We start from the raw sequence: 144179 nt of genomic DNA on the forward strand, positions 1-144179 counted from the left end.
GTCTCTTCCAACCTAGACTATTCTGTGATTCTATAAATTTTATCTGAAAGAGGAAGAAATAACCTTTAAAAAGGCAAAAGTACAGGATAGTAGAGCCAAATTTCTGTTATGTTGAAATATTTGTGAGAGTGATCAAATCCACTCCCAGCATTTCAATATAACTTTTATAATAGCCTAGACATAATTTTCTTCAGATTTTTCTGTACTCAGGTGTTCATGGAGTCTGAAAGGAAAAAGAATGTGTTTTCTTATGATTTCAGTAATTATTACCTTTCTGAAGAAATAGCAATATTTCTGTAAAGCATACTAGCTTCCTGCAAACTATTTTACCTAATTAATCCTTGCCTCCATTCTGAGAATGGTTGCATTTACCTTTCTAACTAATTTTTGCAAAAAGGATAGTATGTTACAAAACTAGATTTACAAAGGACCTAATGGTAACTTTGTCAACAAATTGAGCAAGGTATTCCAAGCGTAAGCAGTATGAAAGATGACTCTGATGGTCTTGTGAAAATGAAGTAGCTACTAAGAGTTGGTAGAGAAGAAAGGGGAAAGGGGAGGAGTGAATGGAGACCAGACGTTCATTAATTCTGTATGTGTGTAGATGCCATTACTCTGTGTTCTGAAGGTAAGTTCAAGAACAGTCATCTACAGCCTGAAGCCATGGGAATGGAGGGCCAGAGATTGTGCGACATGAACATTTTGAACAGTCAAGCATGGCTGAAGACTGATTATCCATTGTAATGAGGGGAGAAAGGATGTTGGAGAAGGCTTAACTCAGCTTAAAGTAACAGCTATTTAGCTGTTGTAGTATGTGGTGCAATAGTTCCTAAGAGAGGGAGTTTTTTTTGAAAATGGCTGACCCATCCATAGTTTTTAAGAAGTGTAAGTTCAAATATTTTTAAATAGCTTGTATTTTATATAGTTCTCAGTCTTGTTCCTTGTGGATTTCTAGGCAAATGGTAATGAGATCTAGATTTAGTTTCCAGTTTTGCTTCAGGCTGTGTAAACTTGAGGAATGGTCTTGACCAAGTCACTTGATCTGTCTGTATCCCATCTGTAATGAGTGTTAGTACTTCCATTCTCCAAACTTCTATTTGCTTAGACTGTTTGCAGTGTACAGTCTTCACCTTAAAATCATGTAATGGAGTTTGGATCTTAGTGTTAGCTGAATGAGTACCAGAAACAAACCCAGTCTCAGACTGCAAGTCTTTAAGGTTCTATAATAGCAGTGGGAGTTCTACCATCAGGTAAAAATATGATTTTTTTTTTTTTTTTTTTTTTTTTGTTCCCTCACAACAAGTGTGAGTTTACAATAACAAAAATAACTACCTCATAACTACCTGTGAACTGAATGTGGTCAAGAGGAATAACCAAGTTTTGTTCTCAGATCTTGAAAACTAATTGTATGGACATTTCACACTGCCTATCAGGATAGTGCCAGCAGTTGGTTCTAATAGTTGAAGCAGTGCTACTCATAATGAAGTCTTGCCTGCAGAAAATAAAACATGGAATGAAGTAGCTATCTATAGTGGGTGCTGCCCATAGATAGATGCAGGAGTTTACAGTGGCAAAGCTACAACTGAACATCTGTATTTTTTCCCCTACAGTTAAAATACAATGTAATTGGTATGACTGCAAGATGCTAATAGTCTTTTTGCCATCACATCATTATTCCACATCCATCATTTGGAACATGCCAGAGAGGAAGGTATGATTTTAAAGTTCTATGATGTTTGCATATGCAACTTAATTGCTATTTGGGAGTGGTCTGAAAATATTAACAAGTGCACCAGTAACATTAAAGTGGTTTTATAACAAAGGATTTCTTGGAAATTTTCTTGAAAGCTTCTCAAAAGATTTCTAATTTTAAGAAAGGAGCTTTAATATAAAAACTGAACCTACACAGTTAGTTTTTCTGGTATAGGACAATTTACGAGATAAAATTAATGTATACCAGATTGTGGGAGCAATTTGTTGTAGTAGACAGTTTCAGAACTGGTAGAGTTTAGAAATGTCCATGAAAATTCAAAAGTTCTTACACTTTTAAATTAACTAAATTAAAATTTAAAAATGCACTTAAAATTAATTCTTTTATCTTTAATTAAAGATAATCAAATCAATTAAATCTGATTTGATATTTGTTCAACTGTAAATGTGCAGATATCAATATGCTAGGATATTTTCATTAATTGCTGAGTAGGCAATATTCTTTATGGCTTGTGCATAATTAAAGATTAATCTTGATCACCCTCCCTATGGATTGTTTATATAGCATAATAAAATGTTGCATACTGATACCAGATCTGATTGTGTGCGCTGAAATACTACAGTAATGCTGCTATGTTTACATACTGTTTGACAGCAGTTTACATACTCTTTCTTAGTATCATTTATTAATGTGTATGGAGCATAATATACTTAATGCATTGCTGTTTCTTTTCTTAAGCTATCTTTTTTAGAATTGTCTTAGTATGTGATTTTACTGCCCTGCAATAGGTAGTATGTCTCTTTATAGTCTAAGACTATAATTTACAGATAAATGTATTTAGAACTGTAGGTCTTTGAGAAATACAGTGGTAGGTGGAATGAGGAGGAAAAAAAGGACCAAAAAAAATCCACCACCCTGTTTTCCATGTATTTCATTTGATAATCTTTAAATATAATTTCTTCTTTAAATATAATTTCTCTGAAATGATATGGAGCCTCTGGTATATGTTTCAGAAATGGGGGGGGGGGGGGGGGGAATATTTAATGCACGCACCAAGTCTTAAATAATACTGTTGCATTTGTGCAAGCTGTAGTCTGGCTGTCACATTTACAGATATCTCTTACCAAGGCCTATTATCTGTTCAACTGAAGTATCTTTTGCATCTGATTGAGTTGCTATTCTTACACGCACCTGAAGAAGTCCACTCAGCTATAATTTAACCAGGAAAAAAAATCAAATATAATTATTGGAAAATCACCTTTTGTTCATTTTTGTCTATAATAGCTCTGTTGGGAAAAGATAAGTGACTAATCAAAGTAAAAGGCTGCTTAGGAACGAAGCAATATAAAGCTCATCAACAACAGAATTCAGTGATAGACCCTGAGGCAATTTCCAAGCTATTACAACTGCCTGTGGAGACTGCCAAGCTGCAGTAGCTAGAAAAGTATCTTTCACAGTTTGATGTGAAGTCTTCTGTTTCTCTGTCATCTCTTCCTTACTTTTAGGAGATATTGTGTAGTTAATGAAATGCAGTAAGTGGTATATTTACTGTGAAATTTTAACTAAATATATGTATTCTAACAATACAGTAGTAATGTTACTACAATGTGTTTATTTCCCTATGCTAATTTTTAATAGATGTTTGAATTTTAAATATAAATAGAAGTATTGGGCTGACATAGAGAAAAAAAAAAGGCTAGTATAAAAAAAAAAAAAAAAAAAAAAACAACTTATTGCATATCAGCATTATATTATCATTGGCAATATTTGCAAATATTACAAAAATGAAAAAATTAAACACCTGAAGCACTACCCTGAGACTGTAAAATGAGGATGTCAAAACTAACATTTACTGTGAAGGAGCAATTCTAATTCCTCTTATGCCATAAACTGATTCATTTTCTCTTATGTGTTTTAAACAAAGCTAAGTGATGTTTACAGATCCTCAAAGCCCATATGTAGAACAATTGCTTGTTTTTTATTTAATAGCATACAAAGCCGGTAATCAGAATATGATACTCACACAAAAATAAACTATAGTCTTGGCTTTGCCCATAATAAAAGACTTCGAATCTCATTTAAGAAAGCTATTGCAAGTAAGTTTAACAAGCTATAGTAGGTAGCTAATGTGGAATGAAATACATGTACAGTAACAGTGGCAGATACATGTACAACTTTGTGTCATACTGGAGCTCTTTCTGAACTATGGCCTTTTCCCTTTCCTCCTCCCTTTTCATTGTTGTACCTTGGTATGCTGACAATATGCTGTCCGCTTATAAGTGCAATGGAATGTGGCCCAAGCGATTTTAATTCTTGAACCATTTGGTACAAACAGTGGCTAGAATAAGAAAGTTACATTTAACAGTATAATTTAACAACAAGATTAACCAGTAAATAGTTCATTTTCCCTGGGTGATGTAGGATAACATCAAACCTTTTGATGCAGCACTTAAAGAAGGAAGGCTCAAAACAAGTAATGCCATTCAAAGTCACAAAGCTAATGAAAAATCTCTGTTTTAGCTGCAAACCAGTGTGACGCACAGTTGAATATGAGAAAATGTTTGGCATTTTCTTTAGTTAAAATTTTAAACCTGAAATGAAAACAGAAGTTACTATTCAATTCTATATAAAAGTGGTTTTAATATAAATGGAAGTTTTATATCAAAAGTTGAAGTGCTGATTTTTTAACACAAGCTTCATGAATGTTTTCCCTCAAAATACTGTGCAAGGGCAGTTGACTGAAGCAGGCATGCCCAGTTACGAATTTATGAAGAACCAGTTTATTTTGCCACATTTTTTAAGGGAAGTACTAAGTTCCAAAGAGAATTTTGCAGGTCTGGAAGATAGCAATAAGAACACCTATGTGGTGAAGGCACTTGTACCAGTGTTTGCCACTTGGGGAATGTATTTCTTAAAAGATGCTACCCACCTTTAGTTTGAGAAGCAATCTTCTGGAGCATACTGGTTCTTCTCTCTTTGCTGAATATAAATGCACATATTAAAGGACCAATATTTAATATGGTCATAAACCCATTGTTTACCAGCTCTGGCAGACCAGTAGGTAAACTTTCGTTCAGTACAGACATGGAAAGATAAATTCTATACAAGCATGAATATTGAAGCTAAACTCCGTGCAAATGTAGAAAAGAATTGTGTATGTAATTTACTTATCTGTGTGTATACAGGTTAAGCAAAGGGTTAAGCAAGGAACTCTGGACATGATAAAAGTGTGAAGAGAACTAAGGAGATCCCTTATCCTGTCTTACTGAAATTATGATATCTAAATATTTCTCTTATATGGAGAGAAGTGCATGTCATATTGTCACCCTATTTGGATAGGACCCACAGTACTCAGAGGGGAAAAGTGTGTACAACTGTAAAGGGATTACAGCTAATGTGATCATGCAGTTGAAGGGTCCTTTCCTTGTGTCTGAGCATCAAACCTCTGCATGGATGCGAACTACATTATTGAGTGTTTCTGTTGGGCAACAAAATTGCCTCTGGTCTGCACAGCATACCTTGACTCTAGATATCTCGCTGTTCAGAATCCTGTTAGATTAAAGTGTTATTAGTTAACCTAATGAATCACTGGGTTACCAGTTTAAACAAATCCCATGTAATACATTCTTTTCTCCTTTATATGCTGAGACCTATTTTCTTACTCTCTGAGACAGATAGCTTCCCCAGAGGTTACATATAGCAGTATCAACTGTGTTAAGAACCCTCTAATGAGTCATTGAACCTTATCTCTTTACCTTTGAGATCTTGCAGAGTTCTGGACAGATTGGAGAGCTGGGCGATCACCAACCGCATGAAGTTTAACAAAAGCAAGTGCCAGTTCCTGCACCTGGGATGGGGCAACCCAGGCTATACATACAGACCGGGTGACGAGATGCTGGAGAGCAGCCCCGCAGAGAGGGATCTGGGGGTTGTGGTTGACAGCAAGTTGAATATGAACCAGCAGTGTGCCCTGGCAGCCAGGAGGGCCAACCGTGTCCTGGGGTGCATCAAGCTCGGCATCGCTAGTCAGTCAAGGGAGGTGATTGTCCCGCTCTACTCTGTGCTGGTCTGGCCTCACCTCGAGTACTGTGTGCAGTTCTGGGCACCACAGTACAAGAAGGACATTAAACTGTTGGAGAGTGTCCAGAGGAGGGCGATGAAGATGGTGAAGGGCCTAGAGGGGAAGATGTATGAGGAGCGGCTGAGGGCACTGGGCCTGTTCAGCCTGGAGAAGAGGAGGCTGAGGACGGACCTCATCGTGGTCTACAAGCCCCTTGCGAGGGGGAGTGGAGAGGCAGGTGACCTGTTCTCCGTATTCACCAGTGACAGGACCTGTAGGAACGGTGTCAAGCTGAGGCAGGGCACGTTTAGGCTGGACATCAGGAAGAGGTTCTTCACCGAGAGGGCAGTTGCACACTGGAAAGATTCCCCAGTGAAGAAGTCACTGCACCAAGTCTGTCTGAATTTAAGAAGCGATTGGACTGTGCGCTTGGTCACATGGTCTAGAATTTTGGGCAGACCTGTGCAGTGCCAGGAGTTGGACTTGATGATCCTTATGGGTCCCTTCCAACTTGGGGTATTCTATGATTCTTCTAGAACCTTTTAAAAAGTATCTGCTACGTTTAAAATTTGGCATAGTAAGATGGATTTAATGGTGTTAGTGAAATTCTTTGAAGGATTGTAGCAGAAACCAGTAGCATTCCTGTGGGCTGTTCATTCTCTACATATAAAAAGCTACAGGATCTTTGCTGCCTGTACAGCATGGTAACTTTGATCAAACGATTCTTTTATCACCCAGTTGAGGTTTCATCAAAGACACTTGGGATACCAGCCTGTAGTACCCACGATCATCTGGATCTGAAGGCAGTGCTGCCTATCTAAATTAGAGCAAAAATGAAACAAAGAATGTTCAATTGCATTTGTCTTACTGATTGCTGTAGTTAGTCATCTTTTCCATCATAAGCATGAATTACCTTGAGACTTTGCACACAAGAAGATAAAAGGCCACGGTGGTGATTTGCTTGTTTTCATTCTTTTTGGTTCTTGAATAGCTCTCAGAAAAATTCTGCAATGCAACAGAAACACAATATACAACTCTTATGTGTAAGTAAAACCCATGGGTGCACATCATAGCTGGTAACTTGGTAAATATACTGACTCATGAAAGTGATTTGAACTGAAACTTCTCAATATGTGTAAATGGTCAGCTCTCAGAAGGTTTGTGCTGTATAATTTTGCCTGAATCTCCAATGAATGCAGAACTCTGTATTTTCTTCCAATATCTGCTTTTCTTTTTCCTAGGATTTAAGTTCTGCTTTCAATTTAGAGCAAATTGAGACCATGGCCTTTTTCTTTTGCTATTAACTAGTAAAATATTTTGTACCTCCAGAAGCCTCCAAGAAAATAGTCCCTATATTTCCTGAGCAGAATGACAGCAATTTTATCTGGGTTAGGTGGAACAGTAGAAAGTTAAGACAGCCTTTTTGCTTGCAGTTTCAACAAATACCTATTTTAGGAATCTTAAAACACCACCTCTTGAAAACACCACTTCTTGTTTAGCAGGGTAGCTAGCACTGTTTGAGTAGGTTCCCTTCAGGTTAGCATAGGCAGTAGTCAGTTACACTCCAGCCACTTCTGTACCTACTTCTACACCTGCCATTGGTCTTCCTCAGGTCTTCCCTGAAGATTTAGTATAGAAAAATGCTACTTAGAATATTCACAATTTCCCATCATGTTTCAATATGCGTAATGTGAAATCTCCTCCATTATTTTGTCCTTTTATTACTGATGGATTATGAATATTGAAATATGACAATACATACCGGGGTGGGGGCAATTAAAATGCTGTAACTGGTGTTGTCACAAGGGGAGAGAAATCTGAGGAACAGCAGCACATCTAATCAAGCATCTGCTCTTCAAACAAACAAAAAACCTACTGGATTCTTTTATATGGTTGCTGAATATAAGAAGGGGTTATCTTTTAATGTCCTTAATTCTTGCATTGCTGAATGCTCTTTCATGTGCTCCAGTGGGGAGTTTCCAGCTACTTCACTTGGCCAGTCATGTTAACCTGGCCTATTTTCTGTGTCTTTGTTGCTAGCTGTAGGGCTCTGGGTGAACAGGCTGGCAGCTGACTTGCATGTCTGTAATCTCATTCTGCACAGATGAAGAGACTTGTCTATATTAGAAAAAAATGGTTTAACCAAAGACTGAATATAGCCCTTTATATAAAAAGCAGAGAATAATTGAGAACTTGCTGTGCTAGATGTGCTTGCTATTTAAGATACTTGGTTCTACAGTTCTCAGCTTCTGATGCGCCTTTACAAACAGATCTGAAGAATTGGGGTTTAAGAATAAAATACAAAAGCATACTCTGTAAATTTCTACTGGTCAAACAAAAGGTAATTCAAATCATTTATCTTGAGAAAATAGTATATCAACCTCAAAACAAAAATAATAGCTATGACAGCAACTGCAATTAGCAGAAAAGGGAAAACAAGAGCTGTTATGACTAGAAAAAAAGACCACCTTAAACTGCTGCAAAAAATACTCAGCGTGAAGCGGAAGGCTCACATCCAATTCATCCATATTATTAGAAAAATGGTTCATTAGCCTGCCAGTGGGAGTTGTATCAAAGAAACTCATTGGACTCTGTAAGATCTGTGGATAAAGGGAAAGAGCAGAATCAGATGGAAGTCTTTTGTCTTTTATTGTAGTTAGAATTTATGTAGTAATGCAGACAATAGATTTGATCTTGGCCAAGATTAAAATTATAGGACCAGCAAACGATTTTATTACAGCTTTTACAACATCAGCATTTGTAAAAGCAACTTTTGAAAGTAAAGTAATGCATTTGAAAGTAAAATAAATGTCTTCAAGTCTTTTTGTGTTGATTTTATAAGTAAAACAAAATAAATGCATGAGTCAGGATATCAAGAACTGGACTATTTTGTAGCAGAATTGTACTACCTCCAATTAGCTGTGACTTGTACACTAACAATAGCAACTCAAATTGCAGATTATAGGTGCTATTACAGATTTAGGTTACATAGAGTGATAGTTTTTATTTACAGACAGCTTTTGCTTCAGAGGGCTTGGACTCTAAGAAAACTGACTAAAACACCCTCCTACCCCCAAGGTAGTACTTTCCATCAAGTTCTTTATTTCATAAAAATGCCTGGATTCATATAAACTGTTTCAGGTATCTAAGGTGTAGATGTCTGCACCTAAGCCTGTTATCTAAGCTCTCTTTACTATCAATGAATTATACACTTCTGTAAGACTGTTCATCTGACATTTTTCAAGCATTTTGTCCCAAGACGGGATGAATCTTGCTTAGGAAGCTTGTTTTTTTTTTTTTTTTTTTTTTTTTTTTTTTTTCCAGCAGCTGTTGAGGAAGTCTTGCCAAATAAGTATTCAATAAGTATTCTCTACTAACCATAAAGAACAAAGTAGTTCCTTTTACTTTTTAAAATAAGTTGTTAGGTATTGTAGAAGGACCCCTTAATGTTGTCTTTGTTAAAATAAAGCCTTTATTGATGCTTAGTATGATCATGGTTGCCATGCACATTCTGTGGACTAATCAATAAAAATATGTTCTAGGGCTATTTGAGATCCTTTCAGCACAGAAAGTTTTGTTGAATTACCCAGTGTGGTTGTTTTCTTTTTAAAAATGATTTTTAAAAAGCCATGATCTAAACTTTAGCTCTTCACAATAGGAGTGGAGAAAGACAGGGCAGCTGGAATAGAAGGAAACTCATCTATACTGCTTCCTATTAAAAATAAAAAAAAAATAAAAAATTGAAGTCTGAGGAAAAAAGGTGTATAAAGCAGCTTTAGGAAGTCTCGTGCATAGTAAATCCTTCTTCTGCTTCAGGTAGAAAAGCCATGGAAGGCTGGATCTCTAGGCTTTATACAGCGCTCTTGTATTACAGAGGTATCACATTTTTTTTGTTACTGTATTGAGTTATAAAACTTCTGTAATAATTTTGATGCATTGAGGTAAGCACTATATCAAATTTTGCCATCTAAAAAATGTGTTTTGACCCAAAGTGTGCGCTCTCACTTTAATATCTCACTTTTCATTTGATAAAACTGCTACATTTACACTTTCACCAATATTAAGTGCTTAAAGACTTGTCTTTCTGGATAAAAAAGATTCCTTCTGGATTCCTTTCCTCCGCTAAACAGAATAATTATTATTTTTTTTTTCATAGGCAATGCATAAATCAGAGTTGCAGAGAATAATTCTTTTGAGTTTTTAAAGACAGGTCTGAACTTCATGTTGTTGTAACAAGTTTCAGATGGCTGTGATATACTCTTGCTGTATCTCTTCCTTCAGGAATAATAAATTTGAAGATATTTGCACTCCTTGTACTCTGTACTCTCAGAAATACTGTCAATTGATTTGCACAAGAGTTTCTTTTAATCCTTTTGTATGTAAGTGTTATAGGTTAACATAAATGGCTTTTAGTTTATGATAACTATCTGAAATCAAAGTTTGATTTTGTTCCATTAAAATCAATACACTGCAATTTCCAATACACTTAATCTCTTATTAAATTAACCTAGAAATGTACCCACCACATTTACTGATTTTTATGATAATGCACTTAAAAGTCCAAGATGCTGCAGACTGATAAGTCTAATATCCTAGTGAGACCCACATGTAGTTGCTTTCTCTTCACTTTGTCTGTATAGTGTTTCTTTACCTTTGCAAAGAGAAATATTTTTGTAGAGAAAATCATTGAGGAAAAAGAAAAAATGGAACAATATGCGTTTCGAGTTTATAAATATTTTATAAAGTTAATAATGTTTTTTGTAAATACATTACTTAATATTGTGTTTTTGATATTTTTAAAAAAAGGTTAAAGCAGGATTATTGAAACAATAACTCTGTTTTGATACTGTATAGTTCATTTCTGAAAAAGGAAAAAAATTCTTGTCTTCATGGACAGGCTGGTTTATAGGAGCTGTAAAACGAAGCGTTGGTTTTTTTTTTTTTTTTTTTTTTTTGTGGGACTAGATGTGGTGATTTTTGTGCCAGTGTCAGCCAATACTAAGCATAATTTAGCACAAGAACCAGACAAAAGAACCTTTGTGTTATTTCATAGGAATATTTTTCAAATGTACTTACTCATTTGTAGAATCCTTGATATTGCTAAATGCTGCTATATGGCAAGTACTCCTTCCAGTTTTGTAAGAGTTATTGAATGACTAAAAAATGGTGGTAAATTGCATGCACTTACTGAGAATGATGAATAGATGTAGGTCTGCATACCAAACTCTATTGATATTCCATTTTTCCCTCTTCATCCTTGACAAAACAAAGTATCAATACAAAGAAAGGCACAACCCCAAATTATGTTCTATGTCAAAGTAGCTATAAACTCAGTTTTTCCCTTTGTGTTTCTGAATTGAACTAGAAGGGCAGAATGCATGAAGTTCAACAAGGCCAAGTGCCGGGTCCTGCACCTGGGGCGCAATAACCCCAAGCAGAGCTACAGGCTGGGAGATGAGTGGTTGGAGAGCTGCCAGGCAGAGAAGGACCTGGGAGTGATGGTGGATAGTCGGCTGAATATGAGCCAGCAGTGTGCTCAGGTGGCCAAGAAGGCCAACGGCATCCTGGCTTGTATCAGAAACAGTGTGACCAGCAGGGCTAGGGAGGTGATCGTCCCCCTGTACTCAGCTCTGGTGAGGCCGCACCTCGAGTACTGTGTTCAGTTTGGGGCCCCTCGCTACAAGAAGGACATCGAGGTGCTTGAGCGGGTGCAGAGAAGGGCGACGAAGCTGGTGAGGGGCCTGGAGAACAAGTCCTACGAGGAGCGGCTGAGGGAGCTGGGCTTGTTCAGCCTGGAGAAGAGGAGGCTCAGGGGCGACCTTATCGTTCTCTATAGGTACCTCAAGGGAGGCTGTAGCGAGGTGTGGGTTGGTCTGTTCTCCCACGTGCCTGGTGACAGGACGAGGGGGAATGGGCTTAAGTTGAGCCAGGGGAGTTTTAGGTTAGATGTTAGGAAGAACTTCTTCACTGAAAGGGTTGTGAGGCATTGGAACAGGCTGCCCAGGGAAGTGGTGGAGTCACCATCCCTGGAAGTCTTCAAAAGACGTTTAGATGTAGAGCTTAGGGATATGGTTTAGTGGGGACTGCTAGCGTTAGGTCAGAGGTTGGACTTGATGATCTTGAGGTCTCTTCCAACCTAGAAATTCTGTGATTCTGTAATTTTTTGTAGTGTGATGGATTCTCCTTTTCTTATGGAATTATAAACTGTCTCACTTGAATTAATTAATTTCCATAATTCAGTTTTAGACTACACTTAACCCAAACTACAGCCTTTCTGTGGTAATACTGTTTCTATTTTTTCTTTAAGAAAAATCTGGCAAGGAAGATCTGTTGAGACAAACCGGTACCATTTGAATTATGCTTAACCTTAAAATTCTGCTTTGGCAGACCTCTTACTGTCATCTCAGAAATACAAATTCAGTGCTTTCATGGCTCCATGCAGATAAAGACTCATAGGATTTTTGCTACTGGAGAAGCACATACAAAGTAGATGAACACAAGAAGTATTTAAATCTTTTATTTTTCTTTATTTTTTTTTTTTTTGGCCTCATTTGAGGTCAGAATTTGCCATTCATTCCCTTGTGCTCTTTTTTAGTATTCTTAGCTAATGCCCAGTTTTATTCCAAGGGGATGGCAGTAGATACCAGTACATTCTCAAGTGACTGTGTTTGACCTTAATGACTGTACCTCCATGAAGTGTACTGTTCTTCGCATTTGTGCACTGGAAATATGCACTTGTGGTTAAGTGCAGCCAAATACATTAAAGTGTCCATCTGAAATAGAAAGGAAAAGATCAGTTAAATCAAAGTATTTCCATCAGTGTTAAATCAGCAAACAAGGTGAATAGAGCATCTAGGGGAATATTCTTTCAGGATCCTTTGATGCTGACTTCTTTTTATCTCTCTAACCTTAATGTTGAATTAGTTGAGTGTTTGTTATGTTAGCATTTACTCTAGGATATAGTCATGTATTTGATTCATACAGAACATTGTTTTCTAGCTTATCTTTTCAGTCAGCATATGTTGATTTTTTTATACCACCTGCTGGCAATTTGCTTTTATAAGGCTAAAAAGAAAAAGATTAGAAAAATAAAATAGAATGGCATTTGCTACGTAAATACAGAAGGAGAATAATTAGGGAGAAGGACAGAGGAATATTTCTCTTCCAGGGCCAGAAGTAAGTAGGTAAGATAAATTCCTTGTGTAATTCTGAATTTAAACATCTATGCTTCAACTACATACTCAGAAAAATAGGATTGTGATTTAATGGAGTGAGGGACTTAAAGCACTGTAAGTGGCTCAGCATTATGAATATGTCTATTTGAGCATAAATCTGGTTCTGCCTGTCCGTTGAGGCTGTAAAAATTTCCGTCCAAGACTTGGTTGGGGGCAAAGGGAAAATCATGTTGAGCTAATGTACAACTTAAAAATAAAATAGCTGTCAGTGAAGACAACTACTGTAAGCCTTTTGCTTTTTTTTTTTTTTTTTTTTTTTTCTTTCTTCAAGGGCCTCTTTTCTGCATTGTTGAGAAATAAGGTCTTCAACATGTGCATCAACTGCTAATAGGGAATCATCCAAAAAATACCTCTGTTGGCATAAACAGCATGTGCAAAGCTGATCCATTGGCTCTGATAGCCAGAAAGGTAGAGTCCTCTTTCATCTATCTAACAGGAAGAGGTAACTGTAAGTTAGAGGATAGACAACTATATATGAAACAGTATTAAGGGAGATAGTTCTGTATTTATAATTACTATTGATCCATAACTTATGTTCTGTGGTCTTAATCAGATGAGGATTTACTTAACTAAAATAGTTTTGGGTTTCCATGGAACAAATATATCAAATCACACACAAATCTTATGAGGCTTGATTCTGTGACTTGATCATCTTTATTTTGGTGTTGCTTTTGTTGGCTTTGTGAGGAATGTTTTAACAATTCGTGTCCATAAAGAACAATTCTGTTTGAATCCTGTCTGCCTCTGGGCCCTGCACTGGCACTTCAATTCTTGAACCACAGCTGCAGTGTGTCCCAGTCTCCCTCTCATTCTAGTCAATTTATCACTTCTTAAATTTATGAACCTGTTTGCTTTTGTTATTCCGGACTTCTATTTCTAACACTGCTATAGATGTGTCTGTGAATGGCTGGGGAAGAATGTTTTAATTACTCGTGAAGCTGTTTGTGTTTGATGTCTGGGAGTTTCAGAACAACTGATAACAACTAGTGACTGTTATGGGATACTATGCGGATCTTTGGTATCTGGTTAGGGGGGCCGAGAGATAAAGAGGAAGGAGAAAGAAGCTGAAGGACGGCTGGGAGACAAGACTTGAAGAGAATGTTCTATAAACTTGGTATGGTGCCAAGTAAGTACAAAGGGGGAGAGGAAGACTACGAGCCTTCAGCATGAAAGACCCCTAGAGACCCCCTGAAGAGACCCCCAGAGGAGACTGCGCATGCTCCAGTAGGAGGGACTGGACCCTGGAAGCTAATTATAATAATCCATTTTTTTTAGAAGTAGTAATGAATATGTATTAGTCTAGGAGCATAAAAATCAGCTGCTTGATGTAACTGGTGTGCGTCCTGGTGGAGCGGAGACTCCCGGTGCACCCAGCGCTGTTTGCTTACCTCTATTCCTTTATATTCTTTCAATAAATCCTATTTTTTTATTTAATCCTAATTTGAATCCTGAGCCATTTATAACAGCTTTCACACATTCATAAAAACACTGTGAGCTACCTGTTTGATGATAATCATAACAAGAAAGTATTCCCTCATAGAGCTAGCCATAACTTGACTGATGTGTACTGAACCTTAAAGAAACTTGCAGCAAGTTTAAACTTTAATTTCATGTCTTTCTAGTTATTTCAGTCAGGTATCAAATCTTTTAAATCCAAGAGTCAGTGAAATAAAAATTGTAGTGGGACATGTCTCTTCAGCACAGTGAATTGTGAAAAAGGGAGTGTGGCTGTCTAAAGCTACAAAAGGACTATCTTAACTTGGGGAAAATGGGTAGCTCAAAATCCTCATTGTGTAGTAGTAACTTGCATTTCAACCTGTTTCAAAGCATTCTACAAAATGGATGTTTCTCAAGAAATCTGTTACATGTTTACTAATACTCTGTTCTTAGTATTTTTGATCTGTTTCAGCTGAAGCATGAGTTTTCTTTCAGATTTCAAAAAATGTTAGTCAACCAGTATTTTTCAGAGATCCCTAGCAATTGCTAAATATAAAAGGGGCAGATAGAAATTGAATAGGAAGGCTCTTCATGACTTCAGCTGCCCCTAAATTTAACTTTTTTTTTTTTTTTTTGGCTACATCACAGTATTTGATCTCAAATCCTTCTGAAGAATTTAAACCTGTCTTTCCCATATCTAAAGTAAGAATTGTAGCTATCAACTGTTTAACTGCAATGTACTTGTGAAGAAATTAATATACAAGCTTCAAACAGAAGTTGGAAGGGGTGAGAAATCATAAAACTTCTGTTATGTCCTGATGACAGCTGCTTCTCTAGCCAAGGCAGAGAAAAAGACCTTACAGAGAACAGCTCAGGTCAGTGGATAACTGATCTATTATAAGCTGACGCACAGATGGTTTCAGTTCTCAAGTTTGAAAGTGGGTCACTTTCATTCCACCGAGATTTTTGAAAGAGAAGGATAAAATCTGAAGGCGGACAAAATGACTCTGTAACAAGGTGCTGTCTTGTTCCCTGATTGCATCACTTCTGTGACTGATCACATTAGCATTTGTTCTGATTATTAGAACTACTACATCATTTGAAATGCATACCTGTCAAGTAGTTGAATTAGCTTAATCAGTTGTAGTATAATTTTTTAACTGTAATTTTTTTCATCTGCATTTTCAATCCCGAAATGCAGATCAAGGAATTGTCACTTAAAGAAAATATACGACTAACTTCAAAACACTTCAGAATGTTTGTTCCTATGCATAATTAGGATCTTATATGATTGGGGTGTGAGGTGACACCAAAAAACTCAGTAGTTAAATTCACCTTTTGGAAAATACTGGCTTAAGCAGTAACTCCTTTATTCTTTTTGGCTTTTTCTTAAATGGTACTGTAATGTCCTATATTATAATATGAATGGTAATACCTCAGTCATGTCTCCTTGAGGAAGAATTTCCATATCTGACTCTAGGCTGCATACATGGATTGTGTAATTGCATCTGAAATACGAGTTCAATGTTATTTGAGAAGAACCTCATACATTCCTATTATTTATTGCATCTGTGCTCTGAAATAGTACGTTGATCTGTACAGATACATTGCCAACATTGTTCTTCATTTAGCTCTAATGTTTTCTGTCTGTAAAAATTGCATCTTTTCCATGCTGTCAGATCTGTGGTATTCTCTTTAGCTCTTGCATAGGTGTTTTTTTGTGTGTCTGTGTGTGAAGATAAATATCGTTGCACTTTCTAGCATACATTTTAGACAAGGAGCACTGGATCTAGACTTTTGAGCTCTCTTGCAAACCAACAAGTTAGGTTGACCTAAGATTTTACTCAGGATTTCTCAGACATGACTGGTAATGTGTTATCAGTGTGCCTATCACTTTGTTGAGCTAAGTTTGTTTCTAATTACCATTAAGAAGTTTTAACTGTGCTCTCTTAAGGCAGTGTAACAAGCCCTAAAATCTGAGTTGAAGGAGGTAAGATTTAAGGAAATATGGTTGTGTAAGTGCACGGTCAAATGCAAAATGCACAATCTTTAAATCTAGTTGTGGTAGAGTCTAGTTGTGACACAGCTTGGTCTTGGAAAAATGTAGAGTTATTAACAATGAAGAGTAAAGTTTTGTTCTTTTTACAGGAGTGTCCTGGAAGTACAATACCTAGATTGTACTGTTAGATAGCAAGATGCAAGAACTCATTTTGAGTTTTTGAGCATGTTCCTATTATAGCTGGCAGTAAATTTAATGATTGTACTCTGTTGCAGTTAGTTTGAACACGGCTGCACAGCAAGAGGAATAAAATAGTGATACGTAATGTTTGTGAACGCAAGAACAGAGAAGTTGAAAAAAATGCTGTATTCTGCAAATCAATCAATATACTAATTCTGCTTTGCAAATCAAACTTAAAAATTAGAAAGCCATTAATACCATCTTGTTACGCTATGGGGAATATGCAGTAAATCCCATTATTTATCATACCATAGTTAACTTGGTACTGTATACCATTTGAAGGTAAGTGTTCACATTCACAAGTGAATATAAATTAATACAGACTTAACTTGTGACCATATTTACTCCTTAAGATTCATACATTCAAAACTTGTTATCTTCATAAAATTTGTGAAAAGTTAGTTCCAAAAAGACCAACTTGCTCCTTACCTATGACTTTTATAGACTTTCAATTAGGGAATTCGAAGTTTAGCAAACTGCATCAAAAGTTCTTTGAAAAGTAAGGGAATAATTTATGAGAAAAGATTAAGTGAGTTAAATATGCATGGCTTATTTAAAGAACAACTCTGTGGTTCATAAAGGTGTGCAGATATTTAACAGATAAAAACAGCACAGTGTGAGTGGAATTATTAAAGGTCTTCTAATCATCTGGTGAATAGGGAAGTGAAGTGTGTGGGTTTTTTTTGTTGTTTGTTTTGTTTTTTGGTCTGAAAGTCAGAGAGACTAGTGATTTGAAAATTTTAATCTTTGGGTCAGCATAGCATGATTTGGGTAACCTTTAGCATGTTCAGGTAAGGATCAGGAATTGAAAATCATGAAAGAGTCACAGCACTTTGAAACAGATTGTTTCATTATTTACCATAATTTCAAAGATATTTTTGTTTTTTAAATTGCTGGAATTAGCATAATTAACTAAGGTGCCTGGAAAAGATGAATTAGATGTGAATGTAGTACCAAAAAAAAAAAACCAACAACAAACCACAAACCAAAGTCACAAAAATTTGCAGGGCACTTCTGTAGGAAACTGCTTAAGTAATAAAATGCATTGTCTTACTCTGTCAGTTCATGTGAAGATGTCTTTAGAAGTAATACACAGAGCACATTTTCACAGAGCAACATCTCATGAAAAGAATTCATTATGCAAAATGACTCCTCTAGGAAATTATTAAAATGAAACATTAATTGAGAATTTGTTTCATGAGGACAGACAGTGTTAATTTTTGAGCTAAATGGAGACCACAGTGGAATAGGATTAAATTGTTGTTTTTTTTCAACCCCTGGAGTGAAGTCACAGAGTGCTAATATTAAGTTGAAATGAGTGTCAGTTTCCAGTGCTAGAAAACAGTTTCACAGGCTTATTAATGCCAAACATAAAGCTCATTTCCTTTCACAAAGCTTTGCAGTATTTTGGACCTGGTGCTATAAAGTTTTGAGCAGTCTGACCCCACCCCATTGTGCCATAAACATGAATTTCAGGTTATAAATATATTTTACGGTGTTCTTCACTGTTCGTGCCAATTGGGAAAAGGACATTTGGATTGGTTTCAGTGTACACAAAAGCAATTTACAGTTTCTGCTTGTTTTTGATTAGGACCACATGCTAGTTTGGCTGAAGGCACATGCAGATTGCTGAATTTTGAGAATAATTCTTCACAGCCTTTTTCATTTTATGGGTAGAGACTAGAGATTGTTCCATAACACTGAAAGAAAGATGCAGCAAACTTTTTAAATTTCGCTTGTATATTTATTTCTCTGTTTTTGTGTATGTGCACAGCTCCTACTTGTCATTTTCTGTCACATTCTGCTCCTCACGTCATTTTTATTTTATCATTTTGGGAATGATGTGTTAAGTAAAATGATGGGACCAGTACAAAATTTTTGGATCTGATGTATATTAGTTCTTCCAGTTTGCACGTATCTCCAGTCATGACTAACTATAGAAGGTCACACAAATAAGAATCTTGCAGTATTGCAAGTTTGTTGATTGGCTACAACTGAAGCCGTGATACCTTTTTGCCTTTGAGTTTGTACTGTTGTAATATGACAGCGGTGGTAAGCTATCCACAGTGATGTTACATGATAGATCCTATTAAGGGTGAAAGCTAAGAGTGTAACAGATAAGAACGCTCCCGCAACATCCACTGGATTAACAGCCAACTCAAGGGAAAACAGACAATGATATTATATATTCATTATGTTTGTTTTTTGGTTGTCAAACTGACCTTAAAAATATTAACTATAGGAAAACTATGTGCTGAAATGTGACACTTAGACACTTACAGACAGAGCCTATCATGCATTTTTAGGAGTGTAACAGACAACCCGAATGCACCACTTACTAATTAATTATCTGGTGAGGGCTAAGAACCAAGACATCTTTTGCACTGAATGCATGCTGTCTGCTCTACTTCTTCAAGTCAACTGTTATTTGCTACACATAACCAGTATCCTCCTCATACTGCTACGGGGCATGCACAGAGCATCAGGTAACACAGCAGTTTGTGTTACCATTCGACAGTGCTGAAATGTTAGATTCTTGAAGTTTAACTCAGCTCAGGTTGTGGCTAAAAATTATCTTGACAATGTATTGACCCAGTTAAAAAAAAAAAAAAAAAAAAAAAAAAGACTTTTATAATGAGATAGTTAATGAAATTTCAATTTTTCTGTTTGTTTCTGCATTTTATTTTTCAGTTATAAATAGATGTAACTTACTTTTGCTTTATGTGTTATGGATAGGAATAATTTTTTTCAACTTGGTTTGCATTTCTGAAGAATTTCTTGCATTTACTTGTCCGTCTACCTCAGTGTTAGTTGTCATTGCAACAGGTGTGTGTGTATATATATATATATATACACATACATATATATATGTACACCTGTGTACCTTATGTATTGAGGAATTGGAAATCTGATGGGAACATGTAGAGAGCTATCAGGCTAGTTTCAAGTTTAAAAACAATATTTTATTGGCCTGATTTTCATTAACAATACACATTGCCAATGTTTCCTAATCATGTTCATTTAGGATATTTCTCCTGTTATTTCTTAGCAACCTTGTAAACTAGCTAACTAGCTGATGTAAAAAGAAGAACAAAAAAAAAAAAAAAAAAAAAGGAGAAAAAAAAGAGGGGAAGAGAAAGGCAACCATGGGCTCTGGTCCTTGGCTGTCTTAGTTGCAGAGTTCAAGGTGATCAGACTTAAGAGCTCTTCAACAAGGAGAGCTGGAACTGAAGGGGACAGTCTTTTCCCTCTCTCTTCTCTGACCTTAGTTTTCTCACCCCATCCTCAAAAGAAAAGGGGGTGATCTCATGGTGGGGGAGAGAGTGCTGGGGATGAGGACTTCTGTTCTTCTGTTGTTTTTGTTTGTTTGTTTGTTTTTCCTTTTTCTTTCTGCCAGGCATCTTTCTTGCGTATTTTGCAGGATTTCTCTGGTTTTATCAGATGCTACTTTTTCTGCTGGATAATTTTTGTTTCATAGGCCACCTTTCCTGTCCACACTATTTGCTTTGTCCTTCATGCAAATTTTACTGCTTGTGGATGTTTTTCTCTACCCCATTTGTGCAACTGTACCACAGATCTGTTTGCCTCTTTGTGGTATGTATATACATAAATATAAATAACTGTTTAAATGTTCTGTGTCTAGGTTTAAAAAATATTTTTAATCTTGCACTGTCTACTGCTTTAGGGGGGTGCATTTGTAGCCTCTGCCTTGTTTACAAAAGGCTCTCCATCTTTTTTTCTCCTTCCTTCAAACATGCCGTTGTGACCGTGCCATAGTGATCATAAATATAAATTAAGTAAAGGAGTACAAAGGGTATGTTTTCTCTTTTGCATTTTGGTTTTCAATACCATGTTTCTTTACTGAATATACTGCATATTACTATCACCATTCCTTCTTGAATACTTGCCATTTATGGTATCCAACTGAGGACAGAGGTGCTTAAACTTAGGAAATTTTAATTTGAGAGAATTTAGTCTAATTGTCATCAACTTTTCCAGTGATAATGCTAACTTTATTCCAATGTCTTAATGATCTGATTTAAACAAACAAACAATTGAAACGTCCACATTTTGTTTATTCTATATTTTGTTAATCTTTATGCTTTGGTATTCATCATTTACCAGACATAAAAAGAAAAGAAAAAAAGAGAGAGAGAAAAGGCAAGTTACTCCCTTTTCTGGTTTTACCAATCAGAATGTTCTCATTCCCTCTCTTTTGTCTTTCTGTTGCTACACCTCTATCATGCCCAAAAACATCACCTGAGAGTCTGGGTTGTATTCCTTTTACTGGAATCAGTGGGATTTTTATTTGTAGTGGGTTTTAGAATTAACCCCCAGTCTCTTTTATTTGAGTTAATGTCTCATTTATTTATCTTGATTTCTTGGTAGATTTTCTGCTAAAGTCTTCAAACCGTAAGTAGAGTCAGCTTGCCCCAAAGCTGTATTTTAACAGCTGAAGTGTGTGTGCATGTGTGCATGCGCGGAGATAATTCATATTTTAAAATGCTTACCTACATGTATATACATATATTTACAAATGCCCCAGGAATCCTACTGTTTCCTACTTGTTTTCTAGTCTTTCTCTGTCACTCTAATTCACTTGCATCAAGTTACACATCTTTTTCCTCCTCAGTTTTATATCACCTGCATATTTGATCAAAGCACAATACATCTCTTTCCAGTCTTCATAAATATTAATTATGTTAATTGAGTGTTAAATTAAATATAAATAAAATTAAAAGATTAAATATTAAGAGATCTGATGTTGGTGGCTAGGAGACCAGATACCCAGAAATTCTCTCCTAGTTAATGTTATATGGTTTGTAATTGTTATGTTAATGGCCCAGCAGCCAATTATGCATTTCAGACCACTGTATTCATGTTCATGTCACATTATATTTACTCCCTAGAATAGATTGTTGAACTATACTGAAACAATTGATAAAAATTAGTATAGATTTCCAGTGATTATAGTACATGACCAGAGAAATATACTGATTAAAGCTGATGCTTGTTCTAAGGCTGTTCTAAGGCTGCTGCCTTTGTAGCTTGGTCTTGGCTATATTTTCATACCTAGTCATCACTGGGGGGGGGGGAGGAAGAAGTATTATATTTCTACACTTTTTTCCTTATTATGATTTCTACTCTTGGAGTTTTCACAATGGAAAAGCTAGTTTGTGCTTGACATTTGGCATTTTATGTAACCAGAAGATATTACGTATTTTTTTTGAAAAGCTGAGCTTACAGCTCTTATTCAAACCTGTATTCAGTGTTGTGGAAAGAACTACATGTTCTTTGTGTTTGCTGCTGAAACATTCCTGCAATTGTATCACATGGTCTCATATGTTCAGGTAAATTGCAAGTGTCTTGACAGTTCTGTTGTCTTACTAAATCTTCTTTAAAGCTAAACTTGTATTAATGTGAATTTAAAATGCAACTCCACAAGGTAAAAAAATAAAATAAATGAATAGTGACGGGTGAAAACTAGGTTCCTTGTCTTTGCAGCATGTTTTCTCTAACATTTTCTGTATTTTTTTTTTTTTTTCTGTGAAAGGTTGATTCTTGGGGAGTTCCACCCTCCTACTCTGTAGTAACTCTCAATCTGTTTTTTTTTTTTTTTTTTTTTTTTTTTTTTTTTTTTTTTTTTGTTTTGTTTTGTTTTGTTTTGTTTTGTTTTTTTCTTTTCTGTGGGGATCTCTTGTTCGTCGTTTCAGTGAAGAACAGCTGTTAATTGGGGAAAAAAGTGAATATTCAATACTCCAAAGAGTTTAACATTTCTCACCTTGGTTTCCTACTGTAGCAAGGTTGCATTAGGAAGACTGGGCTACACAACAAGAAGCGCTGTGTCCAGTAGAAGACAGATGTAGACATACTGGGTTGAGTCTAGTAAATGGATGCAGAAGTTCTTAAGCATTTAGAGCATCTAACATCTGGAAAGGTGTTATTTAATGCTTGTAAGCTTTTTGAACATGAACCTAAAGCTGTTTCTATAAGAGTTTTTTCATACTGACTCATTCCAGTGTTCACTGTATAGTGACAAATCACTGGTAAGTACTTGATAAATATTACTGTTAAAACAGGTGGGACTAAAGGATAATATCCCCTGCACTTGGAGTGAAGCAGTGGGAAGCTGTGTATGGGTGAAAACTCTTTTCAAACCTGTTACTGATTAAAAAAAATATAATAATAATAATAATAATAATAAAAAAAAAAGTCAGGTAAGTTTTGTACATGTTGTGGAAACACAACTGGTAGTAAGGATAAAAGAGGTCTTAATTAGTTTCTGCATTAAAAGAAAGGTAAGCAGAAGACTATTCAGCTTTATTCTACATCCTGTTTAGCAATCATTTCGTAGCCATCTGTGGCCAATTAGTCTTCTTACAGCTACAGACCAAGTAAAGTGCTCCTCTTTCAGTTGTGCTTGCAGATTACTCCAGAAGGTGCAAATGTGTAGCAACTGAATATTCCCTAGATTTAATTAAAGGATAAGGACAAAGATGTTGCTGTCATTAATACTTGTATGTGAGAATTGAACCTAATGTGCAATTGACAGGAAGATATGGTCCTCCCTTTCTAAATACCATGTAATGAAAGAACCAACTTCTCCTGTTCTGAATTTTCATAAGTATGAGAAAATACCTTACATCAAAAGGAATTTATATTAATGTTGATATGGTAAAAACATATAATGTTTTCCAGAGATGACATGAATGGAGAAGATTGTTTCTATCAGGTAAATGAGGGTATAAAAATAAAGAAATGTGAGCAGAACGAAGCAGACTAAAATTTCAATATTTATGCAAGGATGGTGCCCCTGTGTGGAGCCAGGAGCTGGACTCGATGATCCTTGTGGGTCCCTTCTAACTCAAGAAATTCTATGATTGTATATGTAGAAATTAAGCTTGTTTTCCTTCTGTTAATTTGTAGTTCATATTGGTACTTCTCCATTGTTGTGTTTTCCTTGTGATATTGAAGAGTGAATCCCAAAATGGGTGATTGAATTATAGACAGTTGTAATTCTAGTGACATAACTTGTAGTCTCAGATGTTAGCAGAGGGAAGGCTAACTGCATGGAAGAACCTTTACTTAGTACAGTTCTGAAGCATACTGTACCTTCCATGTTTCATAATGAAACTAGATAGTGTATAGTACGTCCAACTTCAGAAATTCATGCATATCACAATGACTTAATTTCATCACTGTAAATAACAGAAAGTGGTAGAGATGGTTCCATGCATACTTTATACTATTTTCTCTTCTACAACCTTATTTACAGCAGGTTTTTTTTTTGTTTGTTTGTTTTGTTGTTTTTTTCCAAGACTCCCAGGAATTTTTCAACACTGATTAGCCTTTTAAATTTTGTAATAGATACTGAAGAAAGAGAAGTGTGTTCACAAAATTTTTACGAAGTGGCAATAGGTAAAAATAAAGGTAGCTGTAGCTACAAGGTTTGTATATTTGGTATCATAGTATCCTACTGGAGGACCAACTAGATTAAAATGTACAAATGTAGATTCGGCTGCGCATACAATCATTTCTATGAAAAACAAATTTAAAAAAAAAAAAAAAAACAAACAAAAAAAAACAAATTTATTTATGTACGTTCAATCAGAATGAAATAGCAGAGTGGTTGCCATGTATATGTGATATGTTTCATCTACCAAGATTTCAGAATTTCCAACAAATGAGGTCAGTGGCTACCTGACCTGAATTTAGACAACTGTATTAGAGAGGAAATTGGTTTTAGTATATAATTTCCTGAAACATCCTCAGGGAGTACACAGTTATGATTACATAGTAGTTTTAAATCAATGCAGCTGGAACAATATTTGTAATATTTGGCAGCTTAAAAATATTTTCTTAAACATTAAATTATGGATAACATTTTGGCTAATGACTCATTAGTATCATGATTGAAGTCAGGAATGAAGAACTGCATGTTTATGTAGCACAGATTCTACCAAATGGCTGTGTGAAGATACAATTACAAAGAATGACCACCTTTGAAAGGATTACTTGGCTAATTCATGGATAGGATAACAGCTTCTATTAAACTTTATTTTTGAAGAATTTTTTCTTTTGGAAAATTGAATAATGTAGATGAAACTCGGCTGAACAAAAAAGCAGAGTGGTCATGCTTTGTGTACGGCATCCTACCCAGGATCAGGTAGTGAAACATTCTTGAGTTAATTGACTACAGAGTACAGTTAATGCGCTATCAAACCATTAAAACATAGAAGTGTGACTAAATCTAGGCCAGGCAGTCTATTCAGAGTTCCTGTCTGAACAGATATGATAGAAAGCTCATTCAGTTAGAAACTGAGGAGAAGCAAATGCAGAGGAAGAAAGAGCAAAAATACAGTAAGAGTTAGAGAAAATGGAAGTAAATGTTCAGTCCTTCCTTGCATTTTGCTTTGAATGTGTCTTAAATACCTGCAAGGACTGCTAAACAACTTGGAAGTTGCAGGTGTTTAGCAGTACCTATGCAAGCAAATGAATCAAGAGAAAAGAAATCTGGGCAATAAATGTGGAAGGGAGTAATGTTATTTGGACAAAAATACACTGCAAGTGAGGTTAAAGAAGCAATGATAACAAAAGTAGAAGTTTTTATATTCAAATAAGATTGAAAATCAAGAAATTACTTTGCTAGTAGTCCATCAGAATGAATTTGATGTCGATGTCAGACTAAAATTGCTTTAATATTGATGTAACCCCTGTGATACTGTAATGAATTGATAAATAGAATGGGATATATGCAAAGATTTTGTTGCTAAATAAGTGTTTAATGTGTGACTTGAATTTTACAGTGTGGTTAGGCCATGAACTAGGAAGCATCATTTAAAAAATAAGGATAGGCTAACAGAAAGTGTGAAGTTGAGGCTGGCTTACTCTGTATTGCTACTGTGAAGAGTTCTAACCAAGTTTTCCATTGATGGCATTGTTGTATGTTACTTCCTATCAAAGAAAATAAAATGTCCACTTGCACATAAATAATCCTAGCTTGGTAGAGCAGTACCTATTAGATAATAATGTTACAATTAGGAGAGCTATAATCTCATTTTTGCTCTAAGGGGCAAAGCTTACAAAAATATACCAAAGAAATATGAACATCAAACCAGGCCCATTCTGCTCTTCCATTCAGTTAAATTACACCAAGGAAACATTTTTGTCTCTCAGTAGCAATTCTCATAAAAAGGTTGATTTGATATTATGCAGATCAAAGGGTAAAAAATAAATATCCAGAAAAAGATAATCCAGGTAGTATGACACTGTGTGCTGCAAAACTAAGCTAAGTCTGAGTTAGAGATTCTCTTTCAATTCCTTATAGCTTTGTACTCTTCTGAGAGTTAATCAGCACAGCTTTACTGATTCCATTTCTTTAATTTACCATGGATATTTCCTGTCCTTCAGAATTTCCTCTGTGTCTTTATTATTTTTGTGAAATGTGTCTGTTGTGAAAATCCTGTCTGGCAAAGCAAGACAGGCAAAAACTCTGCCCCAAGTTATTCTAGCTCAAGTTTCAAATCTGAACAATAAGTTTGAAAGTCCTTTTCGGTTACCTATTTTCCCCCTTTTTATAAGCTCTCTCTGATTTTTTTGAATAGAAAATGCAGATTTTAAGTTCAGTTATTCTTGTGAGGTCTGTTACCGCTTGCAAAATGCATTTTGCAATTGCTGTAAAAGAATGCTATACGCAGCTTCAGAAATTTCCAAAAGGTCTCACACTGCCATAGTCTCAGTAATGTGCTGCCAGCCAGCAACTCTTGGCATGTGCTCAACACGCTGAGCTTTCATAACCAACTGGTAGCTTTTTAATCAAGCTAGATGTGAAAAATCCGATATTCCTTTGTGTGAAGAAAGAACGATTGAGGATATGTAATAAATACATTTAAAAAAACACACACACACACACACAAAAAAAACAGATTTTAGAATTTTCACTTTAAGCTTATAGTGAGTAGAAAAATTAGACGTTAAAAACAAATGAACTTTAAAATGCAGTTGGGTTACATTATGGCATCCTTTGGATAGCTTACATAAGCTTACTTCCTAGATACAGTATTTTAAGGGTTTTTGAGGAGTTTGTGATTCATGCCAAGATGGTAGGAAACAGAATTCATGCGGCACTGGGGGAAAATGAAATACTCTTGAGGGAAATAATCTAATGAACAGTTGATTTTGTAAGTTCATCTTGTGCATGGGGATGGACGGTGCCTCTATATAGTCTCTCACCTGGTAAGGGTGCAAAATGTACATTGTTTCATCAGATGTATTGCAAAATCCTTGCAGTAACTACTTTATACCACATAAGTCTCACTTTTTTTTTTCTTCATATTAACTGATGTATAAAAATACAGCTTGGAATCAATTCAAAGCATCAATTTGCATGTTTAAGCAGTGTGCTTAAGTACTTTGTTGCATTGTGAGCCAGATGATATGTTAGTGAAGAGAAGCTCTTAAATTTTTATTCTGTAGAGAGAAAATTTGAAAAGAAAATTGGCAAACTTTGTCGTTCTCTTTCATTCACAGACACAGCAGTTGAGGCTGACAAGAAATAGTTTTGAAAGAACACCACTGAATCAAACAATCTGTAAGTTTAAACTAAAAACAGTATGAGAAAGGGAGTTTGATGGGAGATTGTGTCATCTTATAACATAGCTGCAGGAGGTTGAGCGAAGGCTTGAGAACTCTATGAAAGTGCCAGTGAGGGGGCAGAAGAGAAGAAAGTATGTGCATCTTATGTAGAAGAAGAGAATTAAGTTCAGAGAGGTGATGAAATGTTAACAGGCTAGGAGTTTATGTTGCGTGGAAACTTAGCAGTAGATATCACTAGTTAGAACAGTGTTTTTAATATTCAACATGTACTACTCCATAGGCACTATGAAGATGTTTCATTTTACAATTCAGTTTTGAAAACAAATTCAAATGGTTGCAGAGATTAACCTCTACAGAATTTACCACAGGTTTGGAATTTCTACCACAACCCACAAGAAAAAATGTCCTCAGTTTATGTGGATTGGCAGCTGCAAAACAGCTTGTACCTCTTTCCTAACTTTTAAAAAGACAGAATCACTTCCATTTGTCCTCAGACCATGAGCCTCTGGAAAAGGCTAATTTTATATAAAGGACGTTTTTATGTAGTCAAAGCATTTAAAATATGGGAACTTTAAGGTCCTAAAACTATGATATGGAGTAGAGAGACTTCACTACCTTTATATTATTTATAGTTGGCATCTAGTGGGCAAAAATAAATTATTAATAAGCAAGTTAAGGATATAGCAGCTCTAAAGCATGTAACATCAAGTATGCACAACCTTAGTTAAGCCAATCAAAATGTAAAATGGCTTAATTCCTGTGCATTGATAAAAGTAATATTTGTTTTAATTGTATTTTGTATCTTTGTATTAAATTACTTCCACTTTAAAGTAATGCTAAATACTATTTCCAAACAATAACAATGAGTGCAAAATACTAGAAACATACTTGAAATGAAAATAGATGTACAGCAATTATATGATATGTTTCTATTGGAAGTTTTTATTACTTGACAAATGCAAATTTTTAAAAATATAAAGTAGATCAAGAAGGACAAAGAAACTACCAGTTTTTAAAGGAAAACTACCTAGAATATGCCACATTATCTAAGAAATCTTCCCAACCCTCATGTCCTAACACATTCTAAAGCTCTTCTAAAACATTTAAGTGTTGAAGCCTTTAAAGGTACTACACAGATATAAATATATGCAGAAGCAGTGGCCAGACAGCAGGGAGATTCTATCAACACTCCTACCAGGAAAAATTAGGGAGAACTCAGCCATTTTCAGTTGCATTTGTGATCTACCAGCAGGTGAATTAGTATGCTCAGTGTTCCAGCTGAGCTGCTTTCTTTTGTACTGTTTATTGCTTGGCTGTCTGGTGTGAAACAACCTATATAAGGACTGTGTGAGGAATCCAGAAGTATTTGGTAGAATGCATCAACATCTACTTGTGCCTAATAAACCTCAAAGAATGATGATTTTAGAGAAAAAAAAAAAGATGAATACCACTGTTTCAATTCTGAATTTTAATTTCAGAATTTCTGTAAAGTATTTTTATTTGATATTTTGAAATAAATATACCACTTTCATAACACAAATCATCACTATATGGTATAAAACAGATTATCTCATGAGTTATTCCACTTACTCTATCAAAATATTTTTTTTCCATTGGCCATAAATCTTGAGGCAAATGTTTTTATACACAGTTGTACTGTAGCAATTTCTGTGCCTAATTAATATAAAGGTTAGGTCATGTTATGTTAATTTAGACAATCATTGTATGCAGTTCTAGCTGCAGCATTAATATGAACACAAATGTCTTGATGTGAAAGTCAGTCTAGTGCTTATGAAAGTGAAAAGGAAGAACTGAGAGGCTAAAATTTGTTTATATTATGTCTTGTCCTTCAGTACAGCAATCAATTCCTAAGTCCTTCAATTGAGAGCAATGTGTATGTAATGAGGTATATATGTGATGCAAGGGAAATGATTAGATGTATTCAAAGTAGAGAATGATGGATTAGGAATCCTGAGCTGTTTTCATGATTGTTCTGCTGATATACTGCAAGCCTGGGGACAGCAACATTACTAATTTCAAGCCTTCATTGTGAAGTACCTTGATCTTATTTTATGGAGATGCCGAATTCTTTCATGTTCATACAAGTGAAAGAAAGAGCAGAGTTGGGGGAGGGTGGAACAACTTAAATGAGTTTTATAGGTATGAAATAAATGCATCTCTGAATTGCTTGATTTTTTTTTTTATTGTTTTTTGAAGAAATATGTCTTGCAGAAGACCCATATTGCAAAATGATTAACATATTCTTGTCAACGAGCTCAGGGAGATCATTGCTAGCTATCCTTTCAGTCTTTGAAAGATATGGAATTAATGGGACTCTTTACGTGCTTAATGTGGAAGAGCTGGTTTTGTACCTTACTGAACTGAGATCTAAAGCCCATCTGTTTTAGTCACTGAAAATTCCATGAGGTCTAACTGTTGTGTCAGTCCAGCATCAGAGAGTGGAAGCAGGAGACTCTGCAGAGCTCAGGTAATAGACACAGATTTATGAGGTGGGAATCACAGTTGTACCATGCCATTTGGGATAGTATGTGCTATCTCGTACCATATATCATATTGATGCAGATCTCTGTCAGTCAGATTTGTACAGCATCCATCACAAAGCGTTAGTGCATAAGCTGTGTGAAGCAGCTACAAATTGCTAGGCTACAAACTTCAGGTTTGATTTTATAAGAAGGGAATATCAAATGTGAACACAAAGAAGGTATTATCCCTTTTATACACAGTTGCAAAGCCACTACTGGAATACTACTTTTAGGCCATCTACCATTTAAGAAGGATGAAATCTTTAAATAAATAAATAAATAAGATATATACTTTAACAGAGAAGTTTAGTAAGATAAGTGATGGCTTGGTCTCGGAGTATTGGTAGGGTTGAGAGAACTGGCAGAGGAGCTGGCCAAGCCACTGTCCATCATTTATCAGCAGTCCTGGTGATCGGGGGAGGTCCCAGTTGACTGGCGGCTAGCAAATGTGACGCCCATCTACAAGAAGGGCCGGAGGGCAGACCCGGGAAACTACAGGCCTGTCAGTTTGACCTCAGTGCCAGGGAAGCTCATGGAGCAGATCTTCCTGAGAGTCATCACGCAGCACTTGCAGGGCAAGCAGGCGATCAGGCCCAGTCAGCATGGGTTTATGAAAGGCAGGTCCTGCTTGACGAACCTGATCTCCTTCTATGACAAAGTGACGCGCTGGGTGGATGAGGGAAAGGCTGTGGATGTGGTCTACCTTGACTTCAGCAAGGCTTTTGACACCGTCTCCCACAGCATTCTCCTCAAGAAACTGGCTGCTCTTGGCTTGGACTGGCGCACGCTTCGTTGGGTTAGAAACTGGCTGGATAGCCGGGCCCAAAGAGTCGTGGTGAATGGAGCCAAGTCCAGTTGGAGGCCAGTCACTAGTGGCGTCCCCCAGGGCTCGGTGCTGGGGCCGGTCCTCTTTAATATCTTCATCGATGATCTGGACGAGGGCATTGAGTGCACCCTCAGTAAGTTTGCAGATGACACCAAGTTAGGTGCGTGTGTCAATCTGCTTGAGGGTAGGAAAGCTCTGCAGGAGGATCTGGATAGGCTGCACCGATGGGCTGAGGTCAACTGCATGAAGTTCAACAAGGCCAAGTGCTGGGTCCTGCACCTGGGGCGCAATAACCCCAAGTAGAGCTACAGGCTGGGAGAGGAATGGTTGGAGAGCTGCCAGGCAGAGAAGGACCTGGGAGTGATGGTGGATAGTCGGCTGAATATGAGCCAGCAGTGTGCTCAGGTGGCCAAGAAGGCCAACGGCATCCTGGCTTGTATCAGGAACAGTGTGACCAGCAGGGCTAGGGAGGTGATCGTCCCCCTGTACTCAGCTCTGGTGAGGCCGCACCTCGAGTACTGTGTTCAGTTTGGGGCCCCTCGCTACAAGAAGGACATCGAGGTGCTTGAGCGGGTGCAGAGAAGGGCGACGAAGCTGGTGAGGGGCCTGGAGAACAAGTCCTACGAGGAGCGGCTGAGGGAGCTGGGCTTGTTCAGCCTGGAGAAGAGGAGGCTCAGGGGCGACCTTATCGCTCTCTATAGGTACCTCAAGGGAGGCTGTAGCGAGGTGGGGGTTGGTCTGTTCTCCCACGTGCCTGGTGACAGGACGAGGGGGAATGGGCTTAAGTTGAGCCAGGGGAGTTTTAGGTTAGATGTTAGGAAGAACTTCTTCACTGAAAGGGTTGTGAGGCATTGGAACAGGCTGCCCGGGGAAGTGGTGGAGTCACCATCCCTGGAAGTCTTCAAAAGACGTTTAGATGTAGAGCTTAGGGATATGGTTTAGTGGGGACTGCTAGCGTTAGGTCAGAGGTTGGACTCGATGATCTTGAGGTCTCTTCCAACCTAGAAATTCTGTGATTCTGTGATTCTGTTTTTCTCATAGTAAGCAACTCTTCAATCTAATAGGTAAAGATACAGCAGCAGGTCTTAAACTGATATTACAAGCAGGATGCAAATTTGAACAACATAATCAACTATTGAAACACTTAGCTGTGAAGGTGGTTGGCTCTCTTTTATAGCAAGTCTTTAAATCCCGGCTGAATTCCTCTCCAGGCAATACAGTGCATCTCAGTTATCGCGGACTCGATGCAGAAGTTGCTGGTGAGATGCAGAGGAGGTCAGATCACGTGGCTGTTGTCCCTTCTGGTCTAAAAGCTTCTGAGTTGGAGGCACAGAATTCTGTTAGTATCTTAATGGTAGCCTGTTTCTCGATGTGCCAAGAGATTCAGCTAGTCAGAAAAAAGTTCAAAACAGCTGTTGCTTAAATGTCATCTGATTGTATTTAAGCAGAAAACAATTTAGAGAAGTACTATCTAGACATCCTAATCAAGATGTGTCTCTATTGTACTGGACACTTAGTTTGTGCAGTAAAATATAGTCCTGGATATTGGGAATTGCTTGTGGAAATTGAAAGGGATTTTAAATCACTCATTGAAATTTTCTGTTACGGTTCCAGAATGAGTTAAACTATTTTTAATGACCAGAGGGACTAGACATTTCTGAAGAAGGGAAGAAAATTACAGCCTGGAGAATAAACATGATGAGATTGTTATTTTATTTTTTAATTTTTTTTAATGAAAAGATTCAGATTGAGCAAATTTATCAATAACTATGATGAGCAAATGTTTAACCTTTAGATTTGGTTTGTGTTTGCATTCCAAACTAATATAATTAGAGAAGCTTAAACATATGTGAGTGTTGAACATATGTTTACAGAGTAATTATGTTTAACATCAGGAAGTTCACAAAACATTTTCTATATTCCTGTGTTAAGTACTCTTTTGCATTAGTATTTTCTAAATGTCATGTTGAATAGTACATTAAATTCTAGGTTCTTTCTAAGTTGTCTGAGGTAGCTGTTTTACAGAGATTTTGTTTTTTTCTCAGCTGTAGTAATTTCTTGCATTTAACCAGTGTTATTATTTCCATATATCATTTTACTGTGACATCTTCTAGTAGGCCAACAGAGTAAGGTATTAATAAACTGCATGACTAAGCAAGTTTCTTACTGTAGCTATACTTGCATGTTTCAAAAGTGCCAGCTTGTATAAACAGCCCTTGCTGCTACAATTTCACCTTTGTACAGGCTTACCTTTGTTCAAAGCATACTGAGCCTGCCAGTGATTAACAAGGCTTGGCTAACATAGTTTATTGCATCATGCACTTTTAATATTGCACCTCTTGTCACCAGTGGAGGGTAGGGGGAAAAAAACGGCAAGTTTCTGCAATCAGCTTGTTCATCTGACCTCTCCATAGGCCTGAGTGCTCACAGTCCTTCCCTCGAGCAGGCTTTTGCAGGAATGAGCAAAGCAGTATTACTAGAGCAAAAGGAGCTAGACACAGCACACCTGTACCCATGCTGAACCTAATTACACTGCACTAAACGTTGCCCTGCATTTGTGGGGTCCTGGGATCAGTGTCAACCCTCAACTGGCCCCATGAACAGGCTGGGAGTGGATTAGGCTGTGTCCTGGGCACCACCACTTGGTGTTTGAATCCTCGTGTGGCAAAAGCTTGAGCTGAAGTGTTGGGCCTTCGCCCCTACCCTGCTGCAGAGAGATGGCGGGGTCAGGGCTGCCTGGGGCGCTGGGGAGCCCCTGCCCCAATACCTGCCTGAAGAAAAGGGGCCTGGGCTGACGGTGTGGGAATGTGCCTTTTACTCAGGGAACTGGCAATCAGTAACTGGAATCCCAAAGCCTTGCTTTTCACTATCTACCCTTACGTTAATGGAGCCTTTTGTTATTACAAACTCTTCCAGAGCACTTTTTGGAATAATTTATTTATTTAACAGGCACACAAAACGAAACCCCGAGCCCATCGCAAGTGCTAGCCTGCCCTCTGCTGGCCGAGGCTGCCGTGGCACAGCGCTGTCCCCGCGCCATCACCCCCAGGCAGGGGAGAAACCAAACACCACAGAACAAAACGCGAGGTAGGGCCGGGGCCCGGCGGCAGGCGGGGCCCCCGACAGGACCGGGCCGCCTGGCGGCGGGTGCCGCGGGGCCGCCCCTCCCGCCCCGTCCCTCCGGGCCCGGCCGGTCCCTCTCGGGTGCCCGTAGCGGGCGGGGCCGGGCCGTGGGCGGGCGGCGCGGCGGGGCGCAGCGGGCGGCCATGGCGGCGGGCAGCGCCATCCAGATCCCCAGCCGCCTGCCGCTGCTGCTCACCCATGAAGGCGTCCTGCTGCCCGGCTCCACCATGCGGACCAGCGTGGACTCGCCGCGCAACATGCAGCTGGTGCGCAGCCGGCTCCTGAAGGGCACCTCGCTGCGCAGCACCATCATCGGCGTCATCCCCAACACCAGCGACCCCACGTCCGACTGCGACGACCTGCCCTCCCTGCACAGGTACCGCCGGCACCTCCGCGAGCCGGGCCCTGGGGACGGGGCTCTGCGGCTCGGCCGCCCTGGGGCAGCCTCTCCCCTCCACGGAGCTTCTCCGGAGGGGTCGCCGTGGCAGGGACTGGGGGGCCGGCGCCTGCCAGAAAGTTGGGAAAGCGAGACCGGGGTGCAGGAGGGTAGCGCGGTGCGATAAAGCTTGGGGTCAATAAGGCTCTACCCGTTACTGGTTTTTGTTGTGCTTTAGTAACTAACGCAGGCAGAGAGCTAGGTTACTGAAAGCTAATTATATTTCTGTGGGATAAAGTACAAATAGAACTGATATGCTTTATTCCTTACAAAACTTTGTTGCATTAGCGGATTCAGTAACATGTTGCAATAACGTATTTTAATTCTGCTTAAGCAGGTAGTTTAATCATAGTTCAGTCAGACAAATGCGAACTAAAACGTTAATTCTGGATGAGACAGACAGTTTCACTGAAGAACAGTAGTTTACAAACACCCCATTTTCTAGTGCAAATAGTTCAAGCAGAAATGTAAGCATTCCTGTCCTGTTCCGAGATCCTTTCAATAATTTATGAAAAAGCTACTTGTTCCTAAAAAGGATGTTTGTATTATATTGCTATTGTTAGTTTGTCAGTTACTGCGTTCCTTTTTGAGTTTTAAGGTTTGGTTTTGTTGATCTGCGTGCAAAAGAGGTCATGTAATTCTGTTACCTGTGTTGAAAATGAACTACGACCTCAGAGGTCCTACAGTTCAGTTTCTTGTTGGTAAGGGACACGTGAAATGTTCTGTGGAAGGTGCCAAGTAATACAAAATGTGTTCTGTTTTTAGGATTGGCACTGCTGCTCTAGCAGTCCAGGTGGTTGGTAGCAACTGGCCCAAGCCCCATTATACATTGCTGGTTACGGGCCTCTGCCGATTCCAGATACTGCAGCTGCTGAAAGAGAAGCCGTATCCAGTTGCTGAAGTTGAACAGTTGGATCGACTTGAGCAGTTTACTAATCAGCATAAATCTGAGGAGGAGCTTGGAGAGTTGTCAGAGCAATTCTATAAGTATGCAGTACAGGTAAATTATTCTAATCCTATTTAGTATATCAGTTCATTTCTGCTTGTACTTAGACTTTTCTCTTTGTTTCTTCTTGTTGCCTTTCTCTCCCCCTCTATCATGTTTTTCAGTGACAGCTAGTTTCAGTTCTACTAGAAAATAAAGTTTTGATATAGCTTAAGGTTTCTGTTTTGGATTCCAGGATCTCAGTACAGTTCATTGCAGGATTGTTCTAACATGCGTATATTACTATTCCAATAGCTTGATGCTGTTTCATATATAGTAATGCAATAAGTATACTCTAGTAAAAGGAACACTTGAATAGATGTTTTTTTCCAGGATTCATGATATGCATAACTGATTTATTTACTTTTAAGTATACATTATAGTATTTGTTAATTTTAAGTATATTATTAAATGGGAAAAAATGTATAGAATCTTTATTATAAACCATTATAAACCCAGGGTATATTGAATTTGTGTTTAAAGGAAGTGGAAAAGAAAAATGATAATAGCCTTAAGGGAACTGCAAATGTTTGTAATCAGGATGTTTGGGGGCTACTAGGAGATGTAGGCATTGAAAAAAGCACTGGGAACTATGATGATACTTTTGAACTTCTTGAACCAGTAGAAAGCCCAAAGTCTCAATTGTCCTATGCTGTGTTAATGCCTCTTCTGCATGCATTTTTTTTTCTATGTTTTTGGTAAAGCATCTAGACATTTTTTTCGTACCAATACTTAAAGATGCACTGCTTTTTAGGTCAGATAGTTGCTTACATAATTTAAAAAGAAACATCAACGACTACAAATACTGTCCATTGTGTGCTCATTACAGTTGGTTGAGATGCTGGATATGTCTGTTCCTGCAGTTGCAAAGCTGAGACGTCTTCTGGACAACCTGCCTAGAGAAGCTTTGCCAGATATACTTACTTCTATCATCCGTACATCCAACCAAGAGAAGCTTCAGGTATTATGTCCTTAAACTATTTAAGGAGAATTAGGTGTTGGCTATTTTCTTATAGTTAATCACTTTTTAGATAATTTTGAAGTTGCTTACACATGATATTGAACAGCAATAATGTCATGCTAGGAAGTATTTGTGTTACAACTGATAGCGAATATATTTAACAAATTTCATGCTGTTGTTTAAAATATTTTTCCTTATGTCTTTATGTCAGAATTCACCTAAAAGTTAAATATTAGTTAGTGCTGGAAACAGATCATTTTATACAACAACCAGAAATAGAACATGGATTTCCCCATCCATGGTAAAAATTATAAATCTATCTTTAAATTGTGTTGAAATCTTGCTTGCTTGTCAGAGTTGACAGATCACTATATATTTAATGCTAACAATTCCAGAATCAGGTTCCTTTTAATCATTTTAAAAAACATTTAAACATGTGGCTTTTTTTAAATATTGAGACACTAGTGAAATTTGCATCTTATGTTACAATAATATTATATAAAAATAATACTTATGTTAGGATACTTACTAGTCTTCCTATAGTTAATTGCTGTTTTTGTGAGTTGTGTTCCTTTTCTTTTGTCACTGCCAGTGCTATGAATTCAACCTTGAATTGAAAGCGTAACATAAATTGTTTCAGAGTACAACAGTTAAAAATAAATGCAGTACTTTGAAGTGAAGTTGTGCACTGTAATACAACCTCCTGCTGGAGGAAGGTACATCAAACAACAAATTTACTGTGTCCAGTTTTTGTCTGAAGTGATAAAGAAGAGAGCAAGCAGTGGAAGCTGTGGAAGTAGCATCAGATTCTATCCATTTCCACACATGAACATAATTAAACATGAGAATGAAATACTGTATAAAGTCAAAAACAACAACAACAAAACAAACAAACAAAACCCAACAGCTTAATGCACAAGGTGATTTTTTCTCGGTTAGCTGAGGAGATCGTGCTGTAGTTTTTTCAAGAGAGAGCTCTTTTCTGAGGCTCTGTAACTGAGAAATAGAATGCTGGTAGATGTTTGCCACAGAAAATGTAACTGAACTAACAAGGCACTTTAAAAATGGGACAAACTTTTGTTCTTTGAGGTACTTTGTAATTTTGGCATACAGACCTTAAGGCTAGATTTTGTATTCTGTAATCTCTTTCATTTTTTATTTCTTTTTTCCCAAACCATCTATTTCATAACAGTGATCAAAAAACAGTAACAGCATCAACAGGGTTTTCCTTCCCCACATTGATAATCCATTGGTGTGAACGTGTTGGTTTCTTATAACTCTGTGCTCTTAGATTTTAGATGCTGTTAGGCTGGAGGAGCGATTCAAGATGACTATACCATTGCTTGTTAGACAAATTGAAGGACTGAAGCTGCTTCAAAAAACAAGAAAACCCAAACAGGATGATGATAAAAGGGTATGGACCTTTATGTCTGGGATACTTAAATATCGTAAATATAAAGCTGCACTTTTAAACAGGCTGATGAACATATATGATTGTGATTTGTGCAAAGTGTTGATCTGTGGCCACAATGTCTCATGGTCATTCTGTATCAGCAGAGAACACCCAGCTGGCAACTTTGGTTGTTCAGGCACCTAACAAAGAAAACATTCTTTCAAAGTTACCCAGGCATCGTTTTTTTTAATCTGGGCATTTTCTGACTTTGAATAAATGCTCTTTTTTTTTTTTTTTCTTTAAAGAATCATCTGATGACCAGTATACACACATGGTATGTGCATACTGTGCAGTGAGATTTGTACAGTTTATTAATAGCATTGAAGGTGAATGACAGCTTTTTGAAATGCAGATATGTGTTTGAAATATAAATGCGTGTTGTGAAATGTAGTTGGCTAAACTGGGGCAACCTAGACTTGCTGCATCTAATTATATATATGCAATTTAGAAATCAGGAAGTAATTGAGAAATGAAAAAGAGTAAGAGAGATGACTTATCTGTTTTGTAAAGATTATCCTTATTCTGCCCAATACTATGGGCTGCAATGCTAAGCCATTCAAAATATCACAGTTACTCTTCTAAATTTTGTCCTGGTCTTCTGTTACCTATTAGATAAGACGACAAATGCACTTAGCGAATGATGTACAGTAAAATAAAAACTAACTTTTTTAAAGTTATACCAGCAACACCTTTTCAAGTATTTTAGTGGATTAAAATCTGACTTTTTCTATTAAGTGGGCTTTCCGAAAATCTTGCATGTTTTTCTTATGGTTTCTATTCAAAGTCCAAGTACCCACCTTCTTAAAAAAAATAAAAAATGGTGCTATTCTGTGGCTTTCTGTTATCTATTTCATAGGTTGTAGCTATTCGTCCTAATAGAAGAATCAATCACATTCCAAGCACTGCAGAAGATGAGGAGGAGGAGGAAGATCATGATGATGTTGTTATGCTGGAAAAAAAGATAAGAACATCCAGTATGTCAGAACAAGCTCTTAAAGTTTGTCTTAAGGAAATAAAGAGGTAGGAGACTTTGAAATGAGGGTTTCATTTCTTTCTCTTAGAAAGAAATATTGCTTTAGCCTTTTACATGATTATGTATTTGTGTTGGTTGTGTTTTAGAAACAATTCTCAGCATTTTGGTGAAGTGCTACTTTTTACTTACAAATTTCATCATTTTGTCTTTTTGTCATCTTGTCGGATTTTCCAAATACAAAGTCTTCTATGTGTGGATTATAAATTAATAAAGCATTAAATTGTAGACTCTAAACCTCTATGTTATAAAGTGAAAAAGTAAAAGAAAAGGGTGGGGACAAATAATACCACTGCTGTTAATAATTAGTGGATTAAAAGATCCAGATACTAGTCTTTTTTTCCTCCTCCTTTGGTGTGGAGATAACTGGTATCGGTGGTAGAGGTGATGGTTAACAACCTCCTTGGTGATAATGTATATGCATTGTGTTGCATGCATTGTGTATGCATTGTATGCATAGGGATATGATACTTTTTTTTTCCCCTTTTCTGGTTATATAATGCTAGTAAACTTGTTTTACATTCTGCAAAGACAATCTCCTAACTGATATAATAGTTATTTACTTTTTTAGTATTGCAGATGTTGGGAAGTTAAGAGGGTTTGCTAAATACCTTTCTTGTAGTACAGGAGAGTGTCTTTGCAGTTAGTTCTTCATTAGCCTTATGAAGTCTGTGCATGTACTTCCAGATTAAAGAAGATGCCGCAGTCAATGCCAGAATATGCTTTGACAAGAAATTACTTGGAACTTATGGTAGAATTGCCATGGAACAAGAGTACGAAAGGTAAATGCTTCTTTTATTGTTTGTCTTTTGCAGGGATGTTTTAGGACAAGTAGCTACAATGCAAAGACTGCATACTTCTCTCTTGCAAAAATTTTTTTCATTGCTTCATAGTAAAAATGTTATTAATGGTACTAAAGCCTCTCAGATTACCTTTTTTAAGATAAGATCTGTATACTGAATATTTTAGCCAAGTTTGGTTAAGAACAAGAAGGTAAAAAAGGAGAGTTGTAGTTTTTTGTTGTAAAAATTTTGAGCACAATAGAAAAAACCAAGTATCCTCTCAGCTTTTTACCACAGTTTTCAAAAGCTTTGAGTAGAGATTGATATTATTCTTATAAGAACAGGATGCAAAAATGGAAAACAATAAAAAGGTAGAAAATCAAGCCTGACTTTTCTTTCTGACCAACGTGAGTAGATTAATTGGGCAACATTACTTTCCAGAAGAGTGTTCTGCTGGGGTAAAGGGTTTTAGTTACTTCTAGCTTTTGAAGAATGAAGCTTTTAAATGACTTTTAAAACAATCTGATCTTAAACAGAAATTTAATATACCACACCATCAGAAACATGTCTTTTGCCTTCTTCGCACACATGGTCACAAATCTTGGCGTTTTTGAACTAGACCCTTGTGTGTTCATGAATTTGCTTGTACATCTTTTTTCAATTTAGTGATTAAAGAAAATATCTGCATACAAATGCAGTATTACGCAAAGAATCCCAAAGTGGGTAAAGTGTTTGTTGACTCTCATGTCCTGTTGGAGAAAGGTGCTCTTTAATCTTGCAGAATTATGCCATGTCACATGGTTTGAAGTTTTTCCTTGAAGCAAAGTTGCAAAGTTTGTTTTTGTGTTCATGTGAGTGATACTTTGGACTTCATAGATACAGTAAATAAAAATATACATGAATAGAAAAATGGAAAATTCAATTTAAAAATCCAGAAAATTATGGTAATTTTTTGTTCAGTGTTTCATTACAAAAAAAATCACATGGTTGATGGGACTAATAACTGTTGTCTATATGCGAAACATGCACAATTATTGGTATGAGGAGGTTTGAATGTGCAGCCTGTAGAAGTTGAAAGGTAGGTGTGTGCAGAGTTGATAGACTTCATTACTTCCTGCCTTCTCTCTTTATGTTATAGAGGAAAGGACAGAGATTTGTGCTAAGCATTAGTTAATATTTGGATTCAATTTATCTCAAATTATGGCAACTGCAAAAGCTTAACTCTTCCAGTCCTAGTATCACAGGGGTATTTTATGTAGTGCATAAATGTTGTATAGCAAGTAAAGCCTGCCATTCAAGCCAATGGGATCTTGCTTTGTTAGTCAGATGGTAGCATAAGTAGATGATGAAGAGGAGATAGGGATGAATTTGTCATTTGATAAGACCTGACAGGATCAGACTTGTTTCTGTAAGAAGCAAATGCTGAGAATTTTGTACATTGCTGAATTGCTGTTTCTGGACAAGTATAAAGTTCATTTGAACCAGATTTCAAATCTCTGACACAGTGGAAGGGTGTTTTGTTTGTGTGGTTTTTAATTCCATTATCAATAGTTTATAGTAATAGTAATTTACAGTTTATAGTTTTATAGTTTAAATAGCAATTTACTTTTCCTTATTAAAGAAAAAAGGATTATAAGAACTTTGTTTTAGTGAAACATTGTGTACAATCGTGTGTGTTGGGAGGATTCCATTAATGAACGTATTTGAGAATGTTTCTGTGGTACTGTAGAATGAATTGTTTCCATTTCAAAGGGGAAATGTGCTGATATCCTTTCTGTTGTCAATGATCGATAGATCGACTAGAAATTCGTGCAGCTCGAATTCTTTTGGATAATGATCATTATGCTATGGAGAAGTTGAAGAAGAGAGTTTTGGAGTACTTAGCTGTCAGACAGCTTAAAAACAACCTCAAGGGACCCATTCTTTGTTTTGTGGGACCCCCAGGAGTTGGTAAAACTAGTGTTGGAAGATCAATTGCAAAGACTTTGGGTCGAGAATTCCACAGAATTGCCTTAGGAGGAGTCTGTGATCAGTCCGATATTCGAGGCCACAGGTAACAATTTACTCCTTTCATATGTATATTTTTTTCTTTTATTACAGAACGTATCGATTATTTTAATTGTTCAGCTGATGTAGAGAGATTTTACTAATTTCAAACACTGGTAGTTATTAATTGATTTTCATTGGTATTCAGTAATACAATTTTAATAACAGGAGAGTATATTCAGTGTTGAGATAGGTATTTATCCTTCTGCTACTGCCCTTTATTGTAACAGTGGAGAACAGAATAATCACAAATGGATCTAGAAATGCAACACAAAAATCATGAACTGTGAACTTCACAAGTTTGTGCCTTAAGAATTGACATATGCTTGGGATAATTAAAAGTGCAGTTATATTTCTAAGCCATTTAATCTTCTGTTATTTTGGCCCTGTGTACTAAAATTCAGTAGAAAGTCTAATGCAAACAACTTTCTTAATATTGGATCTGATTTTTCTCCTTTGAAGGGGAGCGCAAAGATTTAGTTACAAAAAGTAGTGTTTTATCAACAATTCAGTACTTTATAACAATGTTTGATACTAAAGCCAGAATAAAAACTGTAAGTGATGCTTAAAAATTGCTCAGGAATAACAACTGAGTTATTAATAGTATTTCAAACTTGTTGGTGTACTACTTTTCCGTTTTTACAAGGAACTTAAGCTGAAAGACTTCAAAGGAGATTTTTCGGTTAACTTTCCTTAGGACTTTTGTTTTCATCTTACATCTCTTTACACCTTAATCTTCTAAACCATTTGTTTATATCAGTTTGTTTTCCATACCTCACAACTGGAAGCATAACGAATGGGTAATGTAGATAAGTAACTGCTAAACATCAGTGCAGCATTTTTGGTTCTGTTAACCATCTTCTGTGCTTACTGCATGCAGTGTAAGAAGTTTGGAATAATGAATTTGTTGGGGCTCTACAGATCTGTAAAACCATGAGATTTCTCCTTACAGCAGTTGGCAAATAATTGCAAATTAAAATTGGTTCTTTGTTGATGCCGTGTAGCAGATAATTTTGCCCCATGGCTGTGCTGCTGTTTTCAGCTCTCAGAATACACCGTCAGTGTTACTTCGGTTCCAGATTATCCTGTGATTTCTTTTTGTTTTCAAGGCATAAAAAAGACCTTGGTATTCTTATTACTTCACTACTGATTTTAATGAAAACTTAAATGCCTAACAAAAGTTTATTTTGTGGTATCAAACTTGTCAGCATGTAAGCTCGTTGTATGAGTGAGCACATTGGCGTGGTCGAAGTTCAGAGTCCCAGCTGGGAACTGGGGAATCTTGTGATGAAACTCTTGTGCATAAACTTCTAGGAATCCAGGATGTAATGTATTACTAGGAATCTAGCGTTTAATATATTATTGATCAGTCACTTCTTCACCCAGAACATGGGAGAAAAAGTATTGAAACAGTGGTTTTGTACTTGATAACAGCTTAAAATTCAGAGTTGTTTTGTAGACCTTTGGTTGAGCTCCCTTGGGAAAATGAGTAATACGTGTTTATTCCTATATGCATTCTTCTGTCACAAATCTGCAGGGTTTTGTTTTCCACTGTTGGACACACCTAGTGTGGCCTTGAGCATGTAGCTTGAATGATCATCTTAAGTTTTTTCTTAGGGTGGGTTTAATCAACATACCCAGCAGCCACTGGAGGGCTAAATATTGCATAGTAGAAGGTTGTAGATACATTAGTTTTAATATATCATTTTTCGGTGTCTAGCAACAGTGTGTCTGTGATTGTTTTGTAAACCTTTGCAGTATCTGGCCTTCTTGCCAGTTTACTTAGATACAAATGGAAAAAGCAGCAAGACTGCCCTCCTTCTTCACTGGACGTTATTCCTGTAATTCACAAAGTGTCACTGTTTTAGTAAGTAAGGATTCTCATGTTTCAAATTACTTATGGTATGGATCCTAAAAGTAATTTAAGCGTAGTTCAACTACCAGTTGCTGTTTGAACTGGAACCACTAGAGGCTGTTGAATACTAAGCATTTACAGACATTAAGTAACTTTTTCCACAGCTCAGTGCGAATCAAGCATTTCTAAAAGGGAGACCGTGTCTGTGAAGCAGACATTATGAACAAAAGTAAAACTGTCATCAACTCTTACTCAATTGCTGGTAATTCCTTACTGTTTTCTTTATTTAATTTTTGGCTTTCTGTCTTGCACTTACACCTAATACAGAAGGCTACAGTTACATAAGGACTTTAAAAACTGTCAAATTCAGGTGCTTGTGGCTGTCGTCATAGTATTTTTGAAGGCGTTATTAAACTATTAATACATGTGAGAAACTAATCTTAATTAAAAAAAAAAAATGCAAAAAATTAGCTGATGGGAAGTATTTGATAAGACAAGAAAGGAAAAACACTATCCAGAACTGACAAGAGTTCTATGTGGTTACTCTTCAACAAATGAGTGTATAGTTGAACACTAGAACATCATGGCAGCTAGCAGGAGTCCCTTGTAACCAACTGCTTTTGCAAGGTTTGTAAGCAAAAAACAAGTTGAATACTTTTTTTTTTTTTAATTCTACTACAGTTTTTGTTCTGCATTTCTGCTTCTCAGATTTAATCAAGTTAAAACTACAGCCTTTCTGTAAAGTGTTCTCTGTGATGTCCTTTTGCATGAATAGATCCTCCAAGTTAATCCCAGTCAAGTGAATCTGTATCGTGCTTCTGGCAGCAGTCACAGAAAGGAATTACAGAAGCCGTCTGAACCTGGAGGAGACATAGGTTCCTGTTTCCTGAGTGTTACTGATACGTAGGCTGGTTGTCTAGTACTGAATCACAGAATTACAGAATTTTTCTAGGTTGGAAGAGACCTCAAGGTCATCGAGTCCAACCTCCAACCTAACGCTAACAGCCCTCCACTAAACCATATCCCTAAGCTCTACATCTAAACGTCTTTTGAAGACTTCCAGGGATGGTGACTCCACCACTTCCCTGGGCAGCCTGTTCCAGTGCCTCACAACCCTTTCAGTGAAGAAGTTCTTCCTAACATCTAGCCTAAAACTCCCCTGGCTCAACTTAAACCCATTCCCCCTCGTCCTGTCACCAGGCACGTGGGAGAACAGGCCAACCCCCACCTCGCTACAGCCTCCCTTGAGGTACCTATAGAGAGCGATAAGGTCACCCCTGAGCCTCCTCTTCTCCAGGCTGAACAAGCCCAGCTCCCTCAGCCGCTCCTCGTAGGACTTGTTCTCCAGGCCCCTCACCAGCTTCGTCGCCCTTCTCTGCACCCGCTCAAGCACCTCGATGTCCTTCTTGTAGCGAGGGGCCCAAAACTGAACACAGTACTCGAGGTGCGGCCTCACCAGAGCTGAGTACAGGGGGACGATCACCTCCCTAGCCCTGCTGGTCACGCTGTTCCTAATACAAGCCAGGATGCCGTTGGCCTTCTTGGCCACCTGAGCACACTGCTGGCTCATATTCAGCCGACTGTCCACCATCACTCCCAGGTCCTTCTCTGCCTGGCAGCTCTCCAACCATTCCTCTCCCAGCCTGTAGCTCTACTTGGGGTTATTGCACCCCAGGTGCAGGACCCGGCACTTGGCCTTGTTAAACTTCATGCAGTTGACCTCAGCCCATCGGTGCAGCCTATCCAGATCCTCCTGCAGAGCTTTCCTACCCTCAAGCAGATCGACACACGCACCTAACTTGGTGTCATCTGCGAACTTACTGAGGGTGCACTCGATGCCCTCGTCCAGATCATCGATGAAGATATTAAAGAGGACCGGCCCCAGCACCGAGCCCTGGGGGACGCCACTAGTGACTGGCCTCCAACTGGACTTGGCTCCATTCACCACGACTCTTTGGGCCCGGCTATCCAGCCAGTTTCTAACCCAACAAAGCGTGCGCCAGTCCAAGCCAAGAGCAGCCAGTTTCTTGAGGAGAATGCTGTGGGAGACGGTGTCAAAAGCCTTGCTGAAGTCAAGGTAGACCACATCCACAGCCTTTCCCTCATCCACCCAGCGCGTCACTCTGTCATAGAAGGAGATCAGGTTCGTCAGGCATGACCTGCCTTTCATAAACCCATGCTGACTGGGCCTGATCGCCTGCTTCCCCTGCAAGTGCTGCATGATGACTCTCAGGAGGATCTGCTCCATGAGCTTTCCTGGCACTGAGGTCAAACTGACAGGCCTGTAGTTTCCTGGGTCTGCCCTCCGGCCCTTCTTGTAGATGGGCGTCACGTTTGCTAGCCGCCAGTCGATTGGGACCTCCCCCGATAGCCAGGACTGCTGATAAATGATGGACAGTGGCTTGGCCAGCTCCTCTGCCAGTTCCCTCAGTACCCTTGGGTGGATCCCATCTGGCCCCATCGACTTGTGCACATCTAAGTGCCGTAGTAGGTCACCAACCAGTTCTTCATGGATAATGAGGGCCACATCCTGCTCCCCATCCCCTTCCACCAGCTCAGGGTACTGGGTATCCAGAGAACATCCGGTATTGCCGCTAAAGACTGAGGCAAAGAAGGCATTGAGCACCTCCGCCTTTTCCTCATCTCTTGTAACTAAGTTTCCCCCCGCATCCAGTAAAGGATGGAGATTCTCCTTAGTCCTCCTTTTTGTGTTGATGTATTTATAGAAACGTTTTTTGTTATCTTTAACGGCAGTAGCCAGATTGAGCTCCAGATGAGCTTTGGCCTTCCTAATTTTGTCCCTGCACAGCCTCGCTACTTCTTTAAAGTCCTCCTTAGTGGCCTGCCCACTTTTCCAAAGCTTATAAACCCTCTTTTTCCTCCTAAGATCAAGCCACAATTCTCTGTTGAGCCAGGCCGGTCTTCTTCCCCGCCAGCTCGTCTTTGGGCACGTGGGGACAGACCGTTCCTGCGCCATTAAGACTTCCCTCTTGAAGAGCGCCCAGCCTTCCTGGACCCCTCTGCCCTTCAGAACCGCCTCCCAAGGGACTCCACCAACCAGTGTCCTGAGCAGCTCAAAGTCAGCCCTCCGAAAGTCCAATACAGCGGTTTTACTGGTCCCCTTCCTGGCCTCGCCAAGAATAGTGAACTCCACCATTGCGTGGTCACTCTGCCCTAGACAGCTCCCGACGATCACGTCCTCCACCAGTCCTTCTCTGTTTGTGAAGAGAAGGTCTAGCGGGGCACCTCCCCTGGTAGGCTCACTAACCAGCTGCGTCAGGAAGCTATCTTCCACGCTCTCCAGAAACCTCCTAGACTGCTTTCTCAGGGCTGTGTTGTGCTTCCAGGATATGTCAGGGAAGTTGAAGTCCCCCACGAGTACAAGAGCTGATGATTTTGCAACCTCTGTCAGCTGCCTGTAGAATTCCTCATCCGTCTCCTCATCCTGGTTCGGCGGTCTATAGCAGACCCCGACCAGGACACTAGCCTTGTTGTCCCTGCCGATCCTAACCCAAAGGGACTCAACCTTGTCATTCCCAACCTCGAGTTCTACAACCTCGAAAGAGTCTCTAATATAGAGAGCCACACCACCACCCCTTCTATGCTGCCTGTCCCTTCTATAGAGCTTATAGCCAGGCATTGCAGCACTCCAGTCATGAGACTGGTCCCACCACGTCTCCGTGATGGCAACCAAGTCGTAGCCTGCCTGCCGCACGATGGCTTCCAGCTCCTCCTGTTTGTTACCCATGCTGCGTGCATTGGTGTAGATGCACTTCAGCTGGGCCATTGCCTTATCCTCCGGCCTTGCCATTGTTCCCCCTGGCACAGCCCCAACAATCCTAGCCTCAGCCCCATCCCCCTTCCTACCTAGTTTAAAGCCCTCTCAATGAGCCCTGCCAGTTCCTGGCCCAGGATCCTTTTTCCCCTAAAAGATAGGGACCCGTCTGCGGCCATCAGGCCAGGTGCTGAGTAAAGTGCCCCATGATCAAAAAACCCAAGATTTCTGCGTTGGCACCAGCCCCGGAGCCACGTGTTTAACAGGTGGGCTTTCCGTGTCCTCTCTGAACTCCTCCCTGCCACCATAGGGATGGACGAAAACACCACCTGCACTCCCGCTCCATCCACTAACCGACCCAGCCCCCTAAAGTCCCTTTTGATAGCCTTGAGGCTTCTCTCTTCGATGTTGTCACTGCCCGCCTGGACTATCAAAAGGGGGTAATAGTCAGAGGGGCGTACCAGGTTAGGAAGCTGACTACATGTTGGGAGCCCTTCTTTTTCTCCTCAAAGCTCCCATTTAGGCTTTAAGGCGTAAGTTAAAAGATACCATTAACACCGCAGAAAAACGATAGTGTATGTACCCACTAATGTACTAAACATTTACAGAATGTACCAAATGTACTAAAACATTAAGAAAGAAACTGTGGATCCATCTCATTTGCAAGCAGATAGTGCCTGAAATGGCATTTGCTTTGGCAGTGTGTTACTGTCGCAGGTGAAAGGGGTGTGCTGCTAGATTCAGCAAGCAAAGCAAAACGTATTGGATTGCAGCAGGGAGGGTGGTGGTGTCTCCGTGTGCTGTTCTGCGTGAGGCGTAACTAGGGCAATCTGCAAGTGCCCAGTTTCTACCATCAAAGCGTGGATCATGTGCCTGCAGCTGGGGTTTCTGTGAGTTGTTTTTGATTGGGTGCGGAGCAGCTACTACTGCTCTGCGTTCCCCAAATGAAGTCATCAGCTTGGTACAAAAACAGAACTGCTTTATCAGACATCCTCCAGCTGTTGTTACATGTACAACTCAGCTACACCATATGTAAAAGTTTGCTCTTTTATTCTTGGTGGTAACTTGAATTTTAAAAAAATAACTGTTACCCAATAAGTTCACTGAGTGTAAGATCTCAGTCCTGATACTTTGTTCCATGCACGAACTGTACGATCTTCTCTCTTGCATGTGTGTAGTTTTCTATTTTTAAAAAGGAAAGATGTAATTGCACCGTTCATTTATAGAGGTGCTAGTGAGATCACTGTGTATCTCTCTCTCTCCCCTGTGCGAAGTGCTCTTTTTTTTTATTATCAGCACTCTTCACTTTCCAGAAGCTTGGATAGTTCACTTCTGGCTTAGCTATATGCTGAAGATTTGTTCAGGTGCATCTGTGTGTGAAAAGGTGCAGTTCCTGACCAGCCATAGTACAGGCCTTGTTGTACTAGGGGGGAAAAAAAAAAAAAAAAAAAAAAAAAAGAAAAAAAAAAAAAAAAAGTTTGACCCCTGCAGAATAGCTTTGTTACACAATTGCAAAGCATAGATACATTTGTAAAGCACTTGGGTAGGTGCACCCCAGTTCATAAATAGTATCTCCAGTGGCATTAACTTTGTTATCTTTTCTTAATTCTGCAGTTTGAAAACCACTGTAGTTAAAAACAATTTAAAACTGTTTGTCATAGAACAACATGAAGAAATTGGGTCATGCTTTTATCTATAATACTAAGACTGCTTTAAGGGTTCTGATTCATTAACATTCCTAGTGTACCTTGGGAGAGCTGATCAAGTTAGATTTTTCCACCTGTCTTTTTTCTATGATAGGTAGCTCCTGATGCCAGGCTGTGCAGCTCTAGTGTTTCTTAAGGGTAGCTTTTAACTGATTTAAAAATAAAAAGATTACTAAATTATAGACCTTCTGTGGCATGAACTCTTAAGGTGTTTTTCAGCTGTTACTACAGAGGAGAGACAGCCAGGAAACTTGATCTGAACTTCCTGTTTTAATGGAAAGGAGCTGATGCTGTTTCTAGGTTGAATGCATGGAGAGAAACAGTGTGTCAAAAACTGAGCAAAGCCACATTATATCAAAATGCTAATGTTAGAGCATCATTTTTCTTTCTTTTATCCCTTGCTGAAATAATGAAAATAGAGAATAACATCCTTACAATCGGTGGCTGCTGCTCACAAACAGCAGCATTCATTTTTACATGTTACAAGGCAAAGGTTGATGTCCAAACAGATAAAAGGCCATATCTGCTTGTAATTTTAATGTTACGATATTGCAGTGTTTTAATATGTAAATATCTGCTGAGTCTGTCTCTGAGGGCTCTTTCATTCAGTTGTGTTCCACAGTAACTGTTTAGAAATAAAACAGGCTATCTATGTTTGTATTTTTAAGGTAAAATACTAGGTTATTCTTCTTTGTTGTTAAATGTGTGGCATTAGCATTCCTTACTCACTCTGAAGATCGTGAGTCTTTGATAAGTAGCATAATGAAATAGGCATTTGTCCATCTCTGATAAATGAAGGTGTATCACAGATTTAGGCTGTTACACATGAGAAGAGTAGATTGATACCTAGGTATTTGTAATCCTAAAATGCATAGACCCAAGTTTCTATTGTGTAAATTAACTTGAACATGCTTTTATTTGAAATGCAATGTGTTGATTAAACATTTACATTGAAGTTAATTGTTTGATTTACCAAATCTAGAGACAATTTAAATTGCAAATGAGAAGAAGAATGTACAGGAGGGAGAAAGAGAAAGACTAGTCAGTTGTTACGTAGTGAAACGAAGAGCAGAATACTTTAGCCTCCATGTACTTTTATCATCTATTATCCCTAATTCTGTGGAGATGATGGTATTTTGCAGAACTCCTCCATATTTCCTGCAAAAAGTTCCTTTAATTTTGGCCTTTGATTTCTTGAAGATGTTTTGAGTTGTATAGGTAACCATTTCATCCTTTTAGTAACAGTAGACCCATTTCAGTTGTACTGTCGTTTCTATTTTTTATGTGGTAGCTCATGACCCAAGGCTTATTTTGGACAGAGTGCATTTAAACAAAGAATCTTTTAATAATTTGCTGTAACTGTTGGAATCTTTTTCTTATCTCTTGCTTTAGAAGCCCTTTAATTTTGATACTCTTGATATTCTCTGATCTGTTAATCTCATGTGACTTGTTACAAATTGGCTTGAGTACCTATCTGTTTTCCTGTTTTTCCATAACTGCATCTTGATGCATTGTTTCATCCTTCCTAGAGCTTGGTTTTTGTGTAATATTAAGGAACTTGATTGTGCACAACAATTTCACTGAAAGATTTTGTGTATATGAGAATCTTCTACAAGTGTTCTTGTGTCATTAAATACCCAAATCTTCTTTAAACTAAAATGACTGTGAATTGAAGTCTGGCTTCAGGGTTGAGGGGGGAAAAGTGCATTTCAGTCTATGAATAACAATATCTGCTGTTTATCAGGGAAGAAAAACCCTGATTTTTTTTAAGTGTTTCTTTTTGGGGGAGAAAAAAAAAAAAAAAAAAAAAAGAAAAGGGTGAGGGTGTAAATAAACACATGTGCTATTCAGAAAATCTTTTGGTACCTAGTGCCTTTATTCTTTGAACTGTTTTGTTGCAGTCAGATGGTAAAGGCAGAGAAAGAGCTGGTTGTTCTCAGTACTTTCCCTACACTGGAGAAACCCAGTATACCTCCATTCAGTTTATAAGCCAAAGCTGTTTTTTATAACCGGTTGGAACACAGGTGTCTCAAAAATGTATAGAATTTAAAAGGATCAGCTAAAACTTAGTGTGTATAAATACACACGTGCTCAGTGTATTGTCTTTAAGCATGTACTTGAGAATAATGTATCAAGCAAGTAAGAAGGTTTAATGTTTACTTAAATATTTTATCTTATTATTGGTATAGAAAGAATATTAAAAATATTCAGGCTGCATCGTCTGTGAAGCATATGAAATTATTTACTGGTGCAGTAAGCATCCTGTGAAAAAAACAGAATTGCTACAATGATTAGTTTCGTTGAACTGCTACATGATTCACTTCTGTGAACTTCAGTTCTGCTTCAGTCTCATATTTTTTTGATAGCATTTTATGGGATCCTTTCATGCTTTTGGCAAGGTTGGTGTGTGCAGATGGAGAATGAAGTGACATGCTAGTATAATAGCTCCCCCGTGCAGATTCTGGATCAGTAATAAATGTTATATAGTGTACTTCTCAGTGGAGAGGAGTGCACTTGTTCACTGCAGAGTAAAGCTCTACAAAAAAAGCAGTGAGGTGATGACAAACTAGTGCATACTGCACTGGTCTGCTCCAGTCTGTAACAGCTGTCTCATGGAGGTGGTAATAGGCAAACTAAAATTCTATTGTACTTCTGCCTATTTAAAAGATCTTATCAACTTTTATTTTTGGTCAGATCCAGAATTAAATAGAGTAACTGCAGTTTGTACCCTCAGTCATTAAATATTATATGGAACTAACATAACTGCTATGTGTTTTGAGAGTGGTTTGTTGGTGGTTGTTTTTTTTTTTAGTATATTTAAGGTCTTCTCTAGTATGTTTTGAAATTACTCCCATGGTACTTTTGGTTTCATCATTCTAAATGTCATCCTGTTTATTTTGGACTGTGTTAAAACAGATCATGTGGCAAAGCAGGCCTGTTCTGCATATCTGCTCTCTGAGTGTCATGAGATAGGTACTCTAATTCAGCACTTCGTGTATCTCTTTCTTCTGAGTGATCAGCATTTTGTACTGTTAATTATTGTATTTTGATTAGTTACACACAAGCAGAAAAAGCTATGATAAATACAGCAAACAATTGATATGCATGGATGTAAAATATCTGTATTTATTGTGAAAAAAGTTTTACTAGCTTTGCAGAATAAATTCAGATACCTTTTTGTTCCACTGCACTGTTCCAGATCCCATTTCATGTTGATAGGATTATTTTTATGAGTATCAGTTAAAGCAGTACATATCAACATTTCAGCATATTTGGAATTCAGACCTAATTTGTAACGTGCTATGTAAATTCTATTGTGATGACAAAAACCCTGTATCATCTTACTAAAATTGTAGTATTAATGTTCCCAAATCTGTTTCTGCTTGCTCGTACAGTAGAACTTGTACATTCATGCAGAATGCCTGTAAGCCATAAAGTTTCCCTATTCTTCAGTGGCTAAGTAGTTTATCTTTTTAGACCAACTAATGCAACATGGAACTGGAATTTCCATCTTCTAATATAATTGCTTGTATCAGTTTAGATGCATATTCCGTGTTTCTATCTATTAGTTCCAAAAAGTTGTGCAAGAAAGGAAGAATTGTTATAAGGCAGCTTATTATCGCATTTTTGAGTTTTGTTTTCAATGTTTCTACTCCTGTTTCATGTGTCTGACTCCTCTTTCCCCACATACATTTATTTCTCACAGACGCACCTACGTTGGCAGTATGCCTGGCAGAATAATCAATGGACTGAAGACAGTTGGAGTTAACAATCCAGTATTCCTTTTAGATGAGGTTGATAAACTGGGCAAGAGCTTGCAGGGGGATCCTGCAGCAGCCTTACTAGAGGTAAGAGATACCAAATTACAAGTATTTTTACATTTATGACTAAAAAGAAGTAAAATATCGGACTTGGGAAAATAGGAATTACTGGAGGAAAAATAGCATGAAGCATCAGTTCTTTTACTCAAATACCACATACTATGTTTGAAGTTCATGAATTCCTCTCAATTGTGCACAAAGCAAATGGTGTCATACAGTATACTAAGAAGGATGTTTTTAATGTCAGTGGTCTGTACTTAAGCGTGAAGACGTACGTTGTACTATGTGTTGTGTATATTTAAAGACTCTTTAGGCTTTAAATATATTTGGAGGATTTTTAAGGCATTGGTTTTTAATGACCAAATGCTGCTAGCTATCTGAAAGAACCACTGACCAGCCAGAAGGCAGGCGAACTTTTTTCAAGTTTTCCCTTTATTTCTTCGAACAATTTTAATACAAGCTTATTTGGAGCTAGCATGGAATATGAATTAGTTGCATGTTCTTTTAGCAGCATTTCTTTAATTTATGTTGTAATTAACTTGCTGAAGCAAAATTTTTCATTTAAGTCACAGTTTCCGACTTCTTGACTGATTATGATGTGGCACGTGGCTTTGCTTTCCATAAGTCAGCTGTTATGTTTGCCTGGGAGTGTGCTTTTTCTTTAACTTTGGGACTCAGACCAAGACACAAATTAATACAATTTTGAAGTACATGGTATAGTTTTACCACAAAGAGTTGAGACTTCCTTAAAGATACAGGTAAAATCAGGGACTTTGGTGAAGAAGATAACTCTTGTAATATCTATCAACTGTTGAGATATTATTAATTAGGTTAGTTGTTGGGATTTCAGGAGGCTGTGATGAATTGAGGCCTGGGCTTTGCAGGTTTGACATATTGAAGGAGTCTGCAGTACAGAGCAGTAATGAGCTGCCAGAACCTTACTTATCCCTTCTCTTTCCCTGGTGAATGAAATACGATGATATTCCAATATAATTCCTTCTCCCACTGATTTGCATATTTAGCAGTTTTGTTCTAGTAGTGTGCTATAGAGAGGAAGGAGTATATTCAAGGGTATGGGGAAGAGATGAGGAGCTTTGCCCTTCCTCATTATCTTAGCACTGAAGATTGTGCACATCTTTCTGTCCTAGCACTGCTGAAGAGGAAAGGAGGGGATGAGGAAGATAATGGCACAGCAAGTGTTTGCCAAACTTAAACACTTCAGACTGTTCAGTGTTAGTGTACTTAATGATTTTGGTATTGTGTATATTTAGTATTTTGTTAAGCTGCTGTACTGTTATCCTGTCTACCACTTGTGTACGTTCTTTCTGACTACAGAGGCTACCATGCCATCGCTGAAAAGCTTGAGCTGCTTCTGTGATTGTTCGTTACCTGTTTCAGTCAAAATGAGTTGGATTAGTAAAATATTTAACTAAATCTTTTGAGCTAGCCTGGTACATTTTCACTGAAATGATTTAGCAAATATTCCTATAAGCTTCTCAGTTGTCAGACCGAAGTACGGTTAACTTCTGTATCTGGGAGGTTGTGGCTGGGAATAAAAGTAAATGATTCTAGTAGTATTTGCCTACAGTCATTTTTTTGACTCTTTTTTAACGATAGCATTTAATATAGTGTTTAGAATATGAAAATGCTACATTAGAGCAAATTAAATTATTTTTTTTTTAATTATTTGTGTTTGAATTTTTGGTGTTTTTTTGTTGCTTTGGGATGCTTCTGCTTTCCATATTTTAAAGCCTTATTCTCAGTGGTGCTCAGCTCAGCTTCTACTTCCAGCAGAGGCTTGTTAAGTTAGCTTCCAACTGTCTGCTTGGGCTGCAGTCTGTAAGTTATTGATAATTGACCAGAAGTTGCATGTGGAGAAGTAATTGCTCTGTTAACCGTGTCTGGGCTGCTCTCACATGAGATGTGTATATCTCTCTGCTGCTGTCTAAACATCCTGCAGCAGGTGCTTTACCTCTTGTAAAGGAGTACTTATGCCTGAACGGCGAACGTGACAGCTTTTTGTGGTGTACACTGCTGGAAAGTCCATCTGGAATGAGCAAAGTGGGCTATTATGTAAGAGAACAAACAATAGCAAGTGGTCACCTAGATAGCACATTTGTTTTTCAGACTGCTGGTTCTTGTTCGGTAAGTGCCATCATTAAGTATAAATTGCGCATTCTTTTTTTCCTTACTGTGTAGGTGTGTTAAACACTCACTGACTGTCCACAGTGTGGGAAATTGCCATGCCCTATAAGCTTGGAAGCAAAGCTTGATATTTTATAATCACCGGATATGTGTTTAGGTCTAGTGCTGCTGGAGAGTTGTTGCTTAGGCAAAGCAGAATGTCTTCTTATTTCCAGTTACTGTTCATCAACAAGGGAATGCTTTAGTCTAAATTTAGATGACCTCACTTTAAAACAGAAGAAAATAGAAATGGATCCAAGTGCTTGATAGCGAGTATTTGTATGCAGGAAATTAGACCAGGAGCATAGCCAGGCAATTAAATGTTCATGGAACTTATTCTGGATTTTGTGGTAATAAAATGCTGGTACAGAGAAGCCTTTGTAGACATGTGAGCTATCGGCCATAAATTAATCAAGATGTTTTGTTCATTAAATGTTCTTTTTGTACTTAATATTTTTCTATTAGTTGTGTATCTGAAAACTTTTGAACTTGAACTTTAGCACAGATAACTAGCCAAAGAACAGTTCTATTTGCTTTGGAAAATCTGTTTTGATTGTGTAGGCATGGTCCTGTTTTAAGTCTTAAGAAATTGATACCGTAACAAAGAATTATTAGTCCAGAGAAACTCTAACCCCTGTAGAAAATGTCAGACAATTCATATTTTTAGGTATTCCTTAGATAAGTTGTTTTTTATTACAGCTTGCTTTACCTTTTTCAGATAGCATTTTTGCACTCAAGTACAATAACACAACTATTTTATAATAATATGATGTTATAATGAGCAGCCTAGCACTTCGTAGAAATTGTAAGAATTTCTAGTTAGAGACTAGAAGGAGAAAGAGATAAACATGCATGCAGACACCTGCTATAAAACGTGATAGTTTATTCTGACCATAGAACATTATTATTCTGAAGATTTTTAACTTTTCAAAGATTTAACAGAATTTAAGAGTAATGAAAATTAAGAATTGTTTATTTCCTAGCTAGCTAAGAAGTGTTCAAATTCATTATTTTTTTAGAATTATAAACACTGTTCTTGGCTATAATTCAAGTTGCTAAGACAAGGCATGCATTCATTTGGGTATGGGCAGATAAATTATTTTGACAGTAGTGTGCCATTTCTAAGGAGATGCATAGGTCCCATTATTTGTAACATGAGAATTCATGTGAGCATAGCATTGATAATTCATCATGTGGGAAGAAAAAGTGTGGCGATACTTTAAGGGGGGATGGAGCGAGGGCAGTACATAGGTGGTGGTAAACAACACATTTCTGAGTGCCTGAGCAGGAGCACAGTGAATGGGAGCAGTCACTGCATTCACCCAGGTAGATCAGTCCCGACCAACCAGGTTACTATTTGTGATGAACAAATGACTGAATTTGTGCGTAAAGGAAGAACGGTGAGTGTAGCTGACCTTGACTTTAGCAAGGCTTTGGCCAGTTGCACCCACAACATTATTCTGTCCGAATTGCAGCCCGGCGGGGTGGACACCTAGACAGGTATAAAGCTGGTTGGATGATCAGGCTCAGACTGTAGTGATTAGTGGGTCTGGCTCTGTCTGCAGGCCTGTAGTATTCTGAGTACCACAGGCTGTACAGGGACCTGTCCTCTTTATTGCTATTATCAGGAATCTCGAGGAGGTGACGGCATGCACTTGCATCACGTCAGCAGATGTCACCAAATTAAGGGAGACCGGTCACAGTCTTGAGGGCAGGGTTGCTGTCCAAGGAAACCTAGACAGGCTGGAAGCATGGGCCAGCAGGAACCTGACAAATCCAGCGTGGATAAGTGCAGAGTCCCGAGCTTGGGAAAGAACAGTGCTATGCCAGAATACAAGCTGAGGAAAGGCTTTCTGAGCAGATTAGTTGAAAAGGAGCTGGGAATTTTTGTTAATACCAAGGTGAATGTGGGCCAGCAGCGCATTCTTATCAGCCAAGAAGGCCAACAGCATCCTGGGTTATGTTAACTGGACATAGCCCATAAATAAAAGGATGTGATTGTCCCCTTACTTGGCACTTGTTAGTGCCAAGAATGCATCTAGAATATTGCGCCCCACTTTGGGTTCCCCATACAAATAAGATATCAAAAGAGTGTGTGGAAAATTAATTTGAAAGCCTGTTATTAATATGCTAAGTGAAAATTCCAGCAGTCTTGAATTTTTTTAGTGAAAAATGATCATTTGAAAAATAAACAGGAAGAAAACCACTGTGAGTTGAAAATACTCAAAAAATCAAATATATTTGCCATCACCTTTATCTTTACCTCTGCATCAATTGGTTAGAAATGTCAGTTTCTGATACTATGAACTGAATGTGATAGTGAATTTTAAGGCGAGGAAGAAATTGGTTCACCGATTATGTTTATGTGTGACCCAGCCAAAATAGAAGTTGATAGTTTCATTTATGGAGGAAAACAGTGGAGTGAGTTTTATTTTCTTCATTCACTGAAGAAAAACTACAATTTTTAAAATAATTGTAAGTATACTAACAATGAAAGGAACTGTTACCTTCCAACAGTATAAATCAGAAGGAAGGATAGAATCATGGATGCAGAGTTAAATGACTCGCAGTGACCTCAGTCCCATGAGAAGTGGCCTACACAGGACCTCTTCAGCCCTTGGCATCAAAAAGTTATGCTGACTACAGTGGTTGGAGCTGTTGCTGGTATTGCATATTAGAAAACTTGAAGGGTAATCATCAGGAAGTCGTTTCTTTTTAAAAACAAACAAACAAACAAAAAAACTGAAAGAGAAGAGTCAGGAAAACATTTTAAGCAAGTTAATTCTTAAAATCAGCAGCGTTCTGTAGTGGAGGTACATTAGCGGTCACAGAAACATTTGGTAGCAATATGTGATATATCCCTTGTGCTGAGTTAATTAGCTTCCAGCAATTTCTGATATTCAACTTTATAATTTAACTTCATTATGCACATTTTATGTTAAAAATAATTGTACTGTTTGAATTGTTCATGTTGAATACAAGGCAATGGACAGGTAGGATCTATTTCAGTACTGCTGTCAATAGGACAGAATTAAAGGTTCTATTACCAACTTTTTTTTTTTTGGTATGTGGTATGGAATGTAGTTTAAAGTAGTCAGAGTATTGAGGCTTAAATAATAATAGTATTATATTTTATGAATATATAGTCAGATTGACAGATCCTATTAACAAAATATGTATATTTTATTTATGTCTAATGGAGCAAATGCATCAATTTTATTTTCACTCTTGTTAAGGTCTTGGATCCAGAACAAAATCACAGTTTCACCGATCACTACTTAAATGTAGCCTTTGATCTGTCCCAAGTCCTTTTCATAGCCACAGCCAATACTACAGCTACTATCCCACCTGCGCTGCTGGACAGGATGGAAGTCATTCAAGTTCCAGGTAACACTAAAGTGTTTTTATTAAAATGGCTAGTGCAAGTCCTTAAGGTTGGGTGTTTTTCCTGAAATAAAAAGCAGTTCGTTAATCCTCCTAGGGAAACTAGACTTTACAGCCAGAATCATCAAAAGAGACTGTTCACAATGCCTCCATTACAGACTCTGTCATGAGATTGGAAGGTTTTAGTATAGCACTTATTAAAGTTCAGTTTCAATTATATGGAGATAACATTACATTCTCGAACAATATTTTCACTAATTGATGCGTTTGTCTGTTGGTGGGTGCATCTTTTTAAGATTCCAATGAAGAAAGAGATCTTTGAAAGAGTAAAATTATTCTTCACATGAGGTTATGAATAACCACAAAGTTATCATACCAGCCGCCCTTTAAGTTGTAGCTGGTTAAAGACTAATTGCAGCAACTGACTAGGTCTGACATCGGAATAAGTACTGGTATGAAAAGGAAGAGCTCCTCCAGAGACCTACATAGTTACTGGAAAGAGAAGAATCTGTTGAACGTTTTCTGTCAGCCCACACATTTATAGTTCTGTGTGAAAATTGCTTGGAGGTGATTAGGACTTGAGAAAATGAAGCTGGATGTGAGCATCACAGGAGTTAGAGCCCATAGGTATTATACTTTGATAAGTATGCAAAGAAAAATAGCATAGCTCTGTAACATACTTAGGATATGCTTATTCCTCTTTCTCATTGTGTATTTGCTACAGCAAAGTAAGTTCTTTAGGGTGTCTAAAGCCTACTAGTACAAAATTTTTCAATTTTTAGAAATACTGTTTATGAACTAATAGTGTGAGAAAAAAACATAGTGCATTGAACTATTTTCTGAAAATGTTTTCTCATCTGTGTGAAGTAATTCGGTAAAATAAGGACTGCATCTTCAGCGAAACATAGGAAGTGTAAATTTTAGGCCTTGCATAAGCAACCTGAACTGGGAAGCCTACATCTGATATATAGTAGCCAGTCTTTTGTCTGAGCATGGGCTAGACTGGGGGAAATCTCGGTCCTACTTTTTGCTCTGAAGATTATTTGTGTGGTTTTATATTAAATCACGATTTGATAATGCATTGCACCTATCCCTTTCCTTTCCTAATGATTGCCCTAATAATTAAGATAACTCTCCAGTGTGGCTATCACCTTGCAAGGCATCAAAATGACTTTCAGGATCGCTGAAACAGTGACTGATGCTGTCGTGTGTATGCACACACATGCATGCATATGTGCATATTAAATCCAGTTTTCTAGACATATACAGAATATGCTTAATGTTTTACTCTGTCACACTAAGGCCTCTTTAGAACCCTTTATACAGGAACTTGTGCATCTAGTTGGCACGTACCTGAGTGGAGTGTTTCTTAAATAGGGGAATTATTTCTAGACATGAGTGACGAGCAGTTTAAGTACCTAGAATTTAACTACTATAAATGTAAATGAGAATGTTTTTCTGAAGTCTTACTTTAGGGACCTGAGTAAATTTTTGTGATCTGGAGGTAAGTATACTGTTTGTTTATTGTTTATTATTATTATTAAATCCAATCAGGTAAAATTATAACTGGTATGAAATTTGATGATATTATAGTATAAAAGCAAAAAGATCAGTAAACATGTGTTTTTTTCTTCTGAAGGATACACACAAGAAGAAAAAATTGAAATTGCTCATAGACACTTGATTCCTAAACAGCTTGAACAACATGGCCTTACTCCACAGCAGATACAGATTCCACAAGTAACCACTTTAGACATCATTACTAGGTAAATCCGTTGTTCATTGCTTTAAATTTTCAATAACTTATTTTTCTTGTAACTAGTGAGTTAATTTTAGAGCGATAACACAAAACACTTCTTAAGATCTGTTGTCCTTCATACCTTTAGAAGTTCAACAGTTGGTAACTTATGGAATTGCTCTTTCTGAGCTCTGTCAGGTTCTGCTCTCTAAGCCAAATCATTCTTGTTTCCCTAGAGAATTCCATGTCTTTGGCTCTGAGAGTGTAGCTCTGGATCAGTTGTGTTGGCACAATTGATAAGGCAGCATGAATAAATAGAAGCACTTGATGCTGGTATTGCTGCAGTGTTCAGTGTTAATTCATGGTCTTGGAAGCAGACAAACTTTATTTTAAAGAATGAAATTTTATTTCTGTCATCTTCATTGAAAAAAAAGTAATTATCATTTTGTTTCTTGTGATTTGATGGGCCACATTTGTCTAAAAATTGGAACTCGTTTTAAAAATTGAAAATGCATTTTTAAACAGCTTGTACTAATCAGAACTACTGTTTCAGTTGGACAGGAGAGCAAAGATACTAATCAGAACATCTTTTGAACTTGAAAGTGACTTGTTTACAATGGAAGAAGTGTATTGAATGAACTGATACATTTATGACCAGGAACAGCATTTTGGCATTTAGTAAATGTTTTGCCTGACATATCTTCTTAATTCATAGATTAAAAGAAAATATTCTTTTCTAGTCGGCTCATCTAATTTCAGTGAATTTTATTTTTAACTTAAAAATAGTACTCCCTTTTGATTTTTAATGCATTTGAGAAGAGCTCAGTGTTATTGGAGTATTGTTTAGCATTTCACTGAGGTTCAGCTCCAAGCGTTACTCGTCTTTTTCCCACTCAGTAGTTTTCTTTCTTAACTTCTATCAGCAAACAACAGTTACTTTGATATTAGCACATGATATTTTTATGTTTATTACAGCAGCTCAAGGTCTCACTGCTTTCTACATTTCATTTTATTAGGATGTATTTTTTAAAAAGAAAATGTGTTTACATTCAAAAGAAATCTCTCTTACAATTGTCTCTATGCTAGATACACTAGAGAGGCAGGAGTCCGCTCTCTGGATCGAAAGCTGGGAGCTATTTGCAGAGCAGTGGCAGTGAAAGTGGCAGAAGGACAACACAAAGAAACAAAGCCAGATCGTGCTGAAGTGGGGGAAGGAGAAGGTGTGTATTTTTTGCATGTTTTACTAAAAAGGAATCTTCTAACACTGTAGTCACTAGTTAGCTGATTTATCAACATTTTCTTCTTTTTTATGCTTCTTGAAGGGTTTTTAACGTTTTGTGAATAGAGTAACATTCTTGTGTATGTTCCAGTAGTGCTGGATTATAGGTTGGGATGCAAATAGTGTGATTTCAGCCTACCAGAGTGGTAACTGAGAAGTACAATGGATCTGTTCCATATCTTAAGTATGCAGTTCTGATTTGTATATATTTTCGTACCTAGTTGGGCTTTTTTATGCAACTCTTTCACTTTTCTCTTTCTTTAATAAAAGGCTAAGCAGTAGCTTTAGTTACTGTATTTGAAGAGTTTCTTTAATTGTGTTCTGCGTGCTCTACCAGCTCAGAACTCAATCACATTGTTTTGTTGTATTCTGAAATAAATGTCTGCTTTAAGGCCTCTGAAATTAGGAAGGTTCTTTTTATGCACCTTTGACTGCAACGTACCCATCACTTGAGGGGTTAGGGCCATTTGTAAAACTCATTGGTTAGAATAGTATCCTAAGAAATAATGCTTCAGTGATCTTTATTGATAAAGATTTAGTACTTCTCAATTATTTGTTTGGTGGTTGTTATTCACTGTCTTGAAGAATGGGAAGCTTAGATTTTTCCTTTAGCTCTGCACGGTAGAATTTGATTATTTTACTCTTGACAAATAGTAGAATTTGTATTTGATCCAAACATGTAGTAGCACTTGACGCTTGTCATCGTTATTAAGTTTGTTCTTTCCCATGTATACAGAAGTTAGTGACTTCGTATTCCCAGTGATCCAAATATCTGTAAGCTTTGTTGGCAATTGCATCAGCTGAAGGTAGATGACAAGTGTGAAAGGACAGAATCTCAATCCAAAGCTGAACTTCTAGAATACGGATGGATAGTCACTAGAATCATCTAGGTTGGAAAAGATCTTTACGATCATCAAGTCCAAACATCAGCCTGACCTACTGAGTCCCATCAGTAAACCATGCCCCTTAGTGCTGCTTTAGTCTTAATAAAACCTAGCAAATGGGGTGTTGGCTGTTCGGTTTGTTTCTTAAAGGCTGCAGTGAGTCGGACTGATGCTTTCTGACATGAAGTACTGCCAGGCTTTTGAAGAACAACTGTGTGCCAAAGGACACCAGAAAGCAAAAACTGCAGAAAGGCTGCTTACTTTTGCTCCAGAATATTCACAAACATAAAATACTACATAGATATCTGTTGGTTTGATCACAGAATCATCTAGTTTGGAAGAGACCTCAAGATCATTGAGTCCAACCTCTGACCTAACGCTAGCAGTCCCCACTAAACCATATCCCTAAGCTCTACATCTAAACGTCTTTTGAAGACTTCCAGGGATGGTGACTCCACCACTTCCCTGGGCAGCCTGTTCCAATGCCTCACAACCCTTTCAGTAAAGAAGTTCTTCCTAACATCTAACCTAAAACTCCCCTGGCTCAACTTAAGCCCATTCCCCCTCGTCCTGTCACCAGGCACGTGGGAGAACAGACCAACCCCCACCTCGCTACAGCCTCCCTTGAGGTACCTGTAGAGAGCAATAAGGTCGCCCCTGAGCCTCCTTTTCTCCAGGCTGAACAAGCCCAGCTCCCTCAGCCGCTCCTCGTAGGACTTGTTCTCCAGGCCCCTCACCAGCTTCATTGCCCTTCTCTGCACCCGCTCAAGCACCTCCATGTCCTTCTTGTAGCGAGGGGCCCCAAACTGAACACAGTACTCGAGGTGCGGCCTCACCAGAGGCATTATTGTGAAAGATTCCACAACTGAACCTATGTGGGGGAGAAAAATACTAGCTTTTTTCCCACAGCTAGAATAGGTTCTGGTTGGTATTAGAGCACAAATAGAGAGACTCATTATCTTTTCCTTTAAAATCAGGCAGCTTTCAGGTCTGAATGGTGACCCCTGACTTCAGGGAGTAAAACCTGGAGGAGGAAGTATAACTGGTATTTGTACAAAGACAGTGTTGTTAATTAGAAGAGCATATGAAAAAGTCTTACTCATAGTAAAATCTCCTTAATTTTTCTTTAGAAATCTGTTTTTTGATGGTCTTTTAGCTTTTCCTCGCTTTATTCCCCTAAGTTGGTATTCACTTCTGAAAATTAAATCTTTTACATTGTTGAGTTTTCCAGGATCATCATAATGTCCATGGAAACTGCCTGTAATATCAGAAATTTGAACTTGGGTCAGTTCAATCGGTGTTTGCTTAACTGGATTCAGCTCAGTTTTCTCGGAAGGCTAAGGAAGGTAGACTCTCACGGTAGCGATGGTTGTGTGAATGACTGCAGTTTAAATTTTCCCATCTACGTGCATACTTATTAGTGCTTTCCATTTAGAGTATGTATCTTGCCTACCTCTCTTCTTTGTGTTGGATGTTCCTGAAGTCAGATACTGAGTTTGTCAATACTTCATGATACCTAATTAGCTCTTGAACCAGAATGCTGAGCCTTTAGTCTGTAGTGGCTGTGCTTACTGGCAGCAAGAAAATCAAGTTGTCTTGGCTCCTGGGAGTTATGTTTTTAAAGTATTTCTTTGCACTGAAATATAGTTGTATCTAAAATGTGTTTAAAAGGCCTAATATGATTGCTGAATAAGAAACCTAGTATCATTCTGCTCCTAAAACCTTCTGATTAAACAGAAGAAAAGTAGCTTCAGAGCACAACTCCTGATACTGTCAGAAGGATCATTTTACTATTAAAGCACAGCACAAAAAGGAACTGTATTAGACATCTCAATCCAGTGACAGAGGTATTTGCAATGTTAAAATTAGCACTGTACTTGCAACTTAGGAGAGGTATTTATACTTTTAAAATTAGTACTGGATTTGCAACTTACCAAAGCTAAGCAAAAACAGCAAGTTAAGTGATCCAAAAGAGTACGAAATGCTAGGATTTTTGGTTGACATGTGATTTGGAGTAGGCCCAAAAGAAATGATCTGTGAACAGTTGTCTTTGTGCCTCTGGACTTGAAATTCTTCATAAGAAGAAGCTGTATTAATAAGAGGGAGTTCAAGGGAAAAGTGGATCTATAGTTAAACTTTGGTGTTACAAAGACGTGTGTAGAATGATGTAGTCAACAAAATGTGGCTTATTTTGTACTAATGACGTGCTCATACCTAGCTGTATTTTTAGCAGAGTATGTCACTTGCTGGGAGTGTATGAGAGTGAGACATGTTTTAAAAATATTTTTGTTTAGTTTTTATTCGATCTGTTGGAAGCAACCAAGTATTTAAAACAAAACCTGGAAATAATCCCCAAACTCTAATACTTGCAAGTTGACGCAAATAATGTAGCTTAAGTTTCTTTCTTTGGTTGTATTGCATGTTTTTTTCCTGTTGATGCGTGGACATGTGCAGTTGTGCATAGAGATGATGAATTTTTATTTCATATAGTTAATGACTCTGGAGGAATATTTACTCAAGTTGTTGTATCTTAATAGTTTAAATTTTCTAAATTATTTTTTTTAATGTATCTGTATATAAAGACAATTCAGTTTTGCTTTAAACATCTGTCAGTGACTAATGTGGGATTAAGACTGCAGTTAATGCATTTGTACATCACAAGATTGGAATATGAGAGAGTAAGTAAGCTACAAGCTCACCTTGTGGATGCTAACATGCTAAACTATTTTTTATATCTGATTTGTAGCACATCAGACTAGTAGTGTCGTGCCTGTGCTGTTTATTCAGCTGAGTGCCTTCTGGCTTGTGGCTTTGTAATAAAAGGTGAAAGAAATGAGGTACTAGAACCACAAATTTTCCATCATTATATTGATTAAATCAGATCATTAAATTAAAGTGGAGCAACTGTTTCTAAGTCTTTGTAAACATGTGGCTTTTGACACTCTTCAGGAGTGGGGCCTAGAAATGCAGAATATCTGCAGTAGCAGAACTGATGCAAGGAGATATGCAGTCAAGAGATGTTTAGCGCTTTCCAAAAATCTGTGCCTGAAGTACACTGGCAGTTTTGTATTGCCTTTCTCGCTCCTTTGATTCCTGAGCTTTATGACAGAGTTGGCAAGTGGAAGAGTGTTCATTTGCATCAGTCGTTGAATTTGTACAGTGAACTTGAGGAAAAGCAAATGGAGTCATTTTTCAGACCTCTCCAGGGAGGCATCCTTGTGTACAGTAACACTACCTGCTATTTTACTGAAACACTATCTGAGGTTTATGAGACACTCATCTAGTGTTTGACACTAAAGAAAATTCCAGGAGTCACAAAAATAGGTGAGACCTTCCTATTTTGGTGCAACTGCCTCAAGACTACAATGAAGCAGCTGGGATCAGATCATGATACAGCAGTTGAAACTCAGAGTGAAAAATGATGTATCGAATTCAGACTTGAAAAGGAGGTTTAGGAAGTTTATGTTTAGTAACTAAAAGTGATTAATTGAGGATCCTATCTACATTGAAACCAAGGTTTTGAAAATGCTTAAGTATTTCTATAACCCAGTAATGATACACAGCTTGTTCTACTACCTGGGGATGAAACTACACTTGTTTGTGAGTTTATATGCAAGCATTACTAGTGCTTAGCTAACTAAATCATATGAGGAGCTGAGAAATTGTACATGTTGAAGTTTTCTTCATCTCTTCCGGTTACTTTCTTCCATTATATCTCTAGAAGAAAGCAGCAGTCTTAAATTTAGGAATTTGTTTTTGCCACCTTTGTTTTTGTGCCATGGAATTCCTTTTTAGATGAAATCCTGACATATATAGTAAGTAGTTCATTGTCTGTGTGTACTTGCAGGAATCCATTTTCTTACAAATCCAGTATTTAAATGCAAGTTTTTGTTTAATTTTTGGAACTGCAGATGTCTGAGGAACATTGTCTCAGTCTTTGCTGAATAGCTGCTGTACTAAGTAGCTAAGTAGCTGTGAATTTTACTTTCAAGCATTATCTATTGGTTTTTGTTCTTTTTTTCCCTTCTTTGACCTAACCAAAAAAGTCCTCTTTCTGGAAAATGAAATTTTATTGATTCGTTTTAGATAAATGTGTCATTTAACTTTTAATATGATTTATGGTCATTCCTCTGCTATAGGTAGGGAACATGTATATGCCATCATTAATGGAATCTTGATTACTTGTGTCTTTATAGATTCTTCACAGTAATGTAAAGGTGATAAAATAATACATTTTTTTCCATCAAAGAAAAAGCTAGTGTTTGTAATATATTTGAAACATGACTTTATGCTTTTATAGCAATTCAGTTTGTGTTAGAATTTAGGTTAATATTAAAAAAGAAAAAAAAGGATTTTAAAAAAGGATGTCTGGAGTTTGTTATTGTTACAAATTATAAAGTGGGGTCTCCCAATTAAATTATATAAGCTCAAAGAAAGAGATTTTGATTCTTTTAATAGAGCAGGTGGCCTCAAAAATTAACTTACTGATTTGTTTACAAGAAGTCTGTCTGCTTCAGCTGCATACGTAGAACCAGGTGAAATATAAGAGCAAGCAGAAATGGGAAATTGTGTTTGTTAGGTAGTAAAATCCTGCTATAGAACAAAAGTAGTTTCTTTTAAGGTCAGTTTTGTTTTAAAATATGAATTGCCGTATCAAATTACTTGGGTTTTAAAGATCTGTAGTACTGGAATTGCAATCTTGAGTTACAGGAATAGCATGCAGGGTTATGTTTCCTAGACTTGTTAGTATTTGTGTATTTAAATTTATTACATACAGAAATAGTAGTTCAACAAAAATACAGAGACATGCTGGAACAACGGGGGGCCATCTGACTAAGGCAGTGTTTACAATAAAGGAATGGAATTTGTGCATTGAGCAATGAGATGTACAGTGGAAAGATTGATGGCTGTTGGATAATAAATATTAGATTTGAGTGCTGAATGAAAGCTGAGTTGGTACTGTTACAGTAATAACGATGTAGAATATTTTCCCTGATACTGCATGGACGCATTAGTGAGAATTGCACTGTAAATAAATTAACTGTAAAAAGGTTTTCCTTATATGCCAGGATTAATAAAAGGGTAGTTTGTATCTCATGAAATGAGACATTCGCTTTTCATCCATTCTGAGAATTACTTCTGTAGCACAGAACACCTCTTAATGTTACATTAAATAGATTAGATCATTGATCTGTGTTTTCCCATAATTGTTTAAAGTCCTGGATCTTCAGTTAATGTGCATGAATTAATATGCAAAGAAAGACAGTTTCTTCATTGAATGGGGGAAAAAAATCAAAGAAAGGAAGCGACTGTAAATAATTTTCCAAAATACGCTACAGAAGTCTTGGAGCTCAGTATACATTCCTGCATAATAAAGACATGCTTAAAATTTATCTTAGGTTTGTATATTTGGGGTGGGAAGAGGTATCTCTGCTGTATGGATGTGTACAAGGCTTTTCTTAATGGAGGCACTGCTGTAAAGCTCTGCCACAGAACCTTAGAAACATCTGGATTGTTCAAGTATTTTTCATTTCTCTGATAAATGTTTCACTGAAATATTGCTTTGGGCTCTCAAGAAAATGGTAATGAGTCCTTTGCATCTGGATCAAATTCTGTGGGGAAATGACTCCCTGCTTGCCTTCTCCTTCTGTATACAGTCACTGCAGTATATGTACAGTGTAGGCCTACTACAAATGATGTTTAAGTTCTTCAGCTTATTCATGCAAATAAACAGCTGCACAGTCTGATTTGAAACAATTCTGAGGCTTTGATATTTGTATGGTCTGCATTACAGTTCGTTTTTGTACAGAAAACACATTTGTATAGAAAAACAATTTTACCACTAAAGAAACAATCGTATGGATAAGCAATACAATCATACTTTAAATGGAGGAAGGAAAGAGCATGGTTTTGAATCCACACATACTGTTCTAATTGCTTGGTCTCTTCTTAATGACACTTGAGTGTATTGTATTCAAAAGTGTCAGGCTAATTGGGTTTTATAGCCTGTCTCGGAGAGTGCATCACACCTATACATATTTCTGAAGACAAATAATTTAATCTTTGGGGAATGTTTTGGTGCTACTGTTTATTGTTCAAGACATGTTGAAATATCCAACAAAAGAGGAGAGCAGAGTCCTGTTAAAGGTTAATATTGCAAGATAAAGTCAGTAGATGAAGTTAATTGTACAGAAATTGTTTGGAGCTTTTTCACTGAGCAAGGACTGTATATGCTGTGAACCAACTGGGTGTTGGAAAAATGAGGGACATGGATTTTGTGAATTAAGCTTTGCATTGAGTAAAGCCATAATAGCCCTTAGAGACAAGCATTGAAGTATAGTGTGAAAATATCTGCTGTGTAGGTAGCCCTAAAGGTGGGCTGTGTTACACCGGGGCTGTGGTTCGCAGCAGGGTGGGGTGAGCCAGGTGTCCTTCCACAGGAGCTGTCCTTGGCAGGAGCTGCAAGCACTGGCGTCTGCAGCTGCTCTGTTTGGCATAGGGGGTTTGTGAGGTTGGGGTATGGAGCCAGGAGGGCAGAGCCACGCGGTGTGATGGCCTTGTTGAATACTACGGAATGAGATGTTAAGGAACATGTGGACTAGCTCTAAGTAATGGATGCAGCTGCGTGGCAAAGCAATGTGTGGAAGTCTGACCAAGATGCACCTACTTTATTTGACAGGGCTTAATTATTCGTCAGAGGCTAAGCATTTAAAATCCTTTCATAAGGAGACCACAGAGAGCACAGTAGCAAACCCCTCCCATCATAAAAGAGAACAGTAATTGTAGAACTTCAGTAAGATTTCCACATTCAGCTCCGTTTTCTATATTACACTACATTAAACACGATCACTTCTGCACTGTTTACTCCTTACACTGTTTTTATGCACAAATCTGACGAAAAGTGCAAAGTCCTAAATGAACTTAATGCATTTTTGCTATTTGGCCTGGTTTAAAATGCATTTGAGCAGGTGAGTTGCACGTCTGTCAGTGGTCTAGACTTAATAGTATCCTTGCTGAACTCTTAGAACAAGTTTATTCTTAATAAATTTGATGCCATATTACCTTTAATTTGACAAGATTTTTGTGAAAGATGCTTTAAACTCGTTTTCATGAACTTTTCTAAATATTTCTTTGAGTGTTGTTTTCTTGTTATGATTTTTCTAATTCCTGTGTCAAGAAAGACTGCCAGAAATCCTAAAATAGATCTTCTTCTCTTAGATTGCAAAGAACACGTCACAGAAGACACAAAAGCAGAATCCATCAGTGACACGGCTGACCTGGCTCTGCCACCTGAAATGCCAATTTTAATTGATTTCCATGCCTTAAAAGATATCCTGGGGCCACCCATGTATGAAATGGAGGTAACATCCTCATTTTTTTCTGCTTCACTGTTGTTTCTGTGTCATTGTTGAGTTTATGCAATGTTAACTTTTAAAAAATATGTATTCGAAACCGGATTGTGTTTGTGTTCCACCAAGCATTTTTTCACCTAAAGAACATATATGTGTGTGTGTGTGTATACATATGTATACTTTTTTTTTTTTTTTTTTTTTTTTTTTTAATTGAGAGCACATAAATAATGTAATGGCATGACTTTCTGTTGGTAAAGATGCCTGCAGCAGTGCTTAAGAATGTGGTAGTGTTTTTTTTCAGTTCATAACATCTTTGCTTTTGTTTGGAGGATGTTTTTGTGGTCTTGGGAAGGAAGCCAAAATAGAACCCAGGAATCCTGTCTCTGAGGCAGCTTTCTTAAGGACTGTCCCACATACCTCCTTAAAGCCAGTCAGCATTCTTGGGTATTAAAACCACTTCACTTTACACCAGAGTTCTCAAACATTCTTCAAATTAATGTAACACTTAGCCAGTAAAAATAAATGTTATCATCAGTCACCTCCAGCCTCCTGGTGTCTGCTTTGCTCCTCAGTAGGCATATTCCAGATTTTTTCCCCCATCTGTATTTTCCTATATTTTATGAAAATGCCATCAATTCAAGTAGTTACTTTGGGGTTCTTTTTTTCACCCTTTATGTTGCAATTATTCTCTGCTTTACTTTAGATCCAGGGAAACTCGCTAGGTGTAAGTAGGATATATAAAACTCTGACATGAATCCAGTTGCTGATGGAACTCTAAACCCTTTTTGTTTGTTTGTTTGTTTGTTTGTTTGTTTTCCAGGGAAATAACTTTGTATCTAATCTATTTCCAATGACAGTTCATTTGGCCTCTAGGGCTAAAATACTGCAGGATTACTTGTTGCTTTTAAGCTTGAAATGCAGATGCATATAAAGCTGTTATAATGAATTGAACATAATATTCAAGCCAGTATTCTGATTTCTACAAATGGTGTTTATTAGTTTTGTAAAGGTGCTAAAAAGTAAATTAAATGGTGTAAATTTGTGCAAAAGTTCTGGTCACTTCCAACTGTACTCCCCGTAAGAGTAGAATTAATTCAAGTAAGTATGAAAGATTGTAGGCCAAGAAGTGTATGTGACTTTCCTTAGATGTTCTGACTAGTTTTGAACTTGCTCTGGAGTTGATTATTCTTTTAAATTTGGTGGTGCAGCTGTGTTGACAAATAACTTTTGCTATTTTGTTCCCTTTCTACAGGAACGTAGTGCAAGTAAAACTTTTAGAGTGTGCTTCTTAACTCCGAATATATAAATACAGAAGTGCTGGGTTGGTTTGGTTTTTCTTACATGAACAGTTGCCATGAACATGCATATAAGCATTTGATGCTGGCCTATATAACCTGAAATAAGGCTGACTGGAGCTTTCGACTTTTATATCAAAGGCTTTTTAAATGTTTCTATATTTAGTAGGCAAATTAAGTAGTGCATAAGTAGAAGTAGAGATGAATCCACACAGCATCAATTCCCTGAGCAGTTTAAGATTAATTTTCATGTGCTATTTGCTGCATGTAATAATGAGGAAATAATATTCAATACACATCCCTCTATAATTTTTCGCAGTTTAAGTTGCTCAGGTAGCCACATAAGTCCTGTTTTAGTGAATTTTCCCCACTAACCTATAATTCCTTTGATTTTTTTTTTCAAGTGTCCCCAGGATTCTTCCAAATGAAGAGTATAACTCCCATCTCAAAAAACAACACTAGCCAATCTGAAATTCTTGTAATTTTCTGGTTTTGTACTCTGCAGCACACCTCTTTTCTTTCTATACCTAGCCTTTAAAGCTTTGCCTTTGACCTGCACTTTGCCATTTATAATTAGTTGAAATGAAGATACAGTGGAGGCAACCCCTGTGTCAGTACTTGGATGAGACTAAGCAAACAGAACAGAAAATATGATGTGACTTAATTGATTTGTTGTCCTCCAGGGAATACCTTAAAATGAGTGATTCATCTTTTACCTTTTCAGTGCATTGCTTTGTTTTCTGCAAAGGTCTCCCAGCAGAAAGGCATGACAGATTACTCAGCTCATACTTGTAGAATTAATTCATTTATCACAAATAAATAATTTTAAGTGTCACTCTCCAGAACAAATGTTGGAATAAATCACATGTTATGGCTTTGGAAGAATAATCTTGACAACGGTTGAAAGTGTAAAAGACTTGATGAAACATTTCAACACAGCATGCTTTGAGGGGAAGAGCTTTGTGGCATGTCCAGCATGTTTGCAGTATTTTTCTTTTGTCTTGGAATTCAGGTTGTTTATTTATTTATTTATTTAGTCTTCCTTCAACCACTAGTTCTGCTCAGGTAGCAAAGCACTACTGGCTTTGCATGGAGAATTCATCCATTTCAGAAATGAATCAAATTAATTTTCAATTCTGTATTTCAGTAGCAGACAAAATATTTTAAAACAGCCTATTGCTTTACTTTACAAAGGCATATTTGTCTTTGCTCTACGCACTGCCTGACACAGTAAAAACTTCCAATTTCTGTTCTACCTTGTAATAAATACCTAACTTGGTAGTTCAGAACGTACTGAATAGCTGTATGATTTGTCATCAGGGTTTCTTCCACTCCTTGTAGCGCAGGAAAACAAAAGGACTTCCTATATATTCTAAAACTGTCTTTCACATAAAGGAAAAAAATAAAAACTGGAACCTTCTTGGAAAATATCCTGCCTCTTTCCTTCTCTGAACGCAGGAGACTGGCGTTCAGACACTTGCATTGCTCACATCAGTGACTGGACACAGAGCTTAGATAAGTAGATCATAGTCTTGTATGGAGCAGAGATCTTGCTTAATTACTTTTAATTACTAATGAAGGCAGTCAGATTCTCCATTCTTTCACATCTAGCCTGCTAGCACACTCAAGTACTTTAATTGTTCAAAATTATTTATAAATGTTTGCCATGAACATTTGAAATGAGCGCATGAATCACTGTGTTGTGAGACAGGAGTTTGAGCAATGAAACCACTTTTAAAAAAGCCCAAATGTTAGGGAACATTCAGGCTTAGAATTGATTTTTCATGTAAGTAACAAGAATCAGGACAAATATGACTTAATCCATCTGCTGGAAGTATATAAGCATTCAGTCAGGATTGACTAAATACTTGAAGTCCTTTGAAGTGAAAAGGAAGATTGTCATTGAACTGCTGGGGGTGGGGAAGGTTGCAAGAGCGATATATCCAGATGTTTGCCATTGCCTCAAGCTAAGCAGCCACATACAGGTCCTATTGCTGTAATTAATGTTTACATGTAGGCAGAATTACTGCTGCATAAAAAAGTAAATGAGATCAGACACTTGGGCTTAACCCTTGTGTTTTAATCAGTACAGCTGTTTTGAAGGCAACTATCAAACTGTTATTGCAATAGCTTTGTTAGGATTATTTCTGAAATTGTTTCCTGTGGTCCCTTCAGGTATCTGAACGCTTAAGCCAGCCAGGAGTGGCCATAGGCTTGGCTTGGACTCCGCTAGGGGGAGAAATCATGTTTGTAGAAGCCAGCCGCATGGACGGGGAAGGTCAGCTGACTTTGACTGGTCAACTCGGAGATGTCATGAAGGAGTCGGCACATCTTGCAATCAGCTGGCTGCGCAGCAACGCAAAGAGATACCAGCTGACTAATGGTAGGTAGGGAAAAAATGACAAATGTTCCACAGTCATATTGCCTTACAGACGTTGTGTGCATCCCTTGACCTCTTATTGCGGGAGGTGTGCACATTTAGGAAATATTAATATCACATGAAAATTAAATGTCTTAAAACATGTCTTTAATGTCCTAAAACACATCTCTAAGTAATTCAACATGCTGTCTTTAAGTAATTCAATAGATTGCAGCAGTGCTAAATAGCAGTGGAAGTTACTTGTACTTGTGGAAATGTAGCAAGTGTTAACAGAGGAAATGTTTTTCCAGCAATCAGTGCTGTATGGAAGTTGAAATCTGCTCTAGCATTCCTGGTTGGTTCTTCTGCCGATTTCTGCCCAGCTGAGGGTTTAGTGGCCTCGTGAGCAGGCTTGGTGTAGGCAGAACACGAGTTGTCACTGCAGCCTCCCACTCTGGTCAGTCCCTGCCTGCAACAGCCCGGGGTTGGCCTCTGTGCCCACACGCCTCTGGGAGTTGTGGCAGACACTGCTCCTTAGGTGTTTTTCTACAGCCTTTCCAGCAGCAGTTTTGTGATGTGTGAGATACTCAAGGCTATAGTTTTCCTCTAAAATTAAAGTAAAGCTTCTGGTAAAAGTAGGTTTTTATAGTTTGGTTTAATATTTTGGGAATTATTTAGGCTTATATAGTACCTGTTGAAGTGCAGTGAAATAGGAATTTCATCCATATTAGTTTTAACTCTTTTTTATTACCATCTTTGTAGTTTGATCATTGTCTGAATAGTCAAATAAAAGCTAAATAATTTTCTGTCATCTATCATTATTTATAGAAGTTTAAAATAAATTAAAAAAATACACATTGAACATAGGAAATGCTGCCAGCATTAACAGCGTAAACTAGAGAGGTAAACATATACACAATTATATCCTATAGGTGAAGTAAGGTGAAAAGCTGTAAATAAGAGATCTACTTCATTACATTAATACTGCTTTTTTTTTAAGATAGCTGCTTTTGTGTGATATGTTCTCTGAAAATTTACATTTATGGTTTGGGACATAAAACTAAAAAACTATGTAGAAATTCCTTGGTCTCTACATTAATCCCTGTTCTGAATTTCCCAAGCCATGCAAATGAATTATATCCCCTCGCCCCCTCCTGTACTTATGCAATATAGTGTTGGTTTTTCAGCACAGTTTAAAAAATAGTGGCAAGACTTTTAGATCTCTGGTGGCCTTTCAGAATAAAGACCAGGAACAAAATGGGTTTAGATTTTTCACATTCAAACCATTCTTTTTTTCTTTCAGCTTCTGGAAGTTTTGATCTCCTTGACAACACTGACATCCATCTGCACTTCCCAGCTGGAGCTGTCACAAAAGATGGACCATCTGCTGGTGTTACCATAGTAACCTGCCTTGCTTCTCTCTTCAGTGGGCGGCTGGTGTGTTCAGATGTAGCCATGACAGGAGAAATTACACTAAGAGGCCTTGTTCTTCCAGTATGTATCGTTCGAGAAAAGAGCTAAGTTGTATTAATTCTCCATATTGTAGGTGTAAAGTCTGTTTCTAGCCATTTACAAAAGCATGGTCTTGCTGGATCATTCCTTTAGCAGCAATCCAGTCTCTTTTGGTGTAATTGTAAGAGGCTGATGGAAGCCAGCCTAGGCTAGTGCTGTATATGCATGTGTCTGCTTTGCATTTAATGTTAAAAATGGCCTTGATGCTGTTTTCAGGAAGTGCACATTATCTAGTTAGAAGGGAAACGTAGAAATCCTAAAATTCAAGATAGTTCCAAGATAAATATATTGCAATTTCAACATATGCTACCTAAAACTACTAGTACAAAAGTATCTCTGGTTTGACTGAAAAGTTGGGTTTTTTTGAGCTCTCACGGTAATTTCATGTAGGTTACTCCCAAAATTCTCTGTGTATTTTTAGACTCCACGTATATGTTGTTACTTATATGTAGTTCAGCTGAATGATGTTCCCATAAAGCTTGTTAAAAGCATATGAGGGCAAAGGGAACTTTCAGCAAATACATTTTTAGTTTTAAGTATCAAATGGAGACTGGCATAATTGATTAAAACAGATATAGATGATCTATCATCTCATACCAAATAACGGACAAAGGAAGGATGAGGTTGGAAGACAGTATTCTGTTTCATGCAGTAGAGTAAACCAGAGCTAACATAATTAAAGTAACAGACTGGAAGGCCCTCAGAACTAGTGTTCTGGTGGCCATTATACTGACAAGATTGCCTTTTGTTAAAGGCTCTGGTGAAAAATAAACAACTGCCTTAACTCTGATTTGGTAAAAGTTTGCTGAGCTTTCCGAATAAAGTGCTTTTATTGCACCGGTGACCAAACTTTGCCTATTGTTTAAGGTACAGAAGTTACTCGTCTGTGCTAAATCATTTATAAAAAATGACTCTTACCTTCTTTCTGAATGTTGGCTAGGATCTATTATTAGTAATTTTAATTTATGCGAGCATGCCATTAACTGCATCTGCTGCCTGAAAGAAAGCAATGTGGTGAGTATTCAGTAGTAGTGTCCAGACTAGACTGTGATCACTGTGAAGATTTATGGCTCTCTGTTACTTTGATTTGCAGAAGCCTAAATAGTACTTTTTGCTATAATGCAAGCCTTTCTTTTCCTCTAAAGCATCATAAAAGTACAGGTTTCTTCTGTAAAACGGTCTTAAAATAGGATTTGAAAAAAGTTTATGGGGAAGAAGCTACAGCTGTGACTAAAAGAAAAACTAATTTTAAAGCCATCTTTACATGTCATTACAAACTCAAAATAGGTAGCTTATTGAAGTGATACTTACTTTCCTAGAGCAAAGCCATCTTTGCACTTTTGGGGCACTTTTGTATTTTCTTTTGTTTAACTCAAGTAATTTGTTGTGTAGCATTGCATCTGTAAGATTTTTCCCCTTTTCCTCTTCTAGTGCTGCCTTTATTTTGAAAAACTTTTGTTCTTACGTAGGCATAGGATTTCAGCATGCCACCTTTATTTAGAAAATAATTTCTGAAAATGGATGACTTTTCAACTTCTGATACTTGTACCTGCATTCCTAGATAAATTTTTAATCCAGAGAGATTTTTTCCTTCAGTTATGGAAACAGAGTGCTATAGCATAACGTATTTGGAACTAGATGATCTTCAAAAGTTCCTTCCAATCCAAACCATTAATATATTTCCCTTGTTAAGCACATAATGAGGTAAAACTACTGCTAATTTTTTAATTACTTCACTAAATGATTGGGGGAAGGAGAACATTAAAATTTAACTCCTGGTGTGACTTCTAAATTTGTTACAATGATTACTTTATGAGAGTAGCATATATATATGTAAAAAACCCTATGGTATTTTTTTTCCTCATTAGGTTGGGGGAATTAAAGACAAAGTCCTGGCAGCACACCGAGCTGGACTGAAGAGAATTATCATTCCTCAAAGAAATGAAAAAGATCTTGAAGAAATTGCAGTGAACGTACGGCAAGATTTGACTTTTATTATGGCAAGCTGTCTGGATGAAGTTCTTAATGCAGCTTTCGATGGAGGATTTTCAGTTAAGCCCAGAGTTGAGCGTTTGAATAGTAAACTTTAAGTAGCCAGGCTGAGATTAACTTCTATATCAAGTTTTAATAGAGATCAGTAACTATCAAGTATAAATATGAGGTACATGTGATTGTTTAAACGTGGGTGTAAGTGCAATCAAAATAAAAATATTACTTCAGCAGTTAAGAACCCAAAACCGCATTTTATGGGCATATGCTACTACAAAGAACCTTGGGGAAAAAAACTTTTCTTCATAGTGGGTTTCAAGCATAAGCTGAAGTTCTTGAGAAATATTTGCTTACTTTATCTGGTATGTATTTATATAAATGTCAACAGCTGATTATATCTGTAAAGGGGGAAAAATCCCTAGACAGGGAATAGTATGCAATTTGTGTATTCAGAAGACACAAACTGCAGCAAAATGCTGCCTAGCAAGAGGAGCTAATAGAGATGGGATGTCACCCTGATTTGGTGCAGTTTTCTTATTTAGGAAATAGCACTGAAGCAATATACTATGGAGCAGTGACATCACAGGAAAAACATTTTTTGAAATTTAAAAAAATACTTAAAGGATTTAACCAGATGCAATATAGTCTAAATTAAGTAAGTCCTTTCAGTACTCACAAGAGTTACAGCATGTAGCAATGTCAATGTAGATATCATTTTCAAAACTAAATACAGGAATGCATTAACTTTTGTCTAGGAAGGGAGACAATGCACTAAGGTTCACATATGCGAAGTGGTACTTACAGCACTGGAAGTAGGTGGAGTGTACTTGAAGACTTCATGAGAAAGACTGAGCATGGTAACACTTTGGAGGGGTGAAGTACACGTCCTTAATTCTTACCCAATACAGAACTGGGAATATTGATTCTGGGATGCTTGTTTAGACTCTAAAATTAAATCAATTTAAGCAATGTCAAGAAAATTACTGGATAGTTAAATTGCATTAGGTACTGCACACTGTGAATAATGTAAGGTTTGAGAAAGTGTGTCAGTATCCTATCTGAGCTGATAGCTTTGTCTCTTATCTTCCCTTGAATGCTAGAGAAAATAGAAATTTAACCTTACGTAAGCTACAATTCTTGAGTTTCTCACTGTTTTACACTAGGGTCAAGCACAAGAGAAAATCCAGTATCATAGTCCGTTCTTGCTCATTGATCCTGAAACAAACTCAAGTGTGCTTGAAACCAATAAATCAAAATTAGCAGCTTGTTTTGCTTTATTTTCCATAGGTACAAACAAAGCTGATTTACCTATTTACCTGGAACTTAACAGTAATTGTATTAATAAATTTAGTGGGTATTTCTGCATCTGACTTATAAGATCTCAAAACTTTCACAGAAGACTTCATCTAATAAAACGTTTTAAAAAAACACCTTTGTTTTACTCTTTTAAGAATTAATTATACTCTTAAGTAATTCACTAGCTAAGTTCCAAGGTTAAGAGTCAACAAGGAGTCTTTATGTTTTCTGCCTTACAGAATACTTGAACACAAAAAGTACAAAAAAAAAAAAAAGGGCAATCAGTAAAATAGCAGAAAGGAATGGTAACTAATATCCTGCTTGGCCTTCACTCAACACCAGTAGGGGAGAAAAAAAATGTTCTCTTTACCAAACTTAATTAATATTAAATAACAATCCTGCAGTACTTTATGCTAGTAAGAAAACAGATGTGCATGGAATTCCAGTGCAGTCTGTTTATACATATAGAAAAAATGCAGTTTTTGAAAGACAGTAAATATAGGGTGTTTTTTTTGAGAAAAAAAAAAAAAAAAAAAAAAAGGCTTCTACAGCAATTTCACTTCAGAAGAACAGGGAGTTGCTCCCCAAAAAAGTTGAGCAATGACTTTCTGCCACACCACTCCAATGTCTTGTCTACCTGGACTTTATCTAAAAGGTGAAAAATTTAATGTAACTCTAAAGATCTTTACCTGAATTTACTTAGAGATTTTCATGTTCCCACTTGTCACCACAAGAGGTGACTTGGTTATGTTACTTTTTGTTTTTTTTTTTTAATATAACCTAAGCATTACCCATTATAACAGCAGATAATTACATTTAAGTGTATTTTATTTTCATGAAACACTCTAGAGAATAACAATCTGTGCAGCAGCAAACCAGAATATTAATGATCTTTTAAAGTAATTTTGATATACTAGGGATTATTCTGCTTTGCACTGACATTTAAGCAGACCTGATAATAAACATGAGCGTGTCCCTCAGAATATACTAGAAGGTAACTAAGTTTATCAAAGGTAAAAGTCAGCAGTGGTAGTTCCTTTCCTCTATCCACAGTCCACACTCTAAGTTGCTACAGATAAAACTATCCCACTAGTGCAATTCATGCTTTTAATCATAGTGGCTTTGAAACAATTCTGAATAATGCAGTGGTATAGGTTAGCAATACAAAACAGTTCATCTGCTTCAATTTAAAGCAATATTGCAAACAAAAACCAATCAGACATGTCAAAACAGAATCCAAATATTTGGATTTGTCAAACATTTTCCTTTTAAGGCTTTTTGTTGTTTTCAAGACAATGAAAAACAATGGAGGTAGTAATAGGGGATAAATATAAGATCTACTGCATTTCATCTATTAGAGACAGACTTGAATACTTTCCCAATACAGCAAAGAAAAATAGTACTTTCTAAAATAAATAGCTAATGCTAAGACATTGGCAGGCTTTAATACACCATTTATTTTAAATAAGGTAGTAAGCTGTACAGATTTTTAGTACGTTTTCTTTTTTTATATATAACAGAGCAAGGTTTACTTACCAGATCCTCAAACTACTTAGAGGAGACCCACTGAATTATGCTTCCAATACTTTTGAGGATCTGGGCCTATGTATAATTTGTTTAGTCATTCCATCCGATGATGGGCATCAAATGTTTCATACAGGTTTGTGTTGTTTTGTCTATTACACCAAACAGAGTACCAACTTACATCATAGTAGTAAGTCCACCGTATGTTAGTTGTGCTATAGCGTGTCATCTGTAAAACACGATGAAAAAACAGTCTGACTTTATCCATTAGCTTCTAAAGCTCATTACAAATGCCCTTTTTCGTCCCCTTCAGAATCATACTCTCAAGTTCCAGCCTAAACAAAAATCACTGTGTATCAGTGCAGAAAAGTTTCAAGATTCACAGTTCTTCTGGGGACACAACATGAGTACAGGCAGCAGCAATCTCAAGTAACTCACACACTTACACAGCCCTGTGACATTCCAGTTGCAACTATCAGGCTACTCAGGGCAACCCTTACAGGTTCTTAGCTAGATTTCCTTACAGAACTTGAGCCGAGAAGCAGATAACCTTGGCAGGTAAACTCCAGTCCAAGCCAGCCAATGAGGAGTGAATGAGGGTGAGCTGGTGAGTACACATATGCCTATACAATCTATTTGCGTATTTAGCTGAGTTTCTGTCAGTACACCAGAAGACAAAACTTGGGTAAATATAGACAAGCTTAATTAGGTGGGAGTAATTACTGAGTTCAGAAGACTGCAAACAATTAGTTGTCTATTTGGTAAATAAAAAAAATGCTAGATTGAAGGATTCGTTTTGAAACATCTATCCACTGTCACAGTACATCTTTTAACTGAAATCTGTGCAAAATTTTAACAGCCTAAGAAACAAATTATAAGAAGTAATTTTTTTTCTTTCATTACACAAACCTAATTGTGGCTGTAGTAGTGTATGTATCCAACCTGAGGGGTTTTATGCTCCTTACCTGTACAACTACTTACCTTATGCACCAAAATAATATGAACAACACTTGACTTAACAAAGCAATTTCTGATAAGAAAGACAGTGCACAGTAAATAAACTGTATTTTAATGTGTTACAAAAGTAATTCATAGCCAGACTACCTCTCTGAACAGATGCCCATTACTACTAGGTTTGACAAAGATTTCCTTTAAATAGCTTAAGATGAAACAGCTTTTCACCTTATTCTTTTTTTTTGTCTCTCTGTTTTGTAACACAAATACCATTATACATTCATGGTTATTTTTTTCACATATAGGCTGTCTGCATTATGCCCAGTATCCTACAAAAGCTTTTATGGCTGGTGAATCATACCTGTGAGAGATTACTTGTATCTGACTGTGTATCATCACTAAAACAATATACAAAAATCAGTTCAAGAAATTACTTTAGTAACAACCAAGAGACATGAGGACAAGAAATTGAGCAAGAGTAGTAGTCATGTGTCAAACTTTGAGCTAAAGCAAAAAGCAAAAAATTGAATTTTAATTTGCCAGGTATTCTTTTAATGAGAAATATAAAAAGACTGCAAACATCTCGTTCTGACTGCCCTTTTTTTTTTTTTTTTTTTTTTTTTCCCCCGCTTTTTTTTTTTAAACAAATGGTCTGTTTTATAGTTACAAATACTGTGCAAGACAATACCTTCTTTGTACTGGAAAACCAACAAATACAAGGATGCAATTGAGTTTCTAAGCATCTCTAAATTTGAAACGTGATTTTTTTTTTTAGTTTGGAAAAATCTTGGTAATTCATTTATGTTAGATCATAACTCAAAGTACAACAACATCTAGACCTGTTTTTAAAGGAGCTTTCTTTCCTGATATATCTTTGAACATAATTACTCCTTTCAAGTTCAATACATTCACAAAATAGCTCAGTTAAGAACAGCATCACCAATGAATTGACTACTGGAAAGAGACAAAATTTACCAAACATACAGAAATATTAATTTTACCATAGCAATTATGCATATCAAAAGATGACACCTGTAGTTAATTTTAAAAAGATACAAAAAAAGAGAAAAACCTGAATTACAGAAAAGAAAGTCATATTTATTTAATGAAAAACTAGAAGTTAATAAAAATTAGCAAATACACAAAAAATATACACAAACAGCAGCAATACTATGTAGTGACTTACAAAGGAGGGAGGGAGGGAGGAGGGGAGCGGGATGCAGCGGCCAGAGACCAAACCGCTCAACATGGCTTGTCAGTCAAAGGGGGAGGAAAAGAACACGAACAAAAACACGAAACAGTATCCTTTTCAACAGTACAATCAATCTACAAACAAGTTTTTAGAATTATTTTACAACATTTCCTGTAGAATCAATTCTGAATACAAAAGATGCCCATTTTGGGTGTATATATATTTTCAGTGGTTTACTGTTGACTTATTTTAAATATATTAGTGTTACTACATGCAACTGCTTCCTGTAATTTAACAGCCTTTCCTTTTATTTACCTTCATATGTCTATCCTCCATCTACCAAATAATTTGTCTGACAGTCAACGATGGTTACCCTAGTTTCTGCTAAGTTAAATGCAACGGTTTTCAACACTGGCCTGAAGAGGTTTGATTGCCATTTCAACACATTGATATAGTTACATTGATGCCTAAATTGCCATTTTCTGCAAAGAGCTGTGCAATGCTGGTGTCAAAGACTAGACAGTCACTATTCATAATGGCTGTTGCAATTCCCTCATGGATAGATCGAGGAGTTGCTTCCCAAGTCAATCGCCGCCTATGACCGTTTAACTCAAGTCGATAAGCAAAGTTTTCTGCTTGCTTGCGTGTTCCTATCAGCTGTACAATCGCAAAGAACTGCTGGTGACCATCATATTTTTCCTGTTTCTCCAATACTAACATGAAATGAAAGCCAAAACAAGACTGCATCATAACCCAGTCAACAGCACCAGGAAGATTAATGTCTGTAGCAAGGAACACTATATCTTCTCCCTGAAGTGTGGTAATTGACTTATGTTGATGCATCAGATGTGGCATTACAGCATCCAGAGAACCTTGCCATTTACATGAAGCACCAGGACATGGACAGGAATAAGGCCTAAACTCACACAGCTCCTCATGGTCTGCTTTTTCTGTGTGTGGCAAAGTTATCTCACATCCGGAAGAGGCATATTTACACGGGAATAGTACAGAATTGGCAACTTTCTCCATAGCCAGGTTACGAATGGAGCCCAGCGGGCCTCGGCAAGTTGGACAGCACGTAAGTTTGGGGCGACAGTTGCTACAAACAAGATGGCCACTCTGACACTGAAGAATTGGTGGCAGCACATAGTCAAAACAAACAGGACATTCAAAGAGACTAGCCAAGTCATTATTGGAAGCTGTAGTGCCAGTCAGTGCAGGCACCCTCTGTGATGGCGTACACTTTGAAGTACCTGTAGGTAGTGCTGTAGCAGTCTGACGGCTCATTTCTGAAAGAGAAGAGAGAAAAAAAGAATGAGGATAGAGTAGAGATTACAGCTAAATGCATTTTGTTTTCTTCTGCACACACTATTTCTTGATTTGCAAAGAAGTTTCAAAAGAAACTAGATAGAAATGGAAGCAAACCCTAAATATGTGATGGCAATTGTGGGTACTTTACATGTAGATTATCAGCTGTGCTCCACAGGACAGACAGATCTATGCCATGCAAATTTAACAAGGGACGAAATTCTGCTAATTACTCTGAAGTGAAATTTACCTATTGGAAGCTGCAGGGTAAATGAGTAAAGATATGCTTAATGTACATTAAATCCTTAAAGTTTGTTTTGTTTTGTTTTGTTTTGGCGGGGGGGGGAGTGTTTTGTTTTTTACTATTGCACTTTCAAAACATTCCATCCAGATTAGTTGAGTGTAACAAATGGGCACACTACACAACAATTCTCAAGCTGAATTTTAAGTTGCTGTGTATTTAGTAAGACGAGAAACTAGCCATTTTTAATGAACACACAAACTTCAAGATAGGACCTCTGTAATCCTGTTTACTGTATAAGCATTAAAAAAAAAAAAAAAAGTAACAAGGAAAAACACAAATAAGATCACTACACTGCTTTTTCCCAGGATAGGATATTGACTCATTTTCTTATTTTTAAGTCCTACAGCTTAAGCAGAGCTATTGCTTCCACTTGCTGGACTAAGCCATTTGCGAAAATACCAGAAAAGAAACACAAAACGTTTAATTGAATATCCCAAACAAAGAAATTCACAAGATGAAATTTGAGAATTAGTTTTAATATTTAAGTACTCAAGTATGCCCAGTACCTTGGGTACTGGCACTGTTTACAAAGTTTTACATTCAGTGGAACAGAACTAAAGTTCAATTTTTTCAGATGTCCCCAAACCGAAGTTAACAGCTGTCTGACCAAACAGTTCTCTCAAGGGTTCAACAGTGGTAAAAGTCCCGTATTTCTTACTGCATATGGATGCTACGCTTTGTACTGCACCCCCTCAACTCTCCTCCTAGTTGTGCAAAAGGAATCACTAGTAGTCCCAGGAAAAATAATCCCTCAATTTTGAAAAATTAACCTTAGGTTAAGTAAAATGCTATCCAAAATTGGATTTCATTACACAGTGACATTATTCTCAACCAACTGAAGTGTTTCTCTGCAAGTACACCAGCTCTCTACCCGTCATGTATGTATAAAGCTCTCAAAATAAACCTCATCTTTAATCTCCTTTGTATTTGACATGGGAATATTAGGCAATAGGCAAGCTTCCCATATTTAGAATCATTTCAACCACAAACAAACTTACTCATACTTGGACCAGATACCTCAACGCAGCATACTGTGCGTGCTTTTGCAAGACACACGTTATTCAGGGCATCAAGTGAACAAACAAAGAGATCCCAACAGGCAAAATAACTTATCCCTTGACGTTCACAAAGTAACCAACCATAGGCAGGCAATTTTACCCTTCTACAAAACCAGCTCTCTAATCCAGGCTAGTAAAACATGGGTGGCTAAGATTCGGTGTTCAGTTGCTGACTGTGTCTCACACACCCACTAGCAGCAGCATCTCACCCCTCCCAAGTCTCTTTCAACTCCAGCTTGTTGGACACACAATACCCAGTTCTCATCTTTGGAACTAAAGCCATACAATGGTTTGTGCTGCTGGACCTTAACTGACAGTGTGGAGATAGGAAAGGAATGCTTGTTTCTTTCGCCTTATTTTCCTACTGTAAGGCATTCTACTGAGATGGAAAGTCCAAGTTATCTGTGACAAATCAAATCTATGTTCTGGGGAAGCGATACTGCACCAGCTTGCTGCAGCAGAGGAATCCAAATGATAAGCCCCTATGACAACTGATCACTGCTGTTATTTTTCCCCAACACCCGTAGGTGGGAGACTCACAATGGCACCCTGCAGTTCTGTGGTCTAGGAGAACAAATTATACACAGAGAATGATTGTACACAGCAGAACAAACTCTTACCATGACATCTGCTTGGAAAGAGCTTAGAAATTGCATGCATATTCATACATAAAATTCTAAAAACATTTCCTTTCAGAAATTGCAGACGCATTTCAGAAAAGCTTGTGCACGCTTCATCTAACCTGAACCCACACATCCTGATTCAGGGATCCCCAATAACCCTCAGATAACACTGGTGAAAACCAGGGTGTCAGACCAGTTCCCTAGGCAGTCAGACTAGCTGGGTGAGCTTTGGTTTGCCTAATTACACCTCCCAGAGCCCATACAACAGTTAAATTAAGCAACCTACAAGCTTTGCAAAAGACCTTATGCGCAGAGGCACTTCCCACTTCAGCTTTCTAAGCTCCAGAAGCACTGAGGAAGATGAGAATTGTAGAGCCGTGCTTTACCACTTCTGTATGAGACCAGCCTTTACGCACAACTTCCACAACCAAGGGCCATCCAAATGAGTGGGGAATGGAAATGAGCAGGAAATCTGTGAACCAAACCATTGAGATTAACAAGCAAGGAAGAAACTGGATAAATCTATAAACTGTAATTTACCAAGCCTAGACCTGCCCAGAGCCTACATTTCCATCTCCCCTGTTAAGAGAAAAGATGAATAATGCATCATGATGGCAAAGAAGTTGATTGTTTATAGCTGTCTTAAAAGCTACAAGTTTATCACAAGTAGAAGTGTTAACAGTGTAACACAGTTAACCTCTATTCACCCCTGCTGAATTCCCCACCAAATATAATTACAAACCAAGTAAAACTGGAAATAAAGTTTAAAGGTATTTTTAGTTATAAAAGCCTTTCTATAGGTAAAACCAAAACAAACCGAGCTACATGCACTACTACTCTGTTCCTCCACAGTGGAGATAAGTCTCTGGGAAGCACTGATAACCTACAGAGTGCCGGGTGATCCCACAACACAAATTATTCGAATATTGTACAAATTTGTAAAAGTTCAGCCAATGGGAAGAGTGAAAGGGGAAAATTGGTATTTTAAGAATTCCTTGTTCTAGATCACGGAAGAGCAATGACCTTGGCAGAAGCAGCAGGCACCAACCTCTTGTGGAAACTCCCCTGCATCCCAAAATGCACCCCCCTGCTGTGCCATGGGCCAAGCCCCACCCCAAGCCCCAGTTCCCATGGAGCCCAGCAAGGCACAGCCCCGTGGCTGCAGCACCAGGTGCCCAAACAGCCACTGGGGCAACCTCAGGGCAGAGCAATGGGACAGCACCAGAGCACAGAGCACGGCTGCACAGGGCTCTGGGCTGAGACAGCACTGTGGGGGTACCAGCTTCAGCCGAGGCGCGTTGCAATCAGTGGCTCTGGCAGCACACAAACTGAGGCGACAGCCATCTGGGTCAAGGAAGTCATCTTAATAACGCTTTCCTCCTGCTCAAAATTCCCATCCTGCTGAAGAAAGGCTGTGGAACCTTGTATCAGCCCTGTGACGTGCAAGTAGAGGCCACCTACCAAAAACGTCAGTAACTAACTAAATACCAGCAATGTTTAACAGTCACCGCTGTATGTGCAACACGTGACATCCCCACCTGTTACGAGTCAACAAAGTTTCTAGCCAAAGCAGGCATGGTTGAGAAAAGCCACAGAAATGGCCTTTGAGAAATTCACCAGGATCGCGCCCTGGAGTGCTGGACACAGGCCCTGGGCTCTCCCTCCCGCAGCTGTCCCATGAGCAAAGCCCCCAGCACCCCGCAATGCACCATCACCTGGGGCACGGGGCCTGCAGGGAGAGTCCATGCAGCCCCAGCAGGGCGAGAAGAACCACGGTGCGAACGGGAAGAGGTGAGGATCTGACTGGGCAAAAAGCTGGGCTGCAGTGCAGACAAGAGGGAAGCAGTTTCAAGAAAAGTTCATAAAGAGCGTGGATCTCACATGCCATGGCAGTAACGGCAGTGTACGCGAATAGATTGACACCAGCTCAGCTTCTCACCTTTCAAAGGCATTAGCTCCAGACCCATCCTTGAAACTAAATCTCTCCCATCTCACCGAAATAGAGGGCACCTTCGACAACTTCAGGTTAACGCCAGTCACTTCTGAAATATCTTCACTCATTTTGAACAGATTAGACTTGGGCTTAGTATTTTAAATTCCTTTCGAGAGGGTGACTGAATATGAGTTTTGGGAAAAAAAGAAAACACCACAAAACCCACAAAACTTCATATAGTCATCTTAATGGCTGGGACAGAAAAAAAAAATCTAACTGTATAATGCTGAAAGAATGGTTCAAGGACAGAAAAAATGCCTTATCACAAGTTTCTAGATGTGATGCAATAAAATCTTTCTTCAATCACATTCAGAACTAATTGAATCCAGAGACTCGCATTCAAAATTTATAAACTCTTAATGCCTTACGGACATCAACAAGATAATACAAAATCTTTTAACTTCTTCAACTGTACAATCATATTTGAAAATTAGACCTTTTTTTTTTTTTTAATACCCATTACAGAGCACTGGAAATTAGATCACTTCATAACAACGTTCGAACTTGTGGCAAACACTGACAGTTTACTCTCTGAGATGCTACATCAGCCAAAGAATGTCAAAACCCAAAGGCTAAATGAACTGCTGAAAATAATGATTAGACTAGTCTAAATAATAACACGAAAGTAGATACAGAAAAGTTACAGAACATCATGAGAAATTTGTACGATATAATATCTGTAACATCTGTAAATATTACAAGCAACAAATTAAAAAGATTCAAAACCCACCAATATTGCCCTGGTGGCAGAAGGAAGGTTTACTGAACGCAAGAGCAGCATGTGTGCCTATTTAGCAAAAAGGATGGTGCACGTGTGTGTATACACATACACGCCAAGTAATCTCATGCTCAAGTAACTCCAAGTGTTACTGATACAGAAAACCCAAGTGAATATTATCTTAAGAATGAAGGTAATTAAAAAGCACACTTTGTTCCTATTAAAAAGGGGCACCCTTTTAAGTAGGGAACTTCCTTGACATTTTTAAAGTGGCACTAGGTTAATTTCATATTAAAAGTCCTTAGGACACTGCACTTTTGTTCCATGGCTGCCCAATTATGAAAAAGTCTTAATCCGCTAGGGATAAAAACTCTAGGACTACAGCACTATGTACAAGCCAGTTCCCCAACTGCATGTGCTTAGTATTTCTGAAAATAATTTTCCAAGCAATTTATCTTTCCTCTGTCCCCTCTCTTGCACTCATATTAGCCCAATGTACAGCAAAACAAAAGGGAAAGAGGTTTTGGCAGGCTCTATTGAAAATACCATACATTGCCCTCACCACCACCACACCTCAGCAGATACATACGGCACAAAATGTATTATGCACGAGTATCTCAGAGAGTAACTTCAAAGTATTTGTTGTTTGTTGTATTTGTATAGTATTTGTTGTTTGGGGCCCATTTTTTTCCATTTTGAATTCTGCAAAACTTTAGATCACAAAAAGCCTGGCATAGTTAATGTCAAATGTATGGCTCCCTATGGAAGCCTGACACTGTTAGACACAGAAGTACATCGCTGCTCACACAGCCTCTGTGCGTACTGACCTGCTTCAAAATCTTAGAAGCATTTACAGTTCATGACATAAATTATTAATCAACTACATAACCCAATTTAATCTCCATCTACTGTTTTTAATTTATGAATTAAGAATTTTTACGACCCTTACAGACACCGTTTGCTTCGGTGCCCTTAACGATACTCTATTTGTTATTTCAGACACCTCAGGGCTGCTCTCCATAACAACCAAAAGCCAGAACAACCCAATCTAACAGTGTATTTTAAGCCAATACAAAAATTAAAAATAATAAAAAGGGCAGATCTCATGATTATTTCATTTTGGAAATGAAAATTAAGATTCCAAATTCTTTTCCAAGTGAATTTTGGAAAGTATCACCTCTCCAGCTCACCTCCTTGTCACACAAGGTTACTGTAATTTCCACTGCCTTGCAGTGACCCCATCTCCCTGAATTGCAGATACTTATTTCTTGCCTCCAGAAAGCAGCTCTCTACAGACACCTCCTTCCAATCATCAGGAAAGGAAACCCCCATGGATTTACAGTCATGGGACCGGTCATGCTCTTTGTGGCTACATCTGCAGCGAACCACCAGACCCTAACCCTCAGCACATGCCTGATGCTATCGAGTCTGTCCTCTTGCACAGAATGCTATCACCAGTGAGTCACTACTAGTGGGCAATCCAGATCGTCTCCAAATTCAGCACACGTTACGTAGCAGATGAAAACAGCACTATGTAAACAAAATCAGCATATTATTACGCCCATTAAATTATAGCGACCTGTTTCTAATCCAATACAAAAGCTTGAGCCTCGGCCAGTGTTGTTAATATCCATCATTACTATTCTGGCATAGATAGCAGAGGAGTTGAACATCCAGCCAGAAGGTGGCCTATTTCTATCTGCCAAGGATTTTCTTCCCAACAACCTTATAACGTACAATTAGGAAGGAAGAACATCCTATAGAAGATGTACAACAACCACATAAAACTTAGCATTCATTTTTAAATGCAAAGAACTTCATCAACTTCAAGAAGCGAATAACCCATATTCTGCTAGCCTGGGATATCAGGCTAAACTGTTGGGATAATTCCAGTCTTGCAATGAAAGATGAGCTCAGAAACAAAGTACACAGAGAATAAATCACTCCAAATTTCATTCTAGAATGAAAACTAGAAATGTCTGATCAATAGCAAAAAAACTAAGTCTGGCCCACTCACTGTACTACATAATCAGAGAACATCCCAGCTCTCACGGGTCTTATAGTAATGCTTAGAACTAAATAAGAAAACGTGTTTCTTTGTAAATTCAGACCATCAACACAGTATTATAAAGCAATACATGACATTTATCTCTCCCTCCTTTTGAGCTTGGAAGGAGAATGCTAAGGGAACTATAAAGGACGTTTCTGAAAATTCAAGATAGACCAAAAGCAATTTATCAAATGCTGCCACTAGAAAAACAAAACAGTGATACGTTAAACAAACTGGTATAAGCAACAATAGCAAAAATGATTGATCTTTGGCAGCCTACTGGAATAAAATAAAGTTAGGCTAGCGAAACAACTTCTTCCATTACATATAGCTACAAATACGGAAGAAAAAGAACCATTCTTTAAATACAAATCAAAAGCAAATGCTTGCATTAAAAGGCTGTTGACCATTTCCACATGAGAGTTTATCATAGTTTTCCTTTTCCAAAAGGAGCAAATAACTTAGCTTGCTGATACTGCAGAACACCCCCACCTACCACAGAGGCATCAGGATGGTGATACAGAAACGCTGTACAAAGATGCTCATTCTTGCATTGTACCTGAAGTGGGGCTCTGGGACCAAAACCCTCCTCTTTTCTCAGCTCACCAGCTCTGTGTCCTCCACATCAATACCACCAGGCAGAAGCCAGAGCATTCCTTGACAGAGGACACCTGAACGTCCAGCATGCCTGCACCTGGAACCTGTCCCATGCTAGCCTCCTCTAGATACCACACCAGAAGTGCTCTTCTGCAGTCTGCCAGAGCTTGAGCACAGTACTGCTGAGATAAAGCAGAAGTACTGATTTCAAAATAAAGATCATGGCAGAAAACACAGAATCTAACAAAATAAAGACAAACTTCACATGAAAATACATACAACTCTACAGAAACAACAAATATCAGGAAAAACAGTTTTATTTTTTTAGTAACATTTTGTTTCCTTTTACTGTGCACATAGCACTCCATCGGGATCCTCTTCCACAGGTAAACAGTTACCTTTTTAAAAGTTCCAGGCTTAGCACACTGCAATAAAAAGGCGGGCAGGCATACAAGGTGGCCAGCTACAAAGCAAGTTATTAACAGCACCAGGAAAAAAAAGCAAGTTATTTTTCATGCTGTAACATATGCCGCCACCCAGAAGCATCTAAAGCAGGAAGCATTTAATTCTGCTTTATGAGATATCATAGCTGGACTCTGTATACAAGTTAAGACAAAAACAATAACACACGAAACAACAACTCTGTAAGCATTAACAACAAATCCTACCAAGTATGGCAATTTGGGGGCTGTGTTTCTGTCCTCAGTCTGACTTTGCAAAAACTATATTCTTCGCTGTATACTGTAATTGCCATGCAATATTGCATCACCATTCCTGTGTCTGTGGCAGACACGGGGAAGAGGGTGTGGTATGGAAGTGCCTACCTTGATTCAATAAAGCGCAACGAAAAGAAATACCTCTACTCTGAGGTGCTTTCACATGCAAAGTCTTCCAGAGATAACTATTCCAGTTTAGATTCCAGATCTGTTTTATGCTCAGTTACTTTCCTACATAACTAAATAGGGAGCAGACCATCAGAATAACCAGACCTGATGAAAGAAAAAGTCATGGCCCACAAGAGACCGATCCCAACGCAGACAGCTGCTTTGCAGGAGGAGTCAGAACACAATTATGTATATAGGCTATTTTTTGTGAAGATCTCTCTATTTTGTGCATTGCGTAGGTTCATACATATTTCCATCTCAGATAATAATCTATCCCTGTGATCTTTAATCTGTTCTGAATTGCTGTATGCAGGGCTGCGCCCTGGAACACAGTGGAGCCCTCTGAAGAATTGAAACGTGGCCTGTGGAGGGTGAACATGCATGGGAGGGCTTCGGGAACTGAGAGCAGAGATCTTTGTGCCACAAGGTACGTCAAACACGAACTCACGCATAAGGAGAACATCCAAGTTCCGCAGATCCCATAGCAGTGGCACTGGAGGCTGATTCACAGATTTGATTCTTTCGCATAAAAACAGATGTCCATCCATACAGGAGGACTGAATCAAACACCAGATTTCAGTTTTCCCTTTTTCAGTGACTTGTTTTTTCCCTGCTCATTAGTTTTGAATCAACTGTTTCTGTGGTACTGTAGCACAGGGATTCGACCGTCACCATTAACAGCCTTTTTTTTTTTTTTTTTTTTTTTAATTAATTATAGCAATGTTACCTGCATTCTCAAACTTGACTACTGGTGAGTTACCACTGTCGTATTTGGATCCAGAGCACCAGCGCTGCTGTCCCTAGCCCTGCAGAACATGCTTCCCATGAAAACACGAGTTAGAACATGGCTTTATCTCACGAATATGAGCACTCTTCAGCCAGCACTATCAACCTGAGGCACAGCAACCATATGCTATGAACTGCTGACTTCACAGACCACCACGTTACACAAGAAGATTCAGCATTCCTTGAAACCTGAAAAGCAGAATTAGTGGTACTAGAGCAGTCTGCGGCATGGGAAACCTGCGTTTAGTTCCTGCTCTGTCACAAGTTTCTGAGTCACCACAGGCAAGCACTTCCCTGCCTGTTCAAGATTTTAAAACACTGTAAGTAGCTGCAAGTCTCAGACACCAATGCAAAAGGGAATGAACTAACACGGTAAGGATACTAAATTTACTCTGTAGACCCTTTTCAAATTCACTTCAGGTTAGTAGTAACTAAACATTATTACATGCTAAGTGGCACTACGTTAAATTATTTTTAAATTATTTTAACATCTCAAACTTTAAAGTCAACAATAGCCAAACTGTGATCACTCCTTACTTTCCAGAGAAATGGTTCAAGTCCTGCTCACATATGGAGGCTTCTGTTCCTTCCAGTATTTTCTACATCAAGAGACAAATTAGAGATGAGACTTTTGCAACACCCTTCTCGTTAATTTTATTTTACCTAATCTGAAGGCCTTCTTCCATCAACTCCACATTGACATCCTATGGAGAACAAGTAATAGAAACCTCTCTTTAGAGGAATCCTTCTGTTACCAGAAAATTCTCACAACTTTCCCTGTGAAGATCCAACCACCCAGCTTTTGAAGCAAATGTTTCATATTCAGCAGAAAAGGAGCTCTCAGGCGAGAGAATTACATTTATTTTCTTATATTCCCATTAAATTCTCTTCAGATTTATCTAAATCACAAAAAACAAAACAGGCTATTTTATGTATTCTTATTGCCTGGGAAATGCTTCATGGCATACAAAATTAAAATCCAGCCATAATCACTCTGAAGTCAGGCTTGAGTCTGTATCAGAAAATAAAACACAAGATATTACACATGCTTCAGAAATGACAGGCACAAATACATCTTTCTTCCACTTCATGCTCCCTTTCTCAGCACTTTCTAGATGCAAACATTACTACATCCTTCTCTGCAAAATACCATCCCCTCTTCTGTTACGTAGTTAAAGCAAAACTTAAGTCTATGTTGCAGTGCTTGATCTGGAACACCAAATCCTAACAATGACTCATTAAAGCATAACTGTAAACTTCAGTATTTTTTAAAGTTTTTCTTCTACAAGAGTGTTATAAAAAATGTGTCAGGCCAGAAGATCAAGCATTCAGGAATCAGTTAAGAACAAAGTTACATAGGTGACTCTCCTCTGCATATGAAGGAACAACCTTCATGAAACAATCTTTTCCCCCTGCTCAACTCATTTGGCAGAAGAGCACGTGTATACACATGGAAGAAGTACAATTGCACAAAGAACAGCAGTTTTTCTTTAAATTGAACACCTGATTTAAAATAAAACCAGGGCAGCAGCTGTTTTTGACATGCATCAAAATGCTCTTAAAATTACTGCTTCACAGGTGCTGTTTTAGAAGAATGTCCATCTAAAGTTCTGTTATGAAATGCATACTTTTATTTGTAAAACATCGTTTTTAATGGTATTAATGATATATTTGACCTAGCACAAAGCCAAACTAAAATTTTACAGTACACCATCAACATCTGCCAGCCAAATTATCCCCTAGTCACACCTGTGCAACCAGTCTTCAAATTACATCCTTGGCGTACTTGCATAATCGCACAGATATCAGCCGTGGAGAGCTGAGCCACACACAAATCTAACTCCCAACTGCATTGACACTTTCACGCTCCAGAATGGGAGGAAAATTCCTGTGAATTAAACTCACTTCATAACTCTAATGATTTTATATATATACACACGTGTATATGTGTGAATATTTTTCAAAATCAATACATAGAGATCATAGTTATATTAATTCAGTAATCAAAGGATTAGCTAGGAAGAGCATTTTCACTGCTTTTAACTGTAAAAACTCACATCAATTAAAAAAAAAAAAAGATTTAATTAAACAAGAGAAGTTTACCACATGTACCTTAAAATGGGATAATATGTGTCAACACTCAAATGTATATGATAGTATGCTGCAAATATGATCTCCAAAACAACACTAGATAAATTAAGAAGATACCTGATCCTAAGACTAGCAAATTCTGAGGCCTATGTCTGGTCAAAACAACCTACCAGCACCACCAAGAAGGTCCATTTTCATAGAACAGATACCTGGAGTAAGGTCCGGGTGCTAAGCTGATACAATGAGTTATAGACGCTATTTTTTCAAAGAGAAAGTAGCAGTGTTCCACACTTTAAAGGCTATTAAATATCTTAATAGCACTTTTACAAACTGCTCAGTTACATATTTGTTAAGAGCCTTCAGATAGCATTATAAACAATTAAAGAAAATGGTTTATCTACAGTACAAAGAACACTCCACCAGATACAGGCTCCATGGCTCCAGACACGTGCACACAGCGTGTCAGAGTGCAATTCCACCATTTCTGCAAGAAACAAAAGCAAGCTGCCACCCAAAGGGACGGCTGTGCCGCCTGTCTTTCACACACTGGTCTCCTCTCTCTTTAAGGTAACGCATTCAGTAAAATCAGTCTTGCACAGCTATGTGAGTGCTTACACTGGCACAAAGAAGACACCAAAAACAAGCCAGCAATGGAGGGCAAGACTCTCGGCTGTAAGCCTGCACTTAGACCGACCCCACGTGCTCCTAGGAGAGAGGATGACTTCTCTTGCAGCAGCACTGGCTCTTATGTTGCCATGCCGCAAGCTGTTCTGGGAAGCAAACCAGGTAATAGTTACCCATTTCTCACAGGTGACCGATTAGTTTTCAACTAAACCTGGAACTGAAACAGGCCTGTTTCACATTCACGTTGGTGCCAGCTTCACTGCCAGCGATAACACCACTGTTATCACAGTAGCATTATCGCTGGCATCCTGCACGGAGAGACTGTCTTCAGGTGCTGCAGAACCATGCCCTCAGCACACGCCAGCTAGCTCAGCACTACATCTTCTGCTACTTCTTTTCTAGCAGTGATGTGTCAACAGCAACTTATCATGTCGTTTAGAAATAAAGCTATCTGACTTCATATCACTACCGACATCACATCATAGCATAAAGCAACATGTACTGAGATTTACAAACCAACTTATAAACCTAATTATTTCAGTTATCAACCCCTTACAAAAAGTAGAAAACACAGAACCTTTTCTCATAACAGATCTGTGATACAGAGTCAAAGAACAAGATAAGCCTTTAAATACACCTACATTTCTAGGCTAAACATCCAGCGATTTTTACATAAATGAATTTATTTTCAGGCTTTCCATCCTCTAATTTAACACCAAGTTGCTTTAAAATACTCCTCCTCTAGTCAAAACCTTTTCAATCTTTTGACAATCTGCACGTTAGAAAAACTTAACATACAATTTTCCTTCATATATATTTTTCCTTTGACATATTTCATCTGAACATGTGTTTGAGAATAACTCTTAAAAAGCATGACATTGTAAATGCTCCTCCTTGACAGCACTCAAAATACAAACACTGGAAAGCCACTTCAGTCTTTCAAAGACTAAATGAATTTTTGCTCTGTTTAGCTCTATGCGTGAGAAATGTAGGAAGGAATATCAAAATATGAATTGATAGATTTTTATACCACAGACACCAAAGTTCAAAGAATTACTGTTTCACGTTAAAGGAGCTGATAACTACTTCTCTAAGCAACAGAAGCTACTGTAACACACTGCTTTTCATGTCTCAGAAAGGTCACCAATTGTTATAAGAAAAGAAACAAACAACTGTTTCTAGGTAAAGCAAACAAAAACTGAAATGGTTGACAACAACTGTCAGTAGGTGAATTTGCTGCTCTAGATCAATTTCCCTACAGAAATATGTATACAGTATTTCTTTAATGCATTTCCTGATGCAAAAAGACAAATATAATTGTCACCACTCAAATATTTTACTTCCCTACTGAAAGCACAGCCCATCTCAGCTTCTGTGCTCAGCTCTCAGCACTATGCTTCTACAAAGAGAAACAAGTCAAAATCAGAAACGCACCATTTGGTTAACTGTAATTATCTAGCACTTTATCAGATTAAAGTACTGTATTAGTAACCAAATCTTTCATTACTCCTGTAATAGCATAAAGAATCACCATTTTATAGATTAACTCAAACCGGAATATACTTAAAATAGTTGTCCAGGGCTTTACAGAAACACAGCAGGCTCTCTGGCCTAGAACGTGTGTGTTACGTGTGTGTGTGTATCTATAAGAAGTGTGGCATAAAACTAGAGAGTATTAATGGAAGCATTAATGACAGGTTTTGTCTTCTTTACCGAGCATAGCTCACATCTGAACACTGTGTAGCACAGTAGCAAATAACCCCAAGTCAATGACTTGGAAAGATCTGTTACAAACAGTTGGGAACTAAGAGGAAAAACTCGGGTAAACCTGCAATACCAAGTCACAGTGACCAGTATTTGTCTCCCTCTCTCTCTCTCTCTCTCTCCCTCCATTTCTAGTCCACCACGTGATATCACACACAGAGAACACAGACCCAAATTGCATTTCTGTCCTGACACTGTTTAAGATGTTACCAGTATGTGCACTTTGAAACAGTATAAATTGCCTATGTTTTCTTATTAATGCAAAACATTTTATTAAAGGTAAAAATGTCTTTACTTGCAGCGTATTTCCGCTAGTGCTAAAAGGGATATCTCCTACTATTTCTTTATCCCCACAAATATTTTTCACTTTTCTTAATGTCATTTTTCCTTAAAAACAAAAAATAGCCAGTAACATGATGTCCTGCATATACAATGTTCATGCTTAATAGAGCAAACTTCAGAGAAGAAATCCTGAACTGTGGGCCTTAACTGATGGCTGAGATGACTAGCGCTTGCTGGTGCCCTCACAGGGTACTTCACTGCCACTGGAGCACTTAACCAGGGATTCAGGGAACTCTGCAGTCAACAGCTGGAAACACCATTTTTACCTCAGCTGTTCGCAGGCTGGAAACATGCACCACAACTGCATAACCGAGTTCCTTATGTGTGTCCAGAGTTTCAGATACTGTTGATGTACCTTGATCCTTCTGGTTCAGCTTAGCTCCCAAAAATGAGACAACCACTAAAGCAAAACACCCAAGGATAACATATTTGGCACAACTTAGTCCAACTTCTAAAGCTAACAGTTAGAAATGCAGAAACAATGTTACAAGCAGAAAAATAAAACAAAGTTCTTTTAATTTACAATTAAGAACGCCACGTTTCTCGTAAGAGTTGTAAGGATAGTCTTCCAAGATGCTTCATGTGAATACCAGAGCTCGTGAAACTGTCCCACTCAATTTCTTTGAATGTTCAGACCAGGACAAGTTGCTTCTGATACAAACTCACCCATTCTCCCCTCTCTTGTGCATTACAAGCAGGTGTCTTTGATATCCGACTAGTAATACTTTCTCAGTTTGCACTAAGCAGACAACAGCAATAATGCTCGTGCTTCAGTACAGAAAGCACTTCAGCTATCTAAAATATTTACTTTCCTTAGTTCACACCTAGTTAGCTGGAGCCACTGGATTTCTGAGCTAACTCCTCTAGTACAGTCCAATACTACAGTATTAGAACCCTACCAACACAACCGATAAATTAATGGACACTGTACTCTGTGCATGCTTTCAGGATGCAAATACTCATCATCTCATCAGTATTAGCATTCTTAGGTCACAACAGGCTCCTAGAAGTATACTAGCGAAAGCTCTTACCCTTGTGCTTTCCTGCACTTCTCGCTACTGTGAAAAGTGCTGAAGGCAATTACAAATGTGAGTTTCCACTGCAGTTTGTGTAATTATTGTTTCTAGCACTCAGTTTCAACATCAGTGTTGCAGCATAGAACAAGTGATAAAACCTGATCCGATCCAATTTCTTCTTTAGAAGTTGTTTTCTGCAGCAGAGACCTAGCCCAGAGGTCTGAATTTCACCCTAATATCAGCCTCAGTGTTGGAGCACCTGTACTCCAGTACCCCAAATCCTGAAGACCAGCTGGAAGATCTCAGGGCTGAGAAGAGCCCCTTCCCTTTTTCCTCCCCCTCTGGAATGCACCGTGCTCGCCTCAGAGCTTAGGAGGGAGATAAAGAGACAACTGAAACCAGGCTCCTGCATGTGGAACGTCCCGTGTCCTTCATGACCTAGTCCAATTAGCTACGAGCCTCCTAATATCCACTCATCTGCCACCTTAAACAAATTAACTCACTTTATCTATTTATTTAGCGCGTAAGTAAACGGCTCGTTACAGAGGGACGGCAGCGTTCACCGAGACTGCTTGAAACAGAGCCGGGGCACACCGCAGACACGGCGCAGCTTCAGAGCAAAACGTGCGTCGGCAATAGGCGAAAGGGCCGCGAGCGCAACGCTGGAGAAGTCACTGAGCTCCCCTCCCCGCCGCGCCGCGCTGCCCAACACACGCTATTGTTTCCCAGCCGGGGGTAACCCGGGGGGGCGCAGGGGCCGGAGCCGCGGCCCCCCCCCCGCCGTTGAGCTGGGCGGGCGGCACGGCCCCGCCGGGCTGGAGCCGAGGCGGCGCGGCCGGGCCCGGTTCCTCCCGCGGCCGCTTCCCGCAGCGCCTGGGCCGGGCGCGCAGGCCCCGGGCCGGCCCCCGGCCCCCGCTGACCTTGGCCGCGCCGCTCCGCTCGCACAAAGCGCGGCCGGGCCGGGCCGGGCCCACAAAGGGGCAGCCCCGGGCGCGCAGGCCCGGGCCCGGCCTCCGCCCGCCGCACAATGGCCTCGCTCCCTCCCTCCCTCCCCGTCCCCTCAGGCCCGGCCGGGCGGCAGCAGCAGCAGGGCCCCGCCGCCCGCCCGGGCTGCGCTTAGGCCGCGCCGGGGCCTCGGCCCTGAGGCTCCCCCGCGCCGGGGCCTCGCGCGGGCAGCGGCCTGCGGGGCCTCCCCGCGCCTCCCCTCCCCTCCCCTCCCGCCGCCACCGCGGGCCGCTCACCTGCGGGCGCCGGGCTGGGCGGGACCCCGCTGCGGCGGCCTGGCTCCGCGGATGGCGACGGGGCTGCGCGGCTCTCGCCCAGACGCTGGTGCCCGGCCCGAGCCCGCGGCGCGCTCCCAGCCGCCCGACGAGACACCGCCACGGGGGCGCGCCAGCTGCGGCGGAGCTCGGCTGCCTCCCTGCCTGCTGCTGCCAGGCGCGCTCCCGAGGCGGGCGGGCGGAGGCGCGCGCCCGGCGGCGTCCCCGTTCTTCCCCCCCCTTCCCCTTCCCCCGCCCCCGCCGCCCCGCGCACGCGCACCCGGCGGCGCCGCGCGGCCCGTGCTCGCCCCGCTGCCGGCACGGGGCCGGCGGCGCCGGGGGAAACAAAGGCCGCGGCCCCCCCTGAGGCACCCGGGCCCGCGGAGCTCCCCGGGGGAGCCGAAGTCCGCGTAGGCACCAGGCCCTGGGCTCGGCTACGGCAGCTGTTTTGCCAGAGGAGAGCTCGCGGTTATCGTATTTTCAAAACAATATATTTATTTTTTTTTCTGAGTGACCAAGCACTTTCTCGGTTGGCTGAATTGGGCACCCAGCTGGTTCTCCGTACCCTGCTCACAGCTCTTAGTGACCAGGCAGCACGGCTTTTTGTGTAACGTCCCTACATCACCCTGCCCCTTCTGCTCTTACTCAGAGGTTTTTAGGACCAGCTTTAAAGCAGCCTCTCAGCAGTGCATCGCTGTAGTGATGCGGCACAACGTGCATCGAGCCCCCCTTTGAGAACCTTCCCAAACGTGTTGCTACTTATTGCCAAAGAACAACAGCTACAGAAGTAAAACTTATCTACACCTACTTTCTTCCTGCACATCTCGAAGCTGTGCGGTGTGCTGGCTGAGCCTTTCCTCAAGCCTTCACGAGGAGGCACGCACACAGCAACGACTGCTAACCATGGGGTTGGCTTAGTGAATGCTGAAGGAAATACATCATGATGAAGTATTAGTTTTGTTGAGTAAGGACATGTGCCCAAAGGAACACATTATCAATAGTAGAGGCTTTTTTTCCAACTTTGATTTCAGTGCAGAATAAGGCCAGTCATCTGATGTATTTTTAAACATACAGAAGTCTATTCAGTACTGGAAACTTCAACAAAGGTAGTTCCTCATAGACAAAGAGGGGAAAAAAAAGCTTCCCTAGCAGTGGCAATTACTGTTTTTAGACAGGAGAACCAGAATGCTTATCATTTCCAGCAGTCTGGGTGGTTTATTACAAAGTATATCTGTGGTTGAGGCTTTAATCCTGCAAACATGCACTAACATTTTGCTTTAAAAAAAAAAAAAATTAGTCTCACAGTCCTGTATCAGATCGATGCCTTGCTGTTTTATAAGCATTATTAAACATTTGCCTTTCACTGAATAGAAATTACTTCCTTGAGCAGTGAAACTAATTAAGCCCAGTTTCTATGGGACTTTTATCCTACCTCTTTCCTCACCACAATATCCTCCCACTTTGCTCCTGTGTTCTTGCTGCTGAAACGCCTCCAGCTTCCCCACGTCTGCACCCTTCTCAGTGCCCGGCTCGCTCATGCCTGTAACTAACAGCTGCCCCAGAGGGAACCACCCAATGCAGCTGTGCGCATGCACCCACTGGTCCGTCACCCAGCTCACCTCTGTGCATCTCTACAGCAGGCAGAACAAGGAGTTCACATTCCCCTCCTCTCAAGAGGACCCTGTATTTCAGCCTAGATTCACTATATTTTAACACTTCTCAAGAAAGGCAAAAGTTGAGGCTTGTTCCTCTCAAACTGAGGTGAAATTAGCCCACAGGTTCAAAAGTCAGCAGTGAGGGCTTAATAGAATAGACCCTATAGCAAGATTTCATGGGCCCCATTACAGTAGGAAATCAGGGTAAAAAAATGTCCGAAAGACATGTTAAAAGGTCATATAATCCATCTTCCTGCTCCAAGGTAGAATCAACTGTGCCTTCTTTATTCCTGACAAATGTTTGTCTCAGCAGCTTATAAAAAAAAAAAAAAACAAAAAACCTCCTGTAGTAGAAATTTCAAAATGTGCCTTCTAAAGCCTGTTCTATAGTGTTTATCTTCCTTACCATTGTTTCTCCCCACATATAACCTGAGTCTCCCATTTTAACTTCAGCCCATTCATAGAATGCTTCAGTGAACACAAAGAGTTTTTCCTCTTCTCTATTTTTGAAGACTCTAATCTTCAGTAAATTACATCAGTTCCCTTCCATCCATAGGTCACCACTGCAAAGCCTCTGATTATTCTTGTCTTTTTTTCCCTGCAACGGTTCCTTTTATTCTTTTTTTGACTATCGTTCTGGGAACTGGACACAGCACTCCCACTGAGGCCCTTTTAAATGCTGAGTAATAAAGGCTGACTCTATGGAGATGCTGCTAAATTAGCAGTATCAGTCAATGTTATAATTGCAAATTGAGGTTGGTCTTTTTAACATCAAGTTTTAATAATTATTAATCTAATGAGAATTTCTGTATGCATTGTTTAGTAAGAAAATAATTTATTGTCACTATGGAAGTGTACAATACCACTGCTTGATAGAGTTATATACATGTAGACCTGTAGTCTAACGGGATTACCATGTTTCCTTACTGGACAAAAGCACCCATAAGTCTTAAGTTTCATACTAAGATGTAATAATATTGTCTAAATTTTAGAGAAAAAACACTTTCTTTCTTAAAATATTATTTTGTATTTATTAAAATGGATAAACTGATTCACACTTCGTTGCTTTATTATTTTTGAAATTCATGTATATGATTTAATACACGAGATTTTAAGTGGCATTTAAGTTATTAGTTATGTGTTTATGTAAAACTCATTCTTTATTTCGAGACTGAAGATGGTATTACCAGCTCTATTCTCTAGATAAGAGAATGCTACCATGTGTTGCTAATACACTGTTGAGCTTTAGAAATACGATTGCTAATGGTTGCTGAACTGGATACTCCGATTTTGTGGCTGTATCTGGTTTCTTGGGCAGAAGCACTGCTTCTGAGCATTCGTAGTAACACTTGATCCTGGTAGCTAAGTGCCTAAGTCCTAAGCAAAGCACCCAAAAATAAACTATTTTGTAAGCTTGCATGTAATATCACTGAAGCCAGCAAAAATACACATGCTTAAGTGAACTTTCTCCTTACAGCACTTTAGAGTCTCTAAAAGTAATTGAAGAATTGATTTTCGCCCAGTTTTGAATATCTGATTTTTAGTACGTTTTTTTTTTTTTTTTTTTTTTTTTGCATTGAAATTAGAACATTTAGCCATTACGAAAAATGAGTACATAGGTCCAACAAAACACAATCATTTTGAGACTTGAGTAAGAGAAGTACCTGGACGTAACATTGTATACTTCTTACAAATTTTTGACTACACAAATTACAAAAGGAGATCTAAGATAATCATTCCTAAAAGTACTAAATATATCATGATTTTACAAGAAAAATACTGTCCTTCATATGGAAAGTGATACATGCTATTTACAAAAACAAAAATATTTTTATCCTTTTTGTCTAAACAACTAATATCTTCTTCTTACATCTTAGCACATTAGATGCATTAGTTGGGATTTCGGCAGTCCACAATTGCCCAGCATCACAGAAACAAAAAATGACAAATTTTCAAAGTTTGTCTCAAACATCCAGTAGGGCTCTTAAGGACAGTAATACTGATTAAGACGGAAGACCAGTTATTGATCTCTGCTCTCTCCCCTCCCCCCCATTTATATTCTTCATTTCACAGGCTTCAAAACACCTACAGGTCCCAACCATTTGTTTAGGAACTTTCTGATGGCAAACAAACTCACAAATAAGTGGAAGAATAGCACAACTACTTAGAGCAGTTCATTAAAAAAATAAATAAAAATCTTACTTTTTCAGGTAAATGCTGATATCTGTTTTCATCCAATCATACTTTTTTCCTACAGAAATAAAATTCTGAACTGACGAGAACTTCACAAAAAAGCAGTTTGGGGATACTCTGAAGAGCTTCATATATACACTGTTGAACTAAACATCATTTGTAAGGAAGTACAGATTCTCTGAAACATGTATGATAACCTACTCTTAACTGCAAAGCTTCATATATGTATAGTGTTGTTGACTCCTATAATTATGTTGATAAATACTTAATATGACACAAGGCCCGTTTTTCTTCCTGAAAGGTTTTCTTTAATATTGCTGGCATTGAAGTTGCTCCCTCAAATTTGGTTTCTACTAGAAAAAGGGAACAAAGCCTTCAAAAAGCAGAAGCTAAAGTTTCAAAAAGTTTAAAAAAAAATCCCAAATTTGATATTTTAAATAGATTCAAAATGAAGTATTTATTAATGTTATGTTAGACTGGTTGGATTAGACAGTCCTGATGTACCAGTTGACTCCACTGGATATATTCATAGAAAACATGTTATAGTCTATTGTTAATTACTGAGCAGCTATTTACAAACGTCTTCAAACATCTTCAAACATCTAAAACACAGCCTGAAAAAGTACCAGACTGTACTTAATAGTTATTATAATTGACTAATTTAACTGATCTCAGTTATTTTGTAGAGAAAGATTTTCTGCATTTTATTTAACTTCATAAATTTGATTTATTTACCATTTATGTCCTTTTGCAGAATTTATAAAAACCCAAAATTAAAAGAAGAGGAATAAAGCAGTTTTTATAGAAAGATAAAGGGAAGACAGAATAATTTTTAGGTTAGTTATAGACACAGAGTTAGGGATGCATAAAAACAATCTTATTAAATTGGAAAAAAATGCTAAATGCTTTTAAAAAATTATTCTGTGGAAGAAAAGGTGCCTTTACACTCTTTAAATCAGATATGTATATTACAGAAGCATTTTCAGAACTGTAGATTTCATACAACACCAGATCTACTAACTCTTCAGAAGCACTGTATAGTTATAAAAGACTTGCCTTTTACCCCAGCCTCATCCTTTCTGGTAACAGTCAGCGGCTTGACATTTTGTAGATATCCTAGCATACAGAAAACATACAATTAGCTTGCACATGTGTTTTTTTTTTCCTTCCCTTTATGTAACATTTATTTAAAAATACATTTTAAAAACCTATCAACTAATGGTAACTCTAGCAACTCTGATATGTTATGGAGCTCCACAGAAATATTTGTGATCGTCATATCTCTAGACAATTGTTATCTTGCTATTTTAAGTAGGAAACAAGTGGCTGTCTGCCCATATGGGTGAAGTAATTCATCTAAATTCTGCTTTAGAACAACAAGCTCTGATTTTTCAAGACAGTAGTAGTACACTATTAGCAACACGAGAGCCAACACAAGCACTGTCCTCCTGAGAATCAGTACGAATCCAGAGAGAGACTTAGAACCATCAAGTTCTTTTGCAAGAGTCCATAACTAGTCATTAAACAAAATACAATTCCAGTCAGCACTGACCTGTTTTAGATTACAACTGCCTAACTAAATTTAAAAGCCTTTAAAACCAATTAAAATCTCCCAAATCACCCAGTTCTTATATATGTAAATATGCAGTCTTCATTTGACTCCTGAGTAAAGAAAGAAATGTGTAATTATATAGCATTTAAAATTGTTTAACATTGGAAAATTTCTGTGGACATGTAGCACACAGAACTATATATAAATTCATAACTGTGTAACAATTCAATACATCAATTACAAGATGAAAAAGTGATTCTAAAATAACATGAAACTTCCATAATAACTTTCTCTCATTTTGAGATTTAAATGTCTTTAGTAAGGTTAAACAAGATAAGGTGTTTTTGAGGGTTTTCTTTGGCAAGGTTTCTGGAGGTTATGCCTGGGTGGAACAAATCAGTCTTGCATCGTGACCTAAGAAAAACGTAACTGGGCAGTGGTAGGCAATTAGAAACAATATCAAGAAATAAGCCATCTGTTAAATAAATAAATAAATATGTTTACGTCAGAGACAATTACCAGATCTTTTTTTTTTTTTCCTGAAAGGCAAACTGTATAGAGATAATCAAGTGTTAGCTAAAGCCTAAATGTTATGTATAAAGTTCTCAAATACCTTTAATTTAACCCAGAAGCAAACAACAAGCAGTGTACACAAACATCTTTAGCTACTAGCACAAATATGTAATTTTTCAAAGAGGTACTGAGTCCCATACTGAGCTTCAGTATAAGCAGTCCCTATCTGAATTCTTGCAGGCTTTGTTATGTTATATTGCTACTCATGGTTCAGGCAAACAGCCAACATTTAGAGCCTTCCTAAAACATTTCAATCAGGGGAGACCTGTATAGGATTTAGGTGGGTCTTTGGCATAAGCCTATTTATTTAAGAAATTGCTTCCCTGAACATACTGAAGGGAAAAGGAGAGCGGCATCTCTTTCCTTGATTACAAATTCTTTTTGTGCTTTTGTAAAATACTCCTGACAGAGGCTCATGGCTGCTCTTCAAGTTTTCTGATAAGAAAAAGCACATTAATCCCCATTTCTATGCTTGCAACCAGTTTCCTAAGGCACATGATTAACACCTCGCTCCGGCCCTGCCACATTTACCAGTTCCCACTGTTCTGGCTCCCCCACCACACATGAATGTTGCATTGTTCCTGTTTAGCCCTTACTGACTGACTGTGCCCAGGCCCATGACTGAGCACAGTCACGAACATTTGCCAGAATAACAGCACTTTGAGAACACCTCCAAAGAAAATGGTCATGCTTCCACCCCCCACCTTCCTCTCACCATACAAACAGGGACAAAGTGTCCTGTTTTTCATTTTCTGCATGAATCAGTAAGAATGAGAGCACCAGCATGGGGAGGCCTGGACAAAGCAGTGAGGTTTGCATTCAGCTTTAAGGGAAGGGAGATTAGGGAGGTTTGGTTTGTCCTCGTTAGTAACAGTTTTTCAGCAGACCTGGGGTGGGCAACAAGATCATACACTACAGTAAGGGTCACTTGATTCCCATTCCTGTCCATGCTTTGAATGTCTTTGAATGTGTTCAGAAATCATTGCCGCTCACAAGAATGTCTCGTCACCGGAAACACATCAAGTCACGCACAGGCTAAATATAACACCTTACATCAGGTGCTCTGGAAACAGTACAAAGCCAGGGTCTTTATTACGAGGTAGCCTTTGTCATGCAACATTCCTCTTCATTTTGCTGGGGGTTTAGTCTGAGCAGACATCACTGAGCGTAATGAGGATTACAAAATCGGAGGGGATGCCTCACTGAAGAAGCTGTGGGCCACAAAGAAATCTGATTATGTGCTTTATCCCTGACACTTCTGATTTACCAGAGAAGAGGGAAAATTACCAGAGACAACATTCTGTTTTTCACACCTGAGAACAGATAAGGCTTGAGGCATTATAATATTCTTTGATAGTGTGCCTATTTTATACTTCAATTGGGGTTTTTCACGCTACTGTGATACCATTTACCATCAGAGCACCCCTCGTTCCCAGCCCTTCCCTTCTGCCAGTACTGCACAGGAAAGCTTTTGACTCACAGGCTTCCTTTTACTCAGTGAGCTCATTAAAACACCGTTATCCCTGGGCTCAAGTGATTTTATTTATTTATTTTTTAAACAGCCTGGTTTTCAACAAGGTAATTTGAATAATGTAATATGACAAGAACAGGTTAGCCATCCCATTTGGTACGGTGACACTGGACATAAATAATGTCACTGTAATGCTCTCCGCTGGATTTTTATTATTATTGTGGTTCTGTGTGTTTTATTTTTTTTCCATCTTTTTTTTTTCCCCCTCATTTCTGTGAAAATGACATCTCTTTGGTTGAAGTGAAAGACTTCTTTTTTTAATGATTAGGCTTCATCCATTAAAGATTAAGCATATGCACAAAAGCAAACCTAAAATTATGTACACTCTTAGATAGCTATAAATAAATCTATGCTTGTTTTGATTATTTCATGCATTTGCTTAAAATGAAAAGCTCTCGGGAAGATCATACATTTACAGAGCTGCCTGAGAGAAAATTTATAGCTTGTCAGCTGCATAAAGATATCATCTTCCAAAGTATTTTTGGGTGACACGGTAACAACATTCAATAAGATGTTAAACAGAAATCCTTTGCTAGCTCTGCCTGTGTTCACTGTGATACTGTTTAGAAGTTTATTTTTATTGAAATGAAAGTACATAATTTGAAAATAGAGAAATACACTTTTTTTTTTTTTTTAATTATGGTGCAAATCCTGCCCTGTTAGCCCAGCGGGGATGAGGAGAAGCATTATATAGTACATCCATTGCCACATAGATCCCACAAGCCAGGACTGAATTCCAGCAGGCACACCCCAGGGAGGCACTTCAAGACATGATAAAATACCGTAACTTTGTCTGCCTGCACAGCCTTACATACAGTGCTAGGAAAACCTACAGTATCAACATCTTCTTCTAAATAATCTGCAGTTGGAAGTATATCCAGTAGAAGCCTGCAACAGTCTCAATTTTCCTATTTCTTAATGTATTATTGTAACCCAGGCTTCCTTACGTATTTATGAAGGGAGTACCAATGGAAAAAAAAATAAAAAAAATCAGAAGAACATAAGCTCTACAACATGGGAATTTCTTGCTGTAGAACTGTTCTTGCTGCTGACCATAGAAATTTTGGACTAGTGGTAGGGAAAGCTACTGCCATCGCAACAAAATCAATCATCCGTGTATGTATCCTAAAGTACACTACTTGGAGACCAATTTCAAATAAATTAACTCCAATAGTTTCAACAAACGTGTCTGTCCCTTTAGTCATCACATTGTAGACAATTTTCACAACCAATAAATTTCATCTGTGCGCTTTCAATAAACAATCCTTGTACGTGGTACAAAGGCAAGCCCTGGAATGTGACCTATCCTGGTAACCAACCAACGCAGCGTCTTCCCAGCTGCACATCAAAGCAGCTGTAAAACTGCTTTTAGCAAGGAAATAGAGTTCATATGAAAAATCCAACTAATTTTCCCTATCCAAATTCTCCTCATCATTGACTCTAAACTTCATATAGTGCTGCATCTAAAGTAATTTGTATTTATTTAGAAGAGAAATTTCTGTGCATTCCTGAATGGTGGAAAGAACTTGATTCTAACTACTAAATCTGCCACCTCTCCTCATTTCCTATGCCATTTTGACTATTTTGCACCCTTTTGCAATGACTGTTCTCTTGCAGGATTTTAATCTACTGTTCAGGATCAACTGCTAGTATCGCACATTGTATTTTTCAGGGTTGCAGATCTCTCTTATTCTCCTTAGCTAGGAATTTTATCAAGATCTACATTAAGCTATGGCCACTTTGCCCTCTTCCTCCTTTTTTACTCCATTTTATGGTGTTTGCCATAAGCTCCCCCTTTTTCCCAATATTGTCATCACCTTCTTGATTGCTGACTAACAATTAGACATTGAAAAAGCAAAAGGGTATCTGGGGTTGCTACCAAGGAGAAGGTACCCCCTGGGAATGAAAACAACCCAGGGCTGCTGCATCTGCTGGATTCTAATGGAAATGAATTTAATTTAGCTAGAGGATAGACAATGGGCCTTATTAGTGCCAGAGGCCATCTAAAGTGTGCGCATGTTTATAATAAATCCGCACAAACTATTTTAAATTTCATTCATCTTTGGAGCTTTCTAGCTTTGATATAACACGGTGCTTAATGAAGCCATAACAAAACCCTTTCACTATGCATTTTTTTTTTCCCTAATATGGCTTTATGCAATGCAACCTGGCTACCAGCACCAGTGAAAGCTGTGTGGCCAGGGTGGACACCTGTTTATGTCAGTAGTGCTAAATACACTGTCTCAGCAGCCTAAGCTTGCATGCCTCAAACCGGTAACAGTATTTAAAATACTATACCCAAGACCTGCTTACCCTAAACAGGGTGATAAAAAGATTACCTCACACCTAAGAAAGGAAACAAATTTCTACCGAGTTCATCAATACAAATTAAGCATGGAGGTTATCAATTACAACCTCTCGTGCTGATGGAGGGGAAAAAGCAAGCAAAAAGTGACGCTTGCTCCTAAAATTCTTCACCTGAGAGAAGCACTTTCCTAAACCATTCCCAGTTTATTACCTTAGCCTTTCCCATTTTCTCACCTAGAGTTCTGAACTGCAGTTTCAATGACAGTGCATGTTGACCTGGCCTACGGGTGTTAAAACACTACAGAACTAGCTAACTTCAGACAGAAGCCCTAAGAAAGGCTCGTTTCTCTGCTTTCCAGATCAGTTGCCATATGCAATTTTTGTGTAGCAGAAGAAATTAACTCAGACCAAGTGCAATAACTGTGCTATTAGCCATACAGAGGAGTTACAACAGTAACACAAAAATATCATCTGACAGATGTTATTACTACAAGAGAATTAACTCCAACATAAACTATAAGTAATCTATTCCGTATGCAGTATATTGTGTTAGCAACCCACCAACATTCATTTAGCCAGGCCTTATCTGGGAATACCCTTTTTAATGTGCCCCCTTTGTACATGCTTAATACACACAGTACCAATCTTCCACATTCTAGACTACCCCAAATTCAGACAATTAAGAACAGAAGCAGAACAGGACCTGGAACACTCTGTCTCTATTCCTAAGAGCAGAGTCTGTGTGTCCCAGGGAAGGATGGAATAGTTGCTGCACTTCCCCAATTGCAATTTTTCCTTTGTTTCCAAAGCATGCAGGAAAAGACCACCAGCATGTTTGATTTGCTTTGATTTTTTTTTTTTTGATTTTGTATCCCCCCTCTATAAATGACAACTGACCACCTCTCAAATTACAGCATGCTAAAGTGAATTATACAAAACCACATCAACTGGATTTTCAGATATCTTGATCATGATTTCCTACTTTTATTTGCATAGCCTTAATAATATCAAGACCAGCTTCACCCCAGGCTAAACTACACAGCTAATTCTTTTATTAAAAGCACCCATGTTTGTAATTCATAATCATACACCAGGGTTGCAGTATGCCAGTTTTTGAATGAGCATACAATTGGAAGGAGAGCTCCTGCCCCATAGAGCTCATTATATAAGATGTAAGAGAGAAAGGAAAATTCAGCCAAAAGAAAGCAGCAAAACAATAAGAGCTAGCAATATAGGAAGTAGTTACAGTATACTGACATCCTGATATTTATCCTCTATTTTGTAGGTGTGACAAAAAAAAAGTTTACTGTGTTTTGAATGAAAACAACAGTTTTGCAGATGTGCAAAACCTATTTTGAAGCATGAAAAGCAAAACAGAAAAACATGAATATTTTAACTGAGTAATTAAAATAGAAATACACAGATCATACTGTGTTGAGATTATTGAAGGAAGCATTTAACTACAGAGGTAACAGTAAAGGACATGCTGCGAACGGATTTAAGAAGGAAGATTGTTTGTTTGTTTGATGCAATATGTAAAACAGAACCATATGATTTCAGAAAGGGATCATATTCCCAAAGTCACTGTCTAGAGGGGGGAAACACATTTTAGCAAGGCAGACAGCAGCAGAGAGAAGTACCAGAATATGTTCATCTACTATGAAGCATAGATGCGTGATCTTAAAAATACATTATTTTTTTTTCCTTGCTGACATACTGTATCCATTGAGAAGCAGTGAATTATAGTGCTGAGAGTCAACCCTCCCAGTGTGGCTTTGGAAGGCATTTCACATTCACCAGTTACACATTTAAACAGAAGAATCCCCTGGCATCACCACTGGCTTACACACAGCTTCACTTGTACATACTCCATTCTTCATGAGGTGCCCCCACCAGCCATGTAACATTACTTAGTGGAGAGAAATCAGCAAGGCTTCTCTGCTGTTTCTTAGTAAGACAAGGCTTCTCTTTCCTCTGGGTCCTACCATTTCCTTTTTGCTACTTTATGTCCTGAGGCACAAAAGAGCAGCAGCTGCCTTTCATTGTATTCCTCTGCTGGCTGTGGGGAGTAGTTTTCATGCTTGATGCATATAAGACCATCATTAGGAGAGAGACGTTTTAGCCATAAAACCTCCCTGGTTTGGGAAAAGATAAGGTTATTTCTTTGGTTACATCTTTGTGTTATGCCTTCTCCACTTGCTGAAGGTCTATGCTGAATTTCATCTTCTGCAGAAGCAGAGCTTTGTATGTTTATGCTTCTGCATAAACAGTTACACAGAACTTACAAAGGAGCGCTTCCAGCTTATAAAAGGCCTTGGGATTCCCAAAGCATTAGAATTGTGTGAACAGCGGGAACATTTGTACCCCATTTGTGCTACAGGAACACAGCCCTTTACTGTCTCTGCAGCAGACATGAAGGAAGATTTGAGGGCCAAGCATGAACAGATGAGCTGTAGCTGAACAGATCTCCCAGGCTAACTCATACATGGCACTGAGAACTGCAGGTATTTCTGTCCCTCTGATGGTGGTGCAGTGGTGAACAAAAAGCTCTGCATTCTACTTCCAGTTCCATGGGAACTGCTGTCATAATTCTTCTGTAAATATATGCCAAAACATTCTGAGCTGTAGTTCAAGGAAATTCTCCCACAGACTGTAATAGTTGGTACAGAAGACGTGAAAGCATTAGCAGTGTTCATCAGTAGTTAGGGGCATTAATCCTGTCTGATCTTCATCAATTCCAATGTAATTGGTCAGGCATCAGATCATCAGGAAGCTCTCCAGGTACTTGCTAATAGTCCTCAGGAAAAGTTCTATTCTATTTTATTCCTTTACTGAAACATTGACAACAGAACTGCTTTAAACCTTTTGCGCTTTTCAGGGGAATTTCTAACAAACCCTGTATTAGAATCTCCATGGCTTTAGCAACTTGAGCCTAATGAACAGACTAATTGCTCAAGTCTTTGAATCTCTCAGCTGGAAAGAGATTGTTACCTGTAATTTAATTTATTAACTGTGCACATACCTTTAATTCTCTGTAGAAATTAAGTAGAGGATAAGAAGGCAAATAATCTCTCTTAAAGCCATAAATTTAAGTGGCTATGAATTAACTCCCTCAGTTACCACATAATCCATCATATTTTGCTTCTCTTATCCTCATATTACAGTAAAACCTGACTAGAAAAAAGGAAAACGAAGAGAACTTGTGAAAAAATAGTTAGGACCACTGACACATATCTGGATAAGTGCAGCAGGAAATTAAAACCATTGTCACAGGCAGGTTTTCACTTTACCCTACTAACCTTTATAGGGAATTTTGCAGGCACCTTCCTATTTAGAGAAGAATAGAATATAAGAGTCTATGCAGTGAGAAGGGACCTTTCAAGCTAGACTGAGACATTGTACAGGGGGCCACGTATGCTCCTCTGTATTCCAAGACCTCTGCTGCAGCTTTTGCAAGTCTGCATTATTTGAGAAATGAAGAACGGGGCAGCATCTGCACCTCTTGCCTAGAGCATAATTCAAAAAGGAAAACAGTATTCTTTTTAAACACACAACTGAAAAGCTTACAAATGATGAAATAATAAGGTTTTGGACTTCATATAACCTGAACATGCTCTCCTTCCCAGTGACCATAATTTAATTTCACCCACAGTAAGATTTGAAGTAATTTCATTACTAGAGAGGTAAAATACACTGCACATCTGTAAATTAATCATGAGGGATGGAGGGAATATTTTCACGTGGCTCATGAAGGAAGATAGGGTTATGATAGGCATAATTACTTCCCACTATTGAACAATGCTCTCCAGTTCAACATATCCAGAGTTTTCTGGCTACACAGCACTTACAGCCCCTACAATGACACCAGCTCACAATACAAGTGAGTTACTCCTTGGTAACAACTCAGCGATGTTACAAAGGATGTGGCTGTCAGACTATCAGATTCCTCCCTCACAGAAGGGCCATAAGGCAAATCTTCAAATCCAAGCCAGCATTCAAGCACAGATGAAACAAAACACAAACCCTCTTAAAGTCTTCAAGGAAATATGGAGTCAGTACTTACCAAGACACAGTTTTCTTTGAACATTACAATGCTTGCTATTGTCTTATTTTAACTCCCCTATGGATTCATTATAACCTTTGTCCCTCTTGCTCTGTGTCACCATTCTAATCCCCCAGTGACTGTGATGCTGCTCACATTTGGTAATTACTGTACCACTCCACAGTGGAAGCATGTTAAATTGCCAATAGTTGTACTGTGATTTACAGTGCAAGAAAAAGGTCACAAGTGAACTTTATCTGCCCATCTGTCACCAAGAACTCTGAATCACATGTCAGAATTCTGATTTTCCCCCAAAATAGAACTTGTATTTCTTCGATATTTTTCAAGCAGTTTTCCCCAGCCCCCCCCAAAGGGGAAGGGGTATCAAGGGTTCAAAAATGTAAGCCAGGGTAGATTCAAGCACAACATGCCAGAACAGCTAATCTCTCAGCATCATACAAAGCAGACATTCAGTTGTTACGGTACAGATAACCTTCTCCATTATTCCAAAGTAAAAAGTGTTTGTTTAAACTAAATATAACCATAACAAGTGCATATTTCTTCATTTTATAAGTCAAACTGAAGAATATTTAAAGCATTGTAAAAATTATTATTAGTAAGATAAATGGCATTTTCCTCTTAATGTGTATTTTGTGTGCTTTGACATGATCTGGGAAATCAACCAGAAGAAGAGAACTAAATAGATTTATTTACACGGTGATACGCTGCCAACAAGCACTGGATACAAGGGCTAGAAGTCAAGTTCCAATCCTCTGAGTGAAATTCACAATAGAAAACTATGTCACCACTTCACATTTTCTGGAAACATCGTCTGTCTTTTTTGCTACCCATTTGTCAGCACTCCATCAAGCTTCTGCCACACTATAGTAAACTGTTAGCTACCTCAGATTATTATTAATGTAACATCTTGCACTATTTGGTTTGACACTTTTGAAGCCTCATTAGCAAAGGTTACATCGTTAGTGAAGACTTAACTCATTACAAAGAAAAGCTGAGCTTTTATACCATTTTATATTGGTGATATAAATTATATATTGGTGACACCAAATTATATTAGTGATACCAATCAAAGTACTTCTGCACTTCATACAACTGTGCTTGCATTAGGTATTTTGTCAGTATGAAGAGAAAGCTAAATTATCAAACGTTCGCTCTTGTGAGCAGTGAGATCAATAACGCCTGGTCTCCTGTCCAGAATTCGAGCACTTGGGACATCTAACCACTTACTATCACACAGTAAGAACAACAAAAACAAACAAAATAAACACCACTGAATTGAGTACATTAGCATAAAATGCTTCTTAAGGAAACATACTCAAAACACTCTGCTCATATCACCAACTGCAGGCACCTGGACGTGATGCACACGGGATAAAAATAATAGAGACCTACGGAAATGCCTGCCATCTTTAGCATACTATGCTTCTACACTCCGCTGCGGAGACAGCTCAAAGGCTAGCATTTACTTAGATTTATTTTTCAGGGATTCTAGGAAGTCCTAAGAGGACCTCCAGATGCTGTCAGAATGCCTTCAATTTATTCTGAAATGCGTAAGCCAACTGCACTTCAATTGCTGCTAAATGTTTTCCACCATTCTTCCCCTGCTGGCATTACATTCCCTGTGCAGAACCTGAGCTTAGCATGCAGCAGGCATTAAACTTATCTTGACCCATGCGAGGGGCCAGAAGAACTGAATACACTGTCTATTTTAATTTCTTTATAGTCAGCTTGTGGAAAAAGGTCAGTATGCAGAGTATGGGTGTGTCAGAGCCCATTGACACAGATGGCAACATTACGTATGTGCAGAAGGGTGGAAGTTTGCACAGGAAGTCATAACTCCAGGTTATTTTTTGGAGACACATCACACACAGCAGAAATCCCTGCAATTAGCTTGGTTGATCCTAAGGAAAGAAGGGTGAAAAATGGTGGAACTGTATCTACTTTCTTAATCCGCTTTGCTTTCAAGAGCAACATCATGCAGCAATAGAGATACTCTGGGCACTGGCACCACCCTTAGGTGGCCATGGCCCCATAACCTACCTGCCCATAAGCCACCCTGCTTTAAGCTAAATTCTTTCTCAAGTCACATCAAAAACCTTGTCCACCCCACTTACTGTCTAGTCTGAACATGTCCCACAGTATATATTCTGCTTTCAGAACCCTTTTTTTTTTTTTTTTTATTTCAGCTACAGCCTTCCTCCTTTACTGATATCCCTTGGAATATATAACAGGTTTAAAAGAAGAGTCATTTATAAGATGCTAATAAGCAGTCTGTAACTCTGCAGAGTAACATACTGTTATTAGGCTCTGTGACAGAATGCTTTCTAAAGCACGTGTATGCATTTTTGACAAGGTATGTAGAATTAATCTTTTTACCCTAGTACGTGCAGAAATAAAAATGCAAGAAGGCAAGTTTCACAAAAAAAAGTTTTTTTTTTTTTTTTTTGTTTGTTTTTTTGATAGATTTGCCTTTACTTTACATATGGAGAACAGCAGAATACTTTGTGCCTTCCCTGGTATATGCATTTGTTCATATTTCCTCTTGAACTCCCCTACTCAGGAGGGAGTTTCCCAAAGGAAGGCCTTCCAAGGAGTGCTCCATATCAACTTTGACCCTGAAGCATCCAGCTGACATGCCAGTATCTTCCAACGGTGACATATCTATTCCCCTGATACATGAGCACCTTGAACTCAGTGTTATGTACTCCAAATTGCAGGGATGAATTCATCAAGATGCAATGCTGCTGATTTAGTAGGATTGCATAGGGTTGTATTTGGTTTGTTCAACTTGGCAACGTTATCATCTCTATTTCGAAAGCATACTGGAGAAAGGAAAGAAAACCCCAGACTACCCCATGAGCTGCATTTCTATTTTTCTCCACTGCTAGTACTCTGACAGATGTTAGTTTTTTTTTTTAAAAAAATGGGAAAACTGCAGCACGCCAGGATACTATTCCTTTGGAAAGTGGCATTCTGCCGTTTCTTGCATTCTCATTTTCAATACTGTTCGTATATTTATCAGCAGGTCTGCTGAACACCTACTACATTCTGAAATAATTACATTTTTCTTCCATTTCTGTTTCTACCCCCATACTAATGTCTTAAGTTACACAGGTAAAGACAGCATATAATCACAGTACAGACACCAGAATCTAACCATTCCTATACACAGAATTTCCAGAATGAACCCACAGGTAATATCAGTATACTAGTAACATCCTCTCCTGAAGAGCTCAGTCACATCCTTGCTGTCCCACTGAGGCCAGTAAACATGTAAAAAGACAGTATTTGTCCCATAATAAAAATACCCCACCATGCAAAACCAAACCTTCCACATGCCAGTTTTCTCCAAATATATGTTTAAGTTATATATATTTAAAACAGCAACATTTAGTCTCCCAAGTACTTAGTTCATACTTCTAGATTTAAAACCTAATACCAGTGAAGCAGTTTTGAAAACATTATCCCAAGCTAATAAATAAGAAAAAAAAATTTTTTTGAGTTGAGAATTCCCCTCTTGAAACATAGCATGGATACTTAATACAACACCTCTTTTGTTTTCCTGGTGTTTTTAAATACAGGACAATTGTGCATACTTTTTTTCTGGATGATTCTTAGATGTTCATTGAAATGTTATGCTTTCAGTTTCCAATAAAAATATTTTTGTACAATTTGCTAATTCTCCAGAAGGCTTTCAACATGCTCTGCTGGCCAGGTTGGACCATCTGCAAAAGCATTTTGGTATTAGCCTATCATTTGATGTTCCTGTATTGTTTGTCCAGTTTATACTAATGCTGCATTAGCTTAGAGAGGAAGGGAGAAGGACAATGAAGTGTGATCCATAGCTGGCACATCCAGAGTACCCCCTTTTCAGAGGAACTATAAAAATCATTAAGCTTTTTATTATGAAAGAAATATTGCCCTCTTCTTGTGGCAAAAGCAGCATCAAATGCACTAGTTTTGCTCAGTCACAGAGAAACAGAACAATTCAGGTCCAACACCCTGCTCAAAGCAGGTGCCAAAAGACCAGTTGGAACAGGGCTTTTGTCCTGTCCTGTTCACCAAGGACAAAAATTCGATGACTTCTCTGGACGCCCATGCCAGTGTCCGACCACCCTCACAATTAAATCATTTTTAATTCATATCTAGCTAAAATTTCTTGCATTCCACCTATTGCTTTTTTGCCCTATCACTGTGCAACCCCTGAGAACAGTCTGTCTGCCTTTCCTACAGCTTCCCATTGAACAGCTGTAGAAAGCAGGAAGGCTTCACCTTCTCTTCTTTGGGTTCAGCAAATTCAGTTCCCAGACTCTCCCCTTGTATCATGTGCTTCAGCCCCCAGGCTATGTTGGTGGCAGTTTGCTGAAGTAACTTCAGGAGAATCATAGAAAGCTTTGGGTCAGAAGGGAAGATCATTTAGTCCAACTCCACTGCCAAGGGCAGGGCCACCTTGATGCTGCAGACCCATTAAGGGGTTTCTATCACTCATGTACCAGACAGATATATCTCAGTTAAGTGACTGAAAGGTTTCAAATTCTTTCCAAAGCAACAGTAGATTTTTATTTTTTTTCTTTAACCACTTGATCATAATGTATCCTACTTTCACATTTTATGTTCTCAATCTTGCACAAAGATTTTACATGCTACAATATACATGATTTAATTTGTATCAATATAAGAACCCATCAAACTTCTGTTTTCTAAAGTTTTTCTGCTGGAATGAGGAGCTAGAAACTAGGACACTTGCTGCGTAAGCCTTACCTTCACTCACAATAAAAAGAAATATTAACAAGGACATCAGGACTTTGAAATGTGTCAAAGTTTTGCTGTCCTAGTTTTGAAAAGGAAACAGCAATGCAGTGTCTGCTACATTGAGAGTGACTCCTGGGAGCCAGAGGGAAACCAGATGAAAAGCACCTTTTTTTTTTTTTTTTTATTTAATGACAGCACAGGTTACTAAATTTAAACCTCCAAATAGAGACATCTTGTAAAGATTCTAAAATGATACCTTATTCCACTTTAAAATTAAAAAAAGTTTCTGAAAATGCTATTCATATACAGAAAAATAACAGCACAGGGATTACGTCACTTCAAGAATACATAAAGCAACAGTCAATGATTGTGCACTTCAAAAAGAAAGAATGCAAACAGCCACCTTCTCTCCATTAGTAGTGACAAAAGCTAAACAAAACCAAATGCTTCCTGTTCACACTGTACCTCGCAGAGCATGGTTCCAATGGGGCTCATGCAAACAGGGCAGAGGAAAGGCAATGGCCTCGTGCAGGCTGGAGTGCTGAAGCAAGTACTGCTTCTTTCTAAGAAAAGACTGCATAGATCTCCGCAAAATACTGCACCTGTATCTGTCTGGTAGTAGCAGAACGCCTCACATTTTCTCTGGATGGTTTCTGAAGCACTCGGAGGATCTCCATGGCTCCAACAGGGAGCCAGGTCATGTCCAATAAATAAATTAGAAGTCCACTTAAATGTGCACTCAGCCAATAATACAGCTTTCAAATTATTTATTTATTTATTTTAAACTAAGGGATGCCTGGAGGCAAAATGTGGATTCAACAACCTTAACTCCCATATTAAGTTGCTGACTACATTCCTCAGATATTTACCTTTTAGATACATTACCCTACATTGTAGGCACAAAATCTTTGACCTCATTTAAGCTACTGCAAAAACAGAGACAAAGATGACAGTGAAAAATATACCTAAAATTAGAAACTTAGATATTCAGAGAGCATGTGCTAAATGCTGTTTTATTCACTGTCAGAGAGGGAGTGTTGGAATCAGGAAGTTCCCCAGAAACTGAAAATGACAGTGGCTTGAGGAGTGAGAAGGAAGTGGAAGGAAGTGAGAATTAATCTAGCTAGCTCCTCAGTCTGCCTGTAGGCAACAAAATTCTTTATATTTATTTTGCATGATTCTCCAAGGAGTCTAACCCCAAACGGTGAAGATTTTCAGCCCCTGGCAGGTGTCTAAGGCTACTAGGTTATGATGACACAAGTTAAACAGACCTGCTGCAGCCTTCTTGCATAAAAAACACAGCCTGCATGGAAGCATCTGACCTTTGTTGAAAGTCATAGCAGTGTAAACACAAGTGTTGTCTTTCCATAACAAGTACTTGCATAACTAGGGCAATGCTCTGATCAGATGAATTCATGTACCTTCACAAAATAAAGGGAAGCAAGATTGTAGCTGGAAATGACCCAACTCAACAAGAATCTATTTATTCTTCTTTCATTTGAGGAAATATTCAGAAAGATTGTCACTTCCAGTCTCACGTGTAGTGGTTCAGGTACAGCAACCAGCCCTCCTAATATTCTTTCTTAGCAAAGGAGGATTTATTTTTATTTTGAGTGTCTTAGTCTCTCATATTCAAATCTCACTCACTGTAGCAGGCTGGAGTTGGCGTTTCCTCCAGCTCCTATTTGGTCTTTGTTTGCAGTCTCATTTTCTACCCTTAAGTTTTGCTAAATAAGATGTTAGTGGCACATCTAGTAATTTTAGACTTTTCCAATGGATAATAATCAATACAGTTAGTGGAACTCATCTAATATAATTACAGGAAAATTAATGGGGAAAAATGGCTTTTGTCTGAAACACTAAGATACCTCGGGGGGGGCGGGAAAAACAAACAAACAAAAAACAACAAACAGCTATGCATAAAACTTCAAAAGAAATGTGTTTGTTTTTTTTTTTTTTTCCCCTTTGAAATATTGCCATGAGTGCCAATATTATTGTTTTTCTGAAGAGCAATGTAAAATATGACACTCCATAATGACCTGACTAGTAAAAGCAACCAAATGAAAATGTTATATGTACACACATGTTACAGAGTTACTAATAGAGGAAGAAAGCACTGTTTTGAACTGTCCTACCTAACTTGTCTTCCTCTCTCTCTCTCTCTCTCTCTCTCTATATATATATATATATAATTTTTTTTAACTAAATATAAGAGGCACACAGGTATCTGGCTTCTTGACACAGCAGTTAAAATGGATCTCTGGTCTTGCCCAGCTCACCACACCACTTTGGAAACTTAATCCGTTATACCTCCCGAATAACCTAGAAGAGACCTAGAAATAAAAATACTAAAATGAATTCAAAGTAGTCATTGGAGGAAATGGGCCGGGAAGAATTTGTTCCTTTTCAATACAACATTTAGGAAGAGACAAAGTAAATACAGCATAATCTCAATCATTTAGATGCCAAGAAAAAAGATCAACTATGTTTGAAACAAGTGATTTATTATGGTTTATGTAGTCCACGTATGCGCCCACATCCCCCTACAGGGATTTGGATACCAATGTCACGTGGACTTTTACCTACTACAAGCTGGGAAGGAGGCCAAGAACAACCTTTCCACTGGCCTTTGATGGCTATGTTTTCTATCAAGCCAAGGAAAATTGCAGAGGGACACTCAAAAAGTAATGTGTTTTTATGCTTCAAAAATCTGGACTGATTTTTACACAATTTAATTTACAAAATTTTATTTATGAAAACAAAAATCTCAGAAAACCTTCATATCAGGTACAAGAAATATTCACATAGTTGACATCCATAAAACAGATCCCATATCAATGTTCTGTACATCCACATTGCTACACCATGCAAAAAGAAAAAACAGAAAAAAAAAACAAACCTAACACAGAGCCTTCGCACTGATATTTACTGTTTGATTTCTGAGCATTTTTTTCCCCCCCCTTTCTTGCCAATAGTAAATATTTCTACAGTTTCCACCAACACTGGAACTTTAACTTGAAGTGAAACACTGCATCTGAACAAATATATCAATAGCTGGCCTGACTGACCAGCTGGCTCTCAAGAATCCCTCTGGCTTTCTGGCATAGTTAGGGTTTAATCTTTTAGGATCATACCTATAGCTTTTAATATTTAGAACAATTGTAAAACATACACTACTCCAGCTTCAAAATATTTAGAAAATTTATTTAAACATTACATAATGGAGAGAATATAAAGGAGCTCTGTTCCCCTGTGAAGAGGCAGCCAGGATAGAATTTAAATATTCTAGATCACTGCAATAGCATTGGACATTTATGTTTAAGTAACTGATTCGTGTCCCAGTAATAAAGTCCTAAAACCTATGGGAAGTGGGACAGAGCATGCAGGATTCATGCCCAGTCTTCTGTGTCTAAGTCAAAGTAGCTGCTTAACACTAATTGTATCCCTTATGAGGATGCAAGAGTTATTAATTAAAATTTAGATAAGATTTTCCACAGTCAGATGATGATACAAAATTGATCTTTATAGCCTATAACATATTGGCATATCATAATAATACAATTATTTGTTTTTATCAATTTGTAAAGACTCAACACAAAGGACTAGAAAAGTGCAAGGGATCAGGATGGAGAGCCGAGTACAGTACTTGATCACAGAATCAGCTAGGTTGGGAAAGATCTTCAAGATGATTAAATCCAACCATCAACAAACCTACCAAGTCCCATCACTAAATGGCATCTCTCAGTGCCACTTCCACGTCTCTTAAATACCTCCAGGAACAAGAACTCCAACACTTCCCTGGGCAGCCCAGTCCACTGCTCAACCACCCTCTCTGAAGAAATTCTTTCTGATATTCACAGAATCACAGAACTGTAGGGGTTGGAAGGGACCTCGAGAGATCATCAGGTCCAACTCCCCTGCCAAAGCAGGTTCCTTAAAGAAAGCTGCCCAGGTAGGCATCCAGACAGGCCTTGAATATCTCCAGAGAAGGAGACTCCACAACCTCCGTGGGCAGCCTGTCCCAGTGCTCTGTCACCCTCACCATGAAGAGGTTCTTTCGCATGTTGGTGCGGAACTTCCTGTGCTCTGTCTTGTGGCCATTACCCCTTCTCCTGTCCCTGCAAACCACTGAAAAGAGGTTGGCCAAATCCCTCTGTATCCCACACCTCAGGAATTAATAAACATTGGTAAGATCCCCTCTCAATCTTCTTTTCTCCAGGCTGAACAGACCCAGGTCTCTCAGCCTTTCCTCATAAGGAAGATGCTCCAGGCCCCGTATCATCTTTGTAGCCCTCCGCTGGACTCTTTCCAGGAGATCCCTGTCTTTTTTGTACCGGGGAGCCCAGAACTGGACACAGTACTCCAGGTGAGGCCAGAGCAGGGCAGAGTAGAGGGGGAGGATCCCCCCCTTGATCTGCTGGCCACGCTCCTTTTAATGCACGCCAGGATCCTGTTGGCCCTCTTGGCCATCAGGGCACACTGCTGGCTCATGGTCAACCTGTTGTCCACCAGGACCCCCAGGTCCTTCTCCTCAGAGCTCCTCTCCAGTAGGTCACCCCCAGCCTGTACTGATACATGTGGTTGTTCCTTCCCAGGTGCAGGACTCTACACTTGCTCTTGTTAAACCTCATTTAGTTTCTTCCTGCCCATCTCTCCAGCCTGTCCAGATCTCGCTGAATGGCAGCACAGCCTTCTGGCGTGTCAGCCACTCCTCCCAGCTTTGTGTCATCGGCGTACTTGCTGAGGACAGATACTATTCCCTCATCAAGGTCATCGATGAAGATGTTGAACAAGACCAGACCCAGCACCGACCCCTGGGGAACACCACTAGTCACAGGTCTCCAGCCGGACTCTGCACCACCGATCGCTGCCCTCTGAGCTCGGCCAGTCAGCCAGTTCTCAACCCACCTTACTGTCCACTCCTCTATCCCACGCTTCCTCAGCTTTGCTATCAAGATGTCACAGAATCACAGAATCGTCTAGGTTGGAAGAGACCTCAAGATCATCGAGTCCAACCTCTAACCTAACACTAGCAGTCCCCACTAAACCATATCCCTAAGCTCTACATCTAAACGTCTTTTGAAGACTTCCAGGGATGGTGACTCCACCACTTCCCTGGGCAGCCTGTTCCAATGCCTCACAACCCTTTCAGTGAAGAAGTTCTTCCTAACATCTAACCTAAAACTCCCCTGGCACAACTTAAGCCCATTCCCCCTCGTCCTGTCACCAGGCACGTGGGAGAACAGACCAACCCCCACCTCGCTACAGCCTCCCTTGAGGTACCTATAGAGAGCGATAAGGTCGCCCCTGAGCATCCTCTTCTCCAGGAGGAACAAGCCCAGCTCCCTCAGCCGCTCCTCGTAGGACTTGTTCTCCAGGCCCCTCACCAGCTTCGTCGCCCTTCTCTGGGCTTGCTTGAGCACCTCGATGTCCTTCTTGTAGCGAGGGGCCCAAAACTGAACACAGTACTCGAGGTGCGGCCTCACCAGAGCTGAGTACAGGGGGACGATCACCTCCCTAGCCACTCTCCCAGCCACTCTTCCCCAAACCTGCACTGCATGGTGTATGCTCAAAACCAGAGAAGCTTAATACAGGCTGGATTGCTTATGTTCAACTAGATTTCTCCCCACCTCTTTACTACCCAAAATTCTTTTATTTCATATGAAAAGAGCTTCCAATGATGTTTATAAACTTCAAAATGAACAAGACTTGAGCATGCAACTTAAATTCAACCAAAAACGCTCATCACTTTGAAGTTACAGCTACTTTATAGTAGTAAGGAGTTACATTTGTTCACTAATTAGCCAACAGTATCAATGCACTTCATAGATAATAATGCTCATAGATGATAATACATATTATCACCAAGGGATATTTCTTTCATGAATTCATGACAGTGTTGCCTTTTCATTTACTATTCAGTATGTCAGCAGAATACTGCTGAGCAGAGTTGCTCAGATTTGGTCATAATGGTCTAAATTAATTTACTCTTGCAGGAAATAAACTGGAAATGTGCCAAGGGCTAACAAAGCAGCTTGTCATATTTATGTTATGACATCAAATGGCAAGGAACAAAAATCAATTCATAGAATCATAGAATGGTTTGGGTTGGAAGGGACCTTAAAGATCATCTTATTCCACCCCCACCTGCCATTGGCAGGGCCACCTCCTGCTAGACCAGGTTGCCCAAAGCAATTCAGAGTGACAGCTTCCACTGGCCAGGATTAGAAGTTATTTTGCTGTTACATCTTTGCCAAGTGATTCTGAAATATTTTTGTACACCTCTATTACATATTCTATTATTTTTACTCTGTAGTGTAACATTTTCTGCACTTGAACACTTCTATTTTTTCTTAAGATACTTAGCATTAAAGGGCACTTACTGGATCTTAGTTAGTTGGATTGATGGTAAATTTTATCTCAGAAGAGTAATACAAACAAAGTATTCAATCCTCCAGACACCTATTGCAGTGCATTGGAGAGAGGCCAGTTCTCACTCACAATGTTCTTGGACTAAATTGAATCCAGATGTTTACATTGAATAAAATATTAACAAATGTCTCCCAAGGGCAGCCAATCATTATTGAGTGCTTTAATAACCTAAACCAAAAATTCTTTAAGGTGACAACTAGCTTTTAGCCAGAAAGATATTTTTGTTTATTTTACTTTACATTTTTAATAATGTAGGGTATATTATCCTAATTTAATTCCAGCTTGTCATCAACAAAATACTTATCTGGGATAATTATGAAAAGCTGTACAACAAACCATTTATGAAAGCAGTAATAACTTAGTTCTGAGCATATGGTTCCAATTTTGTTTTTCTTTTTTCCCCCATAAACATAAGTTACTTGTAGTTTTATTTTCATAACACAAATCAGATATCTTTGAGAGAGAGATCTAGACATAAAAGAAATGCTGTATTTGCATTTCAAAACTTGGCTCCAATAGCCCACCATTTCATCCCTGTAACAATATAGCCCTATTTAACAGTCTCCCCATTCTTGGGGATTAAATTCAGAAAAAATTTAATAGGAACTTCCTGGGAAGATATTTCATCTATACATTTCTTGCGAAGATTACTCAACTCTCTCTATGCAAGCAAGTACTGCAGCTTGTATACACACAAATCGCAATTCTAGGTTTCACACATGCCAGTGCAAAGTTGACCTGTGAGGACTCAAATGCATGTAAAGAACTGAATATTCATTTTCAGTATGTTTGTTCATGCAGCAAGGTAGAATGTGATTCTTATTTACATTTCTACCTCCATCTTGAGTAGTTTGTCCTAATTTGCTTCATTGGGAACTTACAACTTGCAGGAAACATGGTTCATTTTACTTCTATAAAGGATTCTGAAAATTAAAAACTCATACTAAATTTTCTGTATTCTTTAAATGTATTTTTCACTCACTTTCTTAAATGCACTTACAAACTTGACATCACCACCACCACCCCCAGTCCAAGTATAAGCCATTTTCCTGTTTCTGAAGACTAAAGATGCCCATTCTTCTCTTATGCAGAAGTATCACCCTGAAATGCCACTAAGTTTTAGTCAAGAAAACTCCTTCATTGGTAAGACTCTCCAGGCATTCTTTTTATTTCCTCCTTAAAATGACTCTGACAAAGCTCTTCCCCTTCCCCATCCCAGCTGTTGCAACCATTTTTCATGCAAGGAATCTCTGGCCTCCTGTTTTACCAGGCATATTTACCACATCAGAGTGGTGAAACATGGCTACATCATGAGGAGAAATCTGACCCAGAGACTTCAAAAGAAATTAGCTTTGCGTCCAAGAGAACTGTTTACATTATGTGTGTTAAAATGTAGATTTTCCAAAATCTGGAAATCCCTGCAAGGTACAGACATTTCTAGAGCACCTTTAAACACAAATGCTGTGAGGAATTACTACTAAGTTCAAAGAACGATCAGTGTCAGATACACTGGAGAATGTAACAATCCAATTTTATACTTCTCTAAAATAAGAGATAGAAATATCTGGGACATGTTAAAAGCTTTCAGTACATTTGTCACAAAGATACAATGGAATGGACAACAGTGCATCAGCTACATCTCTCAGCTACTATTCAGACAGAAATACTTGCAGGACTTCCACACTAGACACGCAAATACCAAGCCAACAAACACGCTTGGTAAAGCCCTATTTGGTGTCAAAGGCAAGAGAAGATATCACATTAATTTTGCAACCTGAAATTAGGCAAGGAATCTGAATGCCTTGATCTGCTTTGCAACAACAGATATGCATCCTAAAACTGTCAATGGTGTAAGAAGTAGACTTTCTGGTCTTGCCTTCTGGTTTACTACCAAGGAGTTTTCTTCCAGAAGTGTTTCAGAGTAGCAGGCTGACAAGCCTCCAAGTAGCCATTGACATATGCATGGCTACTACCTTCTCTGCTGCTTTACTTAAGTTTCCTATCAATTACTGTAATGATGGACAAAGTATGTCAATGACAAAAAGTCCAGTGTTATACTTACATGTAATTGTGGAAAAGATGTCACAGTAGAATCTTCTTTCTTCTACACGGACTGGATAGTATCACTGAAAATATTTCATTTGTATACATTTTATATTTTGGAGATTCTTGATACTTAGCTGATGGAACAGCAGTAGGTCCCAAGAATGTACTCAGACATTACAAAGATAACCGTAGTACACAGATCTGTAACAACTGGATTACAGCTCACTCCTTCCAGGCCCTTCTCCTCCCTTGAGAATCCCGACATATTAGTCTAAGGGAGTTACATGCTTCAGCTTCCCAATGTTTTTCCAGGGGTGTTTCTAACTTCTAGGTGTTTGTACACAAACTACATACGAAGTGCCAATACAACCATAAAACCAGCACTAGTGCTCAGAAGAGCTCTTAAGCTTAGATGGAAATTAAGAAGGTAAGATTGATTCAGCCATAAAACTCAAAGTTCAGATTTCCACAATGGTTTGCAACCTCTGCTGAGCCAGATCCTGAAGCAACAACTGAACAACTCTGATTTGCCTAGGACCCATGAGTGTATCTGATTATGCTTTAACCTACCCCTACGGTATCTCCATACTTTTTATTTAAAAATCTGTGAAATACAGCTTTGATTTTACTAAGTCTTTGTCATGCTTTTTTCTTGTAAAATCAAATGCTTAAGAAAGGTTTACTTAAGGAATATAAATGTTCTTTATCATTATAATTGTTTGATGCTGCCTGGGTTTTCTTGGGCTGAAATGGTTCTCTAGATTATTTATATAATTCTAATAGTAAGAAGACCTTTCCAATGAAAATTTTGCAGAAGTTCCCAAAGATGTTCAGTGCCTGGGTTTAATCTGCCCTGCAAGCATACTTCAAAGCCAGAACCACTTAAACGAAAAAAACTTTATTCAGGGCTTTCTGATCTCCATCATCCCAGGGGACTGCAGCTGGTGTCTTAACATTTCAGAGACTGAAATTCCATCTTCAGTGTAGCTGTGGTTTGATCTATTAACTACTGTGTTCTGTCACCAACTTAATGAAAAAAACTTGGAAGACAATATGTTATGTAAATTTAATCCGTGTAGCAGCAGCATTATCTAGCCAAACATTACCCCTGGAGAAACGCATATTTCACTAAGTGTGACTGCCACAATAGAAGATGTTCTGAACTTTGTTTCTAAACAATCTAAACAGCCACATCAGTTATAAGACAAGAGTTAGAGACATGATAATGAACAATTCAAGTACAAGACTGATGACAGGAGACTTCTAGAGAAAATATTTTGTGTATACAGTCCTCCTGAGAAAGAACTGATGCTGGTAAATAGGAACCACAAAATAGGCAAACTTCCTGCTTGTAGTGGTAGAGCTGTCACAAGAGGAGAATCACGGGCACAAATAGTTTGAACTTAAAATAATAAAATATGTTAAACAAAACAACAGGTTCAAATACCTCCACACAGTGTTTCACAGCCTAAAGAACATTGCTTTAAAGTCAATACAAGTTTCTAAGCAAATAACTGGAATTTATCTGCAAAGTTATCCCAGATGGTCCTTCTTGGCTTGACACCACAGTAGCTGCCTCAATAACAGGCGTGATAAAACTCAGTCATTGTATTAAGGTAACAAAGCTGCTAAGGGAATATATTACCATTTGGAAACTCCCTGGAGAATTCCCATGAGCCAGTTAAATGTCAGATATTATCAGTGTCTAAAAGAGACCAGCATGCCCTCTTACAGATGTGCTGGGATGAGTGTAGGGGCTGCCTGGGAGACACAAGAAATGGAACTCCTCCCAGAATCCCAAATGACTAAGAAGTGGTTACAGAAAAAGCCTTAACTTCAGAACATGCATCTTTGTTAATGGTCTTTCACAAATAAAGCCTCATACAAGAAACAAAGACTCATTCACTCTGAAAATTGCTCAAGAAATGAACTCTGAAACTAATACATTCAGAGAGGAAACAAAAATCCTCCTAAACTTTGACTGATGAGTAGCATCATTTGGCTAAGCAAAGCACTTGAAATGGATATTAAAAAGTCCTTTAGCCTTCATTCTTAATTTGTGACCTCTGACTCTCCCTCAGATCCTCCTCTTCTACTCATTACCATCTCTCATTACATTAATTTAAGAGTTTGCTCATAAGATCCTCTAATGCTAGTTCTGTTCATAGCATATGCTCTTCAGCTCCAAGTAGGATGCTATGGGTAAATACTCATGTATTCCAGAAACACACCAGAATCTCTTCACATGGCAATCACGCGAACATTCCCTAGCCAAGAACAGACTGGTAATAAATATTAACTTTATCCAATGGCTTGGTAAGAATTTTAGAGCCAAATTCAACTGAATACTGGCATTTACAAATTTCATGGAGACCAAGGTATGCAATTCTTGTATGTCATTTAAAGGAGCTGGTAATTACTCAAACAAATACTGCTTAAAGAAAACTGTGTAAGTGCACACTGAGTGAGAAATAATACCTGATCTTGAGATTATGTGGTAGGAAAAAGAAAAATTTCAGAACTTTCATTTTTCAAAATCAAAGTGTTTAGACATGGCAGAACTATCATCTTGTATTCACTGCCATCGCGTCATTTACCATGCTGTACTTTTAATTTCAAAACTTGAGAAGCTACACTAAAGCTATTTCACTATCAAAAAGAAAACTGAATTTGCCCAACTGAAAGTTTCAGAATTTAACCACAAAGAACTGTGTTTACAGATGATTTTTTTTTTTTCTTTTTGTGACAAACCGTTTCTTTGGAAATATAAGGGAAAAATATTCTCAGTAAATTAAATACATCTTGAAAAATTCTTTCAAAGGCTTCTTAACTGAAGTTGCTTAGGCTCACAAGAATATATTAAATAACACATAGATATTTGAAAGTCAGTGGGAACAAAGTGTCTTTAAGTTTTATTTCATAAGAATTAGCAACAAATACCTATTGAAAAGATAGTTTGCTAGTAGCATAGAAATATATATATATTTTTAAAATATACTCTTGTAAAACCAAACCAACGCCTGACTTCTTGTTCAACCACTTTCTGAAAGTCTGCAGAGCCAACATAGAAAAGGTTCTAAGTGTTAGAGGTGACTTTAATCCCTTTAATGAGGTAGCAGTAATTGCCTTTAGTGTTCTCTTCAAATCAGCAATGTGCTAACACACTTGCTGCTCTGCCAGACAGCTGTGAAGTGTACTCTTCCTTTTCCCAGGGCCTTAATTATTGCTTCCTTCAGTGACCACAACAATCCATTCTGATTTTCATTAGGGATGGCTGTGGAGCAGAATCCTCTTCTACAGACAGAGCCATATGAAACCAAAATGCTAACATCAAGTTAAGTGAATTCTTCAGAGCATTCAATGGGCACTTTAAAATATGCAAGACAACTTAATCAATCACCTGCAATTTCAGCAATATTTCTACTTAACCAAAACTAAAAAAAAAAAAAAAAAGAAGTGCTATTAAGAAAACACAGGTATATTCAGAGCCTCTAAATCCATGCTAAAATCAAATCCCACAATGTTGTCTTCTATGCCCCAGCTCCCAAAGCACAGAATTTGCGAAACAGTAGGTTAATTCGGAGTGAATCAACTCTTCCTTACTGCAGCTTTCTCTTACTCAAGATGTGGCCATCCATTGCCTGGGAAGTGGTGGAGTCACCATCCCTGGAAGTCTTTAAAAGACATTTAGATGTAGAGCTTAGGGATATGGCTTAGTGGAGGACTGATCAGAGTTAGGTCAGAGGTTGGACTCGATGATCTTGAGGTCTGTTCCAACCTAGAAATTCTGTGATTCTGTGAAATAAACCCATTCCTATGGAATTTATCCTAGACTCTTCTGCAAGTCCTAAACATTTATAAACAGTAAGAAGCACATACCAAATCCTATTTCAGAACAACACAAATTAGTTTAAATAGCTACATTGACAGTGCCATGGAAGGTGTTAACTAGATCTGAACTTTCCTAGAATGCAAAGACCTTTGAAATCAGTTCTGCCTTTTGTCTTAAAAATGAGAACCTTTTTTTTTTTTTTTATTAACAAGGGTTTTGTATCTGCCTCTGGAATAGAGGAATTACTGTTACCATACCCAGCTCTGCAGCCCTACACACAGACTTCTCTAGGAAAGAAGTAATACAGAAAGCACAAAACCATACTGCACCAGCCAAGAATGGCACATAAACAAGTTCAGAAACTCACAATTTTTGTCATCTCTGACAACCAAACACTGTGCAAGTTACTTGACCAGATCTGAAATCTGATATACTTATGCAATCCAGCCCTGGCAGGGAGTTTTCCCCTTTCTCACGCTAGGAATGTGACTTTAAACAAAACTACATAGCTGAATTACGCTCCCACATAATCATTTAAAAATAAACTAAATTGATTTTCTATGAATTCATTTTCAAAACTTTTCTGTTGATTTGTATGCTTAATCCCTCAGAAAAGTACCATGCTCAGATTATAACCATCTACATAATTACCGACAATTAGCAGGGCTATCTGTGTACTAGCTATCTAGGACTTTCTGTTGAATACACGTACACTACAAAGCACATCTCAAAAATAGAAGCTTCCATTTAATCTCCTCTGCATTACAGAGAAATATTTGGCACTTGTTCATAATACATTAGCTTCTAAGTAACATAATAACAGAGCTAGCTGTCTGACTCCAGGCTATTTCTGAAGCTGCTAATTTGATTTTTTTCCAATAAACAGAAGAGTTTCCCCATTATACATAGTATTATGTAGCTTTTTTGCTTGCAATGAATTATCCCAGGTTGCCACATAACTAGATAAACTGAAAAGACAAATGTTGTTTGTGTCAAATAACCTTCATTGGTAGCATCCACTGCGCACAATGATGGATGTAAAGTGACAGTATAATGATTTTTTAATAAACATACTTTATACTTTTGACTGATTTATGTGACAGTAATATATCTTATATATCAAACAAGGAGGTATGTATGCTCAGAGGGCCACAACAGCACAAAGCTGTAGCATGGGCATGGCACAGGGTGGCTGGACAGCTGAAAGCCATGCAAGTTCCATATGCAGATGAAATTGTTCTAGATTAACACTGCTTTTATAGATAAATTTACTTGGCATACAGGAGGATATTCCCATATCTAAGGAGAAAAAAGAAGCCAAAAACCTTTGGAACCATCAGTATAACCATATCCATTTAAAAAATGCACTCCAGTACAGCATACAAGTGTTTTTATGTCAATAATGAGCTTCTAGTTTAAGTCACAACTTCAGGATAACGCCAGTACTGTACATGCACATTCTGTACCATCTCAGACTTGCTCTTGAGCTCAATGAGCAGTTTCAAGGAGAAATGAGGGGATTATTTTATTTTATTTTTATTTTTATGTCTGAAGAACCAGTAAAACAGAGCTGAGGGGCTTTAAAAAGAGAAAAAGTGAAAGGAGAATTCTCTTGCCCAGTGTGTACATGGAAACTTATTTGTTAATTAAACATTTCAGATTCAGGTTTTGGTTTCATTATTGGTCATTGCAGACTCTTTCAAAACACAGAAGACTGAATTTAAAATTGAATTCACATAACTTTGTTCTTAACTCATCTTCCTGTAGGAATAAGGCTAGCAATCAATCACAATTTAAAGAATGCATTGCTGTATGACAGACTTGATCCTACCCTTTGTTCAGTTAAATACTCTGAAAATGATGTGAACTTTTCCAGTGATGACGCAACTACCCCTGCCCCCAGGCCATCAAAGAAGAACTAACATTAATTTAGTAGTTTATTAAATCACACAGATCGTGTAAGCTAGTTTTTGGTATGGGTGCCAGTTGCTTCTAGATGACATACTGCTGTTTAGCCAAGATTAGCCAGATTGCTAAGGATATGCAAGTATACATATTTTCACAGAATCACAGAATCGTCTAGGTTGGAAGAGACCTCAAGATCATTGAGTCCAACCTCTGACCTAACACTAATCAGTCCTCCACTAAACCATATCCCTAAGCTCTACATCTAAACATCTTTTAAAGACCTCCAGGGATGGTGACTCCACCACTTCCCTGGGCAGCCCATTCCAATGCCTCACAACCCCTCTCAGTAAAGATTTTCCTAATATCCAACCTAAACCTCCCCTGGTGCAACTTTAGCCCATTCCCCCTCGTCCTGTCACCAGGCACGTGGGAGAACAGACCAACCCCCACCTCGCTACAGCCTCCTTTAATGTACTTATACAGGGTGATAAGGTCACCCCCGAGCCTCCTTTTCTCCAGGAGGAACAAGCCCAGCTCCCTCAGCCACTCCTCATAGGACTTGTTCTCCAGGCCCCTCACCAGCTTCGTCGCCCTTCTCTGGGCTTGCTTGAGCACCTCAATGTCCTTCTTGTAGCGAGGGGCCCAAAACTGAACACAGTACTTGAGGTGCGGCCTCACCAGAGCCGAGTACAGGGGGACAATCACTTCCCTAGGCCTGCTGGCCACACTGCTTCTTATGCAAGCCAGGATGCTGTTGGCCTTCTTGGCCACCTGAGCACACTGCTGGCTCATATTCAGCCGACTATCAACCAATACTCCCAGGTCCTTCTCTGCCTGGCAGCTCTCCAACCACTCATTTCCCAGCCTGTAGCTCTGTTTGGGGTTATTGTGTCCCACTTGCAGTACCCGGCACTTGGCCTTGTTGAACTTCATGCAGTTGGCCTTAGGCCATCGGTCCAGCCTATCCAGATCCTCCTGCAGAGCTTTCCTACCCTCAAGCAGATCGAGGCACACACACCTAACTTGGTGTCATCTGTGAACTTACTGAGAGTGCACTCGATCTTTTTCCCTTGTTAAGTAGCCACAAATCAAAGACGTACAGTTTTCTCCCCAAATAGAGGTAATTGTTGTTAATAATCTCTAAATGTATCTTTGATTGATATGCAGCTGATACTAAGAATGTATTTGCGTTTCAATGATTAAACCCAAAATAACTTGAGAATTTACTTGGACTTGCTGATCCCACATTTCAGATTTTATGTACTATAGTCAAACTATTTACTTTTCAAAATATCAGTCTGAAGATTGATAGGTTTAATGTTATTTTGACAATTTGCTGGAGTGTTGAAAAAAATAGTTCAGAAATAGTCATTTTCTGGTCATTCAAATCCAAAACATGCAACACTCAATAAAACCTTGGAAAACAAAAATGGACAACTGATAAGCAAATTAAATGATTATAATACTCTGTTTAAAACGATAATCATTTCCTTGAATGTTAGAGAACTGAGTAAATAAATAAAAAACAAAACAAAACAAAAAAAAAAAAACAAACAGGAGTCCCTCTGATTACTAACTTAGGATTTGGTCACAAATGTTCCACATGTTGAGAGGAAAGAATTCAAAGATAGGAAAAGATCCATTGCTTGGACAGCAGTGGTAACAGTGATGATGCCAGTAGTGGGAGAGTAACAGTGGGAAGAGTTCAGAGAGAATTTTCCTATAGTGAACGGTTTCCTACACGAACAACCCTTTTCTTATTGACATTGCTGGTATGCAGTCCAATCCTTGAAGACAATGGGTTAGCAGTGCATAAATATGACAGCTCACTCATGCAACAATTTTGAAGCTTTTAGTACTGCTGTCCAAGCTGCTCCTTTTGTAAATGAGGTCTTCAGCAACCACATTTAGATTTCTAAGTCATTTTATCCATCAACTTAAAGTAGCAATATTTAAATAAATACATTATTCCACCTTTCATATCTGCTTTCATGGAAAGAAAGCAAGTAATGACTGCTACAGACATCATTCATAATAGTTTATTTCTTGTGATTTCATATAAAAGTCATTCTCATTACTGCCTTCTGAAAAAAGAGCATCACCTCCTCACCAAAGTCATTTCTAGAAGGGCCAAACAACTGCAGTACAAGCTGACAATAACAGGACGTGCATAAGCAACATCATCTCTTTCCAAGTGATGAGTACCCAGAGAAATTCTGCACTTATAACAAGCTGGGAATGTTTTTCTTGTTGGTCATGAGGATCCACTGCGCCAGTTCAGGGGAAGGAGGGAAAAATGTACTAAACTGTCTACTTCCAAGGAGACTTCAACTACACATTTTTTTCCTGTTGCTCTGTCTTTTGTTCTATCAACTGGATGATAAAATAGTAGTATGAACATTGATGCCACCTTATGCTGCTCATATTGACCTAAGAATGATAACATTTTTTTCACAGCCACAGGCAATACAGGACCTGGACTGCAGCATGTCAGTTCCACATATTGGCTGCTCTAGAATTTTCTCAAGCTAGAGGGAGACACATACATTTCTGGTAGGATGGAAACAAGCAGAGGGTAATCAAGCATCTGGAGATGGGTAGTGTATGTTAGGAAGGGAGTTGAAGAATAATAGATGGAAGTTTCTTGTTAAAACAAAAAGAATGCATACCCCCAGGCTTCAGTAAGGAACAAGACATCTTAATTTCTATTGTCCTTAAGTAACCAGTGCAGTCATCTCTGCAGACATCTTCATGGCATTAATATCATGCTATTATTCATGCATTTCCTCTTCTGAGTACTCAGCCTAAAACTTCTAGTTGTAGGTTTGGTCACCTGCATTTTCATGTATAGGTCACATAAGGAAAATGAAATTCCCTAAAACTAGCTTAATTGTGTAAGGCCTCCAAGAAATGTTTAGCTGGCATCATTCAGTTTATTCTGTGTTGTACCGAGAGAATTCTACTAATAAAAGACAACGATGCCGTCATGGCATGAAAAAAAAAAAAAAAACCAAAAAAAAAAACACACCTTATTTCATCTTATAAATGATTCGTTATTTGAAAGAAAAAAGGTGCCCCGTATGCAGAAAGATAAAGCAAGAAACCAGAATAACTCCCATACAAAATTATTTTAAAAGTTCGGATATCATCATTTTAGTAAACAACTGCGTAGAAATCTGGAAACATTTTTTGTTATAGAAAATGTATTATGAAAAAGGTCCTTTCAGGCTGGGAAGGGAGTGCTGGATTGCAAACCACGTTATGCAAGCTTGCTGCTCTAGAAGCCAAAAACCCTGCCCCATCAATTGCATAACCAGCTCCAAGGGAGAGCTGAGCCCTGTTCCTTTACGAAGGAGCCCCGATGGAAATTCAGCAAGCTACCAGCCTTCCCCAGGCAATAAACAAGGCATTTACTGTCACTTGGTATTTACTGGAGCCAATTGTGTGCAGTTTGATTTCCCCCCCCCCTTCTCATTTCACAGTGTAAACAAAGAAACAACTTACAAAAAAAATGACACTAGGCAGACTGTCTCCTGTTGACACTATTCTGATCTGGGAATCATATTGCCCCTTTGAAATGCTGAAAAAGCCTGTAGGCTGCGGGTACAATTCTGAAAGGAAGTGGGAGAGGCAAAAGCAAAACAAGATGCTCTGCAATGGAATGCAGTAAAGAAAAACGAACATTTCAACCAGGATTTAAATTCCTCAAGTGTGGGACAAGACCTACTGATCTCATCCTAGCAGCTGAAACCAATACACAAATCCCACATATATAGACATAATATCTATATATAGATAGTGAAGCATGATTTTTACCAAGGATCAAGATAGCCATTTGGTAACCATGTTTCTACTGTATTGTTCATTCTAGATCGTAGCTCTCAATCCTGTTACAGACCATGCCAAACTGTTTTGTTAGGTTTGTACACGTAAGAAGTTCACATAGCAGAGTGTAACTAAAAATAACGGGATAACTTGCATTTTCCACGTACACCCACACTGAGTCTCAATCAGTATTAATATTATTCTCCCTCTGATATTAGCACTGCACTACTAAAGCTTTGTTTGTATACTGCTCTTGCCTTTACTGTTCTCTACAAAATGATTTAACATACAGGATGCTGCACTGTTGCTTTTCTGTTACAGTAAAAAGGAGGATACAAAAATCCAACTGAATCTTGACAGTCTGTTGGACAAGTCTGGTCAACTGATGACACCTCACTTTCCACAGCCAAAAGCACAAGAAGAACTACTAAGAATACTGGAATTTATGAGCATCCCTGACCACCCCCTTGCCCCCTCCCTTTTTTTTTTTTCTTTTAAATTTCTTCCATTAGCCTTCCAATCACATCCAGCTTGGAAAGGCTGACTAGAGATTTTACTGAGACACTCTGCTGAAATTAAGAATGGCAAATGTTGAGATAGACTGGTAAATGTTGTTTAAATGTAGTTTTTCATGCAACATGGCTTTACCTTTGATTTAAGGGCAGAATTTTTATGGCTAGTATTGTATTTTTCTAAATATCACACTTGTTAGGGTACAGATTTTATTTATTTTTTTACATATATATAACAGCATTCAAATTTGCATAGATTTTTTTTTTTAATAGCAGCAGTTTACAAACAGTATCTCCTGTAAAAGTCTTGTGTTATTCATATAATACATTGTTTTGTCATTTTTTTTTTCCTACAAAGCATTCAGCAGAACTGAAAGATCTGTGAAAACTTCAACTGTTTTTCTTGAAAACCACTAGCATCCGAGTTACATTTCCTTCACAGATTTACATAGAGACTGAAGTATGACAAAAGTACCCACAACTGAAGAAAGCAGCTGCACAGTCACCCAACAGGAAAACACACTCACCATTTTTTATATTGTGTCACATTTTACTTGCAAGAAGTGCCACCAACTAAATACCTAGTTCAATATTTCTAAGTCCATATAAGCAATTGACTGCAAAAAGCAAAACAATGTTTCTGTTCATAATATAGAGCCCAGCAATTAAAGATCTGTGCACTAACAGGAAACACTCAAAGAAGGGCCTTTTGATTTTTCAATTATTAAGATTCCTTAGGTATGATTCACAAGATTAGAACTGATGGAATTCAGAGTCAGCACAAACCCTCATCTCTTTCTTGGATCGGCCTGCACAACTCAAAGGATTGAGCAACATATCCGAGCTGCCTTTAAGATAGATTCAATTACCCTGGCCATGACTCAGGACAGCCTTGATTATGAACAACTAGATAACCAAACACAAAGATAGAAATTATAAGAGATGCATTAACAGGAGCATTATTGCACATGATACACAACGAGTGAACTAGAACTATCAAGAACTATCAAGTGCCATTAGTGAGTATCTACAACCAAACCAGCTCTGAGTACATAGTATTTTCCCCTTCACTATCAACTTTCCTATGAGCGCAGTGATGTTACAGCAGGCATACGGGCCATTCCCTTTGTTCTGCTGCTTTATTAAAACGACTGCTTTGCTCCCCTTCCCGATTGGTCAGAAATCCAGCATCTTTGTTCTGAGATATTAAAGTTCCCCTAGAAGGATGTTTTAGCCATACCTATTTCTGTAGCATCCTAAAAGTTACTTTAAACACTGATGAAATTAAGTAACACACGACTGATTGATTAGCAAGTGAAGGCCTTTTCAGCCATCACCTTTGCCCTCACATTGTTTTCTAATTAGTTACTGTGCTTGAATCTATGCCAACACACACACACAGTTAGCTAAGCATCTGTTAAAACTTCAGGCAGTAAATTAATCAAGTTGAGCAATCCTTTTTTGCTCTGTTAAGCCAAATATATATTGCCTTGGCATTATGGAGACGCTTCAAGTAACCAAAGTGAAATAAGTGTATTTTATATATATGTGTGTAATGTTTTCAATTAATGGAAAAGTTTTAGCAGAAAGAACACTCGCTTTCCCTCAAAATCAATGGGAAGGAGTCAATTAATGCAGTTTTGAAAATTCCCTTAGGTGTACAGCTGAATATTCAGTTACCAAATACAATCATAGCCAAAATTTTCAGTGAACTCGAGTGGCCTAGATAAATTGCTTATTTATTTATGATTCACTGTAGCAGCCAATGCCATGTAACTCACTGTAAGTAGAGGCACATCTTCTTAGGCAAAACATATCCAAATGTATTCCTTGTATGGTTTTAAAAAAGTCAATAGAAATTATATCATCCCATGACATGAGCTACTAATGTTTTTGACCCAAAGCATACAATTTCCATAAAACAAAAAAGACATTAGAGCAGATATCTCTAGATACAACACAACTGGGCTGCTTCATAAATAAGCAACCTGTGAGCATTACTCTTAATCTACAATATTAGTCTCACCCCACTAATTGCCTCCACAAACTCAATTACACCAAATTCAGTTTCCATTTAGCAACTCTCATTAAAACAAAAGAATTTGCAGCTGCATCTACTTACAGATAGATTTGCTTAACAGTTATAATCTCTATTTCCCAAGATTTAGTACTTTTATTAAAGATATTTAATAATCAGTTTTGCTGATAAAGAAACAGAAATGCAAGTGAGACAAAGTCAGTTTTGACACTTTCTACCAGTGAGGTTCCATTATTTTTTGAAAAATATCTTTATGGGTGTAGGTGACAAAAGAATCTCTCACCTAGTCATTTGCTTACAAACGGATGGGTCTTAATGGCATGGTCTCTCTTAATTCTCTGCCTGCAGCATTTCATCTCCCAGAATGCAAAATCCAGACCCTAGGACTACCATCTGAGTTATTATGTGAACGACAATTACTTATCTTCTACGTGTCAGGCTATATGATTTTTTGGTCATTTTTGTCTTTAGACTCTATGAAAGCATAATCATTAACTACATACAACATGTAGGCTAAGTATGAACACAGAAGAATGATAGTAGCTTCTGGAGAAGCAGAACAGTAATTCCTTGCATAGCAAACTATTTAAAAAGACATAACTTAGTTACAATGGACTGCAAATAATGAAGAAACCCTAGTTAAAAAGCAAGTCCGAAATCTGCAAGGCTTGACTTTCAATAAGAATTGAAGTTGTTATATCAAGGAAGCATTTTGCCTCTGGATAAGTATCAAGTATTTTTTGGTATGACATTTTTATATATACAATGACAATAAATATCCTATAATATATGGACCCAACAAATACACCAATACTGCATTCCTTTCTTCCCTGTATGCTTTAAGATTGCAAGAGTATGCCTGTGAGCCTGCCAAGCAAGTCTTCTGAACTCATTGGTAAAGTACATACATATTGAATAAAACCTCATAAATTGAGCACCAATTCTCTGTTACCATGTTCAAACAGAATTCACCAAGTTGCAAGAGGAAACTACTAACAAACAACTCTGGAGTTCCAAAGTTGCAAAATTCAAGTCATTTCATGCTTTCAGTGAACCTCTTTACTCTTGTAACACTTGTACACTTGTAGTGGGGACTGCTAGCGTTAGGTCAGAGGTTGGACTCGATGATCTTGAGGTCTCTTCCAACCTAGAAATTCTGTGATTCTGTGTAACATAACCTACAGAACAAGGCTGGCGCGATTAAGCACAGCGAATTGCATAGCATACTTTTTCCTATAAAACTCAAATGTAGAGAACTAGAGCAGTTTAAGATTTAATGGCACTACCAGCAAAGTATGGATACTTCTAAGATATGTTTTCTTTAAATTCCCTGTTACCACCAACAGTAGCACTTGCAGGCACTTTTTTTTAATAAAGCAACTCATTATTAAACTGCCAGACCAGACTTTCAGCAGATGGAGTTAATTAACAAATGTAGCATACCAGGCAGGCAAAGAATGTCTCAAAAAGAGTTAAAAGCAAAATGGTAATACATGGAACACTGATCAATTCCACATCATTTGGTAATTGTGTTACCATTAAGCAGATCCTGTCTTCCACAGATTTACCTTGGTGACTAAACAAGCATATGATTTGTGAAATTTATACCTGCTGTGATTTAAAAAAAAAAAAAAAAAAAAAAAAAGCTGTCTGTTGGAAACTTTCATAGGCTATTTCCTGTTGATTTGTTCTACTTGGGTATCTAGCTAGTTTTTGTTGGCAGAATTTGCTGTTGCTGAACAACTGGAATGCTTCAACTTTTACATTGACAGGCAGGTTTTCTGTATGTGTGTGTGATCTCCCTATGTTAGGTGTCCTGGCTGTTCTGAAAATGACAAATCAGGTTAAAAGGCTACAGATGAAGATTATTTCCCTTCCATGAATCATATGCTGGAATTGTTGTGTCTGCAACTGTGCACCAACGTATGTACATAGAAACCAACACATACAGCACTCTTTTGTTTCTGAACAAAAACATGCCATGCTTCTCAACCTAAGGTTTGTTCCACAACAAACTTGAAGAGATTCAGAAACAGTTTCGACAGTCACCTTCTCAACCACGCCCAAGCATGCAGTTCTATAGACTGCGTGAGAACTTAATGAGAAAGCTCATAATATTTTCAACTTTATCAAAATTTTAGCTTCAACAGTTACAACTGTGACCTCCTTTGGGTTCCCCAGTATAAGCAAGACATTGACAAACTGGCAAGAGATTGCCCAGTAGAGGACTGCCAGGATGGCTGAGACCTGGAGCACTTGCCCTGTGAGGAGAGGCAGCTGAAAGAAGGCGGGTGCAGCCTGGAGAAAGGTGCAGAGCTTTGGGGACGCCTGGCAGCAGTCCCCCAGTACCTGCAAGGAGGTTATTGAGGAGCCACAGTTAGGGTCCTCACAATAATATATGGTGTGAGGGTGAGAGAGAAGAGAAAAAACAATCAAGAGAAGTTCAGACTGGATACAAGGAAAAAGTCTTTCAAGCATGAGGCCAGCTGAGCAGCAGAACAGCTTGTCTCAATTCTTGGAGGTTTTTAAGACCCAGCAGGATAAGGCCCTGAGCAGTCTGATCGTGTAGCTGATCCTGCTTTCATCAAGAGCTTGGACTAGATGACTTCTGAGATCCCTTCCAACCTGAATTAACCTATGATGATACTCATTTTGAAAGCAGCATTAGGCCCTACTTTGTACTAATTGTTAACCAAATTCAAAAGCAGGGAGAACAAAATAGTGAGGACCTTTTATCTGACACACTTAGGCTTCACAAAAGCATTCACAAAGAACATACAGAACTTCAGTATCAGTAATGGCCAAATAATGAAAGAAACATTTCATTTTGAAAAAGGAGAAACAATTAACTAGATGACAACTTTGCTACTCTGAAAAGAAGAACTGCATAGACATGATATTGCAATATTCATGGAAACAAGGGTTTACATAACAAAATTCTTGTATTTGTACACAAGCAATTTCCTTTCTCCCATCCTCCCCAAAGGGAGGTTCTGTAAAGTCATCTTGGGGTCTGAGACACACGCTTGGTGCTTTATTTTTGCTTCAACTACAGTAAAAAATTACAGTTACTGTGTTTATGGGTAATCTCAAATCCTAACTTGCATACGTACAGCTGTAAAGTCTACCAATACAGAAGGATTCCTACAGCTACACTGTCATATTTACTCAGATACAAGAATATTCATACACTCCACATAAGTTGTTGAAGTTAAATGTAAGTAACTTACTATAGGCTGAAAAAAATATTTTTATCCAAGAGTTAATCGTTTTATGATTATAAGTTCATAAGCAGTGAACAACCATAGATCTTTAGAGGGATACCTTGAATCTATAAATGAAATTCTGTACTTTTTTTTTTTTTTTTAAATTCAAACCCTTTTGTTTGCCCTTGAGTATACAAACAGTCCCAATTAAAACAAAACAACCTTCCCCCCCCCCCCCCTTTTTTTTTTTTTAAAATTCTTTCAGAATAGAATCTCATTTCAAATACATAATGCAAGTACTTTGTGTAAGGGTCAGGCAAGAGGGCTGGGACTGAAATCAGAAACCTAATGAACTGAGATTATAACTGTAACAAAACATGGTCACAAAGAGTCACAGGCAGGACAGAAAGAATTAGAAAGTTAGGGGGGAGTAGGAACAGAGGATCAAGCTTGTGAGAAATGGCCAGATTAATCTATTTCTAGAACATTAAACTATTTACAAATGCAACTCATACTGCTTGAAACAGAATTACTGTAATACTCTGAGAACTGCATACCCAAAATTAAGGGATGCTTTAATCTCCCTGGGTTCACGTCATCATTACCATAAAACAGCAATAATAGCCTCTTATCTCATCAGTTCATAGCAAAAAATAAAGTTTGTAGAGCAGTGGACTCTAATAAGAACATGAAATTGCAGAAAAATTAGTTGTTCTATCTTCAAAGTAGAGTTTAAACAATGCTTAGTTAAAAAAGATAAGACCATACAGTACATTTGTAAGAAAAGGAAAACATTTAATAGTGGTATATTAAATCAGCAGCATTTATTTCATTTAGTGAGTGAAGAGAACCACAGAAACAAAACCTGTAATTACAGTCTGGGATTTTTAGTACTAGAAGGAAAATAAATGAAGTTAAGAAATGTAGATGATTTGTTTTCAACAGCCCCCACACACAGTTCCAATAATGACAGACTTAGTCAAGCTGTGATAGGTTGGGGGAACTCTGATAACACTTGACAAAAAAAAAAAAAAAAAAAAAAAAAAAGTACACATAATAGTACTAATAAATTAATGAATCTTCAACTTGTTGCACTGTGTTTAGATTAGCTCAATAAGAAACAACATAACTTGTGAATGTAATGGCATATTTGAAAAAGTCTCTAAAGAAATATTTTGATGGGAATTTTTTTTTCCTATAAGCAAGAGTGAGTGTGATAAGATACAGAGCAAGATATTCTCCAGATAAATTTAAAGCCTTTTGCTCTCTACCTGAGCTTAGCAGAATTTCTTAGCATTGCATCTGCACAGGTGCAGGATTTGGGGCTGGGTTCCATCCCACTGCTCAGAAGCCAGGACTGCAAGCTACTACTTCTCAGAGGCTTGGGATTTGGCCAAAATGCAGTGAATTTCCACAGAAATAGCAGAACTGTACTTGATAAAAATGTCTATTAACCACACCAAAGCTGTTGCTTCCAAATAAGCATTCCTGAGAATGTACCCTCAATAATGGCTAATTGATATTGTGACATATTTTTGCTGTCTCCATTTTTGGGGGATACTTCACATTCAAATAACTTCATTATGCTGTAGGCAGCACGTGTATGTTTAGGCCCAATCCTGATTGCTTAACTTCAGAAATCCCATTACAGTTCTATAGCATATTACAATTAAACCAAGTCATTGGAGTGGAAGCTACAGACTTCTCTTGTGGTCATGGTTCAGAGTGCAAAGGCAGATCATGTCTTTGTTCAATATCATGTGATAGAACCATCGATTCCAAATATCAGTCCTGCTCCTTAGCCCAAAATACCATTACTTTTCTCCTCCCCTTCCTATTTCTCACCTCTTCATTAATAAGATTTTATCATTGTAGAGTCATGACTTCTCAAGTATCCTCTATGACCTGTCATTTATTCTCCTTAGCTCACTAAGGCTGGTGAGCAAAATGTTAGGAGCTTGCATACATTACTCCTCAAAACAAATAAATAAAAGGAATAAAATAACTTTGCAATGTTTTCCAAGCTTAATTTTCAGTGATATGAACATACAACTACATGATTATAAAAAAAAAAAGTGGCCAGATTGGACATGTTATTTTCACTTCCACTATCCAATTGAAAAGTTTTTTCAAGATTTTCCTTCCCTCTTACTGATTTTTTTTTTTTTTTTTAATATTGAATACATTTTCATAATTCTGGCTCTAACTTAACTTCTTAAGCTATGTCTTAATGATTACTAAAATTCAGGCCAAAGAGAACTAACTTATGGTAATACCAAAACCATCAACCACTCAAGTAACACAATTACTAGGAAAAAGTTCAGTCATTGAGACTATTTTTTCCTAACTAAAAACAAACAACCACCACCAAACATCCACCACAAACATAGACCCATTAAGATCAGTTGAATGAGAGCTGCAGGGCTAGGCTGCTGATCTGTGATATCAAAGTCAAGTTCTGAAGTATTTATTAGACTTTGTTAGTGAAACTGAGAAGGCCGTAAGCTTCCCAAACAGCAATTTCACTGTCATGTGAATCATTTCCAGAGATTGCCTTTGTGGATTCCCTAGTGAACTACTAAATTGATCTTATAGCTAGTGCTGCAGAACCTTTCCAGCTTGTTTATGATGAACACATGTCCTTCCCAAGAGCATGTACCCTTCGTTACAGTCCCAGATTAACCCAGTTTGTGTGAACTCAGAACGTTGTACCTTTGCAGGCTCTGGGAACACCTCAAAGAGCCTTTCTCTCTCTAAACAAAACAAAAAACAACC

At 38.3% G+C, this 144179-nt stretch overlaps 2 protein-coding genes across 6 annotated transcripts; one reads left to right on the forward strand and one right to left on the reverse strand.

Annotated features, from left to right (window-relative positions):
• The first annotated feature begins 33787 nt into the window (after positions 1-33787).
• Positions 33788-78381, forward strand: LONP2 (lon peptidase 2, peroxisomal). The gene is made up of 15 exons (XM_082770044.1): positions 33788-34146; positions 34972-35206; positions 36021-36152; positions 37444-37566; positions 38462-38625; positions 39323-39417; positions 41212-41470; positions 52506-52647; positions 58041-58191; positions 59828-59954; positions 61013-61146; positions 69308-69450; positions 72912-73119; positions 74399-74589; positions 76476-78381. Exons 1-15 carry the CDS (start codon positions 33914-33916, stop codon positions 76695-76697), a joined length of 2559 nt encoding a protein of 852 aa, XP_082626170.1. The 5' UTR covers positions 33788-33913; the 3' UTR covers positions 76698-78381.
• A 3066-nt stretch (positions 78382-81447) lies between these two features.
• On the reverse strand, positions 81448-104015 carry SIAH1 (siah E3 ubiquitin protein ligase 1). 5 transcript variants are annotated; one of them, XM_082770047.1, is made up of 3 exons: positions 98962-99183; positions 92421-92482; positions 81448-82851 (listed from the first exon to the last, which is right to left on the reverse strand). In XM_082770047.1, the coding sequence occupies exon 3, from the start codon at positions 82847-82849 to the stop codon at positions 82001-82003; it is 849 nt and encodes a 282-aa protein (XP_082626173.1). In that variant the 5' UTR covers positions 82850-82851; positions 92421-92482; positions 98962-99183; the 3' UTR covers positions 81448-82000. The 5 variants fall into 5 exon arrangements, with proteins under 5 accessions (XP_082626173.1, XP_082626171.1, XP_082626175.1 ...); XM_082770045.1 differs by lacking the exons at positions 92421-92482; positions 98962-99183 and adding an exon at positions 103884-104015; XM_082770049.1 differs by lacking the exons at positions 92421-92482; positions 98962-99183 and adding an exon at positions 100412-100460.
• Between the last annotated feature and the right edge of the window lie 40164 nt (positions 104016-144179).

This window comes from Aythya marila (genome assembly GCF_965140915.1).
Source record: "Aythya marila genome assembly, chromosome: 12".
Taxonomy (NCBI): Eukaryota; Metazoa; Chordata; class Aves; order Anseriformes; family Anatidae; genus Aythya; species Aythya marila.

Excerpts from the sequence above, each read along its gene's own strand:
- SIAH1 (XM_082770045.1), bottom strand. The coding sequence starts at position 103,950 with ATGCTAGGATATCTACAAAATGTCAAGCCGCTGACTGTTACCAGAAAG. Across the intron at positions 82,852-103,883 it reads GGATGAGGCTGGGGTAAAAG|AAATGAGCCGTCAGACTGCT; the intron begins GCAAGTCTTTTA and ends CTTCTCTTTCAG.
- LONP2 (XM_082770044.1), top strand. The coding sequence starts at position 33,914 with ATGGCGGCGGGCAGCGCCATCCAGATCCCCAGCCGCCTGCCGCTGCTG. Across the intron at positions 36,153-37,443 it reads CCAACCAAGAGAAGCTTCAG|ATTTTAGATGCTGTTAGGCT; the intron begins GTATTATGTCCT and ends CTGTGCTCTTAG. Across the intron at positions 74,590-76,475 it reads TAAGAGGCCTTGTTCTTCCA|GTTGGGGGAATTAAAGACAA; the intron begins GTATGTATCGTT and ends TTTCCTCATTAG.